At 43.2% G+C, this 144,179-nt stretch overlaps 1 protein-coding gene across 4 annotated transcripts; it reads right to left on the bottom strand.

The window, feature by feature from the left end:
• Positions 1-34,211: 34,211 nt before the first annotated feature.
• LOC115143411 (neural cell adhesion molecule L1-like protein) lies at positions 34,212-129,695 on the bottom strand. Of its 4 annotated transcripts, none has more exons than XM_029683814.2 (27): positions 129,358-129,695; positions 64,125-64,339; positions 61,962-61,979; positions 61,342-61,450; positions 60,867-61,057; positions 60,196-60,318; positions 59,869-60,039; positions 59,517-59,555; positions 57,889-58,000; positions 57,576-57,757; positions 57,144-57,275; positions 56,917-57,057; positions 55,860-55,971; positions 55,318-55,484; positions 54,968-55,133; positions 54,733-54,857; positions 53,440-53,541; positions 52,907-53,104; positions 52,633-52,703; positions 51,377-51,599; positions 50,549-50,664; positions 50,089-50,293; positions 49,820-49,942; positions 47,814-47,993; positions 37,594-37,725; positions 36,756-36,828; positions 34,212-35,480 (listed from the first exon to the last, which is right to left on the bottom strand). In XM_029683814.2, exons 2-27 carry the CDS (start codon positions 64,231-64,233, stop codon positions 35,273-35,275), a joined length of 3,528 nt encoding a protein of 1,175 aa, XP_029539674.2. In that variant the 5' UTR covers positions 64,234-64,339; positions 129,358-129,695; the 3' UTR covers positions 34,212-35,272. The 4 variants fall into 4 exon arrangements, with proteins under 4 accessions (XP_029539674.2, XP_029539675.2, XP_029539676.2 ...); XM_029683815.2 differs by lacking the exon at positions 129,358-129,695 and adding an exon at positions 80,386-80,556; XM_029683816.2 differs by lacking the exon at positions 129,358-129,695 and adding an exon at positions 65,143-65,225.
• Positions 129,696-144,179: the final 14,484 nt, after the last annotated feature.

Here is a 144,179-nt window from a genome sequence, read left to right as displayed (position 1 = left end):
AACACCATGGTAAGCACGAGGAGTTGGTCTCCTACTTCCGTGCTAGACGTATACCCTCATATCGTCACAGTTCCTCTATTCTCCGGCTGTGTCCAGGGTCCTGCTCCATCTAGTATTTCCTCCCATGTCCAGGATTATTTTTTGTCCAAAATCTCTTCCCATGTCCATAACGTATGCTCTTCCTTTTCACGCTGCTTGGTCCTGTTATGGTGGGTTATTCTGTCACGTTCGTCGTAACAAGGAGACCAAGGCGCAGCGTGATTGGAATACATTCTTCTTTTATTAAAACGAAGAACACTAAATAAACTAACAAAACGAACATGAAGCTATAAACAACTAGTGCTGACATGCAACTACACATAGGCAATAACCCACAAAACCAAAATGGCAACCTAAATAGGATCCACAATCAGAGACAACGATAAACAGCTGCCTCTGATTGGGAACCAATTAAGGCCACCATAGACCTACATTTACCAAGACAATACCAAAAAAAACATATATATACAACAACAAAAAACCAGACAAGACAAATACACACATACGACCCTCGTCACAAATAAGCTGAGTCACGTTCCTATGGCCTGTACAACGTTCTGTGGGGTGCAGACATCCACAAAGATCACCCAATCTGAAATGAATTGTGCCAATCATCCACTAATGAATTATAATGAACAAAAATATAAACGCAATATGCAACAATTTCAGATATTTTACTGAGTTACAGCTCATAAAAGGAAATCAGTCAATTTGAAAACGTTAAGTACGCCCTAAAACTATGGGTTTCACATGACTGTGAATACAGATATGCATCTGTTGGTCACAGATTCCTTTTTAAAAAAGGTAGGGGCTTAGATCAGAAAACCATTCAGTATCTGGTGTGACCACCATTTGCCTCATGGGAGCGCGATGCATCTCTTTCACATAGAGTTGATCAGGCTGTTAATTGTGGCCTGTGGAATGTTGTCCCACTCCTCTTAAATGGCTGTGCGAAGTTGCTGGATATTAGATATTTAACGGGAATTGGAACTGGAACACGCAGTCATGCACGTTGATAAAATCAAAATCAAATCAAACTTTATTGGTCACATACACATGGTTAGCAGATGTTAGTGCGAGTGTAGCGAAATGCTTGTGCATCTAGTTCTGACCATGCAGTAATATCTACCAAGTAATCTAACAATTTCACAACGACTACCTTATACACACAAGTGTAAAGGAATTAATAAGAATATGTACATGTGAATATATGGATGAGCGATGGCTGAACGGCATAGGCAAGATGCAGTAGATGGTACAGAGAACAGTTTATACATATGAGATGAGTAATGTAGGGTATGTAAACATTATAGACTGCTCAAAATAAAGGGAACACTAAAATAACACATCCTAGATCTGAATGAATGAAATATTTTTATGAAATACTTTTTCTTTACATAGTTGAATGTGCTGACAACAAAATCACACAAAAATTATCAATGGAAATCAAATTTATCAACCCATGGAGGTCTGGATTTGGAGTCACACTCAAAATTAAAGTGGAAAACCACACTACAGGCTGATCCAACTTTGATGTAATGTCCTTAAAACAAGTCAAAATGAGGCTCAGTAGTGTGTGTGGCCTCCACGTGCCTGTATGACCTCCCTACAACGCCTGGGCATGCTCCTGATGAGGTGGCGGATGGTCTCCTGAGGGATCTACTCCCAGACCTGGACTAAAGCATCCGCCAACTCCTGGACAGTCTGTGATGCAATGTGGCATTGGTGGGTAGAGCGAGACATGATGTCCCAGATGTGCTCAATTGGATTCAGGTCTGGGGAATGGGCGGGCCAGTCCATAGCATCAATGCCTTCCTCTTGCAGGAACTGCTGACACACTCCAGCCACATGAGGTCTAGCATTGTCTTGCATTAGGAGGAACCCAGGGCCAACCGCACCAGCATATGGTCTCACAAGGGGTCTGAGGATCTCATCTCGATACTTAATGGCAGTCAGGCTACCTCTTGCGAGCACATGGAGGGCTGTGCGGCCCCCCAAAGAAATGCCACCCCACACCATGACTGACCCACCGCCAAACCGGTCATGCTGGAGGATGTTGCAGGCAGCAGAACGTTCTCCACGGCATCTCCAGACTCTGTCACGTCTGTCACATGTGCTCAGTGTGAACCTGCTTTCATCTGTGAAGAGCACAGGGCACCAGTGGTGAATTTGCCAATCTTGGTGTACTCTGGAAAATGCCAAACGTCCTGCACGGTGTTGGGCTGTAAGCACAACCCCCACCTGTGGACGTCGGGCCCTCATACCACCCTCATGGAGTCTGTTTCTGCCCATTTGAGCAGACACATGCAAATTTCTGGCCTGTTGGAGGTCATTTTGCAGGGCTCTGGCAGTGCTCCTCCTGCTCCTCCTTGCACAAAGGCGGAGGTAGCGGTCCTGCTGCTGGGTTGTTGAAGTGGTCTGTGGTCACCACCTGCAGAACCACTCCTTTATTGGGGGTGTCTTTCTAATTGCCTATAATTTCCACCTGTTGTCTATTCCATTTGCACAACAGCATGTGCACTTTATTGTCAATCAGTGTTTCTTCCTAAGTGGACAGTTTGATTTCACAGAAGTGTGATTGACTTGGAGTTACATTGTGTTGTTTAAGTGTTCCCTTTATTTTTTTGAGCAGTGTATATGAATGAGTGATGGTACAGAACGGCATAGGCAAGGTGCAGTAGATGGTATCGAGTACAGTATATACATATGAGATGAGTAATGTAAGGCTGATGTACTGGCCTGTCTCCTGGTAGCACCTCCATGCTCTGGACACTACGCTGACAGACACAGCAAACCTTCTTGCCACAGCTCGCATTGATGTCCCATCCTAGATGAGCTGCACTACCTGAGCCACTTGTGTGGGTTGTAGACTCCGTCTCATGCTACCACTAGAGTGAAAGCACCGCCAGCATTCAAAAGTGACCAAAACATCAGCCATGAAGCATAGGAACTGAGAAGTGGTCTGTAGTCACCACCTGCAGAACCACTCCTTTAATTGGGGTGTCTTGCTAATTGCCTATAATTTCCACCTGTTGTCTATTCCATTTGCACAACAGCATGTGAAATTTATTGTCAATCAGTGTTACTTCCGAAGTGGACAGTTTGATTTCACAGAAGTGTGATTGACTTGGAGTTACATTGTGTTGTTTAAGTGTTGCCTTTATTTTTTTGAGCAGTGTATAAAGTGTCATTGTTTAAAATGACTAGTGATAAATCGGATGTAATAAATGTTTAATGGCTAGAGATTTGAGTCAGTATGTTGGCAGCAGCCACTCAATGTTAGTGATGGCTGTTTAACAGTCTGATGGCCTTGAGATAGAGAATAAAAAACAGCTTCTATGTCCCAGCTTTGATGCACCTTTTCTGACCTCGCCTTCTGGATGATAGCGGGGTGAACAGGCAGTGGCTCGGGTGGTTGTTGTCCTTGATGATCTTTTTGGCCTTCCTGTGACATCGGGTGGTGTAGGTGTCCTGGAGGGCAGGTAGTTTGCCCCTGGTGATACATTGTGCAGACCTCACTACCCTCTGGAGAGCCTTGTGGTTGTGGGCAGAGCAGTTGCCTTACCAGGTGGTAAGTTTGTGAGTGTGAGTGTTTTTGGTGACAAGCCAAAATTCTTTAGCCGCCTGAGGTTGAAGAGGCGCTGTTGCGGCTTCTTCACCACGCTGTCTTTGTGTGTGGACCATTTCAGGTTGTCAGTGATGTGTACGCCAAGGAACTTAAAACTTTCCACATTCTCCGCTACTGTCCGGTCGATGTGGATAGGGGGGTGCTCTCTCTGCTGTTTCCTGAAGTCCACGATCATCTCCTTTTGTTGACGTTGAGTGTGAGGTTATTTTCCTGACACCACACTCCGAAGACCCTCACCTCCTCCCTGTAGGCCGTCTCGTCATTGTTGGTAATCAAGCCTAACACTGTAGTGTCGTCCTCAAACTTGATGATTGAGTTGGAGGCGTGCATGGCCACGCAGTCATGGATGAACAGGGAGTACAGGAGAGGGCTGAGAACACACCCTTGTTGTGCCCCAGTGTTTAGGATCAGCGGGGTGGAGATGTTGTTTCCTACCCTCACCACCTGGGGGGCGGCCCGTCAGAAAGTCCAGGACCCAGTTGCACAGGGCGGGGTCGAGTGTGGTGTGGTGATATCTCAAAGTGCTGTACAGAAACCCAGCGTAAAACCCCAAACAGCAAGCAATGCAGGTGTAGAAGCACAGTGGCTAGGAAAAACTCCCTAGAAAGGCCAAAACCTAGGAAGAAACCTAAGGGTACTATGGTGTTAAAGTTTGGAGGGTTCTATGGTGTTAAATGCTGAGCTGTAGTCGATTAACAGCATTCTTACATAGGTATTTAGGTAGGGTGGAGGTGATATGATCCTTAACTAGTCTCTCAAAGCACTTCATGATGACGGAAGTGAGTGTTACGGGGTGCTAGTCGTTTAGCTCAGTTGCCTTAGCTTTCTTGGGAACAGGAAAAATGGTGGCCCTCTTGAAGCATGTGGGAACAGCAGACTGGGATAACGATTGATTGAATATGTCCGTAAACACACCAGCCAGCTGGTCTGCACATGCTCTGAGGACGCGGCTAGGGATGCCATCTGGGCCGGCAGACTTGCGAGGGTTAACAAGTTTAAATGTTTTACTCACATTGGCTGCGGTGAAGGAGAGTCCGCAGGTTTTGTTAGCGGGCCGTGTCGGTGGCACTGTATTGTCCTCAAAGCGAGTAAAGAAGTTGTTTAGTTTGTTTGGGAGCAAGACATCAGGGTCCTCGACAGGGCTGGTTTTCTTTCTGTAGTCTGTGATTGACTGTAAACCCTGCCACATACCTCTCGTGTCTGAGCCTTTGAATTGCGCCTCTACGTTGTCTCTATATTGACGCTTAGCTTGTTTGATTGCCTTGCGGAGGGAATAGCTACACTGTTCGGTCATTTGGTCATGTTTCCGGTCGCCTTGCCCTGACTAAAAACTGCCCTCAGTTTTGCTTGAATGCTGCCATCAATCTACATTTTCTGGTTGGGGAAGGTTTAAATTGTCGCCGTGGGTACAACATCCCTGATGCACATGCTAATAAACTCGCTCACCGAATCAGCGCATTCATCAATGTTGTTGTTCGACGCTATCCGGAACATATCGCAGTCCACATGATCGAAGCAATCTTGAAGCGTGGAATCAGATTGGTTGCACCAGTGTTGAACAGACCTGAGCATGGGCGTTTCCTGTTTTAGTTTCCGTCTATAGGCAGGGATCAACAAAATTGAGTCGTGGTCAGATTTGCCGCAAGGAGCGCGAGCGACGGCTTTGTATGCGTTCCGGAAGTTAGAGTAACAATGATCCATAATTTTTCCAGCCCGGTTTGCACATTCAATATGCTCAGACTAGCCTTGTTAAAATCCCCAGCTACAATAAATGCAGCCTCAGGATATGTGGTTTCCAGTTTACATAGAGTTTAATAAAGTTATTTCAGAGCCGTCGAGGTGTCTGCTTGGGGGGTTGGATGTACACGACTGTGACTATAATCGAAGAGAATTCTCTTGGTAGATAATGCGGTCAGGATTTGATTGTAAGGAATTCTAAGTCAGGTGCACAAAGTTACTCTATGTTGTTATGATCACACCACGACTCGTCAATCATAAGGCATACACCCCCACCCTTCTTGTTACCAGAGAGATATTTGTTTCTGTCAGAGCGATGCGTGATGAAACCAGGTGGCTGTACCGACTGATAACGTGATCCAGAGCATCTCAAACATGCTCAATGGGGGACATTTCTGGTGAGTATGCAGGCCATGGAAGAAGTGGGACATTTTTAGCTTTAGGAATTTGTACCATCCCTTGCGACATGAGGTTGTGCATTATTATGCTGAAACATTAGAAGATGGCGGTGGATGAATGGCATATCAATGGGTCTCAGGATTTCATTACGGTATCTGTGCATTCAAATTGCCATTGATAAAATGCAATTGTGGTCGTTGTCTGTAACTTATGCCTGCCCCTACCATAAACCCACCAATACCATGGGGCACTCTGTTCACAACGTCGACATCAGCAAACTGCTCGCCCCCACACGACGCCATACTCATGGTCTGCGGTTGTGAGGCCGGTTGGAAGTACTGCCAAATTCTCTAAAAATCACGTTGGAGGTGGCTTATGGTAGAGAAATTAACATTAAATGATCTGGCAACAGCTCTAGTGGACGTTCTGCAGTCAGCATGCCAATTGCATGCTCCCTCAAAACATGAGACATTGTGTTGTCTGACCAAAATGCACATTTTAGATTGTCCTTTTATTGTCCCCAATTGTCATGCTGTTTAATCAGCTTCTTGATATGCCACACCTGTCAGGTGGTTTGATTATCATAGCAAATGAGAAATGTCTACTAACAGGGATGTAAACGCATTTGTGCTCAGAATTTGAGAGAAATAAGCTTTTTGTGCGTATGGAAACTTTCTAGAATCTTTTATTTCAGCTCATGAAACATAGGACCAACACTTTACATGTTGCATTTATGTTTTTGTTCAGTGAAACTAATGTAATTTCTTAGACCTTTATCTATCTTACAGAAAGGAAGAAGGCAGGAAACACCTGGAATGTACCCACTGGGCACACACTGGTTGAATCAATGTTGCTTCCACGTGGATTAGACCATGAATCCAAGTCTGTGCCCAGTGGATTGTCCAGAAAATACCCCATAACAGAGTTAGCTGGAGTTGCACTGTTGAGTCCATTTCCTCCACTAGGAGCTGAAAGGAATACGTCAAGACATTCAAGTAGGCCTAAATGTAGAACATAATTATTGTCTTAACAGCATTGAGCTTTATTAATTGAAGAGCTGTTTTTAGGATGCCAAAAAGACTCAATGCCAAATGGCTTTTTAATGTTTTGCGTTCATTGCCAGGATAGTGACCTGTCACTTCTGTTTAAACTTCACACTAATCACAGATTCAGGAAGTGAAACACAGCACTGATCTAGTGTTAATCAATCAATCAATCACTTAACTTGACAACCCCTCAAAATATAACCAAGCAAGCTGTCTTACATGAACCATTATCCACCATAAGTGACTGCAACAAATTCAATAATATAATGAGATTAGATAATCTCGTCATAGGCGTCCACAGACATGGAGGCCCTTAGTTCATAAGTAGTTGCTGTTTGTGCATTGACTCTATACTGAACAAAACTATAAACGCAACATTTAAAATGTTTCATGAGCTGATATAAAAGATCACGGAAATTTTCCATCCGCACAAAAAGCTTATTTCTCTCAAATTTTGTGCCCAAATTTGCTTACATCCATGTTTATGAGCATTTCTCCTTTGCCAAGATAATCAGGTGTGGCATATCAAGAAGCTGATTAACAGCATGATCATTACACAGGTGCACATTGTGCTACGGACGATAAAAGGCCAATCTAAAATGTGCAGTTTGGTCACACAACGTAATGCCAGAGATGTCTCAAGTGTCAAGAGCATACAATTGGCATGCTGACTTCAGGAATGTCCAAGAGCTGTTGCCAGGTAATTGAATGTTCATTTCTCTACCACAAGCTGACCCAAACGTCGTTTAGAGAATTTGGCCGTACGTCCCACTGGTCTCACAACCGCAGACCATATGTAACCACGCCAGCGCAAATCAAATCAAATCTTATTTGTCACATGTGCCAAATACAACAAGTGTAGCCCTTACCATGAAATGCTTAGTTACAAGCCCCTAACCAACAATGCAGTTCAATATTTATTTACTAAATAAACTAAAGAGATTTTTTAAAAATAAAATAAAATATTTCAAAAAGCAACACAACACAAGACAATTACAGAACAATAACGAGGTTATATACAGGGGGTACCGGTACCTAGTCAATGTGCAGGGGGTAGAGGTTAGTCGAGGTAATTTGTAAAGTAACTATGCATAGACAATAAACCGTGAGAAGCAGCAGTGCAAAAACAAAGGGGGGGGGTGTAGACTGGGTGGCCATTTGATTAATACTTCAGCATGTTTATGGCTTGGGGGTAGAAGCTGTTAAGGAACAATTTGGTCCTAGACTGAAGTACTGCTTGACATGCGGTAGTAGAGAGAACAGTCTATGACTTGGTTGACTTGGACCTTCCTCTGACACCGCCTAGTATGAGGTTCTGGATGTCAGGAAGCTTGTTCCCAGTGATATATTGGGCCGTACGCACTACCCTCTGTAGCTCCTTACGGTCAGATGCAGAGCAGTTGCCATAACAGGCTGTGATGCAACCGGTCAGGATGCTCTCGATGGTGCAGCTGTAGAACATTTTGAGGATCTGGGGACCCATGCCAAATCTTTTCAGTCTCCTGAGGGGGAAAAGGTGTTGTCGTGCCCTCTTCACAACTGTCTTGGTGTGTTTAGACCATGATAGTTCGTTGGTGATGTGGAACTTGAAACTCTGGACCCGCTCCACTTCAGCCACATCGATGTTAATGGGGGCCTGTTTTGTCCTCCTTTTCCTATAGTCCATGATCATCACCTTTGTCTTGCTCGCATTGAGGGAGAGGTTGTCGTCCTGGCACCACACTGCCAGGTCTCTGATCTCCTCCCTATAGGCTGTCTCATCTTTGTCGGTGATTAGGCCTACCACTGTTGTGTTTTCAAAAACGTAATGATGGTGTTGGAGTTGTGCTTGGCCACGCTGTCATGGCTGAATGGGGAGTACAGGAGGGGACTAAGCACACACCCTATGAGGAGCCCCAGTGTTGAGGATGAGTGTGGCAGATGTGTTGTTGCCTACTCTTACCACCTGGGGGCGGCCAGTCAGGAAGTCCAGGAGCCAGTTGCAGAGGGAGCTGTTTGCCGATGTCAACGTTGTAAACAGAGTGCCCCATGGTGACGGTGGCATTATGCTATGGGCAGGCATAAGCTAAGGACAACGAACACAATTGCATTTTATCGATGGCAATTTTAATGCACAGAAATACCCGGACGAGATCCTGAGGCCCATTTTTTTAAGGTACCTGTGATCAACAGATGCATATCTGTATTCCCAGTCATGGAAATCCATAGATTAGGGCCTAGTTAAGTTATTTCATTTGACTGATTTCCTCATATGAACGGTAACTCAGTAAAATCTTAGAAATTGTTGCATGTTGCATTTATATTTTTGTTCATTATAATGTTGCATAGTGGTCCTTTACATAAATCAGTTATCACTGTGGCCCTTGCTCAATGGTTGGGTCAGGAAGGTAAATATTGTGTCAGAGACGGTATCATATTGAGCTGGTTACTGTCAGTCACTGGAGAGTTATTGAATGATTTATTTTTCTTTGGGTATTGGATAATGCAGTGAAAACTGTAGGAAAACATCTTTTAAACAAAGTTAATTCATGTTCTGTGTGCACGTTTCCCAGAATTACTTGTTCAGAGGTTGCCTATAAATAATGAAATATGACTTTAATTTGGCTTTTTTTCTTGAACGTATGCGCTCACTAAATATCATGTTGTGGTCTATTCCAAATTGTCTGAAGCCACTAAATGAAGTTGTAGGTAGTGCAAAGTGTTGTTATAACTAATAGCCAACAAGCCTCAAAGTTATTAAAGTATGAAAAACAAATATAATTAAATCAGGGACTGAGGTAAAGCAGTGAGATACAATACTCCACCTCTGGGGTAGAATAACATTCACAGCAGGATCCAAGTCAATTATATATCAAAAATGATAATCCGGTCTGAGATCAGATAAGCATCAGCAGCCAGCTAGTTTCATCTCCTGTCATGAAGAGAAGATCAATGTCAATGAGGGGGTGATTGTGGTAAACAACTTTCTCACATGTCGGTGTATTCCAGTCTGGTTCTGCTTGTAGTTGAATGTACAGATAACTGCCAAAATAAAGGAAACATTTGAGTATGTACTGTTCTGACATTTTCCTGGCATGGTTTAGGACCACTCAACATTTTAGAGGGCAAGGTAAACGCCAACAAATACACAGCCATTCTTAGTGAACACCTTCAACTTAGGGTGAATAATTTCTGTCCTGACGGGAGTGGTCACTTCCAGGATGACAATGCCACCATCCAACAGTGATCCGAGAATCGTTTGATGAGCATGAGAACAATGTAAACCATATGCCATGGCTGTCTCAGTCACCAGATCTCAACCCAATTGAACACTTTTGGGAGATTCTGGAGCGGACAGCGTTTTCCACCACAATCAACAAAACAACATGGATGAATGAGGTCACATCCCTCCAATAGAGTTACAGACACTTGTAGAATGTATGCCAAGGCGCATTGAAGCTGTTCTGGCAACACGTGGTGGTCCTATTAAGACACTTTATGTTGATGTATCCATTATTTTGGCAGTTACCTGTACCTTGCCAGGGCAGAGCTGATCTCTGCATAATGCTACAGTTTAACTTACAGTTATGAATATAACTACTGTTCCCTGAAAGAGGGAACGAGGTATAACATATTTTGGGGGAGTCAACGAACAATCCTATTCACCTGAAGCAACCTGAAATCACACCCAACGGACCACTGGATGCTGAGCCGACCTGATGAAGACTCACCTTCCTCGCTATAATACTGGGGATCGCATCCATTTACCCAAATCAATACGCCTCTTCAGTGAGCCCAAGGCCCCAAGATGGCATGGGGCCAAATATGTTGTACCTTGTTCCCTCCTTCAGGGAACAGTAGTTATATTCATAACTGTACGTTCCCTTTCAGTTGGTCACTCGGTATAACATGCTATGGAGACATACAATCACACCCCAAACCGGCTCAGATGGTACCAAACTAGGAGGCCCACCGCAGCCCAAGCACACACAGCTTCCACCGGCTCCAAAAGGGGTTACAGAAGCCACCCTTTCTCCTAATACTTACACTAGAAGCCTGAACTGTCAGAGCCCCATATAGGGAACCAGAACTTGCTCCAACTTGACTATGTGCACTGACCCCACGGTTCCAAGAACAATACTTACCTTGCGAGCATGAAAAATCAGAACTCACACAAGGAACCGCAAGTCCAAAACAACAGAATACCTGTCGTGACTTTGTGAAGCGCCCACGTGTGCTGCATGGCATTGAGCAGTCAAACTCACAGGAAACCTGCAATAACCTGGAAACGATCGGCCTATATCAAAATGATCATTCCTCTCAAAATTTTTAGAAAAAGCACAGTAACATACGGCCTTCCTGAAGACAAACAATGTATACAAATCGCTACAGTCTGGTTTTATACCCTATCATAGCACTGAGACTGCACTTGTGAAGGTGATAGATTGGAAACCCAAATTGGTCAACACGGACAAGATCTGGCCTGATTTAGATATTATATGTTGGAAAGATATCAGTTCGTCTCTGTAGATGGTCAACTACAAATCACTATATTTTTTTACCTCTTGGTGGTGTCATTCGGAAACATAATGTTAACTTTCACTTCTACCTGGACTACACACAGCTGTACATTTTGATGAAACATGGTGAAGCCCCAAAATTTCCCTCCCTGGAAGCCTGTGTTTCAGACATAAGGAAGTGGATGATGTCAAATGTTCAACTTTTAAACTCGAACAAAACAGACGCTAGTTCTAGGTCCCAAGAAACAAAGAGATCTTCTGTTGAATCTGACAATTAATCAAATAAAACTGTTACTCTGGACCCTGATCTCTCTTTTGACGAACATATCAAGACTGTTTCATCTAGGTTAGACTACTGCAGTGCTCGACTGTCAATGGTGTATTTGAGGAGAAGTCAGGTGCAGCAGAGAAGAGCATAATGAACAGGCGCACTTTTATTAAAGTTCCAGAAATGAGAGCACTACATAAATCAAATGCGCTCAAGAAACGGAACATAAAAGTAAAGCGCGTAAACTAACACCACATAACATGAAACAATTACACACAAAACATGATGGGAAACAGAGGGTTAAATACAAGTAGATTGATTGAGGAAATGAAAACCAGGTGTGTATGGAAACAAGACAAGACAAATGGATATATGAAAAATGGGTGATGGCTAGAATGCCGGGGAGGTCGATCGCCGAACGCCGCCCGCACAAGGAGAGGAGCCGACTTCGGCGGAAGTCGACAGTACCCCCCCTTGACGCGCGGCTCCAGTGGTGCGCTGACACCGGCCTCAAGGACAACCCGGAGGATGAGGCGCAGGGCGATCCGGCCGGTGACGGTGAAACTCCCGCAGCGTTCATGATCCACAACATCTGCAACCGGAACCCATCACCTCTCCTCCGGTTCGTCGCCCTCCCACTCCACGAGGTACTGAAGACTTCCCACCAGATGCCTCGAATCCAGGAAGGAACGAATGATGTACGCCCCCTCGATGTCCAAAGGGGGCGGAGGGACCTCCCGCACCTCAGATTCCTGGAGCGGACCAGCCACCACGATAATAAGATAATCAGAGGAAAACTGTAATCTATAGCATACCTCGTTCACCCTCCTCAGGACTTTAAATGGCCCCACAAACCGCGGACCCAGCTTCCGGAAGGGCAGGCAGACGGGCAGGTTACGGGTCGAGAGCCAGCACAGGTCCCCCGGTGAGAACACCGGGGTCTCACTGTGGTGATGGTCTCACTGCAGTGATAGTGTCCTGATAGTGGGAAGAGCTGTCAATCTCTACATGACTAACCGAGATGGCTTCAATATAAACCTTCAATGTGGAAAAAGAAAGGCCCTGCTCAAAAAGGTCTTGCATGAACTTCAAAATGTCCACCAAAGAGCTCTGAACAAGGAGACAGTCCTTTAACCCTCAAACGCACGTCACTTATATGTATGAAACCCTCCCGTAGAGGGTGCACAAGCTGACTGTACAATCGTAATCACGTTCGAGGGTAAACCCCTAGCCTTCAAATTCAACCTTTCGGGGGGCAAACCCACAGATCTGCAGTCGTTGGCGCCAAATTCTCCTGTGAGCCTGGGACAATAGATCACAATGACACGAAATGCCCCACTGGTCCAGGCCCGTGATCTATGGGAACCACCAAAATCAACAACAGACCCTCCTGGCGGACCCTCTCTACGGTGTCCTGAATCAGGTCCACCGGAGGAATGCATTGAGCAGGGTTCGAGGCCAATGATACGCAAAAGCAACCGATCCCAATTGAGTGCCCAGATTCCTTATTGAGTAGAACAGAAGACAATGCAAGTTCTCGCAATGCTTAAGATCTATGATGGCCTTTTTGAACCGGTCCTATATCTGGGCCAACCCAGAGGGATGCAGTCTCCATTCTCCCTGGAAATATATTGGCTCCCACGTTAAGAGATCCAGGAACATACGCTGCCCTGAGCGACACTGCTCCATACGAGCAAATCACGTGCCAGGTTTAGGAGAGAGAGAGACGGCTATCACCCAACGCTGAAACAGACGCATCAACAGAAGTACCAGAGGCACCACAGCTATCAGAGGCCATCAGACTGCAAGAACAAGCAATAAGTGCCCCATCTGAAAAGGTACTAGACAGAGAAGGAATGCGACACTCCTCTTTTAGGACAAAAGCGCATGATTCAGAACCGAGTCCAAAACGAGACCCAGAAACTGAATGTGCTGAGCCAAACAACTTGTCTTGTGATTCACTATGAACCCCAGAGACTGAATATGGGAAACCAGCATCGGAGAGTGGAGCTCCACCTGTGCTCTCGACTCCGCTACGACCAGCCAATCGGAGCACACTGCTAGTTTCCCAAACATTGTCTCCTAAAGGGGCCGAACACCAACCTGAGGACTGGAATAAGTATTTTTAAAGTATTTTTTAATAAGTATTTTTTTGGCTTCCGTCTGGCCACTCTATGATAAAGACCTGATTGGCGGAGTGCGGCAGAGATGGTTGTCTTGTCTATCCCATCTCCACAGAGGAACTCTAGAGTTCTGTCAGAGTGACCATCAGGTTCTTGGTCACCTCCCTGACCAAGGCCCTTCTCCCCTGATCACTCAGTTTGGCCGGGTAGCCAGCTCTAGGAAGAGTCTTCGTGGTTCCAATCTTCTTCCTTTTTAGAATGATGGACGCCACTGTGTTCTTGGGGACCTTCAACACTGCAGACATTTTTTGGTACCCTTCCCCAGATCTGTGCCTCGACCCAATCCTGTCTCGGAGCTCTACGGACAATTCTTTCCACCTCATGGCTTGGTTTTTGCTCTGACAAGCACTGTCAGCTGTGGGACCTTATGTAGACAGGTGTGTGTCTTTCCAAATCATGTCCAATCAATTGAATTTATCACAGGTGGACTCCAATCAAGTTGTAGAAACATCTCAAGGATGATCAATGGAAACAGGATGCACCTGAGGTCAATTTCGAGTATCATAGCAAAGTGTCTGAATACTTTTCTAAATAAGGTATTACCTGCTTTTATTTTTAAAACATTTGCAAAAATGTCTAAAATCCTGTTTTTGATTATTCATTATGGGGTATTGTGTGTAGATTGCTGAGGATTTAAAAAATATATATTTTAGAAAAAGGCTGTAACGTAACAAAATGTGGAAAAGTCAGTGGGTTTGAATACTTTCTGAAGTCCTCTATGCTCTCTAAGCACTCTCCTACCTGTATCTGGGCAGAGGAGGAGACAATGAATACGACAAGTCTCCTCTCTAACCCAGTTTGCTACAATAGATTTTCCCTCAAGACAGCTCTGCAAGTGTTATAATGTCAAAAAAGTTACTCACTAAATCGAGAGCTTGGGATGGTGAGGTTAAATCTCCAAAAAGATGATTCTTATATAATTGGCTTTAAAGTTCCAAACCATCATTGATTTGAATGATGTCGGCACCTCCAATGAAAATCACTCATTACTGCCATGTACAGTATCCTGTACAGTATCCCAAAAGATCATTGATTTCATCACATACATCATATCAACCTATCAACCTATTGTTTCACACGCGCTACACGGAATGCAATAATATTTCATGTAAAAGGTGGATTTGGTCAAAAACAGTACATAGATTATTTCCAGACAATCTTTTGGGGTTGCTTGTAAATGTATTTTATACCTTTTTTGGAAGTGCATACTGGGCATGACAGCAGTAAACGACTATAGTTTCTCAGTGAAGCTACATATTTTGTGAATAACAAGCGCATTTTGATCATCTTTTTTTTATTTTTTATTTTTTTTACCCCTTTTTCTCCCCAATTTCGTTATTTAATTATTTAATGATGCATTGTACTAGATACAGTAAATACAACTAATACAACTTGAAACTTGATTATTACATTATCTATTAATTGGCATGTACATGACGTCACGACTTCCGCCGAAGTTGGTCCCTCTCCTTGTTCGGGCGGTGTTCGGCGGTTGACGTCACCGATCTTCTAGCCATCACTGATCCATTTTTCATTTTCCATTTGTTTTGTCTTGTCTTCCTTCACACCTGGTTCCAATCCCATCAACTACATGTTGTGTTTTTAACCCTCTGTTTCCCATCATGTTCTGGTCGGAGATTGTTTGTTTGCATGTTCTTGTATATGTATTGGTGCGTGACACGTTCTTGTACCCACTTTTATTTATGTTGTATTTTGGTTTTGGTGTTTTTGTTAAGTGTACTAAACAACTCCATTTATACCAAGTTCGATTCTCCTGAGCCTGAATTCCCTGCCACCTACACACACGTTGTTACACATGACCACAGTTATTGTCATAATTATCATTGTTGCAGTGAACCTGCAATGTATTTTAATCTTTAAAAATGAGCTATGAAATACTGTATTAATGAATGCAACACAGTTTTGGAGACACCCCCATCTAAAAAACAAATGGTTATGACCACTTAGAACTTTAGGAAATGAAGCTTCTCCTCTCAACTGTGACACACAGCTTGCAAAATGATTGCTGTCCTTAATGAGAAATTACCAACTTTACCCTCTTTATGTAACAAATAAAAACTGCCATTATTATTCAAAGACATACAACCAAGCTCAGAAGGTTACATAGTTATACAATTATCTCAAAAGGCTTCTCACTCACACTTGATTCAGGAGAGGATTGATTTTCTCTGCTTTAACCAAGAAGTTTGATATTGCAGGCCAGCCACTTATAGTCAGAAAGTTAGCAAACCAAATGCATAGCTGGAGCCCTGAGCTGGAGAAAATGTATTTGGCACATTTTAGATAAAATAGTTATCTTATAGTTATAAGATATTTAGCTGGCAAACATTTTGTAGTGAATTTCAAGTGTAACTTGATCACCTCTCTTGTGCTGCTCAACAGTGATCATCACATCACAAAACTTCTGTTTGCTCCATGTGCTCTTTGTTAACAAACACACCATGTGACTGCCTCATGATAAAAAAAAATCTGGGGGAGGGGGCACGGTATTGAAAATCATAACATTGATATTTCAAAATACCCGGTATATGGTATATACTGCCAATGCCTATTGTCCATAATTGTTGATTATACGATAATACAATTATTGTGCCAGGCAATTTTTTCCACACAGTTTACTCACCTTCATTTACCCCTGAAGGTCAAAGCAATTGAGTGCAGAATTGCCTTGATTGTAGTGCTCTGAAGCTGATCCTCTTAAGTGTGAGGGCTTTTGAAATTGGTATGGTAGGACTTTGGCTTACAGCTTATCCTGGAGTAACTGGTGTGAAAAATGTGTTCAGAATGTGTGAGAGCCTCTGCTCCTCCGGCGTTGTCTACAGCCCCTGGTGGGGAGCCCTGTGCAGGTGGCTGGCTAAACAGCCCAGCACACAGCAGATAACGGCCTCCTCACCTGATTGGATGACAGAGAACCACTCCTCTTGTGGTCTCCTCGCCAGCTGTGAGCAAGAAGGTAGAAGCCAGAAGCCAGGGTGAGGTGGAGGCTCTGTCCACTCAAGTCATTAAGTCATTATATAGGTCTTCTGAAAAGCCAAGGGCAGAGCTACGTCTCCTCACACAAGATATAGCAGTAAACATCTTAGTATAGGCTCCTTGCAAATAAAATGATTCTGAACTGTGTAATACAATTGAGACATATTGTAAACGACGTGTTGGTAAAAGTGAAAGTCTCATTCAATCAATGAGTTTAGTTTTTTTTCAGAAAAATAAAATGTGTTTTAGTTTGTTTCTCTATATACTGTATTATATTGACATTTGTCAACATCATCATACTTGGAAGCATTTGTAAGACCAGTCAATGCTTTTCAACATTTTGAATATTTGATCAACATCCCTAAAATCTTGAAAAAATATCACTTGGTCCTCTGAGAGCAGACACAATAGATTTTTTGTTCAATAAACCAGGAATCATTTTTGCTCAATTAGCTATATTTATCTCAATAATAGTATTTCAACTATACTTGGCCAGCTCCCTTTGTTGTATCTTAAAGTTGTAATACATGTTTCATTGAAGCTTCACTTCTCATTCCATTGCATTTCTGTTGTAAATCAAAAAGAATCAATCAAAATCCTGGACAGGTGAAATATTAGGCCATATATTATCACCAATGTAATTAAATATTTTGGAGTCATGGTTGGTAACACATTTGTCACACACATTCATTGGTGTTGCATTACACTGTGCAGCTGAAATGTTGTGGCAATATTCAGCACAAAAAACACAAACATTGTTTTTGCTCATAAAGTCAGGCGGACATGGTGTAGTTTTTTACTTGAATGTCGAGAATATTTCTGCATTTAAAAACCAGTGGGAATTTCCCCATCTGTAAGGCACTCTGGCACAAGTAATAATCCTATTTCTAAAGACCCAGGGCAAGGATTTTACAGAGCACCATTAGGGCAATAACGAGAAGCTGTTTAATGCCCTCATCAGCATATCAATAAATAATACAGTAGCACCTTAAATTTAATTTCTTTGATTCCATTTATGACTTGGCCAGTTATTAGATTCCCCCTTTCCTGCATATACTTTCCAGTATGTTCATGTACAGTAGTATCTGTCATTCGTATTCCTGATTGGGTGTGTATCTGAATTTTTGACCTTTGTAAATCAGTAATTCTTCCAGGTGATATTCTCCATAAGCTTTTCATAGCGACAGAAAGGCATGAGTTGTGAATGGGTTTGGAATGTATTTTCCCCATTGCATTGTGTATTAATAACAAAGAGAGTAAAATATGCAAATCCACTTCGAAGCACGCATCCAGTTGCACATTTGTGGTAAGGGGAGGTCTGTGTAAAATGGTAATATTTCTGTTTATTTGTTTCATGTTTCATGAAACCCATGGATTATACAAGCTAAGGCAACCTGCCCCCTAGTAGAGAAGGCCATACTGTAGCACTGCCTAGAGGGCAGACACTGTCATGCCCATGAGACCACACTCACAAACACAAGCACACACACACACTGACAGACAGACAGAAACTGAGGCACGTACAGTAGAGGATATGTGGAGACTTGGAACCGAGAAGAACAGAGATTCCGGGTCGAACATTGAGTCGCCCCAGTCTGAACTGCAGAAACCTCTGCTACAGTGCTCTGACCTGACAGTGTTGGGCCGTTTCCAGAGCAGGCCTAGAGCCATCTCAGATGTGTCATATACCCCCATCTGTCTGCCCCCCAGGGGGACCTGCTTACCTTTGCCCTGCCATGTGTTCCTCCATAGCCTAAATTCCCAAGTCCGTGCTACCAGAGTCACAGTACAGCATCTGTCTGTGCCAGATACGTCAGTCTGGGGTTGGCCTTTTCACGCCTTCTCCGGAAATACTGGGAAGATGTCCTAGTCCTAGCACTTAAAGCTTTGAGGAAAATACTCTTGACATTACAACTTCAAATAACTGTTTCACTGAAAAAGCCACTAGTTCTACAACAGTTTGGATTGCTCCAGGGGTGGACTGCGATCAGAAATCGGCCCTGTCATTTCTAACACACCGGACCATTTAATTCCTTGAGGTCCCCACACCAGACAATTGTTTTACTTGACCCCTCCACACTGGCCCATTTTGTTTCCTTGAAACCCCCAGTATTAGACAGATAATTATAATTATGCACAAAACCCCCGTGATAGACAGGCCCACTTTGGTAAAAATGGACCAGCCCATCTGGTATTTTCCTGAAATGCCAGATGGCCAATCCGCCCCTAAATTTCACACCATCAAGAGCCAGAACCAGACATGTGAGATGTCTCTGTAATCATCATTAACCTCAGCATCACTGCATCACAAATGCTTCTGCAAAGTCTGTCAGTAAGAGTACATGCATCTGGTCTGTAGATAATTAGTCAGAAATGCAGATACCTCAAATCAAATTGTATTTGTCAAATGCGCTGAATACAACAAGTGTAGACATAACATAAAATAATTACTTACAAGCACTTAACCAACAATGCAGTTCAAGAAATACAGAAAATCTAATATTTACTCGTCTTCCAAGATGGCGTAGCAGTCAGACGTCTTTGTCTTGTCGTGTCCCTTGTATATATCTTTTTACATCTTTTTCTTCGCATATCTTTTTAAAACATTTAAATTAAATAAACCTCAACTTCTAAATACTCTCCCGTATCACGCCTCACCCAATGTGGCGTGGATCTGTTTTTTCTAAAGTACTTCTATTTACTTCGGATCTGGAATCCCTCAACTGAAGCTAGCCAGCTAACTACTGTCATGACTGTCCTGATCAGGTCAGGTTACAGGAGACCACAACCCTACAGATTATCTCTCAACCCCAAAAGAGTAGGAGAGATCTAGGGGTCTGAAGATGTGGGGGTTTTATGACCCCTCACGCCCCTAGTAAATCTTAGGCCATAGACAAATTCATTTTGTCCTGTTACTATGGAGAACCAGCCTCAGAACATTAAACATGAAATAAAGGGACTTTGGAACAATGTTTACCATCAGCCACAATGGTGGTCATGACGATAGATGGAATATGAAAATGTATGTCATTTTTGTTTTGTTATTAACGGTTAATAGATGACGTTATTACGAAAACATTGTAACGTCAACAGTTTACCTAGTATATGTTTGACGTTTATACATTGTACGTTGTATGGAAAATGTCCAAATCAAAGAGAATGTTTTGGTAAAGATGAAATGTGAAGTCTAAAATTGGCACCGAACCCGTTAGCGGGATTACATTCGACAACATACGGTGATCGCTACATAAATAGTCATATTAAACATTCATGAAAATACAACTGTCTCACGTGGTTCGAAAGCATAGAATCTTACTAATCCAACTGCGTTGTAAAATTTCAAAAAGGAACTGCGAAAGAATACGATGCGATCATCTGAGGACAGAGCCCCATAAAACAAAACTATTTCAACCAGCACAGGCGTAACAAAATCACAAATTACAATAAAATAAATTGTTTACCTTTGACGATCTTCCTCTGTTTGCAATCCCAATGCTCATTGTTACACAATGAATGGTCTTTTGTTTGATGAAATCCATTTTTATAGCCTAACACAAAACATTTTGTGAACCGCTTGTGTCGTGAATTCCGTCTCATTCAATTTTCGACGAAACATTCAATTTAAATACACCCACTAAACGTGACTTTCAGTCATGTTTGGTTTCATTGCAATCAACTGGTTTGTTTGTAACACAACCAAACTTGACGGGTCATTTCGCGGGACGTATTGACTGAAAGAAACCGATTTGAAGACAACATGTAATGACATCATAGTCAACCAATGATATGACCGCTGTTTCGTTGATTGACTGTATTTTAACCCAATGCCCACTGATCGTCTTGAAATCTAGCTGGGTAGATAGCCAATGAGCTGCGGTAAACGGCAATATGTAATGTTTATGTGTTGGAAGACCAACCCATGTAGTAAATTCCTGCGTAAATACGGTCATTCGCCATTGAAGATTCATACTGGAAGGAGCCAAGCTTGTTACGCACAGCACTATTTCGGTAACGCACATCTTCAGCTGTTTATATATCGAACATCATGGCGAATAAGTCAGGGAAAGCTAAATCTAAGACTATATATAAGAATGTAGACACAATTATAGAGGAAATTGATCGTGACAGTGAAACAGATCTTCTTTTGGAAGACGATTCAGTTAGCGACCATAGCTATGACTCCAAAATGGAAGCATATTTTTTTAACGTAGAGGACATTGTTTTGGGCTGGTAAGTTCTTCTCATGCTAATGCCGTTGTTTGAAATGAATAATATAAAATATTATTTGTGATTTCTTTAAAACATTTTATTTGCAATATATAAAAATGTAATGAAATGTGTAAAGTACACATTGGCTCTGCGTTGTGTGTGGTGGTATCTTTGTATGTATGTGAATGACCCATAGCCTGTTTGTGTGTGTATATATATATATAAAAATGGAATGGAGTAGAATGTAACAGCAAACCCACACATCGCAACACAGCGACCATGCTTCCTCCAATCAGTCTACATATTATGGATTAGAGGGAGCATGGTCGAGATGCGTGTGTCTGCCGCTCCACCCAGGCTCAGGACAGACGGGAGACTCTGGCGGCTCAGGACACACCGGAAAGACCGGACCGTGAAGGCGCACTGGAGAGCTTGAGCACCGAGCCTGCCCAACCTTACTTGAGCACCGAGCCTGCCCAACCTTACCTGGTTGAATGCTCCCCGTAGCCAGGCCAGTGCAGCGAGGTGGAATAGCCTGCACTGGGCTGTGCTGGTGAACCGGGGACACCATGCGTAAGGCTGGTGCCATGTATGCCGAGCCGAGGAGACGCACTGGAGACCAGATGCGGAGAGATGGCTTCATGGCACCTGGCTCGATGCCCACTCTAGCCCGGCCGATACGAGGAGCTGGAATGTACTACGCACTGGGGACACAGTGCGCTCCACAGCATAACACGGTGCCTGCCCGGTTCCTCTCTCCAGTATGCACAGGAAGTTGGCGCAGGTTTCCTACCTGGCTTAGCCACACTCCCTGTGTGCCCCCCCAAGACATTTTTGGGGCTGCCTCTCAGGCTTCCAGCCACGCTGCCGTGCTGCCTCCTCATACCGGCACCTCTCTGCTTTCGCTGCCTCCAGCTCTGTTTTGGGGCGGCGATATTCCCCTGGGCAGGGTCCTTCCAGGGTCCTTCGCCGTCCAGAATCTCCTCCCATGTCCATGAGTCCTGCGTTCTTTGCCGCTGCTGCTGCTGGCCGTTACCACGCTGCTTGGTCCATTGTTGGTGGGTAATTCTGTCACCATCGTCGTATTGAGGAGACCAAAGCGCAGCGTGATGTGAATAGATCTTTTTAATGAAAGACGAAAAACACAAAGTACACTAACCAAACAAACAAAATAACAAGATGAACGTGACCGCTATCAAAACTGAGTGCTAACATGCAACATCACATAGACAATAACCCACGAACCACAATACAAAACAGCTACCTAAATATGGTTCCCAATCAGAGACAACGACAAACACTTGCCACTGATTGAGAACCATATCAGGCCAAAACACAAACAGACGAACTAGGTATGCAACATAGAATGCCCACTCATTTCACACCCTGTCCAAACAAAACATAGAAACAAACAACGCAAATAATGGTCAGAGTGTGACAGCTATATTGTAATTACATCGCCACCATGGCCTATTTATTGCCTTAACTCCCTTATTTTACCCCATTTGCACTCACTGTATATAGACTTTTTTGTTTTCTTATGTTCTACTGTATTATTGACTGTATGTTTTGTTTATTCCATGTGTAACTCTGTGTTGTTGTATGTGTCGAATTGCTATGCTTTATCTTGGCCAGGTCGCAGTTGCAACTTGTTCTCAACTAGCCTACCTGCTTAAATAAAGGTGAAATAAAAATAAATAAATAAAATAAAATACTAAATAAACTAAAGTTTAAAAAAATGGAATCAATGAAAAAGTAACCCAAGAAATGTACATAACAATGACGAGGCTATATACAGGGGGTACCAGTACCGAGTCAATGTGCGGGGGTACAGGTTAGTTGAGGTAATTTGTAAAGTGACTATGCATAGATAATAAACAGTGAGTAGCAGCAGTGTCAGGTCTCTGACCTCTTCCCCATAGGCCATCTCATCGTTGTCAGTGATCAGGCCTACCACTGTTGTGTCATCGGCAAACTTAATGATGGTGTTAGAGTCGTGTACAGGAGGGAACTAAGCATGCATCCCCGTGGGGCCCCTGTTTTGAGGATCAGTGTGGCGGATGTGTTGTTACCTACCCTTACCACCTGGGGGCGGCCCATCAGGAAGTCCAGGATCCAATTGCAGAGGAAGGTGTTAAGTCCCAGGGTGATGAGCTTTGAGGGCACTGTTGAATGCTGAACTGTAGTCAATGAATAGCATTCTTACATAGGTGTTCCTTTTGTCCAAATCAAAATAAATATAATTGTATTGGTCACATACACATGGTTAGCAGATGTTAGTGCGAGTGTAGCGAAGTGCTTGTGCTTCTATTTCCGACCATGCAGTAATATCTAACAAGTAATCTAACAATTTCACAACAACTACCTTTTACACACTAGTGCAAAGGAATGAATAAGAATATGTACATATATAGATATATGGATGAGCAATGGTCGAACAGCATAGGCAAGATGCAGCAGATGGTATAGAGTAGAGTATATACATATGAGATGAGTAATGTAGGGTATGGTGGGAATAGGCACTGTGGAATAGGCAGTCCAGGTGGGAATAGGCAGTGTGGAGTACAATAGATATTGCATCATCTGTGGATCTGTTGGGATGGTATCCAAATTGGTGTGTGTCTAAGGTTCCTGGGATAATGGTGTTGATGTGAGCCATGACCAGCCTTTCAAAGCACTTTATGGCTACAGCCATGAGTGCTATGGGTCGGAGGTCATTTAGGCAGGTTACCTTAGTGTTCTTGGGCACAGGGACTATGGTGGTCTGCTTGAAACATGTTGGTATCATGCATGCTTCAAAGCGAGCATAAAAGGCATTTATCTCATCTGGTAGGATCGTGTCACTTGGCAGCTCGCGGCTGGGTTTCCCTTTGTAGTCCATAATAGTTTTCAAGCCCTTCTAACTCTGACGAGCGTCAGAGCCGGTGTAGTAGGATTCAATATTAGTCCTGTATTGACGCTTTGCCTGTTTGAGGGTTTGTCTCTGGGCCTAGCCTTTAGCTCGGTGTGCCTGTAATCCATGGCTTCTTGTTTGGAAATGTAGGTACTGTCACTGTGGGGATGACGTCGCCGATGCACTTATTGATGAAGCCGGTGACTGAGGTGGTATAATCCTTAATGCCATTGGATGAATCCTCTGGAACAAATTCCAGCCTGTACTAGCAAAACAGTCCTGTACCGTAGCATCCGCGTCATCTGACCACTTCCGTTTTCATCGAGCCACTGGTACTTCCTGCTTTAGTTTTTGCTTGTAAGCAGGAATCAGGGGGATATAATTATGATCAGATTTGACAAATGGAGGGCGAGGGAGAGCTTTGTATGCGTCTCTGTGTGTGGAGGGTTGCACATATGACATGCTGGTAAAAATGAGGTAAAACGGATTTACGTTTGCCTGCATTAAAGTCCCCAGGCACTAGGAGCGCCGCTTCTGGATGAACATTTTCTTGTTTGCTTATGGCCTTATACAGCTGGTTGAGTGCGATCTTAGTGCCAACATCGGTTTATGGTGGTAAATAGATGGCTACGAATAATATAGAAGTAAACTCTTTTGGTAGATAGCGTGGTCTACAGCTTATCATGAGGTTCTCTACCTCAAGCGAGCAATACCTCAAGACTTCTTTAATATTAGACATTGCGCACCAGCAGTTATTGACAAATAGATAGACACACACACCCGCCCCTCGTCTTACCAGACGTAGCTGTTGTGTCCTGCTGAAACATGGAGAAGCCAGCCAGCTTGATATTATCTTTGTCATCATTCAGCCATGACTCTGTGAAACATAAGATATTCCAGTTTTGATGACCCGTTTGTAGGATAGTCTTAATCGTAGATCGTCCAGTTTATTTTCCAATGATTGCACATTGGCCAATAATACCCAGGGTAGTGGTGGTTTACTCACTCACAAACAAATTCTCACAAGGCACCCAGACCTCCACCCCTCTATTTCCGTATTTTCTTCACGCGAATGACAGGGATTTGGGCCTGGTCTCCGGGAAGCAGTATATACTTCGCGTCAGACTCATTAAAGAAAAAATCTTTGTCCAGTTTGAGGTGAGAAAACGCTGTTCTGATGTCCAGAGCTCTTTTCGGTCATAAGAGAAGATAGCAGCGCAACATTATGTACAAAATGTAGCAAAAAAGCACAGTTGGTTAGGAGCCCATAAAACGGCAGCCAACCACTCCGGCGCCATTATAAAACAACTTGATCCTCAATGACCTGAGTAACTACATATATAGTTTCTGTTTCTTCTCATAACAAAGAAACAGTGCTTATAGAAAGTACATACACCCTTGAATGTTAACATTTTGATGCATTGCAAAGTGGGATTAAAATATATGTGCAGTTGAAGTCAGAAGTTTACATACACTTAGGTTGGAGTCAGTAAAACTCGTTTTTCAACCACTCCACAAATTTCTTGTTAAAACGTCTTATGGCTGGGGGCAGTATTGAGTAGCTTGGATGAATAAGGTGCCCAAAGGTGCCCATAGAAAACTGCCTGCTCCTCAGTCCCAGTTGGTAATATATGCATATTATTAGTATATTTGGATAGAAAACACTCTGAAGTTTCTAAAACTGTTTGAATGATGTCTGTGAGTATAACAGAACTCATATGGCAGGCAAAAACCTGCCAGCAGCCACGAGCTGGTCACGCGCATTCACATGAGAGGTAGCTCCCGCTCCATTGCTTTTCTGAAGACAAAGGAATTCTCCGGATGGAATATTATTGAAGATTTATGTTAAAAACATCCTATAGATTGATTCCATACATCGTTTGACATGTTTCTACGGACTGTAACTAGTGAACGCGTTTCGGGAGTTTTGATTTGTTTACCAAATGCGCTAACAAAAGTAGCTATTTGGACATAAATTATGGACATCTTTTTGGCTTGTTGGGTCTCTGAGCTCCGTACTCAGATTATTGCATGGTTTGCTTTTTCCGTAAAGCTTTTTTGAAATATGACAGAGCGGTTGCATTAAGGAGAAGTTAATCTCTATTTCCATGTATAACACTTGTATTTTCATCAACATTTATAATGAGTATTTCTGTAAATTGATGTGGCTCTCTACTGAACATAACGCACCAATGTAAACTGAGATTTTCTTTATATAAATATGAACTTTATCGAACAAAACATACATGTATTGTGTAACATGAAGTCCTATGAGTGTCATCTGATGAAGATCATCAAAGGTTAGGGATTCATTCTATCTCTATTTCTGATTTTTGTGACTCCACTCTTTGGCTGGAAAAAATGGCTGTGATTTTCTGTGAGTTGGCTCTGACCTAACATAATCATTTGTGGTGCTTTCACTGTAAAGCCTATTTGAATTTGGACACTATGGTGGGATTAACAACAAAATTACCTGGTACTGGTATGGTACTTGTATGTTTGAGGTATGGTACTTGTATGTTTGAGGTATGGTACTTCAAACATATGTTTGAGGTATGGTACTTGTATGTTTGAGGAATTTGGCGCCCTGCACTTTCACTGGCTGTTGTCATATCGATCCCGTTAATGGGATCTCAGCCCTAAGAAGTTTTAACAAACTATAGTTTTGGCAAGTCGGTTAGGACATCTACTTTGTGCACGACACAAGTCATTTATCCAACAATTGTATACAGACAGATAATTTCACTTATAATTCACTGTATCACAATTCCAGTGGGTCAGAAGTTTACATACACTAAGTGACTGTGCCTTTAAACAGCTTGGAAAATTCCAGAAAATGATGTCATGGCTTTAGAAGCTTCTGATAGGCTAATTGACATCGTTTGAGTCAATTGGAAGTGCACCTGTGGATGTATTTTAAGGCCTACCTTCAAACTCATTGCCTCTTCGCTTGACATCATTGGAAAATCACAAGAAATCAGCCAAGGCCTCGGAAAAAGAAATGGTAGACCTCCACAAGTCTGGTTCATCCTTGGGAGCAATTTCCAAACGCCTGAAGGTACCACATTTTTCTGTACAAACAACAGTACGCAAATATAAACAGCTTGGGGCCACGCAGCCGTCATACCGCTCAGGAAGGCGACGCATTCTGTCTCCTAGAGATGAACGTACTTTGGTGCGAAAAGTGCAAATCAATCCTAGAACAACAGCAAAGGGCCTTGTGAAGATGCTGGAGGAAACAGGTACAAAAGTATCTATATCCACAGTAAAACGAGTCCTATATCGACATAATCTGAAAGGCCGCTCAGCAAGGAAGAAGCCACTGCTCCAAAACCGCCACAAAAAAAGACAGACTACGGTTTGAAACTGCACATGGGGACAAAGATCGTAGATTTTGGAGAAAGGTCCTCTGCTCTGATGAAACAAAAATAGAACTGTTTGGCCATTATGAACATTGTTATGTTTGGAGGAAAAAGGGGGAGGCTTGCAAGCCGAAGAACACAATCATAACAGTGAAGCAGGCGAGGTGGCAGCATCATGTTGTGGGGGTGCATGAGGGACTGGTGCACTTCACAAAATAGATGGCATCATGAGGCTGGAAAATTATGTGGATATATTGAAGCAACATCTCAAGACAACAGTCAGGAAGTTTAAGCATGGTCGCAAATGGGTCTTCCAAATGGAAAATGACCCCAAGCATACTTCCAAAATGGCTTAAGGACAACGAAAGTCAAGGTATTGGAGTGGTCATCACAAAGCCCTGACCTCAATACGATAGAACATTTGTGTGCACAACTGAATAAGCGTGTGTGAGCAAGGAGTCCTACAAACCTGACTCAGTTATACCAGCTCTGTCAGCAGGAATGGGCCAAAATTCACCCAACTTATTGTGGGAAGCTTGTGGAAGGCTACCCGACATGTTTGACCCAAGTTAAACAATTTAAAGGCAATGCTACCAAATACTAATTGAGTGTATGTCAACTGTAATTGTATTTTTTTGGTCATTGATCTACACAAAATATTCCATAATGTCAAAGTGAAAATAACATTTAAATATATATATTTATAAACTATATCCTCTAAGAAACGTCCCAGAACACTAAAGAGGCCTTTCTACTGACTCTGAAAAACACCAAAAGAAAGATGCCCAGGGTCCCTGCTCATCTGCGTGAACGTGCCTTAGGCATGCTGCAAGGAGGCATGAGGACTGCAGATATGGCCAGTGCAAAAAATTGCAATGTCAGTACTGTGAGACGCCTAAGACGGCGCTACAGGGAGACATGGCGGACAGCTGATCTTCTTCGCAGTGGCAGACCACGTGTAACAACACCTGCACAGGATCGGTACATCTGAAGATCACACCTGCGGGACAGGTACAGGATGGCAACAACAACTGCCCGAGTTACACCAGGAACACAAAATCCCTCCATCAGTGCTCAGACTGTCCACAATAGGCTGAGAGAGGCTGGAATGAGGGCTTGTAGGCCTGTTGTAAAAAAGGTCCTCACCAGACATCACCGGCAACAACGTTGCCTAAGGGCACGAACCCACCGCCGCTCGACCAGACTGTACTGGCAAAAAGTGCTCTTCAGTCGCAGTTTTGTTTCAACAGGGGTGATGGTCGGAGGAATGAGCGTTACACTGAGGCCTGTAGTCTGGAGCGGGATCGATTTGGAGGTGGAGGGTCCGTCATGGTCTGGGGCAGTGTGTCACAACATCATCGGACTGAGCTTGTTGTCATTGCAGGCAATCTCAAAGCTGTGCGTTACAGGGAAGACATCACCCTCCCTCATGTGGTACCCTTCCTGCAGTCTCATCCTGACATGATCCTCCAGCATGACAATGCCACCAGCCATACTGCTCGTTCTGTGCGTGATTTCCTGCAAGACAGGAATGTCAGTGTTCTGCCATGGCCAGCAAAGAGCCCAGATCTCAATCCCATTGAGCACGTCTGGGACCTGTTAGATCGGAGGGTGAGGGTTAGGGCAATTCCCCACAGAAATGTCCGGGAACTGGCAGGTGCCTTGGTGGAAGAGTGGGGTAACATCTTACAGCAAGAACTGGCAAATCTGGTGCAGTCCATGAGGAGGAGGTGCACTGCAGTACTTAATGCAGCTGGTGGCCACACCAGATACTGACTGTTACTTTTGACCCCCCTTTTTTTAAGGACACATTATTCAATTTCTGTTAGTCACATGTCTGTGGAACGTATTCAGTTTATGTCTCAGTTGTTGAATCTTGTTATGTTCATACAAATATTTACACATGTTAATTTTGCTGAAAATAAACACAGTTGACAGTGAGAGGACGTTTCTTTTTTTGTTGAGTTTATATATATATATATATATATATATATATATAATAAAGTCTGCTTGAAAATACATGGCAAGACTTTAATATTGCATTCCAGTCATGATCCGCAACACCTTGACCTTTGAAAATAATAATGGCCAAATATTGCACAATACAGGTGTGCAAAGTTCTTTATGACCCAAGACAACTCACTGCTGTAATCACTGCAAATGGTGGTGGGGCGGGATTTTGATTAGATTGTTGACAAAAAAAATACAAAAAATAAATCAGTGGCAGGGTAGCCTAGTGGTTAGAGTGTAGAGGGGGCAGGGTAGCCTAGTGGTTAGAGTGTAGAGGGGCAGGGTAGCCTAGTGGTTAGAGTGTAGAGGGGGCAGGGTAGCCTAGTGGTTAGAGTGTAGAGGGGGCAGGGTAGCCTAGTGGTTAGAGTGTAGAGGGGGCAGGGTAGCCTAGTGGTTAGAGTGTAGAGGGGGCAGGGTAGCCTAGTGGTTAGAGTGTAGAGGGGGCAGGGTAGCCTAGTGGTTAGAGTGTAGAGGGGGCAGGGTAGCCTAGTGGTTAGAGTGTAGAGGGGGCAGGGTAGCCTAGTGGTTAGAGTGTAGAGGGGGCAGGGTAGCCTAGTGGTTAGAGTGTAGAGGGGGCAGGGTAGCCTAGTGGTTAGAGTGTAGAGGGGGCAGGGTAGCCTAGTGGTTAGAGTGTAGAGGGGGCAGGGTAGCCTAGTGGTTAGAGCGTTGGGCTAGTAACCGAAAGGTTGAAAGTTTAAATCCCCGAGCTGACAATGTACAAATCTGTCGTTCCGCCCCTGAACAAGGCAGTTAACCCACTGTTCCTAGGCCGTCATTGAAAATAAGAATTTGTTATTAACTGACTTGCCTAGTTAAATAAAGGTAAAATAAAAAATCTATTTTAATCCCACTTTGTAACACAATAAAATGTGAAGAAATCCAAGAGGGTGTCAACTTTCTATAGACACTGTAAATCCATCCATAGGCCAAAAAGGTTGATTTATGATATTGCAGTACATACTGTAAGTGTGATGACAGTATACAGTATATCAGGCGGTTTTATCCAATGCAACTTATAGCAGTAGTATGTCCATACATTTTCATAATGGCAGGAAACAAACCCACACCCCTGACATTGCAAGCACCATTCTTCACCAACTAAGCCACATAGGGTCATAATCATATATTTCTACATATCATTCAGAAGAGCAGAGTAACAGAAGACCAGGCCAAATGAATTTTAGATCGACTGGGGCAAGCTCTAACCGCCTCCTGTTCATAATGTGTTTCCTGAAATGTCCAGCAGTGCCTGCAGCAGGATTTATGCAAAAAATAGGCCAGGGAATAAAAGTTTTGCTCTATATTTTGTGTTGTTGTTGCTGCTCACAGGGAAAATGTTGTTGATGAATGAAGGAGTCATACAAAGTGAGTTGCTAACAGCTCCATGAGACCTGGGGACCAATTCCTTTGCAGCATGAGTGCGATATGTTGAGATCATTCCCTTAGATGCCCCAGCTGCATCAGAGCTTTGAGTGAGTCACAGGCCTGCCTAGGCATTACCATTTTTGGTAATGAATCACCTCTTTAGAGCTCACAGCACTTGTAATGCAGGATTTCCTTACTTTATATGAATATGGGCTGTAACTAACTCTTGCTAAGACAGAGTGAGAGAGTAGTCATTTTACTTGCAGAAAATACTGAAATGATAGGCTGCATCACATCTGGCCGTGATTGGGAGTCCCATAGGGCAGCGCACAATTGGCCCAGCGCCGTCCTGGTTTGGCCGGGGTGGGCCGTCATTGTAAATAAGAATTTGTTCTTAACTGACTTGCCTAGTTAAATTAAGGTTAAATTAAAATACAAAAAAAATTATAGATAGGTACTCACTTTGGAAATCAACCTGTTAGGCACATATTATGTTTCTGTCTTCAATTCTAACAACACATTACATTTAAGTAAATGGAAATAATGAAGCAACAAAATATGTGTAATTTCATTTAACAATGACTTTCAGTCCTTTCAAGTCCCAAAGACAATTTAAACCATGACCGTGCAAAATGGATGAAAAAGTTTACTCCTTCCCTGGCAGACATTGATAGTTTCTACTGTTTCCAAATTGTTCCAATGTGCTTGAAGAGATATAATGAAACTGAAACAAAGCATAAAAAGTTACATAATGTTCTCAATTATTTCCACAAATTGGCCTCATAATGACAATGCCAGTATATCAGCAAAAACATTAGTCAGTTCCAACATTAAGGATTTAACGTGCTCTCCGAAGAGGTGATAATCACATCTATAGTACAGTTCCTCTGGAGGCTGCAACCTGAATATCTGAAACAACCTAGAACTGGTGACACAGGAAAGGATTTATATTGTGGGAGAGACCATTTTTCCTCTCTACTTAATCCAGCCATTTGTTCCTGTGCTGGGCCTTCTAGGCAAATGTTGACATTGACCCGAGTTTTATTTATTACTTTCCTGGTGAATTAGATGAAACGATGTGGGAGGGCTTTGTTAGAAAATGCTCTCTGGGGCTCTTAAAGGTCCAGCTTGTTCTCCGAGTCATTGACCTCTCCTCTCCTGCATTCATTCCTCAGTAGCTTCAGCAATACTAGCACAGGGGCTCAGTCCTATTCCTGACAGTCAATTACATTACACTAGAGGTAAGGGAGCACAATGGAGTGGGTTATTCACAGCCCAAAACTTGCTGTTTCATCAACATTTGCCTGCTGAGTCCTAAAGAACACACATGGTCATTCACACAGGAGGGAATGTGACTTGTAAAGCTCAGTCAAACAGAAACAGGCCAGTTCATTATGACCTGACTAACTAGGGCCCTCTCTCTGCTATCTGCTTATCTCATGTGATTATAGCCTTGTTCCTTTATCCACTGGCTTAGACCTCCCCTTTGATTTCCCATGTTTATCTCCTGAGGCACAAGTTGTTTTAAAAAACCTGTTACAACCTTTTTGGGATAGGGGGCAGCATTTTCACTTTTGGATGAATAGCGTGTCCAGAGTGAACTGCCTCCTACTCTGTCCCAGATGCAATTTATGCATATTATTATTAGTATTGGATAGAAAACACTCTGAAGTTTCTAAAACTGTTTGGATGATGTCTGTGAGTATAACAGAACTCATATGGCAGGCGAAAACCTGAGAAAAAATCCAACCAGGAAGTGGGACAACTGAGGTTTGTAGTTTTTCAAAGCTTGGCCTACCGAATACACATTGAGATATGGATGAGGTTGCACTTCCTAGATGGCTTCCACTAGATGTCAACAGTATTTTGAAACTTGAATGAGGATTCTACTATAAAGGAGGGGCTCATGAGACCTCTTTAAGTCAGTGGTCTGGCAGAGAGCCTTGGTCTCATGACGCGCGCTCCTGACAGAGTTACCCCGCGTTCCAGTGCATTTTCTGAAGACAAGGGAATTCTCCGGTTGGAACATTATTCATGTTTTATGTTAGAACTTTTCGAGTTTTTGTCTGGATGAAGTGCCTGCGCCTCATGAAGATGGATTACTGGGCTGAACACGCTAACAACAAGTGGCTATTTGGACATAAATTATGGAACTTTATGGAACAAATCAGTCATTAATTGTCGAACTGGGATTCCTGGGAGTGTCTTCTGATGATCATCAAAGGTAAGTGAATATTTATGATGTTGTTTCTAACTTTGTTGATTCCAAAATGGCGGATATTCCTCTGGCTGTTTTGGGCTCTGAGCGCCGTTCTCAGATTATGCTTTTTCCGTAAAGTTTTTTAAAAATCTGACACAGCGGTCGCATTAATTAAGGAGAAGCCTATCTTTAATTCTGTGAATAACACTAGTATATTTTATCAATGTTTATTATGAGTATTTCTGCAAAATCACTAGATGTTTTGGAATCAAAACATTACTGCAAGTAAGGCGCCAATGTAAACTGAGATTTTTGGATATAAATATGCACATTATCGAACAAAACATACATGTATTGTGTAACATGATGTCCTATGAGTGTCATCTGATGAAGATCATCAAAGGTTAGTGATTCATTTTATCTATATTTCTGCTTTTTGTGACTCCACTCTTTGGCTGGAAAAATGGCGGTGGGTTTTTTCGACTTGGCGGTGATCTAACATAATCATATGTTGTGCTTGAAATCGGACACGATGGGTAGATTAACAAGATGTTTATCTTTCACTCGCTCTATTGGACTTGTTAATGTGTGAAAGTTACATATTTAAAAACAAATATTTGAATTTCGCGCGCCTTTTCAGCGGAATGTTGTCGAGGGGTTCCGCTGCGCTTGAAAGGTTAACAACCTTGGAGACAGAACTTAAAGTGACACCTTTTCAGATACAAATTTCCCCCCCTACCATTCTACAGTTATTAGACAGCTAGATGCTTTTATTGTTTTGGGCAGCCCTCCTAACCCTCTGTTAGCCCCCTAAGATCGATGTCCACGCTCGCGCGGAAATGTAATTAGCATAATACACAATTCTGTCAGATCGTTGTTTTTTACATTGGATGTTTCTCAATTCACCGCACCCACCTATGTCGCCTTTTGCTCTATGACCTCCACAAGTGTCAGGAGACTCGTCTGAAGACACTGGAGCCGATCTACCAATTTTAGTCTGTAGCATCTGAACTGTTTCGATGGGCTAATAGCAGTAACACAAACTCTTTTTTTCATCCAATTTTTTTTTTAATATATATTTTTGATACTTCAAGAGGTCATAAAATTCTAAATCAAATAGTTAAATGATCCTTGGTATGACCTTCCATATAGCTTAGTATATGGTTCGCGACTGGAACTACCGTCTCCTTGTTCTTCTCGTTAGATAGCTAGCTAAGGAGTGGATTTACTCATTTCACAATATGGCATGTTGTAATGACATTCAAAAGCTTTCTGCAGAAGCAGAGTTCATTACAAACCCCAAAGCACAATGTATATTTATGTTGAATTATTCTTTCTGTATGCAGTTTAAAGATGGACAGTCAGTCTATAGCCAATGGTAATGAAAAGTTAAACAATTTAATAACATCAAAACATCCACAAACATTCTTTAACATACAATAGCTATATTTGATGTATTTGTACAAAGATGCAATCGAAGGCGATCATCATGGTAACGTTTAGGTTGACTTTCAAACAGGTTTACTATGATTACTTTTTTGGAGTTGAATGGCATTGTCTACAATGACATGCAAGTTGTAATGAGCAAGGCTGTTCTAAGAACATGGGAACAACATTAATGCTTTAATTGGTATTTTGATGAGCTAGAATAGATCAAGTGGTAACTCGGTTGATAATTGTCTGCATGTTATAGCGAGCTGGCACATAAAACCACTGAATCATAACCTCACTGTGGAAACAAAAGTACTTTCCTGTTATCAACTGAGAGTTCTCAGAGCCCTTGCCTTAGATCTTTTGGCATTTCATGTGATATAACTGAGGCATCTGTTTTGTACTGTTATTTTGTCATGTATAAAACCAGGAAATAAGTTGATGAACAGCCTTTGTACACATATTAAAATCATATTTAATGAATGCCTTTCAAATATAAAATGTCAATATTTGCAGGCTGACATCATCAGCTCACATACACGTGTAGTTTGCTAAATGATGACTGGGAATGAGAGATCTGGTAGTATATACACATGTAGTTTGCTAAATGATGACTGGGAATGAGAGATCTGGTAGTATAAGACAAGGATCAATGTGGACTGGAGATTTCTTTTTCTTCCTTTTTACATTTCAATTGATTTCAAACAGTTGTTGCATTTGACAAAAAAATGCAAAAAGCCTCAAAGGATTTCACTGATTTGCAGTAATATAAAACACTCCCACATACAATAATATATACATTTGGAAATGATGCATTCTGTTACAGCTTGATAAAACAAACAGCTTTATAAAATGAAGATGGCAGTGCAGCTGACACTGACACATTACATTTGACACTGGATTGTGATTGGTACGGATTATGTCATCTACTTACTTTATGTCCCCTCCCCTCCACCAGTCTAATGAATGTATTGTCCTAAGGATGGATGATGGACCGTTTACCTTGCTCTCACGCTGTGCTCTGATTCGTGGTTCCTTTGACTTCCATGGACACCTTCTTTTCTTTGCGACCTGCATACTCGCCGATGAAGGAGCCATCTTCGTTGAACTGGATGTCCTCATCCCCATAGTCCACCAGGCTGTCCCCACTGTCCTCTGCTTTGATCTGTCCGCTCAGAGAGTGCTGGCTGCCCTTCAGTGGCTTCTCATCATTGTCACTGTGTCACAACATGACGGCACAAAGACAGGGGATTTCAAAACCACCTAATTTCACTCATGGCTTAACTCTATGGGCTTTATTGGTAAGGACAGGGACACAGGCAGGTTTGAACCCAAAGAGCTTAAATGAAGAGCTTCGGCGATTGGCAGCAATGTTTACCTCTTACTGACAGACGGATGAAAAATGATCAGATATGTGCACTAGTAAAGGGCACTCCTGTCAAGTGTACTTAAACCCTACATGTACAGTATATCAATGTATGTGACAATGAATGGGATAATTAAAAGAAGATGGGGTATTGATTTGGCTGTCAGGCTGATGCAGATGTCGACCGTGCACATGCTGCAGTCACAAGGGGCATTTTAACCCTGTCTGTATGGGGAGAGATGCTCAGGCTGTAGTTTTCATTGAATTATTCAACACGAGAGTGATCACATAAAGGGTTGATTGTATAGACTAATGGTTTGGATTGGCATCATGCTGCTCCTACATGGTTAATGATGGTGAAGTCAGGTGCTTCAGGGATCTGAGCATTTTTTGATTTTGGAGTAAAAATACAATAAATGTGCTTTCCTGTGGTCTGACATTGGGGGCCATATATTTTAGGGACCAGACGCAACATTCTACTTCACAACTTTACTGTGACCACATGATGAAAATGTCTAGGCTACTTCTGATTCATAACTTCCAGTTAGAGTGTGAGACTACTGATTGAAGTGAAGTGTGGGTCTCTGAGTTGCTCTCTGTGAGTGTGATCTGAATCGGACCAGTGAAAGATTAATGAATTGAGCACAGATTTTACTGCCCCGGAGATGAGCTGCATTCAATTACACAGATTGGTTTTAGCCTCCTGCTGGGTTGTGTTGTGGCCAGGCAGCCTTCCTTCATTGAGTTCCATTCAGAAACAAATAGTAACATCTGAACAATGAGGCTGTTACTGCTAATGACCTGAGCTCTACCAGGACACATCTACCTAATAACAATGCACAATATAGGGTGATACCACATCAACATCACTGATGGGTAAACAACAACGGGGGTATTTGTTGCTGTTTACCACATCATGTTTAGAATACATGTTACTCAGCCCATCACATGTCTTGAACAGGGATGTCTGTGAAGGTCTGTGTTAAGCTCATGCATGTAGGGTTTTCTTTTTAAATCAGGAGAAATGCAGAGATAGAATTATACAATGTGATACAATTCAAAACAAAGTTAATACATGAGCTGATTTCTGAATTATTGATACAATGGTGGTTGGTGGTATGATTACCTGTATTCACAGAAGGTGTCATCATGGATACCCTGGGACTCTAGGTCTGGATGAAGATCCTCTTTCTCCTTTACTGGTCGGAGAGAAAGATCAATGTTTAGGGTACCTTGAGTACAGTACAACATTCAATAAACAACTTTATACCATGTTAAAGACAAAGTAATGTTCTGCTAAAACACCTTACAAGTTCTCACACATTCCTGAGTACAACATACTCAGTGCTTGATGTCAGCAACAATATGAGTAACAACTGAATCCTAATTTCAAAAGGGAAAGCTAACTATCAGGGAAAGTGCAGGAGGTAGTGTTTAATGAATGCATCACAGAACAAAGCCCTGGGATTTAGACTGTCTTTCTGATATGATAGGCGATTAGCTGAGCTGAACCTGGCGCTCAATAAGTGAATAAAAATGAAAGGTACTGTAAATGACCCCCTATCCCCCGCAGACAGGACTGGCATTAAGATCCCCACCGCTGGCATGTGACCATAACATTGACATATCTTCTGTGTATTCTGTGCATTCTATGTTTTGTTATTCAAATGCTGCATATTTCAAATATGCTGTATTTATTGAAATGTTATCAATATAAATGCATATGCTCCCATTAATTTAAGTTCTCATTATACTGTAAATATCAGCATTGAAATGTTGAACAGTGGTGTGATGTATATTTCTACTAATAATAATATATCAGCTTAAATATGTCTATAATGGTGTCCAGAGTGATCATTTCTCTTTGGTAATAAATACTCTAAATGGAAATATAATTATGCCTAGTGCAGTGATTAGTTAGCATTCGTAAGATGCAATGTGTGTGTGTGTGTTTGAGGACCTACCGGAATATCTCCCTCCTTTATTTCTGTTGACAAAGCAGGCGATTAACACCATGAGTGTGAGGAGAGCCGCGACACACATCAGTCCGATGAACCAGCCCTGGGTAGAGATTCCTCCCTGGATGCTTGCCAGACCTGAGGAGAGGAGAAGAAACAACAACACTTTGACTTTGACTCTGCCTTTCATCAGGACAATTGATTGAATGTTTACATCGACAAAGTCTATTGGATGCAGAGGCAGCAGGTGATGTTGAAATGGAAATGTACCAGTATTAATATTAAACAGCTAATCCCCCTTGTCTAATTAATCAACTGAGGAGGCTGTTCAAATGGAATTCCTTTCACCAAGTCACAAAAAAATATATAAAAAATCCTATTGACACAGAGAACCATGCATGATACCTTGAGACATGTTCAAGGACATTGGTGCACCTGCATACTTAATAAAACTTCAATTGGTTATGGAGATTGTGTGTGTAGGGATTTGATTGGGGGGTGGGAGAGCTTTTTCTTCTTTTCCAATAGCATCCCTGCTCACTTTAGCCCTGGTCCTGATTACATATTCAAAAATACTAGTATTATCAACCCAGTTGTTAGTCATAAGTCGCACAGTGTACACAGTCCAAAGCTCCAGCCCCTCAATCACGTGGAAAGTCTTAGAGGAGTTAACTGCCTCAGAGATATTCTAGTTACCTTTACCTAGGTGCACAATCAGGGAGGGTTAGTACTCATGAGGGGGGAAGGGTTAAAGGGTTATTTACAGAGCGTTCGATGAAACAACACAGGACACAATTTCTAGCATGTAACGGTAGAACTGTGTGGAGATGTCTCAGATGTTACCAATACGTTCAAAATCACCTTAAAAGTATATCGCTATAAAATATACTACAAATGGACATAGAAGTAATGTGCTTACGGTTGTTCATATATGCAACATAAGACTCCGTTTGTTAGTTTCCTGGAATTCAACTGATGTTTGCAAAGTTGTCATGAACTGAGGAACTAATATTCAACAGGGCTGTGACTGACAGACAGATGAAGGAGGAAGAGGGGATACATGGCAGACAGATGAAGGAGGAAGAGGGGATACATGGCAGAACAGGGTTAATAAAGGATTAAGGACAGTACACACAACAAACATGGATCTAAAGCTGGCCAGGGACTTGTTGATGAAGTCAATCCATTTGTTTATGCACATACAGTGCAGTATATATAGTCTAACGTATGTGTCTCATGTTTAATACTAGTGGAGGATATAGAATGAAGGCTTATCAATAACTGGCACATTTCCTGAATCACTTGAAATGAAATTGACAAAGGAAAAGGAAAGCCAAGGAAAGCCAGCAAAGTTGAAGAGAGTATGTATCCATTGAAACGTGCAGACTACATGAACAATCCAAACCCCTGCTTATTGACCTTGCGTGTTCATTTTCTTAATACAACTGATTGCTATCGCTTTCAAATCACATAGATTGTGCTTCTCTCTACAACAGTATACATTTCGACAGAAATGTTAAATATCAGGGGTGAGCAGAAGTCCCTGTGCCTCACTGCAGCTTAACTCATGTACACAGCGGTGCTGCATACATTAGACAATAACAGACTAATAAAGTCTCCGAAGACTGACACTCCAGGAAATCAAAGAACCACTGCAGCTGGAGGGAGGGTGAGAATAATGCACGACTTCAAATTGCAAGTTTGAAAAGAAAGGTTGCACAGCTTTGGTACGACAGGTTAACGGCAAACAATCCCCTTCATCTCCCTCAGGCAAACATGCAAATCTTCGACTGTGTCTCCTGCTCAGGTGTTTGCTCAGGTGATAATTCAGAACACAAGGACACCTGTGTCTGGGCTGCCCATCCCTGTGAGCACAAATGACACACCATGGGTAAAGCTGGTGTATGACTCTGTAACTATGGTAATTCCCATCATTTGCTTAGTATGATTATTCTAAGTGACAAAAAATATCCCAGGGCTTGGCGTGTCTGTCATTGCACTGCTCAGCCTGGTATTAAAGGCTGCAGAAAGCATCTGTTGCCACAGCAGGGAGCGCAGCCCTGGCCCTGCCACAACGCCTGCAAAATGGCTCTTCAAAGTCAGGGAGATTTTTTAAAGCTGAGCCCAGTACACTTAAATATTCTGATCTACAGCTATCAACAGTTTCCACTTATCCACTTATCTGAGTTTCCCCTAAATATCACCCTCTCTGTAAGAGCTCACACCTCCTGCTCCTCCTCCTCACTCGGCCTGACTAGGCCTACATTTTCTCCAGCTCAAATATTGCTACTGTATGGACAGTTGCTTGTCCAACAGCACTATTGTTGTTTCCTCAGCTGAAGGTTAAATGAAGGTGGCGGGTAATGGTTTGGTCAATATCTTGCTGTGTAAAGGAGGACCTTGGCCCAACAAATCAATTAGACATATGACAAATATGTCTAATTGATTTGTTGGGCCAAAGTCCTCCTTTATACAGCAAGATATTGACCAAACCATCACCAGACATTTCCATTTAACCTTTTTGAACTACACTCACACCTTCAGAGATGGCATAGATTATATATTTAACTAGGCAAATCAGTTAAGAACAAATTCTTATTTACAATGACTGTTCCTAAACAGTGTATTAACTGCCTGGTTCAGGGGCAGAACAGCAGATTTTTACCTTGTCAGCTCAGGGATTCAATCTAGTAACCTTTCAGTTACTGGCTCAACGCTCTAACCACTAGGTTACCTGCCGCCCCTTAAAAAACAGGACTGTCTCTTAATGAGTTTGTTGAGATGTTTGCGGGACTTTAACTCAACATCAATTCTTAAGCTAGTTTTTATTGATTGAAGTTAAGCTCAAAATAGAGAAGAGTATTTTTATCATATGGTATCAATAGAGTTTAGTGTTTTCACTACAGGTGGCTGGTGGCACCTTAATTGGGGAGGACAGGCTCATAGTAATGGTAGGTACGGAATAATTGAATGGTATCAAACACATCAAACACATGGTTTCCATGTGCTTGATGCCATTCCATTCTCATTTATTATGAGCCTTCATCCCCTCACCAGCCTCCTGTGGTTTTCACCTATGGCTATCATTGCCATATTGAACACAATTGGTTATATGAATACCTATGTTGGAGCGGGTGAACTTGGCCATATGGGAGACTGTAGTGCTTGGATGTGAGGGGGAGGCAGACTGGCCTGAAAAGGAAGACACCTGAAGATTATTGGCTATTTTTTGAGTCAGGGAGCGGGAGCTACTGTCTACTGACTAATACAACTTTTAGTACGCTACAACTACGGGTATAGTGGACTGATATGAATTTTTAGTCTATAGATATGTCTCATATAACAACTAGTCTGGGTGGTTACTACTACAGAGCAAATTAAATCAAATCAAGCAATCAACATTTCAGGAATGCAATGCAGACAAGGAATGCAATGCAATGTGTTTCACAGGAAAAACTAATACAAAACAATAAAAACAAGGCTGAAATATTTACTACACAACAAACAAAAGAATGAAAAAACTGAATGACTAAAAAGCACTCTAAGGGAAAAAAACCCATACGTGTTTTAAATATGTCCACAGTTTCGGCTCACCTCAGGTTCTCTGGCAGGCTATTCCAGAGGCCGGGGGCATAATAACTAAAGGTATAATAACTAAAGGTATCCTCTCCATGTCTCTTGGTCCTAGTCTTTGGGAAAGTTAAACGGCCAGTGCCAGAGGACCTGAAAGACCTACTGGGTACATAACTTAAAAGCATGTCTGACTTTTAGTTGGGGTGCGCAATCGTGGCTTGAGCAATGAATACCATCAAACAACAAGCAAATAAGGTCTAATATGTGGTTAGAGGTGATCATTGGTAATGATTTATTCTACAGGAAGGGACTTTTCCTCTGATGAAACAAAGACGTCATCATTTGAACTTTTATTGACACTACAATATACAGCATATGCACGTCTGATAGCCTTCCTGTATGCTGTACCTAAAGCTTAATTTGATCCCTCTGTTTGTAATACGTGTGACATTGAGCCTAATGTTGTTGGAACAAAAGTCAATATTAATTTACAGATTCACTAATGAGACTGGATTCATATGAATTTATAAACGGGATCCTCATTACCATTGTTACTGCAGAGAAACCCACAAACTTTGTCTGAAAACAGCGGAGTCTGTATTGGTCTACTAATGAACGGAGGCATCAGAGTGCTCAGCGCTGATGGCAAGGGCACGCAACAGAGAAGGGCAATTATTCACAGATGAGGGGAGTATCTGCATCATCTTAGTTCCTTATTTGTGTGAAATATGCCTTAATGGTTTCTGACATCAGACTTGTTTTCTAAATGCCTGCTTGACCTAGTCAACCATGCAGGCAACTGGGCCAGGAGCTGCTGTCTCCAAGATTCACCTCCCACCTGTATTTCAGCCCTTTATCCATATTCATGCACTCACACTAGTTTATGTTAAAGAAACTGCATACAGTATAGCTTATAGAAATCATACTAACAGATATCAGAAGAATAGTCTTTGTCAGAAATGGAATGTGAGAGCTATAGTACTACTCAAGTATGCACCAAGGATTTGATACAAATAATTCATGGATGACTCATGCAGAAATAAATCAATGTAGTTATTTCGCAGAGAATATACCTGTAGGGATGATTTACATCAGTGTTAGACTACAGAAGTTGCTTTGTGCTGCACATAAACAGAAATCTACATACTGACAATGGATACCACTGTGGAAACTAGTGAGGAGACGGAAAATAAGAAAGGAAAGCATTACCAAGCAGATACATGTATGGAAAATGGTTTTAGCTTCCACACCACACAGTGAACGTATCATCAAGAAGATGGATGCCCACCTGACGGGCACACATTATTATCAATTGCATAAGTTAAAAGCCTTGCGTACTTCAGCATGGCACAGCAAGAACATGTGCTGACACCAACTGCAATATAAGCATGAAAAAGATGCAAAATGGTTCCCTACATACATTTGATGGGAGATCCAATCATGTATATTAAGTAGATTACAACTCAGGGCCATCTCCGTCTTTCCTGAATTTACAGGGTATATATTCAAAACAATATTACATTAGTCACTTTACCCCTATCTATACTGTATGTACAGGATATATTCACAGCCCTTGACATTTTCCACATTTTGTTGTGTTACATCCTGAATTTAAAATGCATAAAAATAAACAAATAAATGTGTTACTGGCCGAAACACAATACCCCATAACGTAAAAGTAGAAATACGTTATTCTAAATGTTTTACATTCATAAAACATGAAAAGCTGAAATGTCTTGAGTAAATAAGTATTCAAGAACCCCTCTATTATACAAGCCTAAATAAGTTCAGGATTAAAAGTCAAATAATAAGTAGCATGCTTTAAAAAAGCAGACATTGAATATCCCTTTGAGCATGGTGAAGTTATTCATTACAATTTGGATGGTTTATCAATACACCCAGTCACTACAAAGACACAGACGTCCTTCCTAACTTAGTAGCTGGAGAGGAAGGAAACCGCTCAGGGATTTCACTATGAGGCCACTCGTTACTTTGGAGCAGTTACAGAGTTTACTGTCTATGACAGGAGAAAACTGAGGATGGATCAACAACATTGTAGTTACTCCACAATAATAACCTAATTGACAAAGTGAAAAGAAGGATGCCTGAATACAAAGTGTTAATTTTGGGTCAAATACAATACATTACTGAGTACTAGGGTTGAATGGCGGGAACGGCGGGAACCCGGGTATCTAGATTTACCAGGATTTTCCCTCCCAAAACCACTCTCTTTTCCCGGGATAACAGAGGAACCGGTAAAATATTATAAATGATTTTTATGAACAGCATGGCTTGAAATGGAACTATTAAATTATGTGCAATGTCTAAATCTAGCTTCTCTGCAGACTCTGCATGATGAATCAACGCTCAGGTTGGGGACAGACAGCCCATCTCAGTATGGAGTGCAATTCACAATGCATGTAGACCTATCATCTCATCATGGTAACTTTTTTTCTTGTGACAGGTACATTTGTTCCAGCATTGGCTATACTACAGTAATATAAAGACCGAATGCACTTACTGACCGAATGTAATTTACTGTACCCATAATCATCTGGCTTTCGGGGGGGGGGGGGTCACCTTGTTTTTTAATTGTGAATGTCACATCTGCTCCTGCCACACCCCTAGTGGACATCCGGTGTCACCTTGACCTGCAGCCATTTCTCCAGTACACACTCTCTCTCTCTCTCTCCCTCCCTTTCTGTTTGTTTGTGATTGTGTGGTTGGAGACAGGTGTGCTGGAGCCAGAGCGGATCCTCACCAGCTGCAACCCCTTCCATAATCAAGATCTCTACAAATACTCAGTCCTGCATCTTCCACTCTGCCAGATCGTAATCTCTGCTCAGTCAGTTTATGATTCTAGCTATTTATGATTATTCAAGACCCTGTTACCCTGCTGTGTCTGTTTCCCTGCCTGACGCTGTTTATCCTCTCACTGCAGTTTTGCCACTCTGGCTCCTGTCTCCTGTTCCACATCTCACCAACCTGCTACCCTGTTCTGGATTCACCACACCACCACTCCATTGGATTCTCTCCGGACCTGTTTACCCTGTTCCGACCCAGCTCACTCCAACCTCAGCCTCCACATTAGTTTCCTACCACTCATCTGAGCTTCCCCAGATCTGCATTCCATATCCCCCTATGTTACAATAAATACCTTGGTTTATTCATCCCTGTTTCTTGGTCTGAGTCTGCTCTTGGGTTCCCCTGTGCTGCTCCGCCTAACAGTAAAGTTTTGTACTTTTTTCATTTGCAGCTGCAGACTTTTATAATAGCCTATCACTTGAATATCATTGCTTTAAATCAGTGCACATATGAGCACTCTCTCACAGTCTTCCTCTCTCTCCATTAACACCATTCAAATGGCATCCAAAATAGACAATCCTGTTCTAGATTTATATATAGATGTCCTAGCCTAACTCTTTCAGGTAATACATTCAATGCAGTATTAGCCTTATATTTGGCTCATTTATGATGGGTTATGCATTATAAACTTCTAACGTATAGCCTCTGTCTCTTGCACAATACCCAAGCACCTGTGCTCCGCTGGCCTCTCTCCTTGACAAACCCTCCTTAGCTCTTGGAGTCCCATGCAGGAAAAGCTAGACTAGAATAGCCTGCTGGACATTTTTGTTTTGCTTTTGCATTTCTTATACCAATAGACTATACGAAGAGGGACGCAAGCTCTTTTTGCTGAATGTTAAATACAGCAGCCAATAGAACTCACGGATAGTTTGAAATAGTGAATACGCTATGGCGGTAGGCTATAGCAATTATGTATTCAGACCCCTAACCATTCAATCTTTGTGACGAGAAATTAAAGCCTTCTGCATCTAAATCTAGTTCTATATTACTCAAGGATTTCATTAGAATGATGAAGATAAGGACAACAAAACATATTTCTAGTAACTGTTGAAAGTGAGGAAGGAACAAAGCAACAATAGAGAAAGAGGGGGTAAGCTAATAACATGAGGGGAAATATTATGAAAGGTATATATACTACTTATACAAATAGGCTCTATTATATTTCAACGATATAATCAAATTTGCTAGCCTATACTTGTAACTATGTATACTGCATGTGCTGCACCAGAATCACATGTTCTCTTCTGCTTTATCATGGTTTGAAAGATGTGCGTAATTCCCGTCCATATAATACAATACAATAAAAGTTCACACTCAAAAATATTAGATTAATTTATTTACCCAAGATAGCATACAGCTAGCTACATCCATGGGCTTTTATGTTTTTCTGTTGAGCATAATGTTCAGTAGCCTACACATATATGTATTGGATAAAGACACAATTATTTGGTATTTTTTGGGCTTGGGCTCATTAAATGTTGTTAATGTATTTAATATATGGTTCATCGGGGTCAGGTAGCATCAGGTTTGAATTTTCATGCTGAACAAAGCTCCAATCAAATCCAGACATATTTATATGCTGTCACGCCTTGGTCATTGTATTGTGTTTTCGTTATATGTTTGTTCAGGCCAGGGTGTGACATGGGGTTATTGTATTGTCTTATTGGGGTTTTTGTAGGCATTGGGATTGTGGTTGATTAGGGGTGTGTCTAGTATAGGCTTGGCTGCCTGAGGCGGTTCTCAATCAGAGTCAGGTGATTCTTGTTGTCTCTGATGGGGAACCGTATTTAGGTAGCCTGAGTTTCACTTTGTATTTCGTGGGTGATTGTTCCTGTCTCTGTGTAGTGTTCACCAGATAGGCTGTAATTAGGTTTCACGTTCCGTTTGTTGTTTTGTATTTTGTATCAGTTATTTTCATGTATCGCGATCCTTCATTAAAGATCATGAGTAACCACCACGCTGCATTTCGGTCCGACTCTCTTTCGACAAACGAAGAACGCCATTACATATGCTTTATAACGCTTTTGAATGACACTTTCGTTTTGGCGGGCACAATTGTAAAATACCAGGAAAATATTCAACCCTTCTAAGTACTACTCTCCATAAATCTACAAAAAATCTATGGCAAGACCTGAAAATTGTCACGGTCGTCCTCCTCTTCATCTGAAGAGGAGAGGCGAGAAGGATCGGAGGATCAAAATGCGGCGTGGTATGTGTTCATGATGAGTATTTAATCAAAGAAAGCACTGAACACTGAAACACACTATACAAAAACAATAAACAAATAACGACCGTGAAGCTATAATGAGACCTGTGCTGACACAAGCAACTAACATAGATAATCACCCACAAACAAACAGTGAAACCCAGGCTACCTAAGTATGATTCTCAATCAGAGACAACTAATGACACCTGCCTCTGATTGAGAACCATACTAGGCCGAAACATACAAATCCCCAAATCATAGAAAAACAAACATAGACTGCCCACCCCAACTCACGCCATGACCATACTAAATAAATATAGAAAACAAAGGAAATAAAGGTCAGAACGTGACAAAAATGGTTGCCTAGCAATGATGTCTAGCAACAAAATGTAGAATAAGTCAAGGGGTATGAATACTTTCTGAAGGCAGTGCATCTACCTCAATTACCTCATACCCCTGCACATTGACTCAGTACTGGGACCCCGTGTATGTAGCCAAGTAATCGTTACTTCATTGTGTATTTACTCTTGTGTTATTATTCTCTCTGCAATGTTGGGAAGGGCCCGTAAGTTAGCATTTCACTATTAGTCTGCTCCTGTTATTTACAAAGCACGTGACAAATAAAACATGATTTGATTTGACATTACTCCCACACACGGAGAAAGTATATTTATTTGGATTTCATACCATAATGGTGTTTTTTTTAGTAAATCAATCTAAACATGCATTCTTGCATTTAATTAATCCCAGAAGCCTGCTTACTGTGTTTGATTGAAAAGGATGCTATGTTTTGTTAACCATTTATATGAATTTACAAGCCCTTACCATTAGAGAGTACCCAAATCAATTATTACTATTGTTAGACAGAAGCTATGTGTGATGTGGCACCACAGTGCAGACCCTCCATTACACATTCAAGTGCACTTGCTTATTTTCATTAGATTCTAATCATCTTTGACTGTTGTCACCCCCTTATCTCCACTCCCAAAGACTCAGTTGAATTGAGCTTGGCCTGGTTCCGACAGAGTACATCTACCACTCTACTGAAGTAGAACTGACATAGAATTCATAAGATGAAAATGTTGTGTCATATGCATGAGCCAAACATTGCAAAGGCAATCTACTTACTTTACCAATTCCTATATAATTATACAATACGATACAGAAATGTGCATTTTCCCTTGCTGAAGGCAATTCTCTTTTCCAGCCGTTTGTTTCATATCTCGCTTTCTCCTTCAAATCAATAAGCATTTGCTCTTTTATGACAATGATGAATGAAACCCCTTCTCACACCCTTATGATATTGTTTACCCACAAACATTACTTAGATGGAGATATGAAAAGCCTGGCAGTTGGAGCCAATATCACATTCCCTGAAATTCAATGAGCTAATACATTACTGAAATGGCTTGGTCATCTACAGTGTACAGGCTTGGTCATTTACAGAATAGATCATCCCTCTAATACAAAGTCCTGCTACCACGTCTCGCTATTTCCCCCAACAATAAACCCATACCCCCCTTCCATTCTCAAAGATTTTCCACCAGGATCCCCCTGCCACACCTCGGCCTGTGTGACTTACGTGCTTCAGGTGTGGTGGTGCTCTCCTTGCTGACCCGGGGCCCACAGCCCACCCTGGTGCAGGGGCGCAGGTAGAACTTGTATCTGCTGATAGCCTCCAGGTTCTGCAGGACCCACATGGTGGTGTCAGGGTTGCTAATATCCACAGTCTGCAGGACACCCACCTCCTCTGTGTCGTTGACTAAACACACACAGAGACTCGATTAAACGTGTCTTCATGTATTAATGGACACAAAGGATATCTCTGATACAGAAGGACAAAATAAGCATTTGATTGATCATTTGAAAAGGACACTCATAAAATGTTGTGGGTTTGGTAGATATAGGACCACATTGTGTGAGCATGTAATCATGGGTTGCATGTTTCGTCACAATGTTGTTTTGAACGTTTGTTTTGGACTGATGGCCAACTGAGCATTCTACTCAATGTATTGTCAATGAGCGCTGATAAAGATTGAATCAAAGGTGCATTAGAGTGGCTTAGAAATACAATGCCATTCAAAAGGAGGCAAATAATTACAAGGAAAATCTTTTTAATAATTTTGATGTTGCCAGGTTGGCTTTAGATGCAGTATAAAGTTAGCTAGTTAGCTAAGATTGAGGGGAGGGCACTGGATTTTAGCGAGCTACTGTTAGCATTGCTAGCTATTCTTGACAAACTTTGCTAGCTAATGACACCATTTCCATCTGTCTAAATTAAATTTGATGACATGATAATGCTGGCAAAGTTGTTTCCTACTGAACATTTGACTACTTTAGCAATGTCGTCGTATTTCCAGGCACTATAGTGTAATTTAGACTAAACAGTCGTTAGCCTCCATCCAGAATGACTGGGCTTATCACGACTTTAGGACACCACTATTCACAACAATGGCATGACACGACCGAGTGATGGAGGTGCAACCTATGAACAACATCTGATTTGCATTGGTAGTTGGTTCTTCCTTCCCTAGAGATGGAACTGGCCATCAATCTAACAGTGTAGGTCCTGTGAAACCTGTGAAATATTAAGTTAGCAAATAACCTCTAAGAAGCTGGGCTCAGCCCTGGAACAGCTTTGCAGCAGCCTTTCAATTCCTCTGCTGCTTCCTCTGGTGCATTATCTTTACCATTAACATCACTTCCTTCAAAACCCCTCACTTCAAAAGAGTCCATCAGCTTTATCATGATTGCACAATGAAAACGTCCCTTCTTCTGAAATACAACATGACACTTTTGACCCTCTTGTGCAGCGGAAAAATCTAAAACCATTAGGGAGAGTTACTTTGCAAAGCTGTCTTTGAAATGTTGTAATCAGCCTCATCATCGGTATTGTTTCAGGCCAGGGAGGGACACACACATGCACATTATTGTTGTCCTATGTTTAATCTGGGTCGTTGGTTGTGACGAAGTCCCCGGTGGACAGGATGGGGTCAGTAACCAAGACCTTAAAAGGCTGTGACACGCTGGCCTTGGTCAGCGCTGCTGGTGCCGGATCACAACACACCACACAGGCCACACCCTGACCAGATACTGACCCCTCTCTCACCAATGGGGTCATTCTACATTCATACTATCAATGAGTCACACTGGATATCCACTTCCATGCTTTCTGATGCCATCCAATAATGCCATCCAATAATGCCATCCAATAACAGACGTTTAACATTTAGCTGTATTCAACCCTCATTCTTTTCTCCTTGAGGGTATTTTTCATCTGAGTATTTGTTCTCCATTTGATCATATTCTCATGCAACAACTTGTGAGATTTAAACCTGTGGATCTTCACTATCAAAGCTCTGCATGCATTTCTCATTTCTATATTAAGACAAACATTTCACACCAGCTGTAGGAGCTAAACTAGAGACTATCATTAACAAACATTAAAAAATGCACTGGAGCACCACTCATAAGCACAGCAATATATCATAGTGGAAAGATCAAGGAGTTGCTAGACATATTGAATGAAGGGAGCCTGGTGCATGTCAGACTGCAGGTTAACAGGGAAGTGGAAATATTTGTACATACTCAGCTGATACTCTAGCAGGTATCCTGTAAGGACTCCGTTGGCTTCCAGAGGAGGTGCCCAGGTGAGAGTGACTGTGTGCTTCTGAACATCTGTGACCCTGAAAACTGGCGTTTTCTCTGGAACTGGGAAACAAACAAATATACAAGTAGTAAAAAGTGTTAACACAATAACACAATAAGCTTGTGTCCAGATAGTTTATTTTCTTCTTCAGTTGCACAGTAGTGAATTAATATGTTCCATGGCACGCTCCTCTCCCCTCCTGTCTTACCTCCCTCTGGGGTTTTGAAGTTGACGGCGTGGCTACCTGGCCCATTGCCTCGCCTGTTGAAGGTCATGATGATGAGGCTGTACTCAGAGAAGGGCGTGAGCCCTGGTACCATGGCATGGTTCCGGTCCCCCGGGAATGTCAGAGTGTGTTTGTCCCCGTGAGTCTTCTTTGAGTCCAGCAGACTACGCAGCCGCCACCAGCTTATCTGACACCGCCATGACAGAAGGACACACAGTGTTATGAATCTAACAGATCGTATGTGAGAAAAGGACAATACACCCTGAATGGGAAAGTCTATAGTCTGGGTTATAGTATTTTGCGCTAGTGGCCTGTGTAAGGTAACAGTGCACTGCCAGCGTTAGGGAGACAATGTGGGGTGAGAGGTCCAGGAGATCCAGCGAGGTCAGAGTCTCTCCCTTTAAACTGTCTGAAAGTTTCAGGGCTGTTTTAAAGAATTTACCCTGTAGCCTCCCAGATGTCCATGCAGCTTGTCCTTGTGAACACGCATCCAGCTGACCTTGACCAGCGAGTTGTTCATCACCTCCACCGCTACATCATCAGGAGCCGCAGAGGGGACTGCAGGGCCAAATACACTCACGTCACAGTCCATTCAGCCCGTATGTCACACTAAGTACTATAAAGATCAACCCAACATGTGAAATATGAGCTCAGCTTTATGGTGAATGATCCACCAGATCATAATATATGTTTAGTATTGGCTGGGTTGAGTATTTAGATGCTTCAAATATATGCTTCTGTAAAATATGAATCTATAGATCAGTGACTGCATCTAAATAATGTGATATACCACTTTCACAAGGTAGGAACTAGTGTGGGGCTCACTGCTATTGCCTAAGCGATGATACCAGACAGTATGACAACAAAGTATTACGAAACCTCTAAAGGAAGACAAAACATTCTTAACAAAGTTGAGGTGCTTTTTAAAAATCTACAACATTGATTTGACCACCTGAGGTAACTTCCTGAGGGCAAGTCCAAAAGAAAGCTAAAGATGAAGATGGAAATATAAATAAATACAAACCAGCATGGAATGAAGTGGTTTATGACTTCTAAAAGAGAGTTTTAGCTCAATAAAGCTACTACATGCATATCACACATTTCATCAGCTACTTCGGCCTTTTCAGAGAAAATAGACTATATTTTAAGGACTATAGCCTACCATACACACAGCTGAATGGTACATACTGTACCGTATTATCCTTGTGCATTTCAATAGTATAATTATTGTGAAATACACATAGAAACTCTCTGTGTTTAAGTCACTCACAGTCTTCTCCAGAGTAGCCCGTCACCACTTTGGGTTCAGGTCCCCATCCGTGGTGGTTCCTTGCCTGGATCCTGATCTCATATGGCACAAACGTGGGAGTGTCCTTCACTACAAACGAGTGTCTCTTCACCACATGCTCTTGCCAGTCCTCCGCCACATGCTGTCTCTTATAACTCACCTTATATTCAAGGCCTGGCCCATTGTGTTCAATGGGGGACAATGGCTGCAAGAGTGGGGAAGGTAAGAATAACAGTAACACACAGATTATTACCATTTTATAGGAACTTGAACAATTAAGCAAGGATTTCTTTATATGTCTTTCTTCATCTAGGCTATTGCAGGATTATAATGACAAGCCCATACACTTGGATCCTAATGAGGCTTTGATAATATAAAATCAGTAAAACAATTAGACATTTGGCTGGGTGCTGGGTCCAGGCAGCTCTGAGCCACACCTCTGATATAAAGAGCAGGCTTCACCGATTGTAGAGAGATCTAGTGCTTTCCTCACAATTGCCTGACCATGATGGGAAATAGAATAAGACACTATTATCCACAAAAGCAAATCATTAACCATGAGAGAGCTCATCAATTCAGAAGCTACATTACTCTGCAGGAGCAGGAAGATAATAAGTGGGGGTGAAATTAATATTTTTACAATAAAGCTGAATTTATTACTGTACATGTAAGAAATCTTCTCTCTTCTCTTTTCACTTTCTAATAAAAGCACCACAATGAGCAGCTTTGATAGCAATCCAATTCACCATCAAAATCTTCTAAAGTTATAAATCAACAATATGAAACATCAACAGCATGGATATTTGATTCCTGAGGGATTCTTATTTATAATTGCATGTACACTCTTAGAAAAAAGGGTTCCAAAAGGGTTCTTCAGCTGTCCCTATAAGTATAGGAGAACCCTTTGTGGTTCTAGGTAGAACTCTTTTGGGTTCCATGTAGTGTGTCTAACATGGAACTCAAAAGGGTTCTACTTGGAACAAAAACAGTTTTACTTGGAACCAAAAATGGTTCTTCAAAGGGTTCTTCTATGGGGACAGCTGAAGAACCCTTTTAGGTTCTAGATAGCACCTTTTTTTCTAAGAGTGTACACTGTTCTATCTTATTTTCTCTTTGAATGAAGAGAGTTTTTGATTTCCACAAAAATGTAACTCCTGTGAAATATTCAGTATTCAGAGAGGTGCATACGTATTCAGGGAAGGTACAGTATATTGAAGGAACCACATTCCGTTTCTTACCTCCCAGTTGATATCCATTTCATGTGGCAAATGACCTTCAATTTTGATATTTTCAGGGTTCTTGTCAGGGGCTGGTGAGAGAGAAAAAATATGGATTTTGGCAGAAATCTCCTGTGAAATGTGCACATAAGAGACCTTGGTATCAACAAGAGTGGAATCAATTATCTCAGATGATGAGTGTTTTAAAGTTCAACGAGCAGTGCAGGCAGCTCTGGTGGCCTGTACGGTGATATGAAGGAGGAGGACAAGGCAACATGAGTGGAGGAATTCCTACCTGCGGGAGGGGTCTTGTATCTCTCTGTGGGCTCACTGGGGCGCCCTCTGCCCACTATGTTGACTCCAGACACTCGGAAGCGATAGTTGACATGTCCGTAAAGTTTGAGGACTGCCGAGCCGTGATTTCCAGGAACTCTCTGAAGCTCTCTCCAGGTCCCCGGCTCCCACTGGCTCTCCTCATACTCAATAATGAACTCTGTTGACAGGGTGAGACACACAGACCAGTCCCCAATCTGCCCAAGCCCTTTGCCAAAGGGGCTGTTTACCTAACAGCCAGCAATGCAGCAAACTATTCAGACCCTGCAATGAGCAGGATACTTGCTCCAAAAGATTAAACTACTAATTTGTATTGGGATGTTGACATGAGACTAAAACAATAATAAAGTACTAATTCAATTTTTCTTAGTAAATATGTGCCATGTTATTGTCAGTGTATACTGTATACTACGGGCCTGATGCTCCAACATGCATGCAGAGCTGCTTATTGTGTTTGCTGTGTTTGAAGAGCCAGGTGGATGACCAGACTATTACCAGTGGTTGAGCTGTTGTGGTCCTCCCCAGGGATCCATTTGAGCTTCACACTTCTGCCCTTGTGTTCAGATAGCACCAAGTTCTCAGGTGCATGTGGGATGTCTGGAAAACACCACCACCACAACAACATTGCTTTGATAACACACAAAGACAGGGAATCCTCTGGAGTGGAAAAGGACTGAGGAAAAACATTTGAAGCAGAAACTGACCAATTGAGAAGAAAGAAAGTGAAAATGATGCAGTAACGTAGTCATAGACATCTAATGCCTGCGTTTCAAACTCATAAAAGACACACCCTCGTCCACTTATCCTGGCCTTATGCCCTTGGGGGAATCCCCCTCACCATCCTGTACGTCAGTCCAAACGATCAGCCAAACAAGGGAAGTTTGCAACGTAAGCCCCTCAGCCCTCGTTTTTGATCGAGTTTGCAAGTGTACTATTATGTTCACTTCGAGGCCTGAAACACCCCATAATTCAATTCGCGATGGTTGTACATCCACTAAGAAAAGTCAGCCGAAACTTAAGACCCCAACGTCAATATGGACAAGTTAACACACAAGTGTAAGTAAAAAGCAATGTAAAAAGGTTAGAAATTGTGCTACTAATGCACATGACGGTACAAACACGTCTCGTAAAAGTAATGATGTTTTTGTTTGGTTAACTTTTGGAAATTGTAGAAATATTTTTTTTTCCTTCTTCATAAGTTCCAGCTAGGCAGGCAAATGTTAGTTAGCTAATTATTTTGGTAGCTATAATACGGTAGATGTATATTAATAATTATATAGTTAATATAAGTAGACATGCAATCATAATTGACTGTAGCGCATATATAGCACCCACAAGCTACCGGTGGCTGAAAACACAAACATCACGGGATGAATGAGTGACGAATTTCTGGACAAGGGCGGTCCATTCTAAAAATCATTCCTTCCTCCCTCGCCCCTTGTCCTGCAAGTGTATAGTATACTCGTCAGACGTCATGATATGTCATCAGAAGTGTCTACTCAATTTGAGGGCTGAGGGGATATAGTGTGTCTTTTAAGTGTTTGGAATGCAGCCATTGTTTTTTGAAGAGGAATCAAACAATGTAAATGCATTTTACTGTAAATGCAGAGCAAAGGTCTGAATCTGAAGACATGTGTAATCATGTTCTGCTCTGAGTACTATGCCATGGCACGCTTGGCTTCATCATACGGTATGGATCCATACTGTGACATGCATTTCTATTGTGCTGGGTGTCGTAGAGCCTTTAGGTCTGAGCAGACTTTGATGTATTTGCCATAATTTGCTCACCCAGCACCATGAGTAGTGCAGAGGCAGTGTCCTGATCCATTGGAGTACTGGCCACACACTTGTACATGCCCTGGTCTCTGTGGCTGACGTTGACAATCTGCAGTATACCATCCTCTACGAAATATCTATCGGCAGAGAAAAAGATAGACAACCTATTGATCTGTGCCATCTAAAAAGCAAGTGAACTTTCTTGCTCGGCTTATATATGTAACACCACAAGAAAGGCTTATCTTACCCAGAATTCTCTGTGTGGTTTAGTGCTATCTCCACATCGTCTTTTTCCCACACAATCTCAAAGTCGCCACTGAATGAGTTGTCGTACACCGCCAGGCAGGAGAGCTGGGCTGTGGTTCCTATTAGGACCTGCAAGTCTTCCGGGGCCTGGAATATCTTTGTGGGATCTTGGATAGTTCAAACACACAACTGTATATGTAAAGGGTTATGTTTAGGACCCAATGTTTTCTGACTACGTGACTGAAGCAGGGAAAAGTAGGTAAGACCGTTTTCAGGTCACATAGTTAGAGAAAACACATGGTCCTAGACTAGGGTGTTTAAAAAAAATCTTTCTTTTATTGAGTTGTATACCTTTAACATCCAGTAAGGCAGTGATAGCAGACGTCCCTTCAGTATTCTTGGTGTAACATGTGTATTGGCCCATGTCCTCTTTTTCCACATTATAGATCTCCAATGATCCATTCTGGTGAACTGTAAACCTTGGACCCTCCAAAGATCCTGGGGAGTCCTCCTTGTTCCTGTAAAACATTCAAAGCGATCAATTATAGTCTCCACTTGAGATTGAATTAAATTACAGAAGAATGTTTTTGAGCACATCACAAGATAAAACATGTTTCATTAAAGTTTTTGTGTATGTATACAATGCTTTCTTTCTGTATATTTCCTCAATAAACAGTGGAGCACCAACAGATTCTGTACCCAGGTGTTTCATAACTATCTCTTGACACGTTGATATCTACTGCTCTCTACTGGCCTCTGAGAGGACTGGTTGGAGCTGGACTAGCCTGGTAATTGCCTGGGTGCCAATGATGACATCACATGACAGCAATAGCAGAATGAGCTGGGTAAAGCCCATGCTGATCTGGGACCAGGGTTAGGGAGAGTCTACTCACCAGGTAATAGCAGATGGTGGAGAACTGAACACCTTGCAGTGCATCACTATAACCTTCCCCTCCACCGCTGAATACTCCAGACCTTCCTCTGTCAGGATCATAGGAGGCAGATCTGTGGGGAGAGACATCCCAGTGAGTGATTCAGGGTTTGGGATATGAATGAGATATGAAGGGATTTAAGTGTGGTCCTCCACTTGAACAGACTACTTCTTCCAGTATTTGGCTATAAAGAGTTAATATTAAAGTCAATTAAAATTTGAGAGCCAAAATGTTAAGGTGAAAATGTTGTCATCCTTCTTTGTTAATTACCATTTATTTTAAAAGAATGGCTGGACTGTCAATGAAAATAGAAAAAATGAAAACATAGAATAATGAGCGCTAAATTTTAAATAAATACGTCTTATCATTCCTAGCCAAAACATCCTGTGTCTGTCTCACTTCATGGAAGCTGTGATTTTGCACCCAGAAACAGACCAGTGACAAACTCCAGACATTTCTGAAAAGCCAAAAAGAGCAAATAATTTCTTATCGGCTCTTATAAAAGCAGCACATGTTAGTGTTATGGCATTGAATTCTGAATTGACTGGAGAAATGGGTTAGCATATAAAAGCCTGGGAGCATGCGGAGTGAATTACAGGGGATGTGGGTGGGTAATCCTTATGGAGGACCGTGGTGCTCAGACAGCCATTCCTTCACCATGGCCCAAGAGCTGCAGGGTAGAGACCGTGCCTGAGCTGTCTCTCAAACCAGACACAACACCACTCACAGACCATCTTCCACTGCCTAACGCCAATGTCTGGCAATTACAGAGAAACAGATGCTGCCCGTTCTATTGCCAAGCAACCAGTTGGATTCTTTACTGCACTTCCCTTGCCATACAATTTCATACTTAATAATGGGTAACTATAAATAGATGGGCGCATCTGGTTAAACAGAGTGATTAAGACTGAGATTTAGCAACTATTTATTTGTAACCAATAAAACATAAAGCCTCAGATGAAAGTAAAGGCTATTTTCAGAGGTGGAGATTAAAACCAGTGAAGCCCCATAAACTTACTCATGATCATGATATTGACATTGGCTAGCAGGGTTCCATGTCTGTTGGAGGCCTCACATTGGTAGACGGCACTGTCAGTCGAGTTGGCTTTGTGCAAGACCATTTTTCCATCAAACTCTTTTCTGTTAGATGCTGGGACCTCTGCAATAAACAAGGAAATCCATTAACTGTGCACCAATAGGAAGTCCTGGAGATGCATGTCTTGTTGAGGTACACTGAGAACATACCCTCAATAGGCTTTCCATTCACCATCCATTGGATGGTGGGCTGAGGAGTGCCCGTGGCGGAGCAATTGATGAGCACATCTGAGCCAATCATCCTAAGCTGGCTCTCAGGCTCAGACACCCACTGAGGAGGCTCTGGAAAGACCAACATCAAAGACAGACATAAAACCAGGCCACAGTTTACACATCTCAATAAATACCTCATTTTTTTGTTTTACATGGTAATCACAAAATACTTGATTGTGTTATCTTACCACCCAGAGACAGTTCTGAAATTGTGACTTTTTGATGCCCTCTTGAAAAGCAGTTTGTTCAATGTACCATAGATGGCACTATTTCTCATGAAAATGTGTTACTATTATGAGGTATCTTCCTACAGTAAAACCTAAATGCAGTTTAAGCTATACAGCATATTTTTCAGATACACACACATACCTTCCACTGATACGTCAAAGTAGTGGACGGCCATTCCATGGATGTTCGTAGCCTTACACATGTACTTCCCATTGTCATCTTCATCAACCTGGTCAATGCTCAGGAGTTTCCCATGGTTCTCTATTGTTACTCTGTCAGGCAGCATGTGGTCTATCTTCAACCACTCAATCATGGGAGTTGGACTGAATGAAAGAAGAGGGGCAGTGAAATGTTGTATGAGCAGGTTGTTGTAATTGCTTTACATTCAGTGGCATGTACAGTAGATATCATGTTGAAGCAGTCCTTGGTCAAATACAGAGGTAGGTTTACTTACAAGCCCTCTGCAATGCACTCCAGTAGTAGCTCATCACCTTTCACCAGCTGTGTCTCCGACTTGACACCAGAGGGCATCAGAAGACTTGGTTTTCTCTCCATGATTGAATTGGCTTTGAGAATGGAACAGAAACAATCAGTGTTTTATGCTTAGTTAGTGAAACTGGTAAATACTAAAGTGATTTTTCAAAGAAGGCAATGAATGGGTCGCTTGAACTGCTAACCTACAACGCAGTCTTTGGATCCTCAAATAAGATTTTGGTATGGAAAAATGGGTGTTGTAGACAGATATACAGTGAGGGAAAAAAGTATTTGAGCCGCTGCTGATTTTGTACGTTTGCCCACTGACAAAGAAATGATCAGTCTATAATTTTAATGGTAGGTTTATTTGAACAGTGAGAGACAGAATAACAACAAAAAATCCAGAAAAACGCCTATTTTAATGAGGGAAATAAGTATTTGACAGCTCTGCAAAACATGACTTAGTACTTGGTGGAAAAACCCTTGTTGGCAATCACAGAGGTCAGATGTTTCTTTTTAGTTGGCCACCAGGTTTGCACACATCTCAGGAGGGATTTTGTCCCACTCCTCTTTGCAGATCTTCTCCAAGTCATTAAGATTTCGAGGCAGACGTTTGGCAACTCGAACCTTCAGCTCCCTCCACAGATTTTCTATAGGATTAAGGTCTGGAGACTGGCTAGCTTCATCTTGAGCCACTCCTTTGTTGCCTTGGCTGTGTGTTTTGGGTCATTGTCATGCTGGAATACCCATTCACGACCCATGTTCAATGCCCTGGCTGAGGGAAGGAGGTTCTCACCCAAGATTTGACGATACATGGCCTCGTCCATCGTCCCTTTGATGCGGTGAAGTTGTCCTGTCCCCTTAGCAGAAAAACACCCCCAAAGCATAATGTTTCCACCTCCATGTTTGACGGTGGGGATGGTGTTCTTAGGGTCATGAGTTGATGCCAAAGAGCTCCATTTTGGTCTCATCTGACCACAACACTTTCACCCAGTTGTCCTCTGAATCATTCAGATGTTCATTGGCAAACTTCAGACGGGCATGTATATGTGCTTTCTTGAGCAGGGGGACCTTGTGGGCGCTGAAGGATTTCAGTCCTTCATGGCGTATTGTGTTACCAATTGTTTTCTTGGTGACTATGGTCCCAGCTGCCTTGAGATCATTGACAAGATCCTCCCGTGTAGTTCTGGGCTGATTCCTCACCGTTCTCATGATCATTGCAACTCCACGAGGTGAGATCTTGCATGGAGTCCCAGGCCGAGGGAGATTGACAGTTCTTTTGTGTTTCTTCCATTTGCGAATAATCGCACCAACTGTTGTCACCTTCTCACCAAGCTGCTTGGCGATGGTCTTGTAGCCCATTCCAGCCTTGTGTAGGTCTACAATCTTGTCCCGGACATCCTTGGAGAGCTCTTTGGTCTTGGCCATGGTGGAGAGTTTGGAATTTGATTGATTGATTGCTTCTGTGGACAGGTGTCTTTTATACAGGTAACAAACTGAGATTAGGAGCACTCCCTTTAAGAGTGTGCTCCTAATCTCAGCTCGTTATCTGTATAAAAGAGACCTGGGAGCCAGAAATCTTTCTGATTGAGAGGGAATGTAACTTACCATGACCTGGACCGCTACTTGAGTCATTGTTTGAATTTTCTGAAATGAAGGTGGGTAGTAACATATGAAAATGTACAAAGCATCCATAGAACAAAAGTGACACACAATGCTGTGGTTTAAATGAATTATAACATCAGTGGCATCAAGAGCATGGCAAATACAACTTTGGAGATGCTGTTGGATATTGGGAATGTTCTTAATCATATACATGATCATAATGACAAATTCATTGGATCAGAGCTTGAGACCATTATGGTGATCAAAACAAAGCCTTTTCCTAACCATAACAAGCTCCTTGCTGTAGCTGAGATCATAAATAAACTTAATCACAGTCTTTTAGATTGATACCTACTGCTCTTGACTATGACAGACATGGCATTCTTCTGTACGATGGTGCGTATCTTGGGAAAGGCAGCGAAGCAGCAGTAGTCTCTGTGGCTGTCCTTCTCCAGAGCATTAGAGAAGAACAGGTCGCCGTTCAGACCCATGGACACCCTGTCATCCTGCTCTATGTGCTGAAGGCCTGAGAAGGTGAAAACCACATTTGAGTACATTTTTTTATAGCTATTGTGCATCAATAAAACTGCAGGTGTCAACACAAAGGATTTGACATGACTCAGACAGGCCTCTCTCCAGGGCGTGTCAGGGTGTCAGGTCTGGGAAGCCATTAGTCACTTACCGATGGTCATCCAATAGATCTGTAAAGGAGGGATTCCTTTAGGAGGGTTACACTCCAGAATGACAGGCTGACCCTCCTCCACCTCAATGGGATCAATCTTCTCCTTAGGAAACTTCGGTACATCTAACCCCCAAAAATAAACAAAAGTTTACAATGATTTGTCAGTCATTTAGTGTAGTTGCCTTTCTCTCCAGCAGGTGGCAGTCCTATGATACTAGTGTTTTGTGTTGGTTGTGTGTGAAGGTGCTTGTGTTGAGCCAGTGAATTGGATTTTACAGCATCTTCTTTATATATTGGCTTGCAGGAAAAAAAATAGACGTCATTACTACTGTTGTGCTGCATGTCAGCCACCCTGAATGGTTGAAGCATGGAACAATTTAGTCACAGTTCCCCTCTGTCTGGATTTCTTTGAAGATGTATGTACTATGCTTTGGAACTAAATGAAAAATGTATCAAGTGAAATGATGGAGATGCTAGATCAGTCTCCCTTCTGCCACACAGTCCATATGGGTAGATGCAACTGGGTGTGGAATGTTTTGGAGGTTCAATGACTTTCTGCCATGGCCAATACAACAAACAGCTCACAATGGAGCGACACATTGGATTCCAGGACCTGAATCACTTTGAAATAATTGTAATGGAGCACCACAGAGCTTAGGGATGCTACTCACGGGGCACAACAAACTCAACCTCCTCTGTTATGGCTGTCCCTAGTTTATTCGAGGCATAACAGCGGTAAGTTCCCTGGTACTCTGTGAGGTTCCCAGTGTTGGGGATCACAAACGTCCCCGAGTTTTTCTCCTTGATCAGCCTTGGGTCCTTGTAAGGGTCAAACTCTTCCCCATTTTTCGTCCACCAGAATCTACAAAATCAACAGTTCAATCAGCCACTGATAACATTCAAAATAAACCTTGAAAATGTCAAATGTGTTTCAGCCAAATGTACACAGTGTGTTCAGTGTCCAATGTTGGCACTCACAGTATGTGCAAGACTTCACACCATGAAATCAAACAGCCAAAAACAAGTTGACATGCCAAATCGATGGCCGGTGGTAGGCTGTCTGTTGGGCTGCTAACGAGCTCTCCTGGGTAGTCCCTCTCCCATCTGCTGGGTATGGAATGGTAGAGTAGGATACTCATTACTCACTCTGGCTTGGGATTCCCTTTGGCTTCACACGTCATGGGGAAGCTCTCATCGAAGGGGAAGGCGATCAGAGAGCTGGGGGACGCCTCTGTGATGGTGGGCAGCTGCTCAACTGGACAACAGACAACAGGGACAACACCTTAATGAAGAAAACTCCATATACCTACTGCAGGTTTATTATAGCATCATCTCTCACTCTAGTATTAGGTGTTAGGGGATGATTAGTTTCCATTATGATGATATTTTATTTTCCAATAGTTCTATTTCACAGTGACATCCTGTTTGAACCTGTTCTGCTTTGTCCATGCTTTCTTGTTTAAGTGATATGTGTTAGAAATATACTACACAACTACAGATGTCAGCAACAGTAAAACTAGCATCATGAGGTCAGGCCAGTAGGACCAGTGGTGCAGGTTAAAACTACATGCCACTAAGTGGGTGAGAGTTCAAGACAATCCAATTCTAAGATGTTGATTGTGTGAATAAATGGAGATGCAGATCGTTCACGAGATGACCACATGGTACAGCTGCTATGTTGCTGACCACTGAGCCAAGAGATTAAGTGAGGACAGACAGGCGGTCACTAATGCTGAATGGGACAGGGCACGTCAGAGCAAACTTACTGTTTACATGACCTACAACTAGAATATCCATGGCAGCAGGAAGACAACAAACAAAATACAGACAGAAGTTTAAGGATAATCCAGTTTTGTGTTGGTTGTAGACATTTATAAATGAAACACTTCAGCCCACATTTAAGGAGATTGCAGGAAATGAATCACCTTGCATCAACATAAGTATGGGTTGCTTTTCTGAAATGTTATTTATATGCGGGCCCTTAAGAGATGATTTATGAATAATTTAGATGGAGGAAAACCTGATACTTGTTTCCAAGGAAACTGTAAGATACACAGCCCAAATACAAGAGAATGAAGAAACCTGATTTAACTTGTTATGGCTGGGGGCAGTATTGAGTAGCTTGGATGAATAAGGTGCCCAGAGTAAACTGCCTACTACTCAGGCCCAGTTGATAATATATGCATATTATTAGTATATTTGGGTAGAAAACACTCTGAAGTTTCTAAAACTGTTTGAATGATGTATGTGAGTATAACAGAACTCACATGGCAGGCAAACACCTGAGAAAAAAATCTAAACAGGAAGTGGGAAATCTGAGGTTTGTAGTTTTTCAACTCTTTGCCTATCGAATATACAGTGTCTATGGGGTCAAATTGCACTTCCTAAGGCTTCCACTAGATGTCAACAATCTTTAGAACCTTGTTTGATGCTTCTACTGTAAAGGAGGGGGGAATGAGAGCTGATAAAGTAATCCTTCTCCCCCTCCCCCCCCCCCCTTAAAAGACCTAGATGCACTATTGTAAAGTGGCTGTTCCACTGGATGTCATAAGGTGAAAGCACCAATTTGTAAGTCGCTCTGGATAAGAGCGTCTGCTAAATGACTTAAATGTAAATGTAATGTAAATGAATGAGTCAGTGTTCTGGCAGAGTGGCATGAGCTGACCACGCGTGTTCACGTGAGAGTTAGCTTGAGTTCCATTGCATTTCTGAAGACAAAGGAATTCTCTGTTTGGAACATTATTGAAGATTTATGATAAAAACATCCTAAAGATTGATTCTATACATCGTTTGAAATGTTTCTACGAACTGTAATATAACTTTTTTGACTTTTCTTCTGAACTAAGCGATCGTGCATTGAGCATTTGGATTACTGGGATAAACACGCTAACAAAAGGAGGTATTTGAACATAAATTATGGACTTTATCGAACAAATCAAACATTTATTGTGGAACTGGGATTCCTGGGAGTGCATTCTGATGAAGATCATCAAAGGTAAGTGAATATTTATAATGTTATTTCTGACTTCTGTTGACTCCACAACATGGAGGATATCTGTATGGCTTGATTTGTTGTCGCTGTACTCAGATTATTGCATGGTGTACTTTGTCGGTCAAGCTTTTTTGAAATCTGACACAGTGGTTGCATTAAGGAGAAGTGTGTCTATAATTCCATGCATAATAGTTGTATCTTTTATCAATGTTTATTATGTGTATTTATGTGGCTCTCTGCAAAATCACTGGATGTTTTGCAACTACTAAACATAACGCACCAATGTAAACTCATATTTTTGTATATAAATATGAACTTTATCGAACAAAACATACATGTATTGTGTAACATGAAGTCCTATGAGTGTCATCTGATGAAGATTATCAACGGTTAGTGATTAATTATATCTCTGTTTCTGCTTTTTGTGACTCCTCTCTTTGCCCGGAAAAATGGCTGTGTTTTTCTGTGACTAGGTGCAGACCTAACATAATAGTTTGGTGTGCTTTCGTCGTAAAGCCTTTTTGAAATCGGACACTGTGGTGGGATTAACAACAAGTTTATCTTTAAAATGGTGTAAACTATTTCTATGTTTGAGGAATTTTAATTATGAGATTTCTGTTGTTTTGAATTTGGCGCCCTGCACTTTCACTGGCTGTTGTCATATCAATCCCGTTAGCGGGATTCAAGCCATAAGACGTTTTAAACAAGAAATCAAAACCCAGCCAAGGATGTGTTCCATCCATGAATATATTAGAACTGATTTTGGTACGATACGGAATTACAGAATACTCAATATTTCAAAGAATACATGAGGATGACCATTACAATACATACAGCTTTGACCATTAAATATATTGGAAAACAAAATCAATATACTGTACTTTACAAAGCTGTATGGTATCCTGCCCAGGCACTTCAATGGAAAGTGAGCGCTTACCCTCCAGTGGTATGTCTATGGCAGTGGTGGGGTGAAAGGCACAGATACTGGCGACCACACCGACCAGGAGAGCCAATCCTGGGCTCCACCTCGACGACCTCATCCTCATCACGCCACAGCAGACAGCAATCTCAGAGTTAATCTTGGAGGAAGTGACACACGCTGCTCTCTTCCAGTTCTCAATTCATCTCTATGGCATGCAGAAGACGTCGGACCTGCGAGTGCAACACAGACAACAGAGTGAGAGTGGCGTCCCATGAATCCAGATCCACCCACGCTTCAGGCAGACAGACAGTCAGGCTATCCCACACAAGGCATAGAGAGAACCCCCGGTGACCGAGAGAGATGCTCAGCCAGGCACAACACAAGTTTCCAGCACAGCAGTCACTCACATCAGCAGGGACCACATTCTGGGCTTCATGCTTAAAGCGGCAATCAGCCGTTTCGGTAAAAAGCTGAGGGATGGGGCTGGGGAAATTTAACCACTCTTATTAAATTAGTAACCAGAGCTATAGTTGCAATAACTGACCATCCATGATATCAAAATTATAGTTTGAACGATGTTTTGAGGTTATCTAGTGCTTGTTTACATTTACTTTGTTTACAAACATTGGAGTAAAACAAGCTTATATATAGTGTTCTCATGGAATATGACCGTTGAATTTAGCTCATGAGGCATTTCTAAGTTATATTCTTCAAGAATCAATAGGCTCATACAATTAATTTAAAAGTGAAAGAATTGATGTAGCAACTGCTGATTACCCCTTTAAAATGCTACTGTGACAAAAATCTAATTATTGCATCTCTATATCACTCTGTTCCCTGGAGACACACATTGTTTTCTTGTTTATTGTCTGTTGGGGTGTGTTGGCTAGGCAGCCAGAGCGAGTAGTTTTTCATGCACCATAGAACAAGAGTTTAAATACATAAATACATGAGGCAATGGTTATATTAATACATGCTCCACATTTCAAAGTGAAAATTATGAATTCATTCCACAACGGAGTGAATGATTTACATCATTAAGATACAACCCTGCTGCAGCATTTGTCATCAGGCTGTTCCTGTTCCTGTTCTGTGTCTGTGGGCTCCTCTCTGAATATTCAAAGAGAACACAACACAGCCATGATGATCACACATGGTTCTCAGACTTAGCAATAATCTTCTTCCAAAGAATAGCAATAGTATATATCTATAACTTTTTTACACCTTTTTGTGGTATCCAATTTGTAGTTACAGTCTTGTCTCATCGCTGCAACTCTCGTATGGACTGGGGAGAGGTTAACGTCAAGAGCCATGTGTCCTCCAAAACACAACCAAGTCACCTGCCCACTTAACCCGGAAGTATCAATGTGTCAGAGGAAACACTGTACACCTGGCAACCTTGTCAGAGGGCACTGCACCCAGCCCAACAGAGGCATCACTAGTTCACAATGACATCCCTGCCAGCCAAACCCTCCCCTAACCCAATTGTACGCTGCCCCATGGGTCTCCGGGTAACAGCTGGATACAACAGAGCCTGGACTTGAACCCAGAGTCTTTAGTGACACAGCTAGCAACGCAGTGCCTTAGACCACTGCGCCACTCGGGAGGACACTAGCAATAGTATTTTTTATCTGTTTTATATCTGATAACCAGTGGGTCTCAGGGTCAGAGGGCACGGGTCATTCTCCTTTTAACAGGCCAGCGGCTTGAATCCTAATGAGCTGTGTACAGTATGACAAGAGCACAGAATTGTGGGGATAGAGCTCTGTGCAGGAATGTTCACCTCGACGGCATTGTTGCCCACCAGCCTCTGTTCTATAATAGAATCTCTAGGGTATCTGTTCATTAGCCTACCTCAAGTTGGCTGTTACCTACTGTAGGTCACTGGGTCATTCTAGTCAGGAATCTAGTTGGTTGAACGCAGGGTAGCAGATAGACCAGGCCACGTTGAATAATGTCACACTAGTAATACGAAAATTGGTGACAAAAAAATGTGCCTAATTATAATGCTCATGGGAGTCCTCACAAATGTCCACTGACAAAAATGGAAATAGCTGAACACTTCTCATCACAAGCATACAAATCCAGTAATTACAGTGTTTGTCTCTTCTCATGTAGATGGAGCATCCAATTAATGGCAAAAAATGGATTTGTCTGGGAATTTGTGTGTGTTAAGCTCTTTATTTCAGCAGGATGGAGCGAAACCGGAGAGATAGCCACGCTCCCACACGCCCGGTAGTTTTAACAAACAGCTAATGTTTTACTGGTGTGTTTTCAATCATACTGACCAAAAACACTACTCCTCTTTTTTGTATCTTCTCTCTCAGTTACCAAATTCAATAGGAAACACAGAGGTCAAATGGCAGTTCACGAGAAGTAATTGAATAATTGACCAAGGAGTGAAAGAGTCGATTTAATTCATTTCTTTAGGAGGCTCTGTTTTAAAATAGACACGAACCCTGAACTCTCTCCCCATGCTTCATGCTAATGGTATTAACTCTGTCTGGGGCCTTTGTGAGTCCATCCTGGCTAATCTGACCTAGTGGGTGACCTCCCTGATGTCACCGGCAGAGCCACAGACAACATAGTGTGCAATACACAACCCCTCTTAATCACAATACTACTGTAGGACATTGACTTTTCCTCCAACCTCAGACTCACATGGCTTTGTTATGATCCATGAGTCCGGACTGGAGAAATGCCCCCGGCGTAATAATGTTGCTACCATTTCACTCTTTTCCCACACATTGTGATTTATGTTGCAAATTACAGATTAAAATCAAAAGATAGGACGCCGCGCTCTGCTAATTAGCAGTGCTTTGTTGGGAGGATTGGTGAGTTTAAGAGGGAGGTTTTTACAATCCCTCCAAGACAATGCGTTTCTCTTTGGGCCTTTATCAACCAACCTAACACCACTTAGATGGATTATGTTCTGTTCAAACTGTGCTTGATCACCTGCCATCTGATTTAATTAATTTCCCCACTCGTTGAGCATTTAGCCAGATCCAACTTGGCCATCTGGTTGAGGGAGGTTAATAAATCATATAGGGGCTAAACTGGTGGGAGACTGGGATGTCTATCTCTAACCCGGCATACAGTATAGGCTACAGGGGCTATATGAATCAGTTGAGTGGGGCCGGGGCGAGCCTGCTCTAGACCACAGGCTGTTCTTAATCCTCTCCTTCAGCAGCAATAGCATGAGCCTGAGGCTGATGAAGCTGGCTAAGTTAAAAGCTGCTCACCATGAGAAGGCCAATATGAACTCTGACCTCCCTTAGCCGAGGCTCAGAGGGAACAGAAGCTGTCCTGGGGTTGAAGCAGAGGAACAGGGGACACGGGCCGAATCTGGGCCATGTGAAGTCTGGAGCCATGCTTTAAACTCAGCTAAGATTGACATACTGTAGTGTGCTGCTCTGCTCTCGCTCTCTCTCATTTACAGTGGGCTACCTGCCAAGATGTGCAAAAAAAAATTTCTCATTCAGAATGAGCCCCATGCACAAGACTGATAACAGAGGAAATGTAAGAGACAGGCAGAGAGGGAAGTCACGTCTGCTCCATGCTCACTCTACCTGCTGGTTCATTTGATTGAGAAGCCCCATTCTCATCATTCAGGCTCCAGGCTGAATCAGACACCCACGTCTCTCTTCATAAGGAGATGTTACCGGCACAGTGTTCTGGTTGGCATGCTTTCTATTCCTTCAGTCTCCTAGCTCAGCCATCTGGTCTGGCATGGAATCCTAACATTGACCTATACACCAAAGTCAAGGGTCTGTTGATTAACTGTAGGATTCACTATTTCCTCACCTACAACATAATAAAACACTTTCCACAACACTTCAACACTTTCTGATTGACAGGAGGCATTCTCAAGACACAGACAAGCAGTCAAATTTGCTAAATGAAAATGGTGAAGCGCTGCTGAAGGACTCAGAAGTGTCCTTAACGGTTGCCATTGAAAGATGCTATGCTGTTCAACCTTTTGCCGTTATGTTGTCTGCAGTCTGTCTCTTTTATATGCATTCTGCTCTGCAGTATGACAGACAGACAGGCAGAAGTGTCTGTGTCTCCACAGGCCTTCTATAGTTTGATGTGCTGCAAGCCTGTAATGGGATTAAGCAGATCCTCTTCGTGTCAAGCTGGATTCAAATATTCTCCTCACTAAAGAGCTGCGACACTGGGAAGACGCGCCACGCTCCCAACACACTCCTGGTAATGCTTCAGCACTGAATCCCAGTTAATCACTGAAGTACAATTAAAGTATTGGGAGAATTTGTTATAATTAAACAGCAATTAGCCTGTTGCCGGTAATTAGGCATTTTTTGTTTGGTTTCATTTCTGTTTTTGCCAAGTCAATTGCTCATTTATACAACTGATTTGAGACTGATTCTAGACATCAACAACAAACATACTGTAAGGGTGTAACTCTGTACTGACTAATAGAGTAAGTAATGCCCTGCAAAGACACACCCACATCTTGTTTGAATTCTTTTAAAACTATTTTTAATAATGAACTACTAAAGGGGAAGTAGATCCCTGGAATTTCGTTAAAAGTAGTTTTATTTGGATGCATTCCGTTAACTTAATATAATATAATAATAGTTCCTGTTTATTTGCAATGGGTTACATTCTGACCTCTGGCAAGACGAGATTCTTCTACATGCTTATGAGTGGGAGGAGTTCATTCATTATTAAAAGTTCAGCAGAAGCAGCAGGAGCAAAACACAAACAAGGCCCTTAATGAGATTAGGAAGTCAGCACAATATTAAATAATAACCTTGTCTAATTGAGATGTGGCTCAATTTCATTCTGCTTTCGCATGCATGCAAGAGAGTGAACAGTTCAATTACCACACCATTAAAACTGTCTGTCTGCGCATAGAGCAGGTGGATGAGGCTGGGGCTGGGTCGGTGGGAGAGCGGAGGGGGGTAAGAGAAAAATGACAAGAGGGACTGGGGACGTAAAGGAATGAGGGAATCAGGCTATAGGGATCTAGATGGATGTGGATTTGAAGTAAATTCTGAGATGAACTGCAGGGTCGCTGACCTCTGTCTCAAAATGGAGATATGGCAAATGAATTTACTGGCCCTCTTGAACTTTTGTGACCAGGGACAGAGGGGGACACATTCCCTGGTGACCCCATATGACGAAAAGGGCACAGTCATTGCTTTTAAAAACCAGTATTAACCATTCTGGAATAAAATATTGTTCTACCGCATCTAATCTGTGTCTATAGTATTTCCTTTGTCAAAATATGGGCTATTTGATGATGTTAAATATTTAGAAAAGGATATCCAAATCACCAGCTTTATGTGATATAATTTCAAGGTTCCAGTTTATCATATATATACTGTATATACAGAGCATTCAAAAAGTGTTCTGACCCCTTCACTTTTTCACATCTTTTACATTACAGCCTTATTCTAAAATGTATTAAGTGTTTTTTTCCCTCATCAATCTACACACAATACCCCATAATGACAAAGCAAAAACAAGTTTTAATACACTTTTGCAAAATTATTCAAACTTAAAAATGGAAATATCACATTTACATAAGTATTCAGACCCTTTACGCAGTACTTTGTTGAAGCAGTACTTTGTTCTTTGTTGAAGAGCGTGACTGCACAGCTATTTTCAGGTCTCTCTAGAGATGTTAGATTGGGTTCAAGTCCGGGCTCTGGCCAGGACATTGAGAGACTTATCCCGAAGCCACTCCTGCACTGTCTTGGCTGTGTGCTTAGGATCGTTGTCCTGTAGGAAGGTGAACCTTCGCCCCAGTCTGAGGTCCTGAGCACTCTGTAACAGCTTTTCATCAAGGACCTCTCTGTACTTGCTCCATCTTTACCTCGATACAGACTAATCTCCCAGTCCCTCCCGCTGAAAAACATTTCCACAGCATGATGCTGCCACCACCATGCTTCACCGTAGGGATGCTATTGGTCAGGTGATGAGCGGTACCTGGTTTCCTCCAGAAGTGACGCTTGGCATTCAGGCCAAAGAGTTAAATCTTGGTTTCATCAGACCAGGGCATCATTTTTCTCATGGTATGAGAGTCCTTTAGGTGCCTTTCGTCAAACTCCAAGCGGGTTGTCATGTGTCCTTTTACTCAGGAGTGGCCTCCATCTGGCCACTCTACCATAAAAGCCTGATTGGTGCAGAGATGGTTATAATTCTGGAAGGTTTCTCCCATCTCCACAGAGGAACTCTGCAGCTCTGCAGACATTTTTTGGTACCATTTCCCAAATCTGTGCCTCGACACAATCCTGTCTCAGAGCTCAACGGACAATTCCATCAACCTCATGACTTGGTTTATTGCTCTGACATGTACTGTCAACTGTGGGACCTTATATAGACAGGTGTCCATAATTTTTCCAAATTATGTCCAATCAATTGAATTTACCACAGGTGGACTCCAATCAAGTTGTAGAAACATCTCAATAATGATCATTGGAAACAGAATGCAACTGAACTCAATTTTGAGTCTCACAGCAAAGGGTCTGAATACTTGCATTTGCAAAAATGTCTACAAACCTGTTTTTCGCTTTGTCATTATGGGGTATTGTGTGTAGATTGATGAGGGAAAAAATACATGTTATCCAATTTAGAATAAAGCTATAACATAACAAAAATGTGAAAAGTGAAAGGGTTTGAATACTTTCTGAATGCACTGTATATACAGTGAACAAAAATATAAACACAACATGTAAAGAATTGGTTCCATGTGTCATGATCTGAAAAATAATAGATTCCAGAAATGTTCCCTTACGCACAACAATATTATTTCTCTCAAATGTGTGCATACATTTCTTTACATCCCTTTTAGTGAGTATTTGTCCTTTGCCAAGATAGTCCATCCAACTGACAGGTGTGGCATATCACGAAGATGATCATTACACAGCATGATCATTACACAGGTGCACCTTGTGCTGGAGACAATAAAAGGCCACTTTAAAATGTGCCATTTTGTCACACAGCACAATGCCGCAGATGTCTCAAGTATTGAGAGAGCGTGGAATTGGCACGCTGACTGCAGGAATTTCCTCCATAGCTGTTGCCAAAGAATTTCATGTTAATTTCTCTACCATACTGTAAGCAATCTCCAACGTAATTTTAGAGAATTTGGCAGTATGTCCAACCGGTCTCACAACCGCAGACCACATGTAACCACTCCAGCCCAGGACCTCCTTATCCGGCTTTGTGTGTATTGTTGATTTGTGTGTATTGTTGTGTGTTGTTAGATATTACTGCACTTTTGGAGCTAGGAACACAAGCATTTGTAACGGTTTTCTTCCGTTGAAGGAGAGGAGGACCGAAATGCAGCGTGGTTAGTGTTCAACATGTTTAATAAGGACAATAAACGTGAACACTACAAAAATACAAAACAACAAATGTGAAAAAAACGAAACAGTCCTATCTGGTACATAGACACAAAGACAGAAGACAACCACCCACAAAACCCAACACAAAACAGGCTACCTAAATATGGTTCCCAATCAGAGACAATGACAAACACCTGCCTCTGATTGAGAACCATATCAGGCCAAACAACAAACCCAACATAGAAACACAAAACATAGAATACCCACTCACGTCCTGACCAACAGTAAAACAAAGAAAACACAAAATAACTATGGTCAGAACGTGACAGTACCCCCCCTCCCCCAAGGTGTGGACTCTGGCCACAAAACCTGAACCTATAGGGGAGGGTCTGGGTGGGCATCTGTCCGCGGTGGTGGCTCTGGCGCAGACGTGGACCCCACTCCACCATAGTCTTTGTCCGCTTTAGTGTCCTCCTAGGAACAGCGACCCTCGCCACCGACCTTGGACTTGCAACCCTATTAAAGGGCCCCACTGGACTAAACAAACTCCTCCGGACTGAGGGGCAGCTCCGGACTGAGGGGTAGCTCAGGACTGAGGGGCAGCTCCGGACTGAGGGGTAGCTCAGGACTGAGGGGTAGCTCAGGACTGAGAGGTAACTCAGGACTGAGAGGTAGTTCAGGACTAAGGGGTAGCTCAGGACTGAGGGGTAGCTCAGGACTGAGGGGTAGCTCAGGACTGAGGGGTAGCTCCGGACTGAGGGGTAGCTCAGGACTGAGGGGCAGCTCAGGACTGAGGGGTAGCTCAGGACTGAGAGGTAGCTCAGGACTGAGGGGTAGCTCAGGACTGAGAGGTAACTCAGGACTGAGAGGTAGCTCAGGACTAAGGGGTAGCTCAGGACTGAGGGGTAGCTCAGGACTGAGGGGTAGCTCAGGACTGAGGGGTAGCTCAGGACTGAGAGGTAGCTCAGGACTGAGAGATAGCTCAGGACTGAGAGATAGCTCAGGCTGGTTGGCGGCTCTGGCAGCTTCTGGCTGACTGACGGCTCTGGCAGCTCCTGGCTGACTGACGGCTCTGGCAGATCCTGGCTGACTGTCGGCTCTGGCAGATCCTGGCTGGCTGTCGGCTCTGGCAGATCCTGGCTGACTGGCGGCTCTGGAGGATCCTGGCTGGCTGGCGGCTCTGGAGGATCCTGACTGACTGGCAGCTCTGGCTGATCCTGGCTGACTGGCGGCTCTTGGCTGACTGGCGGCTCCTTGCAGACTGGCGGCTCTGGCGGCTCTGGACAGGCGGGAGACTCTAGCGGCTCTGGACAGGCGGGAGACTCTAGCAGCTCTGGACAGGCGGGAGACTCTAGCAGCTCTGGACAGGCGGGAGACTCTAGCAGCTCTGGACAGGCGGGAGACTCTAGCAGCTCTGGACAGGCGGGAGACTCTAGCAGCTCTGGACAGGCGGGAGACTCTAGCAGCTCTGGACAGGCGGGAGACTCTAACAGCTCTGGACAGATGAGAGACTCTAGCAGCTCTGGACAGGCGAGGCGCACTGTAGGCCTGGTGCGTGGTGCCAGCACTGGTGGTACTGGGCCGAGGACACGCACCTCAGGGCGAGTGCGGGGAGGAAGAACAGGGAGTACTGGGCTCTGGAGGCGCACAGTAGGCTTGATGCGTGGTGCCAGACTGGGAACACGCACCTTTGGGAGAGTATGGGGAGCCGGTAACAGAACACTACGGGTTGTGAAGGTACTCTGGAGACCTAGTGTGTATAGCCGGCATCAATTGTTCCGGAGCTTTAACACCTGTTTCAGGATGAGTACTAGGAACTGACACACGTGGCATCAGACAGCTAACACGCTCCTCAGGGTGAATGCCGTGCATACTACGCCAAACCAACAGCTCTCTCTCTCTTCACTCTCCTCCAATTTTATCAACAACTCCTCGAATGTCTCATAATCTCCCCTCCATTCACTCTCCTCCAATAACTCCTCCACATTCTCAGACGCACACCTCAACTTCGCCGACTGCTCTGATTCCATCCTTGGCTCCTCACGGTAAACAGGGGGAGTTGGTTCAGGTCTGACTCCTGACTCTGCCACACTCTCCCTGTGCCACCCCCCCAATACATTTTTGGGGTTGCCTCTCGGGCTTCCAGCCGCTCTGCCGTGCCAGCTCCTCATAATGCCGCTTCTCTGCATTCGCCGCCTCCAGCTCTGCTTTGGGGCGGCAATATTCCCCCGGCTCTGCCCAGGGACCTTTTCCCTCTAGGATTTCCTCCCACGTCCAGGAGTCTTGTGTCCTCGGCCGCTGTTGCTGCTTCCCGTTACCACGCCGCTTGGTCCTTGGTTGGTGGGTGATTCTGTCACGACAGATTTCCTCCTCTTCCTCTGAAGAAGAGGTGTAGCAAGGATTGGACCAATATGCAGCGTGGTAGGTGTCCATGTTATTTAATAAGAAAACTCAACATGAACACAAATACTAAATAACAAAGTGAACTGGCAACGAAACAGTCCCGTGTGGCACAAACACAGACACAGGAAACAATCACCCACAAAACCCAACACAAAACAGCCTACCTAAATATGGTTCCCAATCAGAGACAATGACTAACACCTACCTCTGATTGAGAACCATATCAGGCCAAACATAGAAATAGACAAACTAGACATACAACATAGAATGCCCACTCAGATCACGTCCTGACCAACACTAAAACAAAGAAAACACAAAAGAACTATGGTCAGAACGTGACAGCATTTCGCTACTGTTACGTTCAGTGTTGGAATGAGACCAAGGTGCAGCGTGGTAAGCGTACATCTTTCTTTATTTTGATGAACACCAAAAGAAAACAAAAAAACAAAAAACAAACGTAACGTTCTGCAGGCTACACAGTAACTGTACAATAACAAGATCCCACAACTGAAGGTGGGAAACAGGGCTGCCTAAGTATGATCCCCATTCAGAGACAACGATAAACAGCTGCCTCTGATTGGAACCATACTAGGCCAACAAAGAAATAGAAACATAGATTTGCCCACCCAAGTCTCACCCTGACCTAACCAAATAGAGAATAAAAAAGGCTCTAAGGTCAGGGCGTGACAGCTACACCAGCAATAACGTCTGCTAAACATGTGTATGCGACCAATAACATTTTATTCAATATTTGATTTGATTTCTTTCTGCATCTTCCTTCCTGTCTATTTAATCTTTGCTGAGTGATTAGTGTTTTTCATGAGTAAAGGTGAGGTGAAGGTTATCCTCTTCCTCTGATGAGCTGTTCATTTGTGCAGCTCTGCTCTGCTCTGCTAGCTGCTGAATGCTTTATTTGTCTCAGTGAAATATGGAGGCCTGCTGAGCATATTAAGAAACAGCAGGGACATAAACTGTTTCAGTGCTAATACTGCTGCAATCTCTCCCAACCACCTCACCATTAGTCTTCGTTTCAAGATAAGGTGAGATTCAGTGTTTTTTGTTTAAAGACAAACATCACTGTAATAGGAAGCGAATGTGGCTGGGAAATGTGCAGCAGGACATATCACACAACAGCTTACTATAGCTGGTATTTAACTGAAAAGTGTAAATCTTGAGAGCTCAAGGGTTGGGAGAAATTCCTGACAGAATATCTCAACTTGTCACGTTTCAAGTACTAGTGCCGCAAAAGGTATATCACTCCTGTCCGTCTGTCTGTCTGCAGAATGGTGAGCCAAGAGCTTTCATTTTCTCTCTTTCAGCTCGTCTCTTTGAAGTCCTGAGTCACAGAGGAGCTCCCCAAGCCCAGGACAATCATCATATTAGTCTATGATCCTCACTGAGTAGCCAGGAGAGGTTTGTTATGGATTCACAGCCTGGACTGTGGGGACAGGGATATTATTTTGTGTGAACAAACACAGTGAGGTCCTCCCCACCTCCATTCACTCCATTTGACAGATGTTGTCAATTTCCCAGGTTGAAACTGTTGATGAAATTGTGCCACAGCCAGACATGATGGATGGGACTTATATCCCAAATCCCCTCCTCCATCAAACCCCAAAGCAATTTACTCCCATCCAACACAAGTATATTCTGATGCCCCAACTCAGATACAGTACAGTCATATATTGAATTGCGACAGAGAAATATAAAAAAACACCAGGCAGGTTGTTACCCTTTTTCCTCTCCCCTTAGGTCCCTTTTCTACACATTGAAATTCCTTGCTCCGATCTGTGATTTACAGGGAATATGCTGTCTGCAATCCATTTTGTACTTCCTGTGCTCTACAGCAGGGCATCTGGACAGCGTTCGCAGGGTGAGCTGTTTGACACAGCTGTCGGAAATATGGTCCAGTACTGTGGGACTGTGTGTGTGTGTGTGTGTGTGTGTGTGTGTGTGTGTGTGTGTGTGTGTGTGTGTGTGTGTGTGTGTGTGTGTGTGTGTGTGTGTGTGTGTGTGTGTGTGTGTGTGTGTGTGTGCGTGTACGTGCGTGTGCGTGTGTGTGTGTGTGTTTGTTTGTGGTGTATGGTGTTACGGAGGAATGGGATGGGGTGAGCTCAGTATCAGAGATGAAAATACTTATAGAATGCTACAGTTTCCTTCACTATTTGGAGAGATATTAGGGGCAGTATATCCTATTTTAAGTCCTTTCAAACATTGTATAATGTATAATGTTTGAACATTATGTTATAATGTTACCTCTAAGTGTGTAAACGTCACCCAGCCTTATGCACTGACGTATACAGTTCATGTAGTTAGGGGGGAAGTGAGTATGACAAACAGCGAGTAGCAGCAGTGTAAAATCACACAGCCTGGTATATAGGTTCTGGATGGCAGGATGCTTTGGGCTGTACGCACACCCTCTGTAGCGCCTTACGGTCAGAAACCGAGCTGTTACTATACCAGGCGGTAATACAACCGGTCAGGATGCTCTCGACGGTACAGCTGTAGAACTTTGAGGATCTGGGGACCCATGCCAAACTGTTTCAGTCTCCTGAGGGGGAAAAGGTGTTGTCGTGCCCTCTTCACAAATGGCTTGGTGTGTTTGGACCGTTATAGTTTGTTGGTGATCTGGACACCAAGGAACTCGTAACTCTCAACCCGCTCCACTTCAGCCCCGTCGATGTAAATGGAGGCCTGTTCAGCCCTCCTTTTCCTGTAGTCCATCGCATAGAATCGGTTTGTGGCGCTATATAGACGGCTATGAATAATATAGATGAGAACTCTCTTGGTAGATAGTGTGGTCTACAGCTTATCATGAGGTCCTCTGCCTCAGGCGAGCAATACCTCGAGGCTTCTTTAACATTAGCCATCGCGCACCAGCAGTTATTGACAAATAGACACACATCCCCGCCCCTCGTCTTACCAGATGTAGCTACTCTGAGTAATCACTGTTCTGATGTCCAGAAGCTCTTTTCGGTCAAAACCTGGTTCAGTCTTCTTTTCACCAGACACTGGGAGATGAATTCACCATACTTATTGTATGGCAACAAGATATACAGTGCATTCAGAAAGTAGTCACACCCTTTTACTTTTTGTCTTGAATACAAAGTGGTATATTTAGGGCAAATTCAATACAACACACTCTCCATGTGTTCAAGCATAGTGTTGGCTGCATCATGTCATGGGTATGCTTGTTATCATTAAGAACTGGATAAAAAATCCTAGAGGAAAACCTGGTTCAGTCTACTTTCCACCAGACACTGGGAGATTAATTCACCTTTCAGCAGAACAATAACCTAAAACACAATGTCAAATCTACACAGGAGTTGCTTACCAAAAAAGACAGTGAATGTTCCTGAGTGGCCGGGTAACAGTTTTTACTGTTTTTACTGTTTTTTTTATCTGCCTGGAAATTTATGGCAAGACCTTAAAATGGTTGTCTACAAATGATCAACAACCAATTTGACAGAGGTTTTAGAATTTACAAATGTTTCACAATCCATGTGTGAAAAGGTCTTAGAAACTTACCAAGAAAGACTCACAGCTTTAACCGCTGCCAAAGGTGCTTCTACAAAGTATCAAAGACTCAGGGGTGTGAATACTTATGTAAATTGGATATTTCTGTTTTTAATTTTCATAAAATTTGCTAAAATGTCTAAAAACATGTTTGACTTCAACATTATGGTGTATTATGTGTATTTATTTAATCCATGTTGAAGTTAGGCGGTAACACAACAAGATGTGGAATAAGTGAAGGAGTAGGAATACTTTCTGAAGGCACTGTAACCACATGAACACAGGCAATGTTCCTACTCTCCTCTCTGTGAGGGGGTGACCCTATTTAATACGCCTCACCACACATGCAAAGGCCAAAACATCCAACAGCCAGCTTCTGTGCCGCACACACAGAAACATCCCAAGACAAGACAGAACCTGCAAGACTTAACTTCATTCTCCACGCTGGTCCCTCGCGAGATACATTATGAACAACCATTCCCTCTACAGGCAATCAATCCAATCCAATCCAATCCAAAGGGAAAATCAGAGCATAGAACAGTGAAGAGGTCTATCAAAATCCCAGGGACTGCTCTGGATGTGTCCACACACACTGGATCATGTCACACAAGCTGGGGACGGAGTGAGAGAGGTGCTGTTGGAGACAAATATGTTGCCAAAGCCTCTAGCTTGGCAAAGAAGCTCATTAAGCCACTGACAATCATTCTCACAAAGCTCAATCTAAAGGCTTTTCACTGGCTGTGTACAAAAGAGAGAGGAGGAAAAGTGGAGGAATGCAAGTTCCATCTCACCCCCTCCCTGTCCTGCCCAGCAATATGTTTGCTGCACCTGAAGCTTTGTTTAAAGTGCTGTTTAATAGTGTTAAGCACACACGTGTTACAGAATACACACAAGAGCACATATGGGAGCAGGATGGTAGAAATCAGCCTTTGAGTGTTGTCTGTTGAGTGAATGCTCCTACATTGTTATTTACAGTTCTCAGGGAGCAATCCTCTTTGCAGACAGGGACAATATCCTTATTTCCAATCATGTTTGTGGAGATTGTCTCTCAGCATTACAGAAGACGAGGCTACAGTATCCCTACAGGACATCTGTGACCAGGTCTGCTCTTGACCTCACCCACCCGGCCAAAGGAAGCATAATAATTTGGCTGGAGATGATATGTTGTTTGTTTGACCAGAAGAACCATTGAGCATGTAATGAAAACTGGGATTTTCTGAGCGACTGGTTTAGAGATGTTCATTGACACAGATTGGTGAGCACAGACAAGATTCCAAGAGTCCACAGATGGGGAGAGTAGAGCATGTGTGACCTGTGGGGAGGAAGCAGAGAGCAGAGCAGAGAGAGTGTGCTGAGACTGTCGATAAAATACCTCCACAGCCCGACAAAAGCACTGTCTCGCTCTCACGACACCGGGGGGAAGGGAAGGGAGCTGCACAGGCTGGATGATGTATAGTGTGGACCCAGGTCTGAGACTTGGGATTTAACAAGTAGAAAGGGAGGAAATGGAAAGGGGGGGCGGAGGGTCATGCTTGAATTATGCTGATGCAGGTCGTAAATCCGCAGCAAAAAACCTACCAAAGGCATGACTGTTTGTGCAGGCCCACTGCAAGGCTCTTATCACTTGTGCTTCACATGTGCTGACAGTTGTAAAATGGTGGAAATGAGATTGTATACCTTTAATGTTTCAAATAGACACGTTAGATAATTGGACGCTTTGCTAGTGGATAGATGCACATTAAGTACATTAAGGCATTATATGCTGTATATGGAGACTATATTATTTTCATTAGAAATTGTATTATGATTGATTCATATAAGTGCATTCCATTCTGAGGTAGTATAAAGTTCATCCTCTGTGACTTCAACTAGTTATATTAAAGGGTTAGTTCACCATAATTACATATAATTTTACAGAAACAAAAATATCCCACCTTTGCTGTTTCCATCAGGCCTGTCGTGACATTTTTTTATCAAACATGTACTTTGCTCACATAAAAAGGTTGTACGAAAACCTGGTTTGAGACAGAATTTTCCACCACCATCAACAAAAGTCCAAATGATGGAATTTCTCATGGAAGAATGGTGTCGCATCCCTCCAATAGAGTTCCAGACACTTATAGAATCTATGCCAAGGTGCATTGAAGTTGTTCTAGCTTGTTTGGGGCCAACGCCCTAAGACACTTCATGTTGGCATTTTCTTTATTTTGGCAGTTACCTGTATCAATGCATAATTTTCTGTGTTATTTTATGATTTCCATGAGTGTGACCTTAAAAAGTCCTAATTTAGAGCTGAAGCAATGGCTGGGATGTGTTCTGGACAGTCAAAGGAGGACATTGGCCTTTTCATAATGTGAGGAGCAGATTGCCAGCGCCAGACACTGAGAACACTCACATGCCTCTCCTCTGCAGAGACAGATCCAGAGCCAGAGCCAGCGGTAAGCCAGGTCCTCCAAGACCCTCAGACCTCTCTTTGAGCAGCAGCAGGATGAAGCCATGATTATAGCCACACAAACAGAGGGAAGCCTTATGAACTTTAAACAAATGCTTAATGCTTGGAGCTGGACAGCTCTGGAGGCGAGGACGACGGGAGGGAAGGTACCGGGGTAAGCTGCCAGTTCCCAAAAGCTTAGTGTTCACACACTCAGGCCAGACAAACCTGACATTGTCCTGAGCACTGCCCCGGGGACTGCCTCTTCCCCTCTTCCCCCTCTGTTATCGACCGCTCAAACCCATTCACACCTCTGCCCCCACAGATTACATGAATGGGACATGATTTATAGTGGCACAAAAGCAAACATTTATTCCACTTAAAGCCATTAGTTAAAATGCCATGGAGACGTCTGTGGGAGACACAGTATATGGAGATTGACCGGAGCTTGGATGCTGTAATAAGCTTTTTTTGTGTCATCTAACATATTTAAAGACAAGCTCCGGAACTTTGGTGACTAGTAAATATTTGTTAAACCTCCCGCTTTGGGCTGGATGTGTCAATGTGTAGTTCATACATGCATAATCTATGAGCAGAATTACTGTCTTACCTCAATTAGCCACGAAATCCATAGTTTGAAAGCGACTGTTTTCTGGAAGCTGTGCGGAGTTATTTTCCAAAAATATTCCCCCACATGGGCCAACACCCTAGCAATTCTAGTTTCAACCAATGAGTTTCAGCCCCTCGGCATTTGAGTGACAGTTAGCAAGATGCACACACAGCAGAGAGAGAGAGCAATAATGTGGTGCATACTGTAAATCTGCACATACAGTACAAGTCAAAAGTTTGGACACACCTACTAATTCCAGGGGTTTTCTTTATTTGTACCATTTTCTATACTGCAGAATAATAGTGAATACATTGAAACTATGAAATAACACATGGAATCACGTAGTAACCAAAAAAGTGTTAAACAAATCAAAATATATTTTCTTTTGGAGATTCTTCAAAGTAGCAAACCTTTGCCTTGATGACAGCTTTGCACATTCTTGGCCTTCTCTCAACCAGCTTCATGATATAGTCACCTGGAATGTATTTCAGTTAACAGGTTGTTAAAAGTTCATTTGTGAAATTTCTTTCCTTCTTAATGTTTGAGCCAATCAGTTGTGTTGTGACAAAGTAGGGGTGGTATACAGAAGATAGCCCTATTTGGTAAAAGACCAAGACCAAATTATGGAAAGAACAGCTCAAATAAGCAAAGAGAAACGACAGTCCAGCATTACTTTAAGACATGAAGGTCAGTCAATGCGGAAAATATCTTAAAGTGCAGTCGCAAAAACCATGAAGAGCTATGATGAAACTGGCTCTCATGAGGACTGCCACAGGAAAGGAAGTCCCAGAGTTATCTCTGCTGCAGAGGATAAGTTTATTCGAGTTAACAGCCTCAGAAATCACAGCCCAAATAAATGCTTCAGAGTTCAAGTAACAGACACACCTCAACATCAACTGTTGGAGACTGTGTAAATCAGGCCTTCATGGTCAAATCGCTGCAAAGAAACCACTACCAAAGGACACCAATAAGAAGAATAGGCCTGCTTGGGCCAAGAAACACGAGCAATGGACATTAGACCGGTGGAAATCTGTCCTTTGGTCTGATGAGTCCAAATGTTAGACTTTTTTGTTTTTGTTGAGACAGGGTGATAGTATGCTGCATCAGATGACTTGGCATCCACAATCACCAGATGGAGCGCAGAGTACAGGAAAAGCAGCCAACAAGTGCTCATTATATGTGAGAACTGCTTCAAGACTGTTGGAAAAGCATTCCAGGTGAAGCTGGTTGAGAGAATGCCAAGTGTGTGCAAAGCTGTTATCAATGCTAAGGGTGGCTACTTTGAAGAATCTCAAGTATAAAATATATTTTGATCTGTTTAACACTTTCTGGTTACTACATGATTCCATATGTGTTATTTCATAGTTTTGATGTCTTCACTATTATTCTACAATGTAGAAAAATAATAAAAAATAAATAAAACCCTTGAATGAGTAGGTGTGTCCAAACTTTTGACTGGTACTGTATGTGACATAGTAGGCAATTTCCAGGGACCCCTTTTGGCTCGTGAGCCCTACTTCAGAACTACTGGCTAAAAAGTATACAAAAGTACAAGAGAATCTCTTTAATAGTGTGCCATTGCTGGGATATTTGCTTGTGGGTCTAAATGTGATACAGTTCATTTATAATACACATGCACGTGACCAAGAAATTGGAACATAGAAAATAAAATGCAGATATTCTCCACTGATCTTTCTATAAGAGAAAATGTTTTTAATTATGTTTAATTTGCGACATATTTATTTTCTCCTCCAGGCAGCAATCAACAAATACTCTCTGGCCAGAGTGAGAAAAAGGCCTATCTATCCTATCAAGTCAATGTAATGGAATTAGAAACATGGTCCATACCAGAGTTCCCTCAGGCAACTTGGAATATAGCAAAACAGAAGGACATGGGAAAGAGCATAGCCTGCATCAACAACTTTAACCCCACACCCCATAGTAGACATGTTGTTCTCATATTGCCCTGTACCCTGATAGCAGGGAAAAGACTGAGGGAGGGTAGACTGAGAGAGGGGAGAGGAGACTGAGGGAGAGGATACAGAGGGAGGGATGGGAGAGGAGAAAGAGGGAGGGGAGAGGCGACTATGGGAGGGACAGAGGAGCCAGAGGGAGGGGGAGAGGAGACTGAGGGAGTGGATAGGAGAGGAGAATGAGGGAGTGGATAGGAGAGGAGAATGAGGGAGGGTAGAGGAGAATGACGGAGTGGATAGGAGAGGAGAATGAGTGAGGGTAGAGGAGAATGAGGGAGAGGATACAGAGGGAGGCAGAGGGACGAGACAGAGGGACGTGAGAGGAGACATAAAGAGGGGAGAGGAGGCAGAGGGAGGGGAGAGAAGACTGGGGGAGGGAAAAGGAGACTGAGGGAGGGAAAAGAGGATTATGGGAGGGAGGGGAGAGGAGAGGAGTCTGAGGGAGGGAGGGAGGGAGGGAGACACAGGGGTCGCCAAACACATCACCGGGAGCACACTGTCTGCCCTCCAGGACACCTACAGCCCCTGATGTCACAGAAAGGCCGAAATGATTATCAAGGACATCAAACACCCGAGCCACGGCCTGTTCACCACACTATAATCCAGAAGGCGAGGTCAGTACAGGTGGATCAAAGCTGGGACGGAGAGACTGAAAAACAGCTTCTATCTCAAGGCCATCAGATTGTTAAATAGCCATCACTAGCCGGCTACCACCCGGTTACTAAATCCTGCATCTTAGAGGCTGCTGTCCTATATACAGTTGAAGTCGGAAGTTTACATACACCTTAGCCAAATACATTTCAACTCAGTTTTTCACAATTACACCAGCTCTGTCAGGAGGAATGGGCCAAAATTCACTCAACTTATTGTGGGAAGCTTGTGGAAGGCTACCCGAAACGTTTGACCCAAGTTAAACAATTTAAAGGCAATGCTACCAAATACCAATTGAGTGTATGTAAACTTCTGACCCACTGGGAATGTGATGAAAGAAATTAAAGCTGAAATAAATCATTCTCTCTACTATTATTCTGACATTTCACATTCTTAAAATAAAGTGGCGATCCTAACTGACCTAAGACAGGGAATTTTTACTATGATTAAATGTCAGGAATTGTGAAAAACTGAGTTGAAATATATTTGGCTAATATGTATGTAAACTTTCGACATCAACTCTATGTGTATGTGACCAATAACATTTTATTTGATTTTGAGGGAGGGAGGGATGGAGGGAGGGAGGGGATAGGACACAGAAAGAAAGGAGAGGAGACGGTGGGGCGAGGGAGGGGAGACTATGGGAGGGAGGGGATAGGAGAGGAGTCTGAAGGAGGGGAGAGGAGACTGAAGAAGGTAAGAAGAGACTGAGGGAGGTCAAGAGGAGACTGAGGGAGGGAGGGAGGGAGGGGGAGGGAGGGAGGGAGGGAGGGAGGGAGGGGGAAACTGAGGTAGGGAAGAAGAGACTTTGGGAGGGAAGGGAGAGGGGAGGAGTCTGAGGGAGGGGAGAAGAGACTGCGGAAGGGGAGACAGGGAGGAGAGGATACTGAGGGAGGGGAGAGGAGACAGGGAGGGAAGAGGAGACTGAGGGAAGGAAGAGGAGACTGAGGGAGGGAAGAGGAGCCTGAGGGAGGGAAGAGGAGCCTGAGGGTGAGGAGACAGAGAGAGGGAGGGAAGGAGGCAGGGAGGGAGGGAGGGGAGACAGAGGGAGGGGAGAGGAGACAGAGGGAGGGGGGGAAACAGAGGGAGGGGAGCAGGTGTGTTCACCAGCAGTGTCTAACCTCGGTTTAACCCTTATACCATAGATATCAGACAGTCGGCTCTTTATGCTCAGGTGGGTCTTGAGTATCTCCTTCTGTCCCGTCAAGGAGATCTATGCTCAGGCATTAAACATCGCTTCAAAGCCTCAGACTGAAAGTAAAGTAAGTTGGGGTCAGTGAAGGACATCCCCACTGGGAAAAGATTGATCACTGATGAGGCGGCACTAAAGCTAATTTAGACAAGTTCAGAGGCTTGGCAGATATACACACTGTACACAGTATGAAGTTCTTTAATTGAACTTTGGGCAGATAGCCCAATGTTGTTGTTTTCACCCCAAACTCATCTGCTAGTCAATGTGTGGGAAAAAATTGATATTAATACTGCAATCTGACATGTTTTATTGTTAATCACTGTATGCATTAATCTGAAAGTGACTAAGAGAATACAGTTACTGTGTTACCACAAAGTATTTTTCCTGTGTATTTTCGTAACGGTGACAATAGTACAGCTTATGATATCACCATGCAGATCAATTTGATAACGCTCTCCACAGCTATGTATGGACAACTAGCCGTAGTCCAAATCTTGACCCCTGATGTTTGGAGGATGTTTTTGTTTCACAGCGAATCCCATCACAAACAACATCCACCTCTATTTCATCCAACATATTGAAATCACTTCATTTAATTTATCTGATGGGTACTGTACGTGACCTCCGACTGCACAACATATTGAAATCAGCATTTTCATATCTGATATTGAAATCATTTTCCGGATATCTGATGGGTACTGTATGACCTGAAAAAATCACTTCATTTTCCGATTAAATTCCACCTATTTGATTACCCATGCAATTTTCCATTATACCTTGACACTTTAATGGCCTCTAAAATTCTTTCCAGATCCAGGTTTATAGGCAATTTATCCAGAACAACACTAGAAAGAGAGCATCCGATCAGATCAAAAGCATACAGCTCACGCCAGATTAATCAGGGAAAAAACAAGGATATCTTTTCAAATTGGTACATATTGTATAACAAGTATGTGCCTATTATAAATCCCAAATCTTTCTGATAATTCCTTACACACAACAATATATTGTCGCAGCTTAAGAAACTGCATGCTGTTCTGAACATGTTAAGTTGTTCCAGCAGGTGGTAAGGTATTGTGCACTGTGTGTGAGTTCAGCAGTAGGTGAGTCGATCACTACAGCCATACGGCAAAGACGAGCCCTGACTGACTACAACCCTGCCAGGACAGACAGGAGGACAGGAGGACACAATGGTGTAGGCCAGGAGGGCCAGAGAGGCATCCAGCTTGCTCAGTAAGACACCAGGCCGGTGGAGAGCCCAGCGGAGCCACACAGATGGTGCGCTCAGTGAGCATGGCTGTCATCATGGGATCACTCCTCATGATTAGCACACCTACTGAAGCTGCATGCACGCTAGCGTCTGTTGCACTTACAGTACTGGCTGAGATACAGCAATAGGGTAACTGGTTTGTGAGTGTGTGAGTGTGTGCTTGGTAGTAGTATAAAATTGGTGATTCTTGCTGTAGATTACTTTTACAGTCCTTTAAAAATTGAAAACCGTGATATACAAGTGAAAGAAAGTGAAACTTATAGTCCGAGACCACCAGGACAAAAATAATGGCTCCTATATGTGGCCTCTTATCTAGTTCAGATTAAGTGTCCACTGAATCATGTTACCCCAGAAATCAATGAGCTATTTCCCCAAAAGTCACTGTTAACAAAGGAAAGGGTCTCCAAGGCTGATATTTTCAGTGTGTAGACAGCAGATTGAGAATACAGCACAAACAGACGTCTGAAAAGACAAATTCATTCAAATAACTGCGCTGTCTTTCAGTCAACTATGTATGCAAGGCAACCGAGCTACGAAGCTTTGCTCAACCTGTAGACCTAGCACCCAAAACACACAGCATTCCAAATGGTCGCAGGGCTCGGCACACACACACACACACACACACACACACACACACACACACACACACACACACACACACACACACACACACACACACACACACACACACACACACACACTGTGGACTACATTGAATCAGCTCTCCTCCTAATGGAGCAGTTCAATTGTAATCTAATGGTTGGATCCTGCAGGCAGGGAGCATTGCTGATCAGATCATCATCACCGTCTACACAGCAGCAGCGAACACCAGCAGCAGCCCACCTGTCTGTCAGATAGAGGAGCTGTCTCATAAACCAGTTCAGGCAGAACCCTCACTCCACCGAAGGCCACTATTGTTCCCTTCTATCTGATTTAGCCAACGAGTTGGATTAATTATTTCCAGAAAACAGACTTTTTATCCCAGAGACATATTAAGGGAAAGCAATTAAGCTAGAGCCCTCATGATAAGCAGTGAGCATCTCAGACCTTTTAAGGAGTGGCCTGCCTGCCTGCCGTCTGTCCACACAGACAGCACGGGGGCCAGAGCACAGAAACTGAGGTGCCTTCCTGTCGTGGTAGACTGCTAATCCTCCTGTGGAAAATATCTCAGGGATCCATCTCACATGAACAAGCTACTCGAGATGAAGAGGCGGTCCAATATTTTAGGGGAAATGAATGGTGTGTTTGCGTGTGTGTGTGTGTGTGTGTGTGTGTGTGTCATGGGACACCGTACATTACGAGAACATAAACTCTTAGCAAAAAGGGTTCCAAAAAGGTTATTCGGCTGTCCCCAGAAGAGAACCCTTTTTGGCCCCAGGGAGAACCCTTTTTGGTTCCACATAGAAATCTTTTGGGTTCCATGTAGAAATCCCTGAGGAAAGGATCCTACATGGAACCCAAAACGGTTCTACGTGGAACCAAAAGGGATCTACCTGAAACCAAAAAGGGTTCTTCAAAGGGTTCTCCTCTGAGGAGAGCTGAAGAACCCTTTTTGGTTCTTGACAGATCCTTTATTTCTAAGTGTACCATGAAACTGTCTGTCCATGGTTACCCACAGTGGTGGGAAAGACGTATCTTCATTGTTCTCAGTGTTAGGCCGTTCTACTTTTCCCATAGCCAATTAGCCATTGTCAGGAAGAGGAGCCCATAGGCACAATTCTATAAAGGTGCACCAGGAAACTGCATTACCATGCAAATAATGTCCCTTGTGGTTTCATGTATACCTGATGGATTGCACTATTCAATTGCTTGTTGGTGTAAGAGGGCTTGTTGTATTAATTATTCAATCCAACCATGTTTTGGGGGAATTGATGTAGAAAATAGAAAACTTTAGGCTCTCAAGTTAGAGCCATATTCCTTATCAATTTAACCAACAGCAATAAGGCACTTGATCCTTTGTGCCTGAGGGTCTTGTTGAGAAAACACGCTGTCAGCACTTAACATTATTCTACAAAATGTAGGATAGTTATGGAGATATTACCAAACAAAAGACAACTAAAGAAATGTATGTAGGGGTATAAAACTGCATCTGCAAGCCACATCTGGTGTTTCTAAACCCTATGGAACAGTAACGTATAGTACTTTTAAGGGTCTGATGTCAGATAACCGACTGATACTCAGCCATGTGAAACAGTTTAGGCCTACTATTCTGATAGTATTAAGGAGCAGCGAAGAACATGGAACAACATGTATTATCCTGTTTGACCTGATGAAGCTCCATCTCGAACCAAAAACATCACTATTAAATCTGTTATGCAAGCATTGCAGCAGGTGGGCTACATGGGCTTAGTAAACAGAAGTTCTAATTATCTTAATACATACCCACTATTTAGCAATGACCCCATTAATAATGACCCCATTCATTAATAATATCTGAACCTATAGATTGGATATTAACCAGCCACACTGTATAACGTGGGATAAATCCGAAAATAGAATGATTGAAAAGCTCTCTATTGTCCGAGTCCGAGAGCCTGTGCCACTTGAAAAGCATTCTCACATCAATGAAACAAATGCCTGCTTCACTGAAACACTATGCACACCCGGAAATGTATCTTTTTGAAACTTGAAAGGAATGACGGAGCATTAAATAATCCAGTCAAAAGGACCTTTTAAAGTGCTGTCTTTGTCAAGCTCACATCAAACAACCTGCCTGGAAAGAGAATAGTATTGCTTTGTGTTGTCTGTCTGCGTGTGAGTGAAAGTTTGTTGTTTGCTACTCTAAAAGTCACGCAGAGTAGAAGGAACTCCTTTTCCCACGCATTGTGGTGTATTTTTGTTACGTGGAAGATTTGTAAGTAAGGATGTTCAGTCCTCATGTATATCATATTAGATACAGTTTCTGTTCTGTTTCAGTGTGTATCTCAGTCCTAAACATTTTTTGGGGCTACCCCGAGAGTGTGTAAAGAGCATATTGTGAAAAGTTTTTTGGTGCCAGTGCACTACCCATTTAGAAAGTGATTCCTACCACAAAATAACATATTCTAGTCTATCTGCAAAATAAATGAAAAGGGCATTATTATTACTTATTATTTTGTCCCATGGACACATGTATAATGATGTCTACTTTTGGAACCTTCTGGTGGTATTCTGGCTCCAGCATTCATGGCTGTGTTTGGGTAAACATGTTGTGCCAAAACAAAGGGTGTTCTGTTCCAGATTCCCATTTAATATTCATACCAAGGATTACAGGATTCAAGTGATATGTTGAATATATTAATTTACATGTAAACTGTATATGATATAGTTCGTACACTCTTTTGTTGAATGTGCTACTCTTTGCATCTGTGTAAGTGTCAGTGAAAGGGTTTACAGGGGATATAGTAAGTTACAGGGGCTTGCCAAAGTATTCCCCTTTTGGCATTTTTCCTATTTTGTTGCCTTACAACCTGGAATTAAAATTGATTTTCTGGGGGGTTTGTATCATTTGATTTACACAACATGCCTACCACTTTGAAGATGTCAAATATTTTTTATTGTGAAATAAACAAGAAATTAGACCAAAAAAAACTGAAAACTTGAGCGTGCATAACTATTCACTCCCCCCAAAGTCAATACTTTGTAGAGCCACATTTTGCAGCAATTACAGCTGCAAGTCTCGTAGGGTAAGCTTGGTACATCTAGCCACTGGGATTTTTGCCCAGGGAGACTGCTCCAACTCCTTGAAGTTGGATGGGTTCCGCTGGTGTACAGCAATCTTAAAGTCATACCACAGATTTTCAATTGGATTGTGGTCTGGGCTTTGACGAGGCAATTCCAAGACATTTAAATGTTTCCCCTTAAACCACTCGAGTGTTGCTTTAGCAGTATGCTTAGGGTCATTGTCCTGCTGGAAGGTGAACCTCTATCCCAGTCTCAAATCTCTGGAAGACTGAAACAGGTTTCCCTCAAGAATTTCCCGCCATCCATCATTCCTTCAATTGTGACCAGTTTCCCAGTCCCTGCCGATGAAAACATCCCCACAGCATGATGCTGCCACCACCGTGCTTCACTGTGGGGATGATGTTCTCAGGGTGATGTGAGGTGTTGGGTTTGCGCCAGACATAGCATTTTCCTTGATGGCCAAAAAGCTACATTTTGAGTCTCATCTGAATAGAGTACCTTCTTCCATATGTTTGGGGAGTCTCCTAAATGCCTTTTGGCAAACACCAAATGTTTTTTTTTCTGGCCACTCTTCCATAAAGCCCAGCTCTGTGGAGTGTATGGCTTAAAGTGGTCCTATGGACAGATACTCCAATTTCCGCTGTGGAGCTTTGCAGCTCCTTCAGGGTTATCTTTGGTCTCTTTGTTGCCTCTCTGATTAATGCCCTCCTTGCCTGGCCTGTGAGTTTTGGTGGGCGGCCCTGTCTTGGCAGGTTTGTTGTGGTACCATATTGTTTCCATTTTTTATAATGGATTTAATGGTGCTCCGTGGGATTTTCAAAGTTTCTGATATTTTTTTTATAACCCAACCCTGATCTGTACTCCACAACTTTGTCCCTGATCTGTTTGGAGCTCCTTGGTCTTCATGGTGCCACTTGCTTGGTGGTGCCCCTTGCTTAGTGGTGTTGCAGACTCTGGGGCCTTTAAGAACAGGTGTATATATACTGAGATCATGTGACAGATCATGTGATACTTAGATTGCACACAGGTTTCATAGCAAAGGAGGTGAATACACATGCAAGCACCACTTTTCTGTTTTTAATTAAAAAAACAAAATTTAACCAGGTTATTTCTTTCATTTCACTTCACCAATTTGGACTATTTTGTGTATGTCCATTACATGAAATCCAAATAAAAATCCATTTAAATTACAGGTTGTAATGCAACAAAGTAGGAAAAATGCGAAGGGGGATGAATACTTTTGCAAGGCACTGTAAGTGGCATGGTAAGGGTCTGCCGTTCATATGAGCAAAGTGAGCGTTAACTGAGGTCTCTAAGTTTGGAGTGATTGGGCAAAAGGACACTGATGTCCTTCGTATCAGTGTAAATGTTACTGTGACAGACAGTGTAAATGCATTTATCTGTTTAGCCCTGAGCTAAGTGGAATTTAATCTTATTTAGGAAACATTTGCTGAATCATAAAATCGATACTCATGGAGGACCAGGGGTGGGGATATCATCATATGCCATCTGTAGCGATAGGACCAGGGGTCGGGGTGGCATATAATCGTAAGGCCATCTGTAGAGATAGGACCAGGGGTCAGGGTGGCATATAATCGTAAGGCCATCTGTAGAGATAGGACCAGGGGTGAGGTGGGATATAATCGTAATGTCATCTGTAGAGATAGGACCAGGGGTGGGGTGGGATATAATCGTAATGTCATCTGTAGAGATAGGACCAGGGGTGAGGTGGGATATAATCGTAATGTCATCTGTAGAGATAGGACCAGGGGTGGGGTGGGATATAATCGTAATGTCATCTGTAGAGACAGGACCAGGGGTGAGGTGGGATATAATCGTAAGGCCATCTGTAGAGACAGGACCAGGGGTGGGGTGGGATATAATCGTAATGTCATCTGTAGAGACAGGACCAGGGGTGGGGTGGGATATAATCGTAATGTCATATGTAGGGATAGGACCAGGGGTGGGGTGGGATATAATCGTAATGTCATCTGTAGAGATAGGACCAGGGGTGGGGTGGGATATAATCGTAATGTCATCTGTAGGGATAGGACCAGGGGTGAGGTGGGATATAATCGTAATGTCATCTGTAGAGATAGGACCAGGGGTGGGGTGGGATATAATCGTAATGTCATCTGTAGAGATAGGACCAGGGGTGGGGTGGGATATAATCGTAATGTCATCTGTAGAGATAGGACCAGGGGTGGGGTGGGATATAATCGTAATGTCATCTGTAGAGACAGGACCAGGGGTGGGGTGGGATATAATCGTAATGTCATCTGTAGAGATAGGACCAGGGGTGGGGTGGGATATAATCGTAATGTCATCTGTAGAGATAGGACCAGGGGTGGGGTGGGATATAATCGTAATGCTATCTGTAGAGATAGGACCAGGGGTGGGGTGGGATATAATCATAATGTCATCTGTAGAGATATTTCTGCCATGAAAAAAATGGATTGGTTGAATAGGTTATAGTTGTTGCAAGGTATACTGACATTGTTAATGCAGGTAAAAAGATGGATAGAGTACTCAGCATTGTAATTGCCCGAGGTAAAATACTACAGAGTGGAAGAGAGGTTTGGCTATAGTTGAGGTTGGCCAGAGCTGAATCCCATCCAGTGACCTCTCTGTAGCAGTAGCATAGTTACTGGGAGCAGCTGGGTAATCATGTTAGCTAGTGATTGAACAGAAAGCATTGTGAACTCCACAATAGGTCATCTAAAAGCAAATAACAAATACAAAAACTGTGATTTGGAATGGGTTTCAGGCAGGGCACTTCAAAGTCTGTATCGTGAAGTCTAAATCAAACAAGGTGGATGATGTATTGTATTGTATGTACTAAGGGAGTGAAAAAACAGAACTGTGCAACAATAACAACCAAACGGGCAATGGAACAGTTTATCTACAATAAAATGTCTAGGCAGAAGCCACACTTTGATGTGATATGATCCATAGAATGTTTGATCATGACAGCATCGTCAAATGTTTGACTGGGCCACTCCCTTAGAGGTTACTGATGCATTTGAACAGCAGGCTTTACACAGTGTGTGGGAATGAATGCATTGCTTTCACACACATGCAATAACACACGTTTTGAGTGAAACCCAGAATCAAAATATCACTCAGAGAACTGGAAATAGTTTCCTCTCAGTTGAGCTTTTGGAACTTGCTAAAGTAGGTAAAATAGATATTAAGGCAACAAAGAAAATAGGTTAGGTCCCCCGACACTACTCATAAAAATGCATATATGCTAAAAGTGAGGGCTTTGAACCCTTTCGAGTCATTAAATGAATAAAATCCATATAAAACCAGACATAAATGTTTTTATAATATGCAGTACTGTATCATATAAAAACACTGATGGATTAACAATTTAATTCAACCGTCTGTTTTTTAAGATGAAAACATGATATTGCTAAGGATCAGGATTTGGGAGAATCTCAGGTGGCATTAATATCAGGTTTTCACTATGTTTCTGTAGTGAAAACATTCCATTTACACTAATGTTGAGTGTGCAGAGGATTAATCAGTCATCACTACTGTTATTGAGGCTAGATCCCCTGCTGTAGGCTATGCATAGTCACTTTAATAACTCTTCAATAACTCTACCACATGTACATATTACCTCAACTAACCGGCACATTGATTCTGCACCGGTACTTCCCTACATATAGTCTCACTATTGTTATTTTACTGCTGCTCTTTAATGACTTGTTATTTTTATTTCTTGTTCTTAGCCATATTTTTTTTTAACTGCATTGTTGGTTAGGGGCTCGTAAGTAAGCATTTCACTGTAAGGTTTTCCGACACCTGTTGTATTCGGCGCATGTGACTAATACAATTTGATTTGATTTCCCCAATAATCTGACTCCAATGTTAGCTCAATCAACTGCCATTCCAGTGGCAATATAAGAATAAGGACTGCCATGCAAGGGAGTCAGAATACAGGGGGGAAGTAATGTCTTCGCAGTCGGTACAGCCAGCTGGTTTCTTCAAGCATCGCACTGACAGAAACAAGCATCTTTCTGGTAAGAAGAGGGGCGGGGGTATGCCTTATGATTAACGAGACGTGGTGTAATCATAACAACACACAAGAACTCAAGTCCTTCTGTTCACCTGACTTAGAATTCCTCACAAACAAATATCGACCGAATTATCTGCCAAAAGGATTCTCTCCGATTATAATCACAGCCGCAGATACCCCCCCCCCCCCCCATGCAGACACATCGATGGCCCTGAACGAACTTTATTTGACTCTGGAAACTGGAAACCACATATCCTGAGGCTGCATTCATTGTAGCTGGGGATTATAACAAGGCTAATCTGAAAACAAGACTCCCTAAATTCTATCAGCATATCGATTGTGCTACCAGGGCTGGTAAAACCCTGGATCATTGTTATTCTAACTTCCGCGACGCATATAAGGCCCTCCCCCGCCCTCCTTTCGGAAAAACCACAACTCCATTTTGTTGCTTCCAGCCTATAGACAGAAACTAAAACAGGAAGCTCCCGCTCTCAGGTCTGTTCAATGCTGGCCCGACCAATCTGATTCCACGCTTCAAGAATGCTTCGATTACGTGGCTTGGGATATGTTCCGCATTGCATCAAACAACAAGATTGACGAATACGCTGATTCGGTGAGCGAGTTCATTAGCAAGTGCATTGGCGATGTCGTACACACAGCAACTATTAAAACATTCCCCAACCAGAAACCGTGGATTGATGGCAGCATTCGCGCAAAACTGAAAACGCGAACCACTGCTTTTAAGCAGGGTAAGGTGACCAGAAACATGACCGAATACAAACAGTGTAGCTATTCCCTCCACAAGGCAATCAAACAAGTTAAGCGTCAGTATAGAGACAAAGTAGAATCGCAATTTAACGGCTCAGACACAAGAGGTATGTGGCAGGGTCTACAGTCAATCACGGATTACAAAAAGAAAACCAGCCCCATCACAGACCAGGATGTCTTGCTCCCAGATAGACTAAACAACTTCTTTGATCACTTTGAGGACAATACAGTGCCACTGACGGCCCGCTAACAAAACCTGCGGACGCTCCTTCACTGCAGCTGACGTGAGTAAAACATTTAAACTTGTTAACCCTCGCAAGGCTGCAGGCCCAGACGGCATCCCCAGCCGCGTCCTCAGAGCATGCGCTGACCAGCTGGCTGGTGTGTTTACGGACATATTCAATCAATCATTATCCCAGTCTGCTGTTCCCAAATGCTTCAAGAGGGCCCCCATTGTTCCTGTTCCCAAGAAAGCTAAGGTAACTGAGCTAAACGACTACCGCCCCGTAGCATTCACTTCCGTCATCATGAAGTGCTTTGATAGACTAGTCAAGGACCATATCACCTCCACCCTACCTGACACACGACCCACTCCGATTTGCTTACCGCCCCAATAGGTTCACAGATGACGCAATCACAACCTAACTGCACACTGCCCTAACCCATCTGGATAAGAGGAATACCTATGTGAGAATGCTGTTCATCGACTACAGCTCAGCATTTAACACCCTCCAAATTCGCCTGGGTCTCGACCCCGCCCAGTGCAACTGGGTACTGGACTTCCTGACGTGCCGCCCCCAGGTGGTGAGGGTATGTAACAACATCTCCACCCCGCTGATCCTCAACACTGGGGCCCCACAAGGTTGCGTTCTGAGCCCTCTCCTGTACTCCCTCTTCACCCACGACTGCGTGGCCATGCACGCCTCCAACTCAATCATCAAGTTTGCAGACGACACTACAGTGGTAACCTTGATTATCAACAACGACGACACGGCCTACAGGGAGGAGGTGAGGGCCCTCGGAGTGTGGTGTCAGGAAAATAACCTCACACTCAACGTCAACAAAACAAAGGAGATGATCGTGGACTTCAGGAAACAGCAGAGGGAGCACCCCCCTATCCACATCGACGAGACAGTAGTGGAGAGGGTAGAGAGTTTTAAGTTCCTCGGCGTACACATCACGGACAACCTGAATTGGTCCACCCACACAGATAGCGTGGTGAAGAAGGCGCAGCAGTGCCTCTTCAACCTCAGGAGGCTGAAGAAATTTGGCTTGTCACCAAAAGCACTCACAAACTTTTACAGATGCACAATCGAGAGCATCCTGTTGGGCTGTATCACCGCCTAGTATGGCAACTGCTCAGAACTGTAAAGCTCTCCAGAGGGTAGTGAGATCTGCACAACGCATCACTAGGGGCAAACTACCTGCCCTCCAGGACACCTACACCACCCGATATCACAGGAAGGCCATAAAGATCATCAAGGACAAAAACCACCCGAGCCACTGCCTGTTCAGCCTGCATTCATCCAGAAGGCGAGGTCAGTACAGGTGCATCAAAGCAGGGACAGAGAGACTGAAAAACAGCTTCTATCTCAAGGCCATCAGACTGTTAAACAGCCACCACTAACATTGAGTGGCTGCTGCCATACATGTAAAAAATTATCACTAGCCACTTTAAACAATGCCACTTAATATAGTGTTTACATACCCTACATTACTCATCTCATATGTATATACTGTACTCGATACCATCTACTGCATCTTGCCTATACCGTTCTGTACCATCACTCATTCATATATCTTTATGTACATATTCTTCATCCCTTTACACTTGTGTGAATAAGGTAGCTGTTGTGAAATTGTTAGGTTAGATTACTCGTTGGTTATTACTGCATTGTCGGAACTAGAAGCACAAGTATTTCGCTACACTCGCATTAACATCTGCTAACCATGTGTATGTGACAAATAACATTTGATTTGATCAGATTTGATTTGACTAAAAACACCTTATTGTAAAATGTTCTGTTTTTTCTTTTCATCAACCTATTGTTGGTGGGTAGGTTACAGATGCAATATCTTAATTTGATCACTATTTTGTTGCAGAGAATGTTCCTACACAGTAGGACATGCAAACTTGTATTGTATTTGAGGTTTAAAAAAGGCTTCTAAAGTTTGTAATTTTCCCTTAAAATTTTTGACTTGATTTGCCCTTAAAAAAACTGTCCATTAATTGTAATCCACATAATAATACAAATGTCCTGTTGCTGCAGGATTATTTTCCTGCTGTAGAAAAGTATCTAGAATTAAGATCCTACGTCTGTATAACTTCATAGAGAGGAAGTATGACCAATCATGTAGCTTTATATAAAGGCCACGTGGTGAAGGACATCAAGCACTTGATAAACCTAGTGAAGCCCTTGGACACGGGTTGAGTGCCTCTCTGCTGGCTTCTGCCTAAAAAAGCACACCAGAACATCCTTCCTGTCTTAAGTCACCCATGTAGCACCTAAGGCTGTTGCGGTGACCTTATTACCGCCACACCGGCAGAGTCTCGCTAATCTCCTGTTATGGACTCTGGACATGCTTTGGTAGTACCCAACTCGCTAAAGACCATCAGGTCCTAATGGTCTGGTATTCAGGGATCTATTGTCCCTCTAACTACTCTGGCATCAATGCAAATGCATTCGAAAATCACATCAAACACTCCTCATCAAAACAGTATCATGCTTTTAAAACTCACCTCACTGATATGATCAATTTGAAGAAAGAAGTTCAACGGCAGGTTGAAACGGAATGTAAATCATGGTCATTGTGGATGTTGTTTCAAAGCCTAACAAAACGAAATGGACAGCTTTCTAACGTGATGATTAATTCAAAACATCCATATGCATATTAGAGCATATAAATACCCAAAGGCTTCTGAGCCCAAGCCCCCAAAAAGTATTATTGTGCCATTATACAATATATAGCCTACCGCATATTACGCATGGCAGAAAAACATAAAACAAAACTGATTTAAGATGTCTTTGGTGCATAATTGGTCTAGCCTATAATTCAAAACTAAACATTTAACTTTCCCCTGCCCCTGTTCCTGCCCATTTGATAATGGGCCATTCTAAATCAATGTTGTTGTTTTTTATACATTTTAGTAAAGACAAGGTTAAAGTGAGAATAGTCTGATGGGTGAAAATATGATCACTTGATGAGAGAACAGCTGTGTAGCCTGAGGCAAGGAACAGAGTGAAAGCTTTTTTTCTCCTGTCTCAAATGATCAATAGCCTATAGTCACATCATGCAGCCCATATATGTTGGGATTTCTAAGACATTGTAAGGTTTTCATCATTCACAACTAAAGTTGCCAAATAACAAATAAATCTGGCATATAAGACCTGTTTCCAATCATCACTTTTACACTCAACATAGTCACTTCGCTCCAGAATGGGAAAAATATCCTTTCTATTTTATTTAGCTAAACGAACAAGAGCATAGAGCATAGCCAGATAACATACAGTAGGCCTTATGGAAAAGCGGGGACTGTGAAGTAACACAAACATAGGCACAGACACATACACATACATGATAATATACGAACTATACCTACACGTACACATGGATATTTTGTTGAGATATGTGGTAGTAGAGTATGGGCCTGAGGGCACACACTTAGTGTGATGTGAATTCTATAATGAATGTATTGTAATATTTTAAAAACTGAATAACTGCCTTCATTTTGCCGGACCACAGGAAGAGTATCTGATGCCTTGGCAGCAGCTATTGGGGATCCATAATATATACAAATACAAATATTCTGTTTTCTGAAATATATTTTTATAGACCTGACTAAAATAAATAATGGATGTATTGTGATGGTGTGTATTCAATTGATTTATTATACTCTTTTAAATGTCGATGTTGCAAAGTTGCGCATCAGAGGCTTGCATGCAGCTTGTACGCATGCAGGCCTGGAGATACTAAACATGCTAATGTTAATCAGCGGTCAATTACCGTGAGACTGGCCGGCTTTTGCATGACAATAACCGTCTGCCAAAATGTCATGACCGCCACAGTCCTAGTAGCATCCCATCTTAACTCCTCCTCCACATTTACTGGATTGGCTCAACAGTACTGTTTCTTCTCGTCAGTACCAGAAAGAAAGAAACACTGCTTATTTTACTCCTGCTACTTTAGGAAACCCATTTAGATAAGGAAATCATTTATTCCCCTGCAATGACTGTCCTCTGCATCTCCTTCACTCATTAACAACCTCAGTGTTTCTCCTCAAGTCAGAACTGGTCCTGCTGTCATTAAAGACAAAGAGAACACAGAGTTGCTGGAATTAAATTTCATCCTCTGAAATTGCCTTGGGTCTCAACAAAAGCACCTGTTCTGTCGGCCCTGAAATGCCTTTGTTCTCCCTCTAACCAGCACACAAGGTCCCACAGCACCCGGAAATATGTGAAGGTTGTTATAGCGCCAAGTCGCCAACAATGCCAAGAACTTCTACAAGAGATTTTAAATGTCAAGGCCAAATGCAATCTTGATATTTTTCCAAATAGCCTAAAGGTTTAGAAAAGTAATATAGAGGCTCACTTTGTGAGCTTGTGTGTTACGTACACTTACATGTGTCTTTGTGAATGAAAGACAGGGACATAATAAGACCTCCACAATTCCACTTGTCGTTGTCACACATTTCTTCTGTTGAAAATATGTCCATGTTTTCCACGAAGCCCATATTCGCTAGCACCATAAGGGCAATCTGTGCCATGTATTGACATGGGAACCCCAATAAAAAGTGTTAAGAGCCAGAGGCAGCATTGTGGAAGAAGCTGAATGGGTGAGTTTGTTTCTCTTCCTGCACCTCCCTGAGACTCGATTAAAAGGAGCTTTAGAGATCACTCTGGGTGTTTCTCAAAATGCATACAGCCTTGCTCCGAGCACGCAAATTGGAGCACAGGAGGGTCGGAGTATGAGTCCAAATCAAAGTATCGATACAAGCTTCAATGGAATGTGTGCAAAGAAATATGACACAACCACATAAAAAACAACGTACAATTTCTTCAAATCAACGGCATTAATTGAGCTGAAGTGAGAGTTAATGCACTCCGACTTCGGAAATTAAATGTTGCCTATTCACATCTCATATGTTGCCTGACTACAATATTTTATCTTGATATGTTAATAAATATATGTTGTGTTAATTTTGGCATGTTTACCTGCCAACGCCCATAATTAAGTCAAAAGGGCTAACTGTCTAGCTACCGCTGTTAGCTAGCCACAAATAAATGTAAATCTATCTTGCATAATATTAGTTTTAAGTAATTTTGTCTGTTAAACTATCTGGTTAGATACATTATTATGATTCAATTACAGTGAGCTGATAGTTGCTTTGTGTGTATCGGTTTCTTTGTGTATATCTTGTTTCGTCTCTAGGGCTGTAGCTAGCCACTGTAGCTATCCATGAAGAATTGGTAGCTACCCACAAAAAATTTACATCTACCTTGCATAACATTAGTTTAAGGTAATGTTTGGCTCCTTAACTAGCAGGCATATTGTCTTGAGCAGGTTGAGGGAGAGGTTGTTGTCCTGGCACCACACGGCCAGGACTCTGACCTCCTCCCTATAGTCTGTCTCATCGTTGTCGGTGATCAGGCCTACCACTGTTATGCCATTGGCAATTTTAATGAAGGTGTTGGCGTCGTGCCTGGCCATGCACTCATGAGTGAACAGGCATTACAGGAGGGGGCTGAGCATGCACCCCTGAGGGGCCCCTGTGTTGAGGATCAATGTGGCAGATGTGTTGTTACCTACCCTTACCACCTGGGGGCGGCCAGCCAGGAAGTCCAGGATCCAGTTGCAGAGGGAGTTGTTAGTCCCAGGGTGCTTAGCTTATTGATGAGCTTTGAGGGCACTATGGTGTTGAACACCGAGCTATAGTCAATGAATAGCATTCTCACATAGGTGTTCCTTCTGTACAGGTTGGAAAGGGCAGTGTGGAGTGCAATTGAGATTGCATCATCTGTGGATCTGTTGGGGCGGTATGCAAATTGGAGTGGGTCTAGGGTTTCTGGGATGATGGTGCTGATGTGAGCCATGACCAGCCTTTCAAAGCATTTCATGGTTAGAGACGTGAGCGTTCCTGGTCGGTAGTCATTTAGGCAGGTTATCTTAGTGTTCTTGGGCACAGGCACTATGGTGGTCTGCTTAAAACATGATGCTATTACAGACTCAGACAGGGAGAGGTTGAAAATATCAGTGAAGACACTTGCTAGTTGGTCAAAGCTCGCAGGACACGTCCTGGTAATCCTTCTGGCCCTGCGGCCTTGTGAACATTGCCCTGTCTAAAGGTCTTACTCACACCGGCTGCGGAGCGCGTGATCACACAGCCTTCCGGTACAGCTGGTGCTCTCATGCATGTTTCAGTGTTATTTGCCTCGAAGCATAGTAGTAGTTTAGCTCGTCTGGTAGGCTTGAGTCACTGGGCAGCTCTAGGCTGTGCTTTGCTTTGTGGTCTGTAATTGTTTGCAAGACCTTCCACATCCGACGAGAGTCAGAGCCGGTGTAGTAGGACTCGATCTTAGTCCTGTATTGACGCTCTGCCTGTTTGATGGTTCGTTCGTTGGGCATAGCGGGATTTCTTATAAGCTTCCGGGTTAGAGTCCCGCTCCTTGAAAGCGGCAGCTCTAGCCTTTAGATCAGTGCGGATGCTGCCTGTAATCCATGGCTTCTGGTTGGGATATGTACGTCTGGTCACTGTGGGGACGATGTCATCGATGCACTTATTGATGAAGCCAATGACAGATGTGGTGTACTCAAAGCCATTGGAGGAATCCCGGACAATTTTACAGTCTTTGCTAGCAAAACAGTCCTGTAGCTTCATCTGACCACTTTTTTATTGATCTAGTCACTGGTGCTTCCTGCTTGAATTTTTGCATGCAAGCAGGAATCAGGAGGATGGAATTATGGTCAGATTTGCCAAATGGAGAGCAAGGGAGAGCTTTGTATGCGTCTCTGTGTGTGGTGTATAGGTGGTCCATAGTTCTTTCCCCTCTGGTTGCACATTTAACAGGCTGATAGAGATTTGGTAAAACTGATTTAAGTTTCCCTGCATTAAAGTCCCCGGCTACTAGGAGCGCGCATCTGGGTGAGCGTTTTCTTGTTTGCTTATGGGGAAATACAGCTCATTCAATGCTAACTTAGTTACAACCTCTGACTGAGGTGGTATATAAGCAGCTACGAAGAATACAGATGAGATCTCTCTGAGTAGGTAGTGTGGTCTACAGCTTATCATAATATACTCAACGTCAGGCGAACAATAGCTCAAGACTTCCTTAGATATAGTGCACCAGCTGTTATTTACAAAAATACATAGTCCGCCGCCCCTTGTCTTACCAGACGCCAGTGTTCTATCCTGCCGGTACATCGTATTACCAGCCAGCTGTATGTTGATATTGTCATCGTTCAGCCACGACTCTGTGAAGCATAAGATGTTACAGTTTTGAATGTCCCGTTGGTAGTTAAATCTTTCCCGTAACTCGTCGATTTAATTGTCCAAAAAACTAAGTTTGCTAGCAGAATTTAGGAAGTTGGGGTTTATTCGATCGCCTCCAAATTCTCAGAAGTCAGCCCGCCTCTCTTTCTCTGCCTCCTCTTCACGCAGATCATGGGGGGGGGGGGGCTGTTCCCGAGGGAGCCGTATATCCTCCGCCTCAGGCTCGTCAGAGTTGTGAAAAAAGAAAAAGGATTCTGCTAATCCATGGTGAGTAATCGCTGTCCTGATGTCTATAAGTTATTTTCGGTCAAAAGAGAAGGTAGCGGCAGCACTATGTACAACATTTGTAAAAATATAACTTAAAAACAATGCAGATAAACAAACAAAAAAACACAATCAGTTGGGGGCAAGTAAAACGTCTTCCTTCTGCTCTGGCGCTATCTTTGTTTTACAGTAAAAGTATATATATATTTTTCTTACATTCACTAAGTTATGCACTCTTCTTTCAATGGTCAGTTAGGTTACCTTGGTTACCTCAGAAATAGGGAATTTTGTCTTGAAATGAGGTGGAACAATAATTGTTTTCCTAAAGTTAACCAAACAGGAAAGGATCAATGAAGCACCTTGCTTTCTTTATTATCTTCAGGAATGTGTCTCTCAATGTACAGTAAATTTGGAAAATATTCAGACCCCTTGACTTTTACACATTTCGTTACTTTACAGCCTTATTCTAAAATGTATAAATTGTTTTTGTTCCTCATCAATCTGCACACAATAGTCTTCTAGCGAAGGGCCTGAATACTTATGTAAATAAGGTATTTCTATTGTTTATTTTTCAATAAATGTACAAAATGTACAAAACCTGTTTTAACTTTGTCTTTGTGGGGTATCTGCTAAATTGTAATCATTTGCTACTATGGCCTATGTATTGCCTACCTCCTCATGCCTTTTGCACACACTGTATATAGACTTTCTTTTTTTATACTGTGTCATTGACTTGTTTATTGTGTTATTGGCTTGTTTATTGTTTATTCCATGTGTAACTCTGTGTTGCTGTCTGTGTCACGCTGCTTTGCTTTATCTTGGCCAGGTCGCAGTTGTAAATGAGAACTTGTTCTCAACTAGCCTACCTGGTTATCCTTTTTGGGATAGGGGGCAGCATTTTCACATTTGGATGAATATTTGAGTGAACTGCCTCCTACTCTGTCCCAGATGCTAACATATGCATATTATTATTAGTATTGGATAGAAAACACTCTGACATTTCTAAAACTGTTTGAATGACGTCTGTGAGTATAACAGAACTTATATGGCAGGCCAGGAAGTGAGACATCTGAGGTTTGTAGTTTTTCAAAGCTTGGTCTACCGAATACACAGTGTCTATGGAGTCAAGTTGCATTTCCTATGGCTTCCACTAGATGCCAACCGTCTTTAGAATCTTGTTTCAGGCTTCTGCTATAAAGGAGGGTCTCATGAGACCTGTTTGGGTCAGTGGTCTTGCAGAGTGTCTCAGGCTCGTGACTCGCACTCCTGACAGAGTTAGCTCTCGTTCCAGTGCTTTTCTTCAGACATAGGAATTCTCCGGTTGGAACATTTTTCATGTTTTATGTTAAAAACATCCTAAAGATTGATTCCATACATCGTTTGACTTGTTTCTACGACCTGTAATGGAACTTTTCGAGTTTTTGTCTGGACGAAGTGCTGGCGCCTCATGAAGATGGATTACTGGGCTGAACACGCTAACAACAACTGGCTATTTGGAAATAAATGATGGACTATATGGAACTTTATGGAACAAATCAGTCATTTATTGTTGAACTGGGATTCCTGGGAGTGCCTTCTGATGAAGATCATCAAAGGTAAGTGAATATTTATAGTGTTATTTCCAATTTCTCTTGACTCCAACATGGCGGATATTTCTCTGGCTGGATTGTGCTCTGAGCGCCGTTCTCAGATTATGCTTTTTCCGTAAAGTTTTTTTGTAATCTGACACAGCGGTTGCATTAAGGACAAGTCTATCTTTAATTATGTGAATAACACTAGTATCTCTTATCAATGTTTATTATAAGTATTTCTGCAAAATCAACGGATGTTTTGGAATCAAAACACTACTGCACGTAACGCGCCAATGTAAACTGAGATTTTTGGATATAAATATGCACATTATTGAACAAAACATACATGTATTGTGTAACATGATGTCCTATGAGTGTCATCTGATGAAGATCATCAAAGGTTAGTGATTCATTTTATCTATATTTCTGCTTTTTGTGACTCCTATCTTTGGCTGAAAAAATGGCTGTGTGTTTTTTTGATGTGGCTATGACCTAACATAATCATGTTGTGCTTTCGCTGTAAAGCATTTTTTAAATCGGACATGATGGGTAGATTAACAAGATGTTTATCTTTCATTTGCTGTATTGGACTTATTAATGTGTGAAAGTTATATATTTCTAAAAAATATTTTTGAATTTCATGTGCTGCCTCTTCAGCGGAATGTTGTCGAGGGGTTCCGATATCGGAACGCCTGCCTTAGAAAGATTAAATAAAGGTGAAAAAAAATATTGCTTGTAGCTTGACAATGAAAAAAATATATGAATCCATTTTAGAATAAGGCTGTAACATCACAAAATGTGGGAAAAAATCGGAATGCACTGTATGTGCTACAACTTTCTAAGATCCAAACAATGCACTTTCAAATATTGTCAAATATTTTACCATTATAGTGCATTGATCTTAATAGACAGTGTTATGTGGGGATTGAAAGGTTGAGATTTACCAGTCAAACAAATCAATAAGAAAGTGAAATAATCCTTAATTGTGACCTTTCGTGCCCCACAGAACTAAATAGACTACCTGCAAAAACTACATCTGCCCTTGACATGCCCTCATAGGATATACTTACCCTATAATCTTGCTTTCACACAGACACCAAAGGATCTGAAATGTCACAGCTGTATTTCATTGATATGAATCTCAAAAGCTTTTGAAGAGGTTGGTATTGTAATAGACAGAGCATAATTATCCTCTGCTGTAATCTGCACTAATGAAAGCTCCAATTCATCTCTGGTTTGGGCTCACGCTTTGGACCCAGCAGGACCTCTTGTCAGTCCAGGGAAGTACCTTAGCTGGTTTTCCCTTATGCTTTCATCCTGGTACGCCAAAAGCTTCAACAGTGGAAAACTACCATTTGGTGTTACCACATCATACATAATGCATGCATCCTTTAAATATCGTGTCTGGTTGTTAATAATGGCAGACACGGTGTGCCACAGCACTGTGCATGTATGTCCAGCTCGCAGTGGGTGGGTTTCAGCCCCTATTCGCAGTAATGCCCTACAGTATGAAGAGAGGTTATTAAAAAACAGAATTGATCAAAACCGAAGTGAACTAGAGTGCTCTCATCTGAGAGCCTGTAGAAGTGGCTTGGTCCATTTAGTTTTGGACGTGTTCCATTTTTGATGTTGGCAGTGGTTTTGCTGGCATGGTTTTCTTAGCTTTAAGCAGATTAACCTACAATACAGAGGAAGAGCATGCAAAGTTCAGTCGATTGCAAAATGTATGTGAGCCTGCCCATACCAATATGCTATTTATCTACACAGAGCAGATTACAATAACATTCAATCCCTACCAGTAATGCTATCTATCTATACAGTTCAGATTACAATAACATTCAGCCCATACCAATAATGCTATCTATCTACACAGTGCAGATTACAATAACATCCAATCCATACCAATAATAGTATCTATCTACACAGTGCAGATTTCAAAAGCATCCCACCAGTCCTTTAATCCATTAACATTTATAACATTATATTGTAACCCTCTCGAACTTGCAAACTCCTGGTGAATGTGTAATTGAATTACTGATGCACACCCACACAAAGGTATTAAAACGAGTCCTTCATATATAGCTGAGGAACAGGTCTTTGCCTGATGTTCTGAATAATCTAATGCAAGCACTAGAAAGCCCTTCAAGCCAAGAAAGGACTATTCAACAATGCCATGTAATAATCAGAGGTAACAGAAGCAGAGGCAGCAGAGGTAGAGGGTCCATCAGAGGATGGAGGGGGCGATGAGAAGATGTGGAGGAAGTAGGCTACAGTAGGACAGATTTGAACAAATGGCTGTCTCCCTCAGTGCACCCATGGGTTTTACCACAGAGCAAAGCCTTTTATTAATAAGATTAGACATCATCACTGAGATTTTTGTGTGCTATACCCGGCCTTGTCTCAGGATGGTAAGTTGATGGTTGAAGTTATCCCTCTAGTGGTGTGGGGGCTGTGCTTTGGCAAAGTGGGTGGGGTTATATACTGCCTGTTTGGCCCTGTCCAGGGCTATCATCGGATGGGGCCACAGTGTCTCCCTACCCCTCCTGTCTCAGCCTCCAGTATTAATGCTACAGTAGTTTATGTGTCGGGGGGCTAGGGTCAGTCTGTTATATCTGGAGTATTTCTCCTGTCTTATCCGGTGACCTGTTGGAATTTAAGTATGCTCTCTCTAATTCTCTCTTTCTTGTCCCCAGTCCACCTGGCCGTGCTGCTGCTCCAGTTTCAACTGTTCTGCCTGCGGCTATGGAACCCTGACCTATTCATTACTATTATTTGACCATGCTGGTCATTTATGAACATTTGAACATCTTGGCCATGTTCTGTTATAATCTCCACCCGGCACAGCCAGAAGAGGACTGGTCACCCCTCATAGCCTGGTTCCTCTCTAGGTTTCTTCCTAGGTTTTGGCCTTTCTAGGGAGTTTTTCCTAGCCACCGTGCTTCTACACCTGCATTGCTTGCTGTTTGGGGTTTACGGCTGGGTTTCTGTACAGCACTTTGACATATCAGCTGATGTAAGAAGGGCTATATAAATACATTTGATTTGATTTGATTTTGATCACTGGTCAGGAATGAAAAGGGAATGCCATTAAAAACAAATAACCCCTGTTCTGCATGACAACACAGTGTTGGAGAAGCTATTCTGAAAATATAGTTTAACCAGCTACCAATTACTTCACACTGGATCCACTAAAGCTACCCTTAAGACAAATATAGTTTACTTAATTAAAGCTACTTTGAAAAAGTAGTTAATTTCATCCAAACTACTTCATGATTAATTACCATATATAAATCTGAAATGTAATAGTGCAGTCAAAATGTATTTTTTCCTCATATTGTGCAACAGCTGATGAAATTAAAGCTGCAATATGTAACTTTCACATAGGAATGGCTGTTGTAGATTTGTCATTCGCATTGAAAGCAAGTCTAAGAAATCTGTTCTATGTGCGCTATTTCTGTTTAGTACACAAGCTTCAAAGAGCTGAAAATACAATATGTTTGGTTATGAAAAATACATTTTCACAGTGGTTTAGTTGGCACAATGCAATTCTCTACACTATATTTGCTTGTTTTGTCACATAAATTGACATTAAGCTAAGTATTAGAATTTTAGCAAATAGGAAATGGCAGAGTGATTTCTGCATGGTGCATCTTTAACACTGTAAAAGTATGAAAACATGTATCGGTGTTATTTCCTGATAGTTTCTAGTTAAAAATACAATCCACACAGGACCTTCTAATCATCAGGTTTGCATGGGCGGGAGAATTTGCTTTCCATTGTGACATTGCCATGCTGTAAATTGGTTAATAGACCAATAATGAAGAGAGTTTCAAAGTCCCTGCAAATAACAGCTAGTTTTCTGTTTACCCCTACCCACCCAGACCAATCCCAAACAGTGCTAGCAAAATTCTTCTTGAAAAATATTTATTTGCTAAAGATAAATGTTTTCCCATTTAACGTATATCTATTACAGTGAGGTACTTAATTGTTACCCAGAAATGGTTTCGTATTGATATAAAAACGGGCCTTTAATTGAATGTGTAATTTGGCCTATTAAACAAAAAAACTATGTTTCTTGTGAGAATTTGCTAAAAAATGTAATACACTACCGAAAACACTACCAAGATTATAATGTAGTTCAACTACCACCAACAGCAAAATATAGTAGAGCAATTTGTAGTTCACTACTCCCCAACTAACGACACAGGACATTGATCCAATTGAATATAAGTATTGATCAACATCAGGTAGACCACAACACAGCCACAGGTTAATCATTATTAATGATGCACCAAGTCACAGATACGAATCACGTCAAGACAGCCAGAGATTATTCATACACTGTCAGATGGGAGTCACAAGTGGATTGAGAGAAAAATCAGGAATAAGAACATGTTCCTCTCATGGCTGCCTCCAAATTAAATGACTGCCTGCTACCATATTCAAAATACATGATAAAAACATGGCGACAATTGCAAATGTGTTGTTTTCTGTGACTATGTAAAACAAGCCTATTCAATAGCAACAGCTGGTTGGTCGACGTTAAACCACACTGAATCACTGAATGACTTGGGAGAGGATTGACCTCAACCTCTCTGAGGCAGACAGCGTTAAATTACTGGAAGGTTATTGATCTGCAAAGTGTACATTTGGAGTTGGGGATGAGCGTGCTTAAAAAGGGGGAAAGCAGCTAAGCACAATGACTGCAGGCTCTTCAGCAAACAGTTCATTTGGCCGGCTAAAAATCTATACCTCCTCCACAAAGATGAAAAGGGGGGAAGGTTACACCACTATACATCCTTCTACAGCACATAATTGGAAAAAGACTACAAGCATTCAATAAGACTAACAGTAAACACAGTTGATTAATGGGTCTTGTCATGGCATTGTATTGATTAAAAATTATGGCACTCAACAGTATCATGATTAATGAAGACCATAGATCTTCATTCTCTGGAAATATGGAAGACGTTTTATAATACTTTTCTTGAAAAGTGATATGCTTTCCGTGTTTGAAGATCTGAAATCTCTTCCAATGTAATTAGGAGTCTAAGGATAGCACGTTCATTAGGTCACCCTCACCAACCAGCTCCCCATCCTCCAAGCCAAACACTGCCTCCACTCCTCCCCAGCCTGCTCCCCATCCCCCAAGCCAAACACTGCCTCCACTCCTCCCCAGCCTGCTCCCCATCCCCCAAGCCAAACACTGCCCCCACTCCTCCCCAGCCTGCTCCCCATTCCCCAAGCCAAACACTGCCTCCACTCCTCCCCAGCCTGCTCCCCACCCCCAAGCCAAACACTGCCTCCACTCCTCCCCAGCCTGCTCCCCATCCCCCAAGCCAAACACTGCCCCCACTCCTCCCCAGCCTGCTCCCCATCCCCCAAGCCAAACACTGCCTCCACTCCTCCCCAGCCTGCTCCCCACCCCCAAGCCAAACACTGCCTCCACTCCTCCCCAGCCTGCTCCCCATCCCCCAAGCCAAACACTGCCTCCACTCCTCCCCAGCCTACTCCCCATCCCCCAAGCCAAACACTGCCTCCACTCCTCCCCAGCCTGCTCCCCATCCCCCAAGCCAAACACTGCCTCCACTCCTCCCCAGCCTGCTCCCCATCCCCAAGCCAAACACTGCCTCCACTCCTCCCCAGCCTGCTCCCCATCCCCCAAGCCAAACACTGCCTCCACTCCTCCCCAGCCTGCTCCCCATCCCCCAAGCCAAACACTGCCTCCACTCCTCCCTAGCCTGCTCCCCATCCCCCAAGCCAAACACTGCCTCCACTCCTCCCCAGCCTGCTCCCCATCCCCCAAGCCAAACACTGCCTCCACTCCTCCCCAGCCTGCTCCCCATCCCCCAAGCCAAACACTGCCCCCACTCCTCCCCAGCCTGCTCCCCATCCCCCAAGCCAAACACTGCCTCCACTGTCTGCCCCCACTCCTCCCCAGCCTGCTCCCCATCCCCCAAGCCAAACACTGCCTCCACTGTCTGCCCCCACTCCTCCCCAGCCTGCTCCCCAACTCAATATTGAAACCAGTAAAGAAAAAATATTCTCTCCAGTCTTTAAATGAAGATAAACAAGGGCAAAAAGACCCAATTAGCTGCCTTTGAGGATGTGGGCTTGGTGGAGAGAGGACGTTACCTTCAAACCATTCACCATGGTTGGTTCCTCAAAGAGCTGCTCAATGCATCCTATAGTTTAAAAGGGGTGAAGGCTATACAAAGCATAACACTATTAATTCATGACTTTACACTAGCCGGTCTCCAATGAGCCCTCAGAAAGTGCCGAGGTGGCAGAACAGAGCAGGGATAGCCATTAGGATCTGGAACAGTGACGCTCCAATGATGATAGCTGGTGGAGTTCTAGAATGCTGTGCTCTGCATTCTACTCAAAATGAGCCCAGAGCCTTCAGGCTCCTTTTTGACAGTGGGGTCTCCCTCTGGGGTCTCTGCTGCTGATGGGCCTGTCTCTCCTCATTCACCAGCCCAACAGGGAGGAACCGGGCAGCCAAAAATATAATCACTGTGGCGCAGCAAAGCACTGGAGCTTAGCTGACAATATTTACAGACCAGATAGTATTTTTCTGTCTGAACCAACCTCTTTGATTGAGTGGGTTGCTGCTATCCTTAAATGCAACATCCCAAGGCACTCAGCTTGTATGCTTTAATGTAAAGGATGTGGTGTTAACATGTTGTTTGAGGAAAGCCATTTAGGAAAACAAATGTACCACACCGATACATTTGCACTCATTCATAAAAACCTTAAACTAAACTGAAATATGGAGGAAAGAACATTTAGTCACGTGCCATTTGCAGACTCCGGCGTCGGGATTCCACTAATGGAACAAATCAAAGTATCAGACTGAAATTGCCTCTCTCATCACCCAATCTACCGTCCAGTGATAGTGACAGAGGGACACGGCTCTTTAAATCAGCCATCTCCCCTCTTTCCAGCAGCAGCAAGAAGCTGAAGAAACACAGGCCAATGTATCAGGCACTCTGTGGGGGGGAAACTATTTTGATGTTATTTGCTGCTCATAGTGAGGAAAACAAATCCCCCTTGGTTCCTGTCTGAGCTGAGCGTAGAGAGATCTTCCTGGCTGAGCGAGGTAATGGAAGTCCCCCTTAGCATGCACCGCTAGTACTAGCACTCCCTGTGTTGGCTCGCAGTCTCAGCCCCACTTCACAGCCTCATAGCTCCCAGACAGGTAGACGTGACTCCACTGATAATGCTGAGAAACACAAGAACATCTGAGAACACTGTTTTGACTCATCCTCTTTGTGGTACACATAAGTAGACACAGGTCAAATGTTACAACAGAGAGACTCTGATTGTTGATGTTCTTGTTCTCTGAATTCATAGGGTGGAATGTTAATTGAATTAACATCAGGCATAACTAATTTGACCCATTGAGTTGCTTAGCCTTGATGCTCACTTGCCTGCATGTGTTTCCGGAATATGCTAACCACCCACTAGGCACAGACGTCAATTCAACGTCTATTCCATGTTGGTTCAATGTAATTTCATTGAAATGGAATGGAAAGAACCTTGATTCAACCAGGCACTAAAATGTAGTAAATTGAGTAAGGGTTCCAAACCTTATAATCACTTAAAATGCATTATCTGAACAATAGCGACAATTTAAACAGTTCATTTAAGTTAATTCCTACCACCTTCCTCCTACTGGGGCCTACTGGGCCCCAGCCGCGCCCTCAGAGCATGCGCAGACCAGCTGGCCGGTGTGTTTACGGACATATTCAATCAATCCCTATACCAGTCTGCTGTTCCCACATGCTTCAAGAGGGCCACCATTGTTCCTGTTCCCAAGAAAGCTAAGGTAACTGAGCTAAACGACTACCGCCCCGTAGCACTCACTTCCGTCATCATGAAGTGCTTTGAGAGACTAGTCAAGGACCATATCACCTCCACCCTACCTGACACCCTAGACCCACTCCAATTTGCTTACCGCCCAAATAGGTCCACAGACGATGCAATCTCAACCACACTGCACACTGCCCTAACCCACCTGGACAAGAGGAATACCTATGTGAGAATGCTGTTCATCGACTACAGCTCGGCATTCAATACCATAGTACCCTCCAAGCTCGTCATCAAGCTCGAGACCCTGGGTCTCGACCCCGCCCTGTGCAACTGGGTACTGGACTTCCTGACGGGCCGCCCACAGGTGGTGAGGGTAGGCAACAACATCTCCTCCCCGCTGATCCTCAACACGGGGGCCCCACAAGGGTGCGTTCTGAGCCCTCTCCTGTACTCCCTGTTCACCCACGACTGCGTGGCCACGCACGCCTCCAACTCAATCATCAAGTTTGCGGACGACACAACAGTGGTAGGCTTGATTACCAACAACGACGAGACGGCCTACAGGGAGGAGGTGAGGGCCCTCGGAGTGTGGTGTCAGGAAAATAACCTCACACTCAACGTCAACAAAACTAAGGAGATGATCGTGGACTTCAGGAAACAGCAGAGGGGACACCCCCCTATCCACATCGATGGATCAGTAGTGGAGAGGGTAGCAAGTTTTAAGTTCCTCGGCATACACATCACAGACAAACTGAATTGGTCCACTCACACTGACAGCGTCGTGAAGAAGGCGCAGCAGCGCCTCTTCAACCTCAGGAGGCTGAAGAAATTCGGCTTGTCACCAAAAGCACTCACAAACTTCTACAGATGCACAATCGAGAGCATCCTGGCGGGCTGTATCACCGCCTGGTACGGCAACTGCTCCGCCCTCAACCGTAAGGCTCTCCAGAGGGTAGTGAGGTCTGCACAACGCATCACCGGGGGCAAACTACCTGCCCTCCAGGACACCTACACCACCCGATGTTACAGGAAGGCCATAAAGATCATCAAGGACATCAACCACCCGAACCACTGCCTGTTCACCCCGCTATCATCCAGAAGGCGAGGTCAGTACAGGTGCATCAAAGCTGGGACCGAGAGACTGAAAAACAGCTTCTATCTCAAGGCCATCAGACTGTTAAACAGCCACCACTAACATTGAGTGGCTGCTGCCAACACACTGTCATTGACACTGACCCAACTCCAGCCACTTTAATAATGGGAATTGATGGGAAATGATGTAAATATATCACTAGCCACTTTAAACAATGCTACCTTATATAATGTTACTTACCCTACATTATTCATCTCATATGCATATGTATATACTGTACTCTAGATCATCGACTGCATTCTTATGTCACTAGCCACTTTAACTATGCCACTTTGTTTACTTTGTCTACATACTCATCTCATATGTATATACTGTACTCGATACCATCTACTGTATGCTGCTCTGTACCATCACTCATTCATATATCCTTATGTACATATTCCTTATCCCCTTACACTGTGTATAAGACAGTAGTTTTGGAATTGTTAGTTAGATTACTTGTTGGTTATCACTGCATTGTCGGAACTAGAAGCACAAGCATTTCGCTACACTCGCATTAACATCTGCTAACCATGTGTATGTGACAAATACAATTTGATTTGATTTTGATTTGATTTGAGAGAGTGAATTGAAAAGTTGTTTACTGTTTTGGACTGTGGAGCCCACTGGAAAGGAGGAGTATATTTGGTCCAAACGGTGCTGAACCGTGAGGGTTATCTATATGGGGGGAACAGTGGTGCTACTGTTCAGAAGCACAATCGGAATGAAAGCTTTTCGAGGGCCAGCAAACCATGTCCATTTTCACTGGAAGGAATGCAGACTATTTTCTAATGAATGGGGAAGAATTTGTCCGAGTGCCCTTCATACACTGGCATAAAGAGATAGGATAATGCAGGGGGTTAATGGGTGACCTGGCACACTTAGAGCTCTACTCAAGCTCTACTCACGCCACAGGTGGTTGGGGTGAGTGGGGTGGGGTGAGCAGAGATTGTTGTTTCACTCTCAGAGGCAAAAAGAGGGAGGGTAACTAAGGGAGCCTCTGTGAGTCAGTAATGACATTAGGTTCGGACCAGCAGGGGGGAACCTGACTGTGGTCCATACCCCCCAATCTCTCTCTGCCTCCAGTGCTAGTGGGCGACTCCAACAGGAAACAGGGACATCCTAAACACAGGTCTCCTGCTGCTACAAGGGGACAACAGGGGGATAACAGTGGGACCAGGCAGTATTTAAACATGCTCCAAACATCTCAACTGCAGGTGAGTTAACCCAGGGGTGGGGACATGGGGCCATACAAGTGTGTTCAGCAAGAAGGTGAGGGCCCCCTAGGCATAAAGCATTTGTGGACAGGTTTGTTGTGTGAGAACATATGGGCCAGAGCCACAGGCACCTCACACTCTGATAGTTTCATCACATGTTCCTAGTGGCACAGGTTGCCAATGGAAACGGGCTCAGCTGCAGCCAATAGTAGCAAGGAATTACTGAGGTGTAAAATAATTTAGAAAGAGGAAGCCTTATTTACTTAGGCTATAGAAGGGAAGAGTTAAATGCTAAGTGCCTGAGGGAATTGGTAGGTCCCCAAGGCTGAGGTTGTCAATCATACCTGGTTTCTGGTGATAAACCAGAGCTCACCCTCTGTAGACCCTGTCATTTTATTGAGCAACATGCTCTCCCAATTACCATGAGCCCCAGTCTGGCACCTTTAACCCCTGCATTGATTACTGTGTGCACAGGTTGAGGAGATTCTGTAGCAGAGGCAATAACTGTCAAATGGTGACGAGAGCTGCAGGCAGATCCTCCATATAAAGCCTCTTGTCTCAGGCACATTATGTTCGTTCGCACAATATTTTGAGTTTAATTCATTCATGAGAAAAGTCATTGTGTGTATGATGCTGAATAGATAAAAAGCTCCCTATTCAGAAAATAATGGGTCAGACAGTATGATTGCTTGCGCCTGTAGAATACGGTTTCATCTGAAAACAAAAGACAATTTAAGATGACGGCATAGGATACAATAATAGGCACACATGTAGACATGCTTGCACGACAGTCTCTCTCTCTCCCTCTTCAGAGTGTGCTATTAAACACATCGGAATGACATTAACGAATTTGAGCTGTGAAAAATCAGTTCCATGGAGTGTTGTCATTTGCGAGTAGACGACATAATGCCTACAAAGCTGCGGCTGCATCCCAATTAGCTATATTATAGCGTTTCAAGTAACTCAAGCAACAGAAGGCCTACCTGCCGCTTGCACCGTAAAAATGACACACAGCCTGACTTTGAGAGAAGCCACAGGAAACTGGCATGGTCAATGGAATGACAACCAGCGCAGGCTGTCCATCCAATCAGGGGAGAGTCTCACTGCAGAATCCACCATTTGTCCATAAACGTCAAATTTTGAAGGTTAACTTTAGGCATTCATTCCAAATGGTTAAGGTAAGGATAAAAAAAAATGAAGGTAACTTTTTTTTTAAATGAGTGCCTAACACTGGGATTGAAATGCGACCCTCAGAGCCAGAGCCTGCAGCTCACTGTTGCCCCTAGTGGCGTTTTAAAAATAATCTCCTGACATCCTGCTTACCTGGACGGATGTCGAATTTCGCAGTGGAATCTTGAGCAACCTGGCTGCACTCTCAACAAAGACTGATGGGAACATTTCCTGGCCTGTAGCCCCAGATATCAAAGCAGAATGTATTTTAGATCACCTCTATTGATCTGTTTTTGTTTCAAAACATTGCCTGGAACCTCACAGCCATTTCAAATCCACAAAGCACTTAGATAACACTGGACTGTGTAAGGTCTGTCTATGTGCTGACTGTATCGAAAAATGAAAGTCCATTAAATAATAGTGGATTTGGAATTAAATTGTTCTCTCAAGTCCCTAAACCAAACCAAGATTCCTCTATTTGCATGTTGGTATCATTGTTTCCATGGCATTACTATTCTATTGTTTTATTTCGTACCCTCCCCTTCAGGAGATTTCATTCTTAGGTTTTGCATACTGTTGGATCCTTCAGAACCCCCAAGCTCAATCACTGAGAGAGGAGAAATATGGCACAGATGCTACTTAGAGATGGTTTACTTGAAAATAAGATAGGAAAACCTAAGGGCACGTGTAATTGCTAAATATAAGGGCAACAGACAACAGAAATCAAAGCATTATGGTCTGTTTACTCTTATCATTCTCCAAAAAAGGAATATCACAATTGTGTTTTCAGAGTACTTTGAACATTTTGTTCCCAATATATCCAAGCTCTTTCCCCAAATAACAAGCACACAACAGCCTAAATACCAATCTAGTGTATGCTAATTTGAAACGCAAATGATAATGAGCTAAATGTTGATGGAACTGCCTTGCATGACTCCAGTAGAGTCAGTCTGTTGCAACATTCAGGGAAACCTGCAGTGTACTGATTAACTAATGCAATTAAAGACAATTTACCACAGAGATTGCCCCTTCCTTCATGCTCTTTTGTTTGTCAATTTGTAATTTACACGGCACATTTGAACGGCAAATGTAGATTTGGACTAAAGCATATGTTCAATTCCTCTGGGAGGGAAGTGTCAATAATAAGACATGATGAAGACATTTTCAGTTGAAGAGTCTTATACAATAGCAACAGGCAGAATTCACTGTTCATACTGGTGATGCACCGATATGACATTTTTGGCCGATACCGATATCCGAAATTTTCCTTGCCCAAAAAACCCAGATACCGATACCCGATATTTAACATTTTTGCGGCCTTTAAATCTTTCTAGTACAGTTAAATAGTTAACACACACACATGGACGCAGCGGTCTTAGTGCAAGAGGCATCACGAAAGACCCTGGTTCAAATCCAGGCTGTATCACATCCGGCCGTGATTGGGAGGGCGGTGCAAAATTGGCCCAGCGTCGTCCAGGTTTGGCCGGAGTAGGCTGTCATTGTAAATAAGAATTTGTTCTTAACTGACTTGCCTAGTTAAATAAAGGTTACACACACACACACACCACACTGACCAAAAAGTTATTTTGTTGGCATTTACGTATGTCCCCATTACCAGTAAAACATAATCAAAACCTATTTCTTTCACTTATTGCTGTGCTGTTTCATTGTTCATTTGTTCAGTCGTTTCATTCTCAACTAGGATTTCTATGGAACGCTGTCTGGTTCTTTGTGTGTCAAAAAAGATACACGTCAAATAACACTATTTGATGTGTCAAATAAGCTTGTTGACCAATCAGGACCTGAATATGACTACACATCAAATAATAATTTAACACGTTCATAATTTTTTTACGGCGTTATTACACATCAATTACACTATCACTCGTATTTCACATGTCACAACGATTCAACGATACATATGCTATGATGCTGGTAAAGTTGTCTCGGGCACCTACAGTGCGGTTATAAAAAAATCTAGCTAGCTCATGGATGCAAACCATGTTCTTCCCCCAAAACATAGCAAAACGACATAATCTGTTTCAGTAGCCATAGTTAGCTAGCTAACTATATAGCTAGGTGTCATCATATAAAATAACCCTAATTTATAAGACAGTTCCTATTTGATTAATGGTGGTCGGACCCATCTATGTGAAGCTAGCCACAATAAGGATTAGCCACAATAGTGGACTTTGCGGTTAGCCTCCAAAATAAAAGTATTAATTGACAGTGATGCAAATTAATACAAATTGTAGAATTATGTCATAATTGAATAGATCATTCTAAACGAGTTTGGAATGTTGTGATATAAAATCAACAAAAGACAATAATTTTCCCCTCTTTCCACTGGGATTCTCTGCCTCTAACCCTATTACAGGGGCTGAGTCACTGGCTTACTGGGGCTCTCTCATGCCGTCCCTGGAAGGGGTGCATCACCTGAGTGGGTTGATTCACTGATGTGGTCATCCTGTCTGGGTTGGCGCCCCCCCTGGGTTGTGCCATGGCGGAGATCTTTGTGGGCTATACTCAGCCTTGTCTCAGGATGGTAAGTTGGTGGTTGAAGATATCCCTCTAGTGGTGTGGGGGCTGTGCTTTGGCAAAGTGGGTGGGGTTATATCCTTCCTGTTTGGCCCTGTCCGGGGGTGTCCTCGGATGGGGCCACAGTGTCTCCTGACCCCTCCTGTCTCAGCCTCCAGTATTTATGCTGCAGTAGTTTATGTGTCGGGGGGCTAGGGTCAGTTTGTTATATCTGGAGTACTTCTCCTGTCCTATTCGGTGTCCTGTGTGAATCTAAGTGTGCGTTCTCTAATTCTCTCCTTCTCTCTCTCTTTCTTTCTCTCTCTCGGAGGACCTGAGCCCTAGGACCATGCCCCAGGACTACCTGACATGATGACTCCTTGCTGTCCCCTGTCCACCTGGCCGTGCTGCTGCTCCAGTTTCAACTGTTCTGCCTTATTATTATTCGACCATGCTGGTCATTTATGAACATTTGAACATCTTGGCCATGTTCTGTTATAATCTCCACCCGGCACAGCCAGAAGAGGACTGGCCACCCCACATAGCCTGGTTCCTCTCTAGGTTTCTTCCTAGGTTTTGGCCTTTCTAGGGAGTTTTTCCTAGCCACCGTGCTTCTACACCTGCATTGCTTGCTGTTTGGGGTTTTAGGCTGGGTTTCTGTACAGCACTTTGAGATATCAGCTGATGTACGGGCTATATAAATACATTTGATTTGATTTGATTTGAAATATGAATGTCAATACACACAATAGGCTGACTGGGGAGGTGATTTCACACCTTCCCAGTCCCGCAATACAACCTACAACGCTAATATTTGCGTAAACTCTTCACAGTTGTGTTCTGTGGGTGTCACCGAGTTGACTGATACCCCATTTCATTGCTTCACATTAAAACCTTGTTTAACATTATCTAGTCTAAATATGGCAAAATTCCACCAATTGTAACCTTCTGCATCACTTTCAAATAGATACTTTTATTTTGAAGGCAAATCGCAAATTCCACTATTGTGCCTAATCCTTATTGTGGTTAGCTTCACAACACATTCTATTCCGCAACAAAGCCTCCTTTTTATTTTATTTTTTTTATTTCACCTTTATTTAACCAGGTAAGCAAGTTGAGAACAAGTTCTCATTTACAATTGCGACCTGGCCAAGATAAAGCAAAGCAGTTCGACACATACAACGACACAGAGTTACACATGGAGTAAAACAAACATACAGTCAATAATACAGTAAAAAAAAACAAAAAAAAAAACAAGTCTATATACAATGTGAGCAAATTAGGTGAGAAGGGAGGTAAAGGCAAAAAAGGCCATGGTGGCAAAGTAAATACAATATAGCAAGTAAAACACTGGAATGGTAGTATTGCAATGGAAGAATGTGCAAAGTAGAAATAAAAATAATGGGGTGCAAAGGAGCAAAATAAATTAAATACAGTTGGGAAAGAGGTAGTTGTTTGGGCTAAATTATAGGTGGGCTATGTACAGGTGCAGTAATCTGTAAGATGCTCTGACAGTTGGTGCTTAAAGCTAGTGAGGGAGATAAGTGTTTCCAATTTAAGAGATTTTTGTAGTTCGTCCTTCACTCACGCTGCCAAACTTACCCTAGTAAAACTGACTATCCTACCGATCCTCGACTTCGGCGATGTCATCTACAAAATAGCTTCCAACACTCTACTCAGCAAACTGGATGCAGTTTATCACAGTGCCATCCGTTTTGTCACTAAAGCACCTTATACCACCCACCACTGCGACCTGTATGCTCTAGTCGGCTGGCCCTCGCTACATATTCGTCGCCAGACCATCTGGCTCCAGGTCATCTACAAGTCCATGCTAGGTAAAGCTCCGCCTTATCTCAGTTCACTGGTCACGATGGCAACACCCACCCGTAACACGAGCTCCAGCAGGTGTATCTCACTGATCATCCCTAAAGCCAACACCTCATTTGGCCGCCTTTCGTTCCAGTTTTCTGCTGCCTGTGACTGGAACGAATTGCAAAAATCGCTGAAGTTGGAGACTTTTATCTCCCTCACCAACTTCAAACATCTGCACTCTGAGCAGCTAACTGATCGCTGCCGCTGTACATAGTCTATCGGCAAATAGCCCACCCATTTTTACCTACCTCATCCCCATACTGTTTTTATTTATTTTATTTTCTGCTCTTTTGCACACCAATATCTCTACCTGTACATGACCATCTGATCATTTATCACTCCAGTGTTAATCTGCAAAATTGTAATTATTCGCCTACCTCCTCATGCCTTTTGCACACAATGTATATAGACTCTCCTTTTTTCTACTGTATTATTGACTTGTTAATTGTTTACTCCATGTGTAACTCTGTGTTGTCTGTTCACACTGCTATGCTTTATCTTGGCCAGGTCGCAGTTGCAAATGAGAACTTGTTCTCAACTAGCCTACCTGGTTAAATAAAGGTGAAATAAAATAAATAAAAAATAAACATAACCCAGTACGGTCGAGCCTCACTAGCCAGATGAAGCTAGCTGGCTGCTTATACTGTTGGCTTTGGGCAACAGGGTTAAGTAGCTGGCTTGCTATTTATTTTCATGAACTGAAGTTCAATTTCAATAGGCGAACAACACCTAGCTAATACTTACTCACAAGGATTCCTAAATCACTGCTAAAAATAATGAAAATGACTGCAGTTTCTGCTGGTCAAAGTTGCCGTCAAACAAATACTGCTTTTTTACCAATGCGTTATTGTAAACACATTGTTCGTGGCTGGTGTTTTGCTTGTCTGCAGACTTTTTTGCACAGCTTTGACAGAGCTACTGATAGTAGTGGTGGCACTTGGCTTGCATGTGCAAATTCAGAACACACAACATTCTATAACAGAACTGTGTTATTTGATGTGTCAAATTAAAGCTTATTTAATGCATGTATCTTTTTTGACACACACAGATTCAAACGGCATTCCATAGTATGTCATGAAACTAATAGCAGTGACGCCATTACTGTGTAACTACGGTAGGGCAACATCTGAAAAATAGCTCACTTGGTAGTGTGTACCGGTGCTCGACCAGTCGCGAAAGCCATCATCACCCACGACAGAGAACGGTTGATTGTCAAGGGCAATGCATTTCATTATCTTAGCGTTAATGGATTTCACCTTAGAGTTGTCTCTGAAATGTTCTCACCCTTTCAAATGACTGCTCAACTTGTTGACTGCTCGATCCACACAGCCGACATTGTGGGCTAAGTTAGGAATGCTGTGTTGCACGTGTAGCGCAAAATTTTACATGGCACCATTACGTCATGTACCTACGTTATATAGCTATGCATGTACGCTTTGACATTGGTTTTGCACATCGGTGTTAAACTGGACATCGGGCCGATACCAATGTTGGCATTTTTTATCAGCCGAGTCCGATATGTTCACCAATATATTGTGCATCCCTAGTTCATACTATCCCATAGCGTTGTTATATACACATGTATTATCCTCACATGGCATCAGTGGTACTTGCCTTGAGGGGTGGCCACACAGAGAGTGGTTTCTATCTACATTGGGGATAATGAGGTAAAGATTGAGAGGAAAGACGCCATGGCATTTAAGTTAGTGGTTTCATCAAGACAGGGCCCCCTAACCCACTGGCAGACAAAACCCCTCAGCCTCATGTAACCAGACACAGCTGCAGCCAGTCCATAGAAAACCACTCCCCAGGCACTAGCAAAATATATCATTCAAATCTGGAAGGTGATAGGTGACAGGTTCACTCCAATCCAATGTAGTGCCATAAAAATAAATGGTTCCAGCCAAGTTGGAAACATAATGAGGTCAGAGTGTCTCCACTGTTCTGCAGGTGGTCCCACGGTTAGATTAGTAGAAATGGGCAGAAGAGTTACCCCCGAGCTGATAAATGGTGCTGAGTCTCGACCAGTTTGGCAATTTTACTCAACATTTGCCGTGTCTGGGGGCGAGAACATTAAGAAGTAGACTATTGCTGTGTTCTGGCTGTCTGTATAGTTGACCCCCAGTATGCTGGGTACAGACACAAAGACTTTCAGAACACCAATAAATATACTGTCATTTCTCCAAAAACCAGTCAATTTGTAGGCATGTAAAATGGCTTTTATAATAATAAACTGCATCATAACATTCAGTCAATTTGTAGGAATTGTAAAATGGCTTTTATAATAAAAAGCTGCATTATAATATTCAGTTGATTGCTAATGAGTCTTAGGGTGTCATCTAGTTGTAAATTGAGCTGGGGAAATCAACTATGAAAAGCAATTCTAATTTCATCATGATAAATTAGAAGCTCTGAAAACACTCATTCAGTTGAAATGATAGTAATTTGTTTCCAGCTGCTAAACACTTCTAACGAACAAAGGATAATAGCACACAGGAATCGACGCACCTTCAAACTGAGAGAAGATTAAGAGTTTACACATACAATAGCAACCCATCCAACTATTTAGTATGTCCTCCTTGTTTCATTATTCTAATCATGGCTGGTCAGTGTTCTCTGTCAGGGGAGAGCCCTGTTTGACTCTAGGTGCGGCTGGGTGCCGCATGTAGCTCCGTCACTAGCTGAGAGTCCTAGCCAGCCAGGAGTCAACTCTGCTTACGGCCCCCAGCAGCGCTCCATGCTGTGTAATGTGGTCCCAGAGGACACCCCAAAGTGAGTGTACCGCTGCCTTCACATTCTGAGGTGTGTTTTAGGGACACACATTACACTGGTTCCCCCTACAGACTTTTCGTAGGGCCATATCTAATTCCAAACAAAACAGCAGTTCAATTTTAATATTATGGGAAGCCGCCAAATTATGAGCACACGTGGGTTAGGTGATTATGGTGGAGCACCTGGGCCATGTGTTTGTGTACACTTGGATGTATGGGATCGCTGTGCATCCTGTTGTTGTCTGTTGGTATCTGTCTACCCATCCTATTCAGTCAACAACAATGCTATATGGTGAAGATCTTAGGAGGCTGCTGAGGAGAGAACGGTTCATAATAATGGCCGAAACAGAGCAAATTAAATAGCAACTAACAACTGGAAACCTTGTGTTTGATGTATTTGATACCATTCCACTGATTCTGCTCCAGTCACCACCACGAGCCCATTCTCCCCAATTAAGGTGCCACCAACCTCCTGTGGTGAATATATTTTCATTGCCCATACTGTACGTTTGGTATGAGATAAGTGATACGGTATTACAAGGTTCACCAACTGGTCCCCCAAGTTTAGAATTTTTAAAAAATCTGGATGAGGAGGCTGTAAAAACACCAGCAAATCAGCTCCAAGTTATTCCAATGTATTCCTATGCATTATAAGGAGATATATGTGATCGTATACAAATGTAAGCAAGGCTTGAAATGTGTCAGAGTCTAGGTGATGTAAGGCGGAGTCAGGTGCAGGACACAGAGATGAGTAATAATAGTAACTTTACTCAAAAATAATCTTCCAACAAGAAGAACGAAAATCCAGAATCACATAAACGAGACAACTGACAACAATAAACACGGACAAAACCATGGTGGCTCCAGAGGGTTAAATAGGGAAATAATCCAAACGTAATGGGAACCAGGTGTGTACAATACAGACAAAACAAATGGAAAAAGAAATGTAGATCGGTGGAGGCTAGAAAGCCGGTGACGTCGACCGCCGTACGCCGCCCGAACAAGGAGAGACACCAACTTCGGCGGAAGTCGTGACAAAATGATTTCTGTTTGGGCTTCTTGTGGTCAATTTGCAGTCTATAAATTACTTGTAATTATGTTCCGGCACCCTGTCCATTCACCCAAGAAACAAACGGCCTGTGGCTGCTCTATTACAATAGCACTGCATGTAGTAGATGTTAAACATGAGCCTCATGTATCCTCCTAAATTACACTCCACATTATCTCTAACCTAGTGGTTTCAAATTACATTTACCCAACAACTGAGAGGGAAGGGAGGGAAACTGTCTGATACCTGCTCTTATCATACCACTTGAGACAATGGCTCTTTTCCTGTCCACGTGCCTGTCTGTCACATCTGTCCTGTCCTCCTCATCCTGTCAGCCCTTCTACACCACTTCTCTAGGGGGGTCCTCCTAACCTTGCCCACACAACACACACAAGAAGACTGTGATCCCCTCTATTCCATGTCTCTTTTATGTCTTTCATCTTTGTTCAGTACGCTCTTATATTCATGAGTTATCTGGAATTGAGACTGCAATTGTGCTTGAGGCGTCACTACAGATCCTGGTTCGATCCCAGGCTGTGTCCTACCGGCCGTGACCGGGAGTCCCATAGGACTATGCACAATTGACCCAGCATCGTCCGGGTCAGGGGAGAGTTTGGACAGGGGGACTTTACTTGGCTCATCATGCTCTAGCGACTCTTTGTGGCTGGCTGGGTGCCTGCTGGCTGACTTCGGTCGCCAGTTGAATAGTGTTTCCTCCGATACATTGGTGCAGCTGGCTTCCGGGTTAAGGAGCATGGTCATGTTTCAGAGGATGCATGACTCGACCTTCACCTCCCCCAAGCCTGTTGGGGAGTTGCAGCGATGAGACAAGATCGCAATTGGATATCACGAAATTGGGGAGAAAAAGGGGGTAAAATACAACAACAAAAACGTACTCTTTGTGTTAAGGCTGTCAGGTTTTGTTATACCTTTGAGGACCTTATTCACTATATATACAAAGGTATGTGGACACCCCTTCAATTTAGCGGATTAGGCTATTTCAGCCACACCCGTTGCTAACAGGCATATAAAATCCTTCTAGACCACACAGCCATGCAATCTCCATAAGGAAACATTGTCAGTAAAATGGCCCGTTCTAAAGAGACTTTCAATGTGGCACTTTTCCAACAAGTCAGTTTGTCAAATTTCTGCCCTGCTAGAGCTTCCCCGGTCAACTGCTGTTAATGTGAAGTGGAAAAGTTTAGGAGCAACAACGGCTCAGCTGCAAAGTGGTAGGCCACATAACCTCACAGAACGGGATTGCCGAGTGCTGAAGCTAGTAGTGCGTAAAAATCATCTGTCCTTGGTTGCAAACCTCACCACCGAGTTCAAATTGCCTCTGGAAGCAACGTCAGCGCAAGAGCTGTTTGCCGGAAGCTTCATGAAATTGTTTTCTATAGCCGAGCACAAGCCTAAGGTCACAATGCGCAATGCCAATCTTTGGCTGGAATAGTGTAAAGCTCGCCGCCATTGGACCCTAGAGCAGTGGACATGCATTCTCTGTAGTGATGAATCACGCTTCACCATCTGGCAGTCAGATGGACAAATCTGGGTTTGGCAGATGCCAGGAGAACGCTACCTGCCCGAATGCATTGTGCCAACTGTAAAATTTGGTGGAGGAAGTATAATGGTCTGGGGTTGTTTTTCATGGTTCGGGCTAGGCCCTTTAGTTCCAGTGAAGGTAAATCTCAACGCTACAGCATACAATGACATTCTAGATGATTCTGTACTTCCAACTTTGTGGCAACAGTTTGGGGAAGGCCCTTTCCTGTTTCAGCATGACAATGCCCCCGTGCAAAAAGCATGGTCCATACAGAAATGGTTCGTTGAGATCGGTGTGGAAGAACTTGACTGGCCTGCACAGATCCCTGACCTCAACCCAATCAAACACCTTTGGGATGATTTGGAACGCCGACTGCGACCCAGTCCTAATCTCCCTCTGGTGGCTGAATGGAAGCAAGTCCCTGCAGTAATGTTCCAACATCTAGTGGAAAGCCTTCCCAGAAGAGTGGAGGTTGTTAAAGTAGCTAAAGGGGGACCAACACCATATTAATGCCCATGATTTTGGAGTGAGATGTACTTTTGGCCATTTTTTTAAACACTTTTATTAGAATCACTTGTGAAAATTCAAACAACCAAAAAACAAAAGGCACTATACTGATTGAATACAGGCATGCAGGGGCTCGAGTGGCTTAGTGCTAGATTGTAAACCCTGTTCTTTCAGAAAAGCAGTTGGCTCAAACGGCCTCCAGTAAAACCTAATCCTATTGGTTGTGGTTCTCATTCCTATGAAAACATTGCAAGATGAAACAAAACATGGTTTTGTGGATTTGTTTTTTATATAACTGTACAAATTTGTACCAGAAGTTGCCATTTTCACCATGTACTGAGGCAGAACAAGTGGCACTGAAAGAAGATGAGGAATGATACGCCCAGCCATTGCCTTAAGCCCGGAAGTGTACAGGGGACCTTGCCAGTGAGAGAGACAGCCTCCTATCGCCCTCCCACTGGGTTGTTCTGGGATAGGAACTCCAGAACATGTGTGATAACATTGACCTCGTTGCAGGTTTGTCCTTCAGTATTAATTTAGCAGATTAATTGTCCGTGCAGCGCAGGCTGCCATTGATCATATTCACCAGTGGCCCCAATAATGCAGCGGCCTGTTAAATAAGATATGAAGGTGAATTCTGGTTGATCACAACCTCTTATCATTACATCTTCATCATCCCCCACCCAACCCGTTGCCCCCCAGGGTGAATGGCCAGAATAATTCCCTTGCCGCTATCTCTCCCCAGACTCAATTTTATAGGTATCCTACTAAGAAAAAGATATGCACATTTCCGGAAAAGCAGGCAGAGATTGTGGAAAATTATGAATTAATATTTCATGTAACCACACATATTTCCAGATCATACAAGACATGCTGCTTCTTCTTCCTGTCACCAGCAGTAAACATGATAGAGGACAGCTCAGGTAATGCTGCAGCAGAGGGAGCAGGAGTCGTCGCTGTAATTGCTTGTACCAACGGAAGCCTGAGTTGAAGTTCAATTACGGCTGGATATTTGCTAGGTTCCACCACACATCTTCCAGCACACTGTCATCCATACCATACAGAGTCTGCTGTCTGGAGTACATCTAGGTGTCACAATGTTTCATATAATCAGTGTTTACAATATCAGCATCTGTTCCTGGGTCAATATAATTGCTCTCTGTCACAGTCCAGAGACGGTCAGAAAGGCTAATCTGTGTTATGAATCACCAGTGTTTTATAGATTAAGAGATTAAGGGGCATCATATATGGGCAATGAAATCTGTATAGCAATTAATGTCTTCTTCCCGTTGCCAAACTCATCTGTAATCTCTAACAAGTATCTGTGTAATCTGTATTCCATCAGTCAGCAGGGTGCCTGTAGAGCACAGGTGTCAAACTCATTCCACGGAGGGCCGAGTGTCTGCTGATTTTCACTCCTCCCTTGTACTTGATTGATTAGTGAAGGTAACTAATTAGTAAAGAACTCCCCTCACCTGCTTATCTAGGTTTTAATTGAAAGGAAAACCAAAAACCACCAGACACTAGGCCCTCTTTCTATCCCTCTCACACATGGAAAAGAAGCTTGTGTACACAAACACAAATACACATGCATACACACACTGCGTCTCTCAGCTTTAAAAGTCATTCTGCCTGAGGAGGCATTGCGTGTTTGTATTAAGGATTGCATGAACATGAAAAAGAAATTCAGTGGACGTAGTTACGGGTGCAGGTGTTTGTTTGTGTGACTGAATTAGAGTCTGTGTATGGAAAAGAGAGTAAGTGAATGAAATTGATGTTGTCTGAGTACGTGTCAGTTGGTCACACTGTCTGACAGGTACAGTCCAGATGATAATGTGGATGTATTCACATGTATGGATGAGGGATTGGTCATTCTTGGTCACTTTTTAGAGTCTACTGTGCAGTCCAAACCATGTTGAAAGTCCATGTCAGTAGCCTTACTAGCATTACACAATCCGGTATTTTTCATGCATTTTTGTTACCTTTAAAACAAAATAGGCATGAAATGTGTCTGGTCAGAGACTCATGTTAAGTGGTGAGAGAAGTTTGCCTGGCTGACATGGACCTGCAGGTACGTAGTTGGTGGTGGAGCCCTTCCTTGTCCAATTACACTGAACTTCATTCAACCTGTTTGGTGAGAAGTATTCAACCAGCCTTTTGGTACACAGCACCAATGGCCTGAATACTGAGAAGCTTGGGATGACTCATGATCACCAAGTGCCATGATATACTCTCATCCTGGAAATATATGGACTAACTGGTTCAGCATGACATCTCTACAGGATATCACACTTAAGGTGGTATACACTCATTATACATATTGCAGGATAAAAAGGTATAGGCCCATCAATCCACCTTTACCAAAAGGAGTTTTTCTGTGCTTAGGGACAAGCTGAGCTATGACCAGAAATGGAAGTGTGATCTTCACAAGGTCCATCTAATTGATGTGGCTTGGCAAGAGTTGCTGCACACAAGCACACGAAGAAAAGGGAATTTAATAATATGATAGGAGAAGCATATAGGCTTTCTAAACAAATAACCCCCAAGAGGCACTTCACTGTGTGCTGTGAAACCACTGACCAAAACACAAATCTTTGAAGGTGAAGTATTCCTCCTGAGCTATTTGTTTTACTACTTACCTATTTTAATTATCAAAAGCATATTATGGGAGGGATCAGTGAGGCAAAAACAAAGTGTGCAGTATACTGTACACACTGGTATCTTTAGACTCACACAAAAACAAAGTGTGCAGTATACTGTACACACTGGTATCTTTAGACTCACACAAAAACAAAGTGTGCAGTATACTGTACACACTGGTATCTTTAGACTCACACAAAAACAAAGTGTGCATCTGTACACACTGGTATCTTTAGACTCACACAAAAACAAAGTGTGCAGTATACTGTACACACTGGTATCTTTAGACTCACACAAAAACAAAGTGTGCAGTATACTGTACACACTGGTATCTTTAGACTCACACAAAAACAAAGTGTGCAGTATACTGTACACACTGGTATCTTTAGACTCACACAAAAACAAAGTGTGCAGTATACTGTACACACTGGTATCTTTAGACTCACACAAAAACAAAGTGTGCAGTATACTGTACACACTGGTATCTTTAGACTCACACAAAAACAAAGTGTGCAGTATACTGTACACACTGGTATCTTTAGACTCACACAAAAACAAATCATCATCACCTGTTCCATCTTGCTCAAAATCAATTATGCAATGTAGAAGCTCCGAAATGCAATAACGTCAATCTGCTGAGCACTTCTAAAGTGACTAATCATACTCATTAAAGAGAAATCACTCATCATTTTGCCACGCCACGTGCTCTCCACAAAAAGCCCTTTCCCCATAATCCAAACCAATGCATAAAATGGAGATGAATTTCCTCGATGGGGAAAAGTCATCAAGAATCTTGGAGGGGCTCTCAGTGGCAGATGATTGCTGTACTCAGAGATGCATCCGGTGTGCGTCTGCCCATTTGCCTCTTGTTAATCTACCTGATTGTAGTCTAGGTAGTGAATCATTCAAAAAGACAGAAGAACAAATTGAAGAGTACACACAGTTGTACAGGTGATTTGCAGTCTTCACTAGCAATTCAAAGGAAGAAACTCAGTTCAGTTCTTGCCATGTTTGCACTTAGGAAGTAATTAAGGCTACTGTGGGCTTGACAACACAACAGTATTTTTCATGGTCTTTTAGGAGAATATTCAACATGTCAGGAGATGAACCACCAACATCTTGCAATAAAGAAATGTTGAACACCATTTTTCTCTCTGATCTCTAGCCTCCTGAAATGACCAGCAAGCAATTATGACCAGCAAGTAATATCAAAGTACTATCAAAAGTATGTTACAAATCATTTAACCATAAGAAAAGTAAATACAAACTAAATATACAGTTTGCACATATTCTTGCTTATTTATATTACTGTCTGATTATGCCTGGAGGGTAGCCTAAGGGGGTATGAGGATGGGAGTGGGGGGGGGGGGGGTAGTTTCCTCCCCGCCCCCAATTACAAATTATACTGGTGTCCATAAAGTGTCCTTTAGTTGTGTGGGCTATTATTCCAAATTGTGAAAAGACTTGCAAGACATTACTGGCCGTGATATACTGTATGTTGCTATGCAACATAAAGCACTATGCATGCTGTAAGATCAGTGGATATTGTTTTAAGAAATCCATGTAGATGTAACTGAAATCAATGAGATGAAGGCATGTAAGCCAACTTTGTTTATCATTACAATCAAACAAACAATCATCCATTCTAGGCTACAGTGTCATTTGCCTATGAGTCATTTATCTATTCACTCTGACAATTCACTATAGGTTATTTTGGTTATTATATCTAAGTAGGCTACTTGATGTACCGGTTGTGATAATTTATGCCTGCCTACTTTAGAGCAAAGTATCACAAAATTAAGAACTAATTACAAGACTATGCCTTTACCGGAAAAAAAAATGCAAAGAATCATTTACAAAAGTAAATACACATACCTTTTTAAGAGCAGTTCCTATCGTTCCAGTCGTTTGATGAGGTTGAATTTAGTTTATAGCGGTCTGAGATGCATCGACCTACTGAATCTCAAAACGTGCGCAATTGGTCAGACAGAACTAGAATTACACGAAACGCTTCCTCGAGCGTAGATGCTATCGCCCTCCTTGTGAAAAAGACGAAAAACGAATAGGTTTTCTTCTACAAAGACGTTCAGAGAAAGGGACCCTATCGCAGTCAATAGCTTTTAGAAATCCATGACAACCGAGAAAACCCTCCACAACTTCTCAATGTTGTGACCGGGTTAAAAGACCCTCAATGACAGCAGCATTATTCCAGGCACAGAATGGGCACGCAGGTTTTGGGGAGGGGGAGGGGGTGACAGAACCAGGCTGTTAGAATGAAGATTATTGAATGGAAGGAAAATGGAATTGAAATTGTGAATGTAAATCAAACAACATCACATGATATTATTATTCAAGTGCTAGGCTAAATATGCAACCACATAATAAAAATACAAATATTGAAATTATTCACATTATTTGTGTCAGTACATCAACAGCTATTTCCCAGTATAGCCTATGGGAACCTAATGGTCAGATTAGGGAGGGAGACTCGGACCACATATTAGTCTCTGTGGGGACAAGTTGTTTCAGCACTTCAGACAGCAACAGCAGCATCAGCAGCATCATTAAAGCACTCACTCTGTTTCTGTGCCACTGACCAGCTGTGTGAGGTCGGGGAGGTCAGCTAGCAATCAAATGAGCTTTTCAACCACCACCATATTACTGGGTGCTGATTTGGATTTCAGCAGACACCTGCTATCTAAGCGTTGCTCAGTGATGAGAAATGTGCATCTAAACATTGGAAATTAATGCTGTCAACTAGGTTATATGGGCAATAGTTGGATACAGTTCTACTGGGTAGCTGTGGGTGTGGTCTGGACAGGGTCAATAATTCCTGGAAAAACACTGTTTATGGCTGAGAGTGATGTAATTAGATGACACACTACTACAACATGACCTATGTACATAACCTGGGGTTTCTTGTCAAATGTTACAGGCTACATTCAACACTACATCCCTGTTCATATCCAGAGATTGGTCTTATTTGATAGATTTCATCCTGTTCACTCAAGTGCTTAACCTGATACGTCTGAGAGAGGAAATGAACAGACTGAATAGAATCAAACCTAATCTAATTCAGGCCATTTTAATCACATTGACCGGATTACACAATGCATTCACTGAGGACTGAGTGTAATAGGATCTTTATATGAGGCAGACTGCACATACCAAGAGTGCTCCATCAAATACAATCTGATTTCTTGTCATACTGAAAAAACCTTGTCTCATTATTTGAAGAGCAGATTGTACATACAGTACTGTAGCATCTTTAACTACCACAATACAATGACTGTACCATCCCACCTAAGCATGCAGAGTGTTAGAGGTAGCCTATGCATAACTCATACAGGCTACATGTGAACAAAACACTTAGGGATTGAATAGAAATCAGTGTAGCAGAGATAGATATTGTACTTTTCTCAATTAGATTTGCTTAACTCCTGTATCCTCTCTCCACTGTGGGTTGAATCAACTTGATTTAAGCTTTTTCTGCTTGTCCGTTTGAGTTTTTACTCTGTTTGTTCAGAACCTAACAGTTGGTGTTGTCGGCAGGATTCACCATGATTTGCAGTTGAACTGAAGAGTCTGAATCAGTTTAACAGGGGCCGGCACAAAACAAGGTAGGCAAGTTCCTACACCTGTTACCACTCATTCTGACATCTTGGGGAGAAGAGGGTCGTAGGCTGAATACAATTTATAGGATACAGACATAGAAAGCATGAGTTTATTCAGTAGTCCCATTGTTTTTATACGACCGGTTGTAGGCCTATATGCAATAGGGGTAAGGGCAGGTTCTGTAGTAGGATCGATCCCAAGTGGGGGTGTGTCCTGTGCAAAATCCGTAGGTGGACGGGCTTATGGTGTAGGGTCTTCTGAGGGCAGGTACCGAGTCCCTGAGTGGGGGTACTAGACTCCCACGAGGGCTATACGTAGATCTATGTGCAATAGGGGTAAGGGCATGTTTCGTAGAGGATAGTTCCCAAGCAGGGGTGGGTCCCATACCTCGAGCACTCGACCACTTCACTCGATCAGTTTCTTAGTCACAGAGAAGAGAGGACGAAGAACAGTCTTTTGCCCAAACGAGAAAAGGTCATCGTTTTTAGACACATTACATACAGTAGTCATACAGTATTACATACAATACAATGTATTCTGATTCCCTTCAAAATATTAAAATGTGTGCCAACAAAATTATGGCATTATATGAAATGCGCTAAGGGAATAAGGGTTTCACATCATTTTTGAAACACACTTTCAAAACACTACCTGTTGTGACAGCAGCAATGTGGAAGACATAGCAGTAACACGGTCTTGTTTTGGGAGCAGTGGGCTATAGTCCTTAAGACTATCTGGGAAACCCATTTTGCAAATCAGATCTTGTTTCACTTGGAAGTAATGCCTCTGGAGGTGACCTAAGGTCATTCGATAAGACAGCCTATGAAATGACTTTCATTCATTCACGGGAAGCATAGATTGTGAATAGAATTGACTGGAAATGTGGATTATGTCCTCAACTGATCCACTATTCCGAGACAGTAATGAGAGAACACTCTGTGTGGTTAGTAGCCTGTAAATAACTACAGTAAAATAAGATATCATCAGCACCTCCAGCATCACTTCCGCCACCACCAGACACTATGACATAATGCTAAATGTCCTATGGATACAAAGCGAGAGGAAATTAATGAGCTCCTGTCGTCAGAGTTGGGTTTGCAAACAAAGGGAACCTCTGTCAGAGGTGTCAAAGTTCACAGGCCTAGCATGAATAAATATATGCCCTATAGTCCCCTTTCCTCTGTGTCCCTGTGTTACTCTGACCACTCATCCTTTACAGAGATCTATACACGCATCTCTCTCTCTTGCACTCTCTCTCCCGCTCACTCTCTCTCTCTCACTCTCCCTCACTCTCTCCCCTCTCCCCTTCCTCTTTTTTTTCTACTGTGGGTATCTCTGTGGGGCAGAAATCCCCTCATTGACGTCTGAAGGGCTGCATAATGAGAATATATGAGCTGGAAGAAATATGCAGCCTGTTTTCTGCCTGATGCTCCTTTACCAGTCAGCCCATAGGCTTTCCTAAAAAATGAAAACATATTGTGTTGCCAAAAGGCACAATGTTGTATGGTGTTGTATTTACTCAGAATTAAAGGGCCCTTTTGGAGGATACAGTTACACTACATTCAATATGTTTACAAGTACCATTGGATGTATTGTAAATAGTTTATTTGTTTATTGTTATGGATGATGAGCATACCATTTGGCAGTAATTGAACATGAATTGCACTCTGTCTGCTAGTATACTAATTGACGTAAATTATACGAATTTAATTGGGTTTAATGGTGCAAAATAAACATATTAATCTGATTATTGACATTTACCTTTCATTCAATAGGAATTATATTACTGTCTATCTTTTGCAATTGACCACCTCTGAAGGAGGGTAAGCAGTCTTGTGGAACAGTCGGTTGGGATCACTAGCCCTTTTCAGGAGGCCCTGATAATCTCTCACTTAGTGCTTCTATTTGGTAAACCTTTGATGTCAAAGAGGGAAATTGGCTGCTACACATTCATCGACTAAGAGCATATTCCCCTGGGGAGACCAAGCAAACCCCCCTGATAAGAAAATACACAAAATTCTCAAAAACATGTTAGAGCCAGTCGTTATGAATATTGTCTAGGCATATGTGTATTATTGTTGTGACATTTTAGGGCAGGATCAAAGGTAAGCCTAGTGCTTATTCATTTTACTTGAAGATGCAACCATTCACAGCTTTTAGTAAATGGGAAACAGGGAGATTAAAAACTCAGATTTGAATGACAGATTTCTGAAAACAATTGTTTTCTTCATTCAACAAATAGTCTGTATGGATTAGGTCCCTGTTTGTTAGTTTGAATTCTCTGGGGAGAAAGCATACATCTCTTTTTAAATGGGAATGCTATCATAGATGTATGCCAAAAAGGCATCATTGGTTCCTCAGTGGTATTAACAAACCAATTGTTTGTTGAATACAATGTGTAGGATTAAAGGTAGCCCTACAATCTGCCTTGCCACCATCCTGCATTAGAATGTTCCTAAACCATCTGTGGATCCTTAGTGTTCTAATGAACCCACAGCCCCAGAGCCAGAGACTGGGATGTGCTGCCTTGAGATCATACAGCCATATGTTGTCCAGGGTTTGGACTTAATATCATCACCAGGCAGGGAGAGGCAGGCGTCTTCCTGAGGCAGATTTCAGTGTGCGTAGGAGAGTTCCCAGGAGAACAACCAAGTGCTGGCATGAGCTCCATCATACCGCCATCGTGGGATAATTTACTCTTAATGAGGGAAATAAGCAACTTCCTTGCACACAATAAAATCTGGGAGAATCTGGCAGTGGATAGATGGGGGGCAGGGTAGGGGCAGGAAATGTGGGAGCTAATATGTTGTTACCATAGCAATCAAAATATTGAGGAAATTAAATTTGAGGTGAGATAGCAAACAGATGCCAGACTGTCACCGATATTTCCATTTAATATTTGTAATATTACTGCTGTGTTACACTTACATGTTAAAAATGATATTGTCTACACATATTTCTACAACATCAACAAGAAACCGACTGATATAGGTGGGGAACAAGAGAGCCAGTGGTGGGTTATATGGTTGCCATACAAATATGTAATATTGAAAGTGGTTTGAAGTTCATTACTGAACATATGGCAAATTTGGATTGAAAGGTTTGTGTGTTACTGTATACATAGTGAGAAACATGCATCAAAGTGGATGGCAGTCAGTGTTCACTTCCATCCTTCTCCTCTGAAACAAATGACTATAATTCCATATCTCAATGGATGGATGCAACACAATGACTGTGTAATCATGCAAATAATTGTCTTTACACTCATGCTCAGCCAGATGGGTTGGCAGGCATGGCCATATCTGATCTGTGTGAATACAGCAAAGACTTCATGTTTAGAGAGAGTAATCACCCTGAGTGATGTTGTACATTGGAGCTCATTAATGTGTGAATGATTGTTTAAAAAAACATTTTGATATGAAAGGTTGATTCTTGTAGGAGGATGTCATTCACTAGCTCTATCACTGGAGGATTCACAGACACTAAACAACCCTCCAGGCGTGAGAGGCTGTTCTGTGCTTCTCTGTGCTCTAAATTCCCTGAATCATTCCCAAGACGAGGTTTAAAGATCAGAATCATGCTGGAGTGTCTGTTCTGCACACCAACCCAGAATGCAAGGCGCTTCTTCTTCCCCAAGGGAAGTTCATAACAGGGTAATAGAAATGGGCCCGCGGGACAGCAGGGGTGTTATTTTGTCACTTTCAATCAAATGGTTTCTGGCCCCATCAGAAGCAGACTACATGTTTGGTAACACGGCGAACACAGCCCACAGGGGAGGCAGCAGAGATCTGTAATAAGCATGAGAGTGGATTTAGAGTCTAACACAGCCCACAGGGGAGGCAGCAGAGATCTGTAATAAGCATGAGAGTGGATTTAGAGTCTAACACAGCCCACGGGGGAGGCAGCAGGGATCTGTAATAAGCATGAGAGTGGATTTAGAGTCTAACACAGCCCACAGGGGAGGCAGCAGAGATCTGTAATAAGCATTACAGTGGATTTAGAGTCTAACACAGCCCACAGGGGAGGCAGCAGAGATCTGTAATAAGCATTACAGTGGATTTAGAGTCTAACACAGCCCACGGGGGAGGCAGCAGGGATCTGTAATAAGCATTACAGTGGATTTAGAGTTTAACACAGCCCACGGGGGAGGCAGCAGAGATCTGTAATAAGCATTACAGTGGATTTAGAGTCTAACACAGCCCACAGGGGAGGCAGCAGGGATCTGTAATAAGCATTACAGTGGATTTAGAGTCTAACACAGCCCACGGGGGAGGCAGCAGGGATCTGTAATAAGCATTACAGTGGATTTAGAGTCTAACACAGCCCACGGGGGAGGCAGCAGAAATCTGTAATAAGCATTACAGTGGATTTAGAGTCTAACACAGCCCACGGGGGAGGCAGCAGAGATCTGTAATAAGCATTACAGTGGATTTAGAGTCTAACACAGCCCACAGGGGAGGCAGCAGGGATCTGTAATAAGCATTACAGTGGATTTAGAGTCTAACACAGCCCACAGGGGAGGCAGCAGAGATCTGTAATAAGCATTACAGTGGATTTAGAGTCTAACACAGCCCACAGGGAAGGCAGCAGGGTTCTGTAATAAGCAGGACAGTGGATTTGGAGTCTAACACAGCCCACAGGGGAGGCAGCAGGGATCTGTAATAAGCAGGACAGTGGTTTTAGAGTCTAACACAGCCCACAGGGGAGGCAGCAGGGATCTGTAGTAAGCAGGGGAGTGGTTATAGAGTCTAACACAGCCCACATGGGGAGGCAGCAAGGATTTGTCATAAGCATTACAGTGGATTTAGAGTCTAACACAGCCCACGTGGGAGGCAGCAGGGATCTTTAATAAGCAGGAGAGTGGATTTAGAGTCTAACACAGCCCACAGGGGTGGAATCAGGGATCTGTAATAAGCAGGACAGTGGATTTAGAGTCTAACACAGCCCACGGTGGAGGCAACAGGGATCTGTAATAAGAATTACAGTGGATTTAGAGTCTAACACAGCCCACGGGGAGGCAGCAGGTATCTGTAATAAGCAGGCGAGTGGATTTAGAGTCTAACACAGCCCACATGGGGAGGCAGCAGGGATCTGTAATAAGCAGGAGAGTGGATTCAGAGTGTAACACAGCCCACGGGGGAGAAAGCAGGGATCTGTAATAAGCAGGAGAGTGGTTTTAGAGTCTAACACAGCCCACAGGGGAGGCAGCAGGGATCTGTAGTAAGCAGGGGAGTGGTTTTAGAGTCTAACACAGCCCACATGGGGAGGCAGCAAGGATCTGTCATAAGCATTACAGTGGATTTAGAGTCTAACACAGCCCACGGAGGAGGCAGCGGGGATCTGCAATAAGCATTACAGTGGATTTAGAGTCTAACACAGCCCACAGGGGAGGCAGCAGAGATCTGTAATAAGCATTACCGTGGATTTAGAGTCTAACACAGCCCACAGGGGAGGCAGCAGGGATCTGTAATAAGCAGGGGGGAGTGGTTTTAGAGTCTAACACAGCCCACGGGGAAGGCCCCAGGGATCTGTAATAAGCAGGACAATGGATTTGGAGTCTAACACAGCCCACATGGGGAGGCAGCGGGGATCTGTAATAAGCATTACAGTGGATTTAGAGTCCAACACAGCCCACAGGGGTGGAATCAGGGATCTGTAATAAGCATTAGAGTGGATTTAGAGTCTAACACAGCCCACAGGGGAGGCAGCAGAGATCTGTAATAAGCATTACAGTGGATTTAGAGTCTAACACAGCCCACAGGGGAGGCAGCAGGGATCTGTAATAAGCAGGGGAGTGGTTTTAGAGTCTAACACAGCCCACGGGGAGGCAGCTAGGATCTGTAATAAGCAGGCGAGTGCATTTAGAGTCTACCACATCCCACGGGGGAGGCAGCAGGGATCTGTAATAAGCAGGGGAGTGGTTTTAGAGTCTAACACAGCCCACATGGGGAGGCAGCTGGGATCTGTAATAAGCATTACAGTCGATTTAGAGTCTAATACAGCCCACGGAGGAGGCAGCGGGGATCTGCAATAAGCATTACAGTGGATTTAGAGTCTAACACAGCCCACGGGGGAGGCAGCAGAGATCTGTAAAAAGCAGGCGAGTGGATTTGGAGTCTAATACAGCCCGCAGTGGAGGCAGCAGGGATCTGTAATAAGCAGGGGAGTGGTTTTAGAGTCTAACACAGCCCACGGGGGAGGCCCCAGGGATCTGTAAAAAGCAGGACAGTGGATTTGGAGTCTAACACAGCACACAGGGGAGGCAGCAGGGATCTATAATAAGCAGGAGAGTGGATTTAGAGTGTAACACAGCCCACGGGGGAGACAGCAGGGATCTGTAATAAGCAGAAGAGTGGATTTAGAGTCTAACACAGCCCACAGGGGTGGAATCAGGGATCTGTAATAAGCAGGACAGTGGATTTAGAGTCTAACACAGCCCACGGAGGAGGCAGCGGGGATCTGCAATAAGCATTACAGTGGATTTAGTGTCTAACACAGCCCATAGGGGAGGCAGCAGAGATCTGTAATAAGCATTACAGTGGATTTAGAGTCTAACACAGCCCACAGGGGAGGCAGCAGGGATCTGTAATAAGCAGGGGAGTGGTTTTAGAGTCTAACACAGCCCACATGGGGAGGCAGCAGAGATCTGTAATAAGCAGGCAAGTGGATTTAGAGTCTAACACAGCCCACGGGGGAGGCAGCAGGGATCTGTAATAAGAAGGGGAGTGGTTTTAGAGTCTAACACAGCCCACATGGGGAGGCAGCGGGGATCTGTAATAAGCAGGTGAGTGGATTTAGAGTCTAACACAGCCCACAGGGGTGGAATCAGGGATCTGTAATAAGCATTAGAGTGGATTTAGAGTCTAACAGAGCCCACAGGCGAGGTAGCAGAGATCTTTAATAAGCATTACAGTGGATTTAGAGTCTAACACAGCCCACAGGGGTGGAATCAGGGATCTGTAATAAGCATTAGAGTGGATTTAGAGTCTAACACAGCCCACAGGGGAGGCAGCAGAGATCTGTAATAAGCATTACAGTGGATTTAGAGTCTAACACAGCCCACAGGGGAGGCAGCAGGGATCTGTAATACGCAGGAGAGTGGATTTAGAGTGTAACACAGCCCACGGGGGAGACAGAAGGGATCTGTAATAAGCAGAAGAGTGGATTTAGAGTCTAACACAGCCCACAGGGGTGGAATCAGGGATCTGTAATAAGCAGGACAGTGGATTTAGAGTCTAACACAGCCCACGGAGGAGGCAGCGGGGATCTGCAATAAGCATTACAGTGGATTTAGAGTCTAACACAGCCCATAGGGGAGGCAGCAGAGATCTGTAATAAGCATTACAGTGGATTTAGAGTCTAACACAGCCCACGGAGGAGGCAGCGGGGATCTGCAATAAGCATTACAGTGGATTTAGAGTCTAACACAGCCCATAGGGGAGGCAGCAGAGATCTGTAATAAGCATTACAGTGGATTTAGAGTCTAACACAGCCCACAGGGGAGGCAGCAGGGATCTGTAATAAGCAGGGGAGTGGTTTTAGAGTCTAACACAGCCCACATGGGGAGGCAGCGGGGATCTGTAATAAGCAGGTGAGTGGATTTAGAGTCTAACACAGCCCACGGGGAAGGCCCCAGGGATCTGTAATAAGCAGGACAATGGATTTGGAGTCTAACACAGCCCACAGGGGAGGCAGCAGGGATCTGTAATTAGCAGGGGAGTGGTTTTAGAGTCTAACACAGCCCACAGGGGAGGCAGCAGGGATCTGTAATAAGCAGGGGAGTGGTTTTAGAGTCTAACACAGCCCACATGGGGAGGCAGCAGGGATCTGTAATAAGCAGAGGAGTGGTTTTAGAGTCTAACACAGCCCACGGGGGAGGCAGCAGGGATCTGTAATACGCAGGAGAGTGGATTTAGAGTGTAACACAGCCCACGGGGGAGAAAGCAGGGATCTGTAATAAGCAGGAGAGTGGATTTAGAGTGTAACACAGCCCACGGGGGAAGCAGCAGGGATCTGCAATAAGCATGAGAGTGGATTTAGAGTCTAACACAGCCCACGGGGGAGGCAACAGGGATCTGTAATACGCAGGAGAGTGGATTTAGAGTGTAACACAGCCCACGGGGGAGAAAGCAGGGATCTGTAATAAGCAGGAGAGTGGATTTAGAGTGTAACACAGCCCACGGGGGAAGCAGCAGGGATCTGCAATAAGCATGAGAGTGGATTTAGAGTCTAACACAGCCCACAGGGGGAGGCAACAGGGATCTGAAATAAGCAGAAGAGTGGATTTAGAGTCTAACACAGCCCACAGGGGTGGAATCAGGGCTCTGTAATAAGCAGGACAGTGGATTTAGAGTCTAACACAGCCCACGGGGGAAGCAGCAGGGATCTGCAATAAGCATGAGAGTGGATTTAGAGTCTAACACAGCCCACGGGGGAGGCAACAGGGATCTGAAATAAGCAGAAGAGTGGATTTAGAGTCTAACACAGCCCACAGGGGTGGAATCAGGGCTCTGTAATAAGCAGGACAGTGGATTTAGAGTCTAACACAGCCCACACGGGAGGCAGCGGGGATCTGCAATAAGCATTACAATGGATGTAGAGTCTAAAACAGCCCACGGGGGAGGCAGCAGAGATCTGTAATAAGCAGGGGAGTGGTTTTAGAGTCTAACACAGCCCACATGGGGAGGCAGCAGGGATCTGTAATAAGCAGGGGAGTGGTTTTAGAGTCTAACACAGCCCACGGGGGAGAAGGCAGGGATCTGTAATAAGCAGAGGAGAGTGGATTTAGAGTGTAACACAGCCCACGGGGGAGAATGCAGGGATCTGTAATAAGCAGGAGAGTGGATTTAGATTGTAACACAGCCCAGGGGTGGAATCAGGGATCTGTAATAAGCAGGACAGTGGATTTAGAGTCTAACACAGCCCACGGAGGAGGCAGCGGGGATCTGCAATAAGCATTACAGTGGATTTAGAGTCTAACACAGCCCACAGGGAGGCAGCAGAGATCTGTAATAAGCATTACAGTGGATTTAGAGTCTAACACAGCCCACGGGGGAGGCAGCAGGGATCTGTAATAAGCAGGGGAGTGGTTTTAGAGTCTAACACAGCCCACATGGGGAGGCAGCTGGGATCTGTAATAAGCAGGCGAGTGCATTTAGAGTCTAACACATCCCACGGGGGAGGCAGCAGGGATCTGTAATAAGCAGGGGAGTGGTTTTAGAGTCTAACACAGCCCACATGGGGAGGCAGCTGGGATCTGTAATAAGCAGGCGAGTGCATTTAGAGTCTAACACATCCCACGGAGGAGGCAGCAGGGATCTGCAATAAGCATTACAGTGGATTTAGAGTCTAACACATTCCACAGGGGTGGAATCAGGGATCTGTAATAAGCATTACAGTGGATTTAGAGTCTAACACAGCCCACAGGGGAGGCAGCAAAGATCTGTAATAAGCATTACAGTGGATTTGGAGTCTAACACAGCCCACAGGGGTGGAATCAGGGATCTGTAATAAGCAGGACAGTGGATTTAGAGTCTAACACAGCCCACGGAGGAGGCAGGGGGATCTGCAATAAGCATTACAGTGGATTTAGAGTCTAACACAGCCCATAGGGGAGGCAGCAGAGATCTGTAATAAGCATTACAGTGGATTTAGAGTCTAACACAGCCCACAGGGGAGGCAGCAGGGATCTGTAATAAGCAGGGGAGTGGTTTTAGAGTCTAACACAGCCCACATGGGGAGGCAGCGGGGATCTGTAATAAGCAGGTGAGTGGATTTAGAGTCTAACACAGCCCACAGGGAAGGCCCCAGGGATCTGTAATAAGCAGGACAATGGATTTGGAGTCTAACACAGCCCACAGGGGAGGCAGCAGGGATCTGTAATAAGCAGGGCAGTGGATTTAGAGTCTAACACAGCCCACAGGGGTGGAATCAGGGATCTGTAATAAGCATTAGAGCGGATTTAGAGTCTAACACAGCCCACAGGCGAGGCAGCAGAGATCTGTAATAAGCAGGCGAGTGCATTTAGAGTCTAACATATCCCACGGGGGAGGCAGCAGGGATCTGTAATTAGCAGGGGAGTGGTTTTAGAGTCTAACACAGCCCACATGGGAGGCAGCTGGGATCTGTAATAAGCAGGCGGTGCATTTAGAGTCTAACACATCCCACGGAGGAGGCAGCAGGGATCTGCAATAAGCATTACAGTGGATTTAGAGTCTAACACAGCCCACAGGGGAGGCAGCAAAGGTCTGTAATAAGCATTACAGTGGATTTGGAGTCTAACACAGCCCACATGGGAGGCAGCAGGGATCTATAATACGCAGGAGAGTGGATTTAGAGTGTAACACAGCCCACGGGGGAGACAGAAGGGATCTGTAATAAGCAGAAGAGTGGATTTAGAGTCTAACACAGCCCACGGAGGAGGCAGCGGGGATCTGTAATAAGCATTACAGTGGATTTAGAGTCTAACAGAGCCCACAGGGGAGGCAGCACGGATCTGTAATAAGCAGGGGAGTGGTTTTAGAGTCTAACACAGCCCACATGGGGAGGCAGCGGGGATCTGTAATAAGCAGGTGAGTGGATTTAGAGTCTAACACAGCCCACGGGGAAGGCCCCAGGGATCTGTAATAAGCAGGACAATGGATTTGGAGTCTAACACAGCCCACAGGGGAGGCAGCAGGGATCTGTAATAAGCAGGGCAGTGGATTTAGAGTCTAACACAGCCCACAGGGGTGGAATCAGGGATCTGTAATAAGCATTAGAGCGGATTTAGAGTCTAACACAGCCCACAGGCGAGGCAGCAGAGATCTGTAATAAGCATTACAGTGGATTTAGAGTCTAACACGGCCCACAGGGGAGGCAGCAGGGATCTGTAATAAGCAGGGGAGTGGTTTTAGAGTCTAACACAGCCCACATGGGGAGGCAGCAGAGATCTGTAATAAGCAGGCGAGTGGATTTAGAGTCTAACACAGCCCACGGGGGAGGCAGCAGGGATCTATAATAAGCAGGGGAGTGGTTTTAGAGTCTAACACAGCCCACATGGGGAGGCAGCTGGGATCTGTAATAAGCAGTTGAGTGCATTTAGAGTCTAACACATCCCACGGGGGAGGCAGCAGGGATCTGTAATAAGCAGGGGAGTGGTTTTAGAGTCTAACACAGCCCACATGGGGAGGCAGCTGGGATCTGTAATAAGCAGGCGAGTGCATTTAGAGTCTAACACATCCCACGGAGGAGGCAGCAGGGATCTGCAATAAGCATTACAGTGGATTTAGAGTCTAACACATTCCACAGGGGTGGAATCAGGGATCTGTAATAAGCATTACAGTGGATTTAGAGTCTAACACAGCCCACAGGGGAGGCAGCAAAGATCTGTAATAAGCATTACAGTGGATTTGGAGTCTAACACAGCCCACAGGGGTGGAATCAGGGATCTGTAATAAGCAGGACAGTGGATTTAGAGTCTAACACAGCCCACGGAGGAGGCAGCGGGGATCTGCAATAAGCATTACAGTGGATTTAGAGTCTAACACAGCCCATAGGGGAGGCAGCAGAGATCTGTAATAAGCATTACAGTGGATTTAGAGTCTAACACAGCCCACAGGGGAGGCAGCAGGGATCTGTAATAAGCAGGGGAGTGGTTTTAGAGTCTAACACAGCCCACATGGGGAGGCAGCGGGGATCTGTAATAAGCAGGTGAGTGGATTTAGAGTCTAACACAGCCCACAGGGAAGGCCCCAGGGATCTGTAATAAGCAGGACAATGGATTTGGAGTCTAACACAGCCCACAGGGAGGCAGCAGAGATCTGTAATAAGCAGGGCAGTGGATTTAGAGTCTAACACAGCCCACAGGGGTGGAATCAGGGATCTGTAATAAGCATTAGAGCGGATTTAGAGTCTAACACAGCCCACAGGCGAGGCAGCAGAGATCTGTAATAAGCAGGCGAGTGCATTTAGAGTCTAACATATCCCACGGGGGAGGCAGCAGGGATCTGTAATTAGCAGGGGAGTGGTTTTAGAGTCTAACACAGCCCACATGGGGAGGCAGCTGGGATCTGTAATAAGCAGGCGAGTGCATTTAGAGTCTAACACATCCCACGGAGGAGGCAGCAGGGATCTGCAATAAGCATTACAGTGGATTTAGAGTCTAACACAGCCCACAGGGGAGGCAGCAAAGGTCTGTAATAAGCATTACAGTGGATTTGGAGTCTAACACAGCCCACATGGGAGGCAGCAGGGATCTATAATACGCAGGAGAGTGGATTTAGAGTGTAACACAGCCCACGGGGGAGACAGAAGGGATCTGTAATAAGCAGAAGAGTGGATTTAGAGTCTAACACAGCCCACGGAGGAGGCAGCGGGGATCTGTAATAAGCATTACAGTGGATTTAGAGTCTAACAGAGCCCACAGGGGAGGCAGCACGGATCTGTAATAAGCAGGGGAGTGGTTTTAGAGTCTAACACAGCCCACATGGGGAGGCAGCGGGGATCTGTAATAAGCAGGTGAGTGGATTTAGAGTCTAACACAGCCCACGGGGAAGGCCCCAGGGATCTGTAATAAGCAGGACAATGGATTTGGAGTCTAACACAGCCCACAGGGGAGGCAGCAGGGATCTGTAATAAGCAGGGCAGTGGATTTAGAGTCTAACACAGCCCACAGGGGTGGAATCAGGGATCTGTAATAAGCATTAGAGCGGATTTAGAGTCTAACACAGCCCACAGGCGAGGCAGCAGAGATCTGTAATAAGCATTACAGTGGATTTAGAGTCTAACACGGCCCACAGGGGAGGCAGCAGGGATCTGTAATAAGCAGGGGAGTGGTTTTAGAGTCTAACACAGCCCACATGGGGAGGCAGCAGAGATCTGTAATAAGCAGGCGAGTGGATTTAGAGTCTAACACAGCCCACGGGGGAGGCAGCAGGGATCTATAATAAGCAGGGGAGTGGTTTTAGAGTCTAACACAGCCCACATGGGGAGGCAGCTGGGATCTGTAATAAGCAGTTGAGTGCATTTAGAGTCTAACACATCCCACGGGGGAGGCAGCAGGGATCTGTAATAAGCAGGGGAGTGGTTTTAGAGTCTAACAC

This window comes from Oncorhynchus nerka, linkage group LG15 (assembly GCF_034236695.1).
Source record: "Oncorhynchus nerka isolate Pitt River linkage group LG15, Oner_Uvic_2.0, whole genome shotgun sequence".
Lineage (NCBI taxonomy): Eukaryota > Metazoa > Chordata > Actinopteri > Salmoniformes > Salmonidae > Oncorhynchus > Oncorhynchus nerka.
This window is presented reverse-complemented; position numbering and strand designations above follow the sequence as displayed.

Coding starts and splice junctions, on each gene's coding strand:
- LOC115143411 (XM_029683814.2), bottom strand. CDS start 64,233: ATGAGGATGAGGTCGTCGAGGTGGAGCCCAGGATTGGCTCTCCTGGTC. Junction 57,058..57,143: donor GAATGGAAAGCCTATTGAGG/GTATGTTCTCAG, acceptor TGTTTATTGCAG/AGGTCCCAGCATCTAACAGA. Junction 54,858..54,967: donor AACCACACAGAGAATTCTGG/GTAAGATAAGCC, acceptor CTCTGCCGATAG/ATATTTCGTAGAGGATGGTA.